The sequence below is a fragment of the Mustela erminea genome, chromosome 10, assembly GCF_009829155.1.
Source record: "Mustela erminea isolate mMusErm1 chromosome 10, mMusErm1.Pri, whole genome shotgun sequence".
In the NCBI taxonomy this organism is placed as follows: Eukaryota; Metazoa; Chordata; class Mammalia; order Carnivora; family Mustelidae; genus Mustela; species Mustela erminea.
This window is the reverse complement of record NC_045623.1, coordinates 88,618,312-88,740,298: the sequence shown is the minus strand read 5'-3', so window position 1 is coordinate 88,740,298 and position 121,987 is coordinate 88,618,312. Positions and strand designations below refer to the sequence as shown.

The 121,987-nt window shown below is 46.0% G+C and overlaps 4 protein-coding genes, 1 long non-coding RNA gene and 8 other non-coding genes across 22 annotated transcripts; 5 read left to right on the top strand and 8 right to left on the bottom strand.

Annotated features, from left to right (window-relative positions):
* Positions 1-5,847: 5,847 nt before the first annotated feature.
* LOC116568375 lies at positions 5,848-6,052 on the top strand. Its single transcript, XR_004276584.1, has one exon. It is a non-coding gene; the product is annotated as a small nucleolar RNA SNORA73 family (small nucleolar RNA).
* A 962-nt stretch (positions 6,053-7,014) lies between these two features.
* LOC116568374 lies at positions 7,015-7,219 on the top strand. The gene has a single exon (XR_004276583.1). It is a non-coding gene; the product is annotated as a small nucleolar RNA SNORA73 family (small nucleolar RNA).
* A 688-nt stretch (positions 7,220-7,907) lies between these two features.
* Positions 7,908-34,057, top strand: RCC1 (regulator of chromosome condensation 1). Of its 6 annotated transcripts, XM_032361551.1 has the most exons (13): positions 7,919-8,534; positions 9,749-9,803; positions 17,398-17,529; positions 26,231-26,312; positions 26,913-27,002; positions 27,884-28,071; positions 28,250-28,429; positions 29,687-29,783; positions 29,897-30,019; positions 30,521-30,676; positions 30,924-31,043; positions 31,339-31,491; positions 32,655-34,057. In XM_032361551.1, exons 4-13 carry the CDS (start codon positions 26,240-26,242, stop codon positions 32,828-32,830), a joined length of 1,356 nt encoding a protein of 451 aa, XP_032217442.1. In that variant the 5' UTR covers positions 7,919-8,534; positions 9,749-9,803; positions 17,398-17,529; positions 26,231-26,239; the 3' UTR covers positions 32,831-34,057. The 6 variants fall into 6 exon arrangements, with proteins under 6 accessions (XP_032217443.1, XP_032217442.1, XP_032217441.1 ...); XM_032361550.1 differs by lacking the exon at positions 9,749-9,803; XM_032361552.1 differs by lacking the exons at positions 9,749-9,803; positions 17,398-17,529 and having other exon boundaries at positions 7,908-8,534.
* A 3,657-nt stretch (positions 34,058-37,714) lies between these two features.
* TRNAU1AP (tRNA selenocysteine 1 associated protein 1) lies at positions 37,715-60,846 on the top strand. Of its 4 annotated transcripts, XM_032361555.1 has the most exons (10): positions 37,721-37,849; positions 38,367-38,464; positions 44,723-44,822; positions 45,435-45,487; positions 47,343-47,474; positions 48,709-48,828; positions 49,024-49,140; positions 52,139-52,301; positions 52,456-52,489; positions 60,151-60,846. In XM_032361555.1, exons 1-10 carry the CDS (start codon positions 37,823-37,825, stop codon positions 60,285-60,287), a joined length of 981 nt encoding a protein of 326 aa, XP_032217446.1. In that variant the 5' UTR covers positions 37,721-37,822; the 3' UTR covers positions 60,288-60,846. The 4 variants fall into 4 exon arrangements, with proteins under 4 accessions (XP_032217448.1, XP_032217449.1, XP_032217446.1 ...); XM_032361557.1 differs by lacking the exon at positions 47,343-47,474 and having other exon boundaries at positions 37,715-37,849; XM_032361556.1 differs by lacking the exon at positions 49,024-49,140 and having other exon boundaries at positions 37,808-37,849.
* LOC116568413 lies at positions 43,939-44,040 on the bottom strand. The gene has a single exon (XR_004276619.1). It is a non-coding gene; the product is annotated as a small nucleolar RNA U13 (small nucleolar RNA).
* A 337-nt stretch (positions 60,847-61,183) lies between the features above and the next one.
* Positions 61,184-64,529, bottom strand: LOC116600993. Its single transcript, XR_004289879.1, has 5 exons — positions 64,216-64,529; positions 62,652-62,750; positions 62,307-62,384; positions 61,909-61,956; positions 61,184-61,307 (listed from the first exon to the last, which is right to left on the bottom strand). It is a non-coding gene; the product is annotated as an uncharacterized LOC116600993 (long non-coding RNA).
* On the bottom strand, positions 61,378-61,451 carry LOC116568409. The gene has a single exon (XR_004276615.1). It is a non-coding gene; the product is annotated as a small nucleolar RNA SNORD99 (small nucleolar RNA).
* LOC116568401 lies at positions 62,147-62,279 on the bottom strand. The gene has a single exon (XR_004276607.1). It is a non-coding gene; the product is annotated as a small nucleolar RNA SNORA61 (small nucleolar RNA).
* LOC116568400 lies at positions 62,487-62,617 on the bottom strand. Its single transcript, XR_004276606.1, has one exon. It is a non-coding gene; the product is annotated as a small nucleolar RNA SNORA44 (small nucleolar RNA).
* Positions 63,314-63,448, bottom strand: LOC116568390. The gene has a single exon (XR_004276597.1). It is a non-coding gene; the product is annotated as a small nucleolar RNA SNORA16B/SNORA16A family (small nucleolar RNA).
* Positions 64,530-72,623: 8,094 nt separating the features above from the next.
* On the top strand, positions 72,624-74,038 carry RAB42 (RAB42, member RAS oncogene family). Its single transcript, XM_032302263.1, has 2 exons — positions 72,624-72,937; positions 73,485-74,038. Exons 1-2 carry the CDS (start codon positions 72,699-72,701, stop codon positions 73,906-73,908), a joined length of 663 nt encoding a protein of 220 aa, XP_032158154.1. The 5' UTR covers positions 72,624-72,698; the 3' UTR covers positions 73,909-74,038.
* A 7,834-nt stretch (positions 74,039-81,872) lies between these two features.
* TAF12 (TATA-box binding protein associated factor 12) lies at positions 81,873-118,726 on the bottom strand. 2 transcript variants are annotated; one of them, XM_032302264.1, is made up of 7 exons: positions 118,609-118,726; positions 102,352-102,436; positions 101,374-101,625; positions 99,559-99,636; positions 91,535-91,649; positions 84,215-84,303; positions 81,873-82,351 (listed from the first exon to the last, which is right to left on the bottom strand). In XM_032302264.1, the coding sequence occupies exons 2-7, from the start codon at positions 102,421-102,423 to the stop codon at positions 82,316-82,318; spliced, it is 642 nt and encodes a 213-aa protein (XP_032158155.1). In that variant the 5' UTR covers positions 102,424-102,436; positions 118,609-118,726; the 3' UTR covers positions 81,873-82,315. The 2 variants fall into 2 exon arrangements, with proteins under 2 accessions (XP_032158155.1, XP_032158156.1); XM_032302265.1 differs by lacking the exon at positions 102,352-102,436.
* On the bottom strand, positions 87,734-87,864 carry LOC116568403. The gene has a single exon (XR_004276609.1). It is a non-coding gene; the product is annotated as a small nucleolar RNA SNORA18 (small nucleolar RNA).
* Positions 118,727-121,987: the final 3,261 nt, after the last annotated feature.

Below are 121,987 nucleotides of genomic sequence, written 5' to 3'. Positions count from 1 at the left end.
TGGTACTGAAGAGACACACCATTCGTTCATTCATTCATTCATTCATTCAGTATTTATCTCCTTCCTAACCACCACCCCCAGGAAAAAATCTTCCCTTGATCTTTTTCTCGTAAACTTATTACCTACCTCCAGCTTTTCCTACCCTCCCTTGACATAATCTATTCTAATGTTAATTTAAATTCCTGCACAGTCCAAGCAAAGGAGCTAAATGAGTGACCCGTGGCAAAGGGAGAAGTGATGCCGATGGCAACTGAATATGCTACTTGACATTGGCTTAGGACCTCTGGTCTCTCCACACCACTTTCCATTTCTAAAGCCAGAGTCACTCACCTCATCAAAATCTAAACTAAATCCAAAATGAAATGGCTTTGCCTGAGGTCACCAGTGACTTCTCAGTTAACTGCCACTTCCCAAACCTGTTTCCAGCTCCTAATGTATTTGACTGTTCTGTACCATTTGATGCTTTGGGCCATGTCCTAGTCCGCAAAACTTCCTTGGCTTTTCAGACCCCCCTGTCGCCCAGTTCTCTGATCATGCTTTCTCTGCCCTGGTGACTTCTTTCCTGACCAATATTTATATGTCCTCTTGTCACTCTCCCTGCCCTCCCAAGGTGACATCAGCTACCACTCTTATTCTTACAATTTCTATATCTCTCTGCGACTTAGATTCCTTGCTGGAATCCAACCCTATATCCAGTTGCCCTTTGGACATCTATACACCCAGATGTTCCCAAGGTAACTTTTCTGCACCACCAATGTGACCTTACTGTCTACCTCCACAGCCTACTTTCTCAATCATTGGAGTTAGAGGACCACCTATGTTCACTCTCATAAGCCTAAAACTTTGGTATTATCTGCAAGTTCCTCTCTCTGCAGGTTCGGTGAGACAATAAATTCTGTGCACTCGCGACCTCAGAAATGTCTCTCGATTCCTAGATCTCCTCTTGCCTTGTTTACCATCAAAGTTCGAAGCTACCGTAATATAACGGGACTCTATAACCTCTGATCTTTCCAATCTATCCTCCAATATTGCCACTAGAGTTTCCTTTCTAAAATGCAAAGCTGAGGGAGTCTGGGTGGCTCAGTGGGTTAAGCCTCTGCCTTAGGCTCAGGTAATGGTCTCAGGGTCTTGGGATCGAGCCCTGCATCAGGCTCCCTGCTCAGCAGGGAGCTGAGGGAAGCTCAGCTTCTCTCTCTCTCTCTCTCTGCCTGCCTTTCTGCCTATTTGTGATCTCTCTGTCAAATAAATAAATAAAATCTCAAAAAAAAAAAGTATCATTGTAAAACTAAATTAATTACTTAAGTAAAATGCAAAGCTTGTCACAGCAATCCTTTACTTCAGAACTTAGTGGTCCCTAGTTGCCTGCAAGATAAAATTCAAGCCCTTGGGCCTGGACTACAGCAGAGTTTATGATCTAGCATTGGCCCACTTTCTCGTCTCGTGAAAAGGGTAGGCCCTTCTTCCTTCAGTGTTCCTCATCAAGCTCACTTTTTCCCCTTCCCAGAAGACCACGGTCCTGCTCGCTCCACAGCCGGCAGTGTTCTCATGATCCACACTCCACTCCTTCCTTCCACCCTCCCAGTCTGAGGTCAAATTTTAACTCCCAGGAAATTGCCTTCAGCCTTCAGATTGTTCCGTTGCTCTGTCCTCTGTGTTCTCAGAATGCAGCACTTCTTGAGTTATCATTTGCCGGTACGTCTATTTCTCCCAGTCGGGGGCTCTCACAGCAAAGCATTTCAGGCTGGCTTATTTGGTAGAGCCTGTGACTCCTGATCTTGGGGTTGTAAATTCAAGCCCCACTTGGGTGTAGAGATTACTTCAAAATAAAATCTTAAAGAAAAAAAATAAAAGTTTCACGTCAGAGTTCCCTGTATCTAGCACAATGCTTAGCAAATAAATCATATCCACTAAGTAAATGTTGAATGAGTGACTGAAAGGGAGCTGAATACTGGTAATATGGCCAGACAAGTAGCAGAATTATTTGTCTTCTCTCCTTTATGCTACTGGTGCTCAAACATTTTGGTTTTTTTGACTCCTTTACAATTTTATTTATTTATTTAGATTTTATTTGTTTATTTGACAGAGATCACAAGTAAGCAGAGAGGCAGGCAGAGAGAGAGAGAGAGAGGAAGCACGCTCCTTGCTGAGCAGGGAGCCCAATGCAGGGCTCGATCCCAGGGTCGATCATGACCTGAGCCGAAGGCAGAGACTTTAACCCACTGAGCCACCCAGGTGCCCCCCACTCCCTGAATCTTAAGTGAAACTGAGATCTGTGAAATGGAAACAATTACACACATGCTTGTTTTGAAGGTACACTAAGATGAAGAGTTGGAAGACCATGGGACTCTTGATCTCAAAAAACATAAAATGTGCCCTTTTTAACTATGTTTAAGTATACAGTTCAGTAGTCACTGTGCGCACACTACAGTATAACAAATTTCCAGTACTCTTTCCTCTTGCTAAACTGAAACTCTGTACCTACTGAATAACAATATTCCCAGGGTGCCTGGGTGGCTCAGTCAGTTAGGCATCTGCCTTCGGCCCTGGGTCATGATCTCAGAGTCCAGGGATCAGCCCTCCCTCCGGTTCCCTGCTCAGCAGGGAGTCTGCTTCTCTCTCTCTCTCCCACTCCTTCTGTGTGTTCTCTCTAGTTCTCCCTCTCAAATAAACAAATTAAAAAAAAAAAAAAGAAGAAGAAGATGAAGAACAATATTCTCCCTTTCTATATACCCACAGTCCCTGGCAACCACTTTCTATTTTCTAAGAGTCTGAGAAACTGACCTTTTTTTTAAAAAAATATATTTTATTTATTTATTTATTTATTTATTTGACAGACAGAGATAGACAGAGATCTCAAGTAGGCAGAGAGGCTGGCAGAGAGAGAGAGAGAAGAGGAAGCAAGCTCCCTGCTGAGCAGAGAGCCTGATTCGGGGCTCGATCCAAAGACCCTGGGATCATGACCTGAGCTGAAGGCAGAGGCTTTAACCCACTGAGCCACCTAGGTGCCCTGAGAAACTGACTTTTTTAAACTGCAAACTTGTGATGATAAAATGTTACCAATACAGTTTAGTGACAGAGCTTCAAAACATACTAAGGCATCGGCAGGTTTTAAATTTTTTAATTTATTATTATTTTTAAAGATTTTATTTATTTATTTGACAGAGAGACAGCGAGAGTAGGAACACAAGCAGGGGCAGAGGAAGAGGGAGAAGCAGGCCTCCTGCCTAGCAGGGAGCCCTATGCGGGTCTCCTGGGATCATGACCTGAACCAAAGGCAGACGTTTAACAGCTGAGCCACCCAGGCACCTCAATTTTTAAAATTTAAATTCAATTAATTAATGTATAATATGCTATTTGTTTCAGAGGTAGAGGTCAGTGATGCATCAGTCTTATATAATACCCAGTGCTCATTAAGGCACCAGCAGTTTTATCCACCATTTCACTTTATAGCATCAGTGCAGAGTCAACACAGTGAAAAAGGCAAAAAAAAAAAAGTCTAAGTATTATTATGAAATAGTTTTGACCTCATGGATCCCCAAGAGTCTCAGAAACCCCCAAGGTTTGACAACTTTGCTTTAAAAACCATTGCTCTGGGCATGTTTCACATCTTTAAATCTAGGTAATAATACCACTGTCTTAGAATTCTAGTAAATAACCTACACAAAGAATTCAGCACAGAGGCACCTGGGGGGCCCAGTCAGTTAAGCATCTGCCTTCTGCTCAAATCCTGATCCCAGGGTCCTGCCTTGGGAATCCCTCCCCGCTCAGTGGGGAGCCTGCTTCTCCCTCTCCTCCCAGCTTGAGTGGTATCTCTTTCCCTTTTTCTACCTCTGTCTGGATCTCAAAAAAAATAAGTAGAAATCTTTTTTTTAAAAAGGGGGTGGAGCACAAAATCTTTTAGGAGGAACACTATAAATATTTCCACTCATTATTACCTATTACCTAATCTTTATTCGCTTAACACCATATTCAAAACTCTATCACATTTGCAACATTTCACATGTAATATGCATCCCCAGAATTCTTTATTTGCCTACTTCTTTATATTAGGGGAGCGTGTGTTAAAATGTGCTTAATGTAAAATTTACCTTTTTAACCATTTTTAAGTGTACAGTTCATTTGTATTAAATACGTATATCCATTGTTCTGTATAGGAGGGTTTTGATTTTAGCCAATTCCTTATTTATTTATTTATTTATTTATTTATTTATTTATTTGGGCTCCTGGTAGCTTAGTCGGTTAAGTGGCATCCTCCCTAGGGTCATTCCAGTTCCGAAAAAGGCTCCCCGCTCAGCGGGTGGTTGCTTCTGTCTCTCTTTCTCTCCCTGCTCGTACTTTCTTTCTCTCTCTCTCTCTCCTCTCTCTCTCTCCGATAAATAAATAAATAAATAAAAACTTTTCTTTTTCAAAATTTTATTTATTTACTTGAGAGAACAAGAGCACGAGATAGAGTACAGAGTGGGAGATACTCTGCTGAGCCAGAAGCCCTACGCGGGGCTCGATCCCACAGTGCTGGGATCATGACTTCAGCCAAAGGCAGCCATTTAACCGACTGAGCCACCCAGGCGCCCCAATAAGTAAAATCTTAAAAAAAAAAAATTAGCCAGTTCGTGTAGAAGTATTTCTGTCCTATTTATCTACTCATTTATCAAATGTTTAATTTCACATATGACAGGGAGGATTCAATCGCTTTTGTGAGTGTGCATTTTTCTAGATGGCTTTTTCGATTTTGCATATAATTACCCCAAAGTGTTGGAGGGGGGTGGCGACTTTATTTGAGCGTACATCCTGCAGATTGAGTTAGCTGATTGCTGAAAAGTGAACTTGCCACTCAGCAAGGACTACATATTTCTAAACCCCGCTTCAATCATTTTCGTTCCCCAGCAAGGTTCCCGCGCGAGGGCCCTATTGTCGCGAAAAGCCTCCGAACCAGGTAGGGGTGGGGCTTAAGGCTCAGTGGTTCCCAGAACCCTTAGCGAATTTCCGGTTCCCTAACTGCGCAGGGCGATGCGCAGGCGCAATAGATAAACCTTGACTTCCGCGCGCTTCAGGAGGTATAAATATAGATGCCCGGGGAGTTGCTCGGCCTTTTCGAGAGTTGCGGCTTTGCGCTTAGGGCGGCTGGTGAGTCTATTTACCCGTTCGATTCGTTAGTTCTAGGTCTAGTACTCGGGTCTCGCCAACTAGATTGCCTTTTAGGCTTCTTCTTCTCCAGGATTCCCTTCAGCGGTGTCCGTGCTAACTACACTTACTCGTGCAGCGGAATTGGGCCGGATGTGGGCCGCTGAGGCCTCGCCAGCCGCGGATCTTGCCTATAATCTAAGGCGCTCGCGCTGAAACCTGCAGAGGTGCCACCTCTCCCGCCGGTCGTTAAATGCGCGGCCCACCCCCGCCCCGTTGCCTATCGCCCGGCTTAATGAGCTTGTCTCCCACGAGGCGGTGGAACTGCATGCGGGTCCTTTAATTCTGACACCCATCTGAGCTTAATCGATTTCGAAACGGACGATTCTTAATTCCTCAATTCCTTTATGATGAAGGGAGAGGTCACGACTCCTGATGACCGGTTTATGGGTAGGAGCCGTAATTGCTGTGTCAGCGGCTCTGCATTTGCTATTTCTTTGAAAGTAGTGCTAATCGCCTGTTGGGGTTTGCAAATATGTTTGGGGTTCCTGGCTGAAAGTGCGTTTAGATCACTAACAAGAGACTGCTGATCGGTCTTTAACTCGAGTTTCGTTGGCACTTGTGAATTCAGGGCCCACCCCAAAATGGATATTCTGGGGAAGTAGCGGTCAACTGGTTGAAATTTATTTCTAGCTCATTAGCTTGCAAGTTAGTAAATGACAGTGATCAACGTGGATATTCCTGGGAGGTCACTCTCCCCGGGCTCTGTCCAGGTGGCATACGGGAGCATAGGGCTCTGCCCCGTGACGTATGGTCCCTTTCCACGACGTTGGAGATGAAGCTGGGCCTTGAGTCTGCGCCTGCATATTCCTACAGCTTCTCAGAGTCCTCTGGACCATGACTGAGGAGACAAACCATGCAGGAAACAGCTCTGTAGAGCACCCTCTGTCTGGATCTAGGAAAGAAAAATCTCTTATCAGCTGCTGTATTACTAGATTAAGTTCTTGCCTACTTTGCTTTGCAGGGATCGCTCAGGATTCCAAATAAATTGATTCCAGGTAAGTAAGCCAAAGAATTTGGGGTAAGAATTGTTTTTGGCTTGTGTTTTCCCGTTGACATTTAAGTCACCCTAGGTCAGTTCCTTTTCATTAATATGTTCCTGCCATTTAATACACCCAGATAGAAACTTTGCTGCATTTTGTTGACATGTTGACAGGGTTTTTTTTGTTTTTTGTTTTTTTAAGATTTTATTTATTTATTTGTCAGAGAGAGAGCGAGCGAGCACAGGCAGACAGAGTGGAAGGCAGAGGCAGAGGGAGAAGCAGGCTCCCTGTGGAGCAAGGAGCCCGATGTGGGACTCGATCCTAGGACGCTGGGATCATGACCTGAGCCGAAGTCAGCTGCTTAACCAACTGAGCCACCCAGGCGTCCCGACATGTTGACAGTTTTGTAGATGTATGCTCCTATCTGGGAAGATAGCTTGTTACTCAGTATTAGTTAATATTTTCATGTCTTTAATTGTCATGTGATAGGGTGGAAACTTCTCTGCTAATGGGAAAATTCTTAACAGTTGGGGTGAATTTGGTTACCAAAGTCAAGATTATCAAAGTGTGCATGCAAATCATAGTTAAAGCAAATGTGCATAGAACCTCAAAGTCTGTGTATGGTTACCAAGGATTTGGTCTCCCGTACAAGCCCTTTCCCTGAGATGAAGATGGGTGTATGTACCTAAATATTGCTAAGACCCTGAGTAATTAAGTAGAGAACCCATGAGACCATAGTAACAACTGGGTTTTTAACAGGCTTTTGTCACATTCACTTGTGTAGCATGGAATGGGGAGAAATGAAATTTCTTAAATCCTTTGAGGGTGATGCTGTTTAATCATGGGCATTCCAACGTGGATACACCCGGGAGGTCACTCTCCCCGGGCTCTGTCCAGGTGGCCTATGGGAGCATAGGGCCCTGCCCCATGACGTATAGTCCCTTTCCACAACGTTGGAGATGAAGCTGGGCCTTGAGTCTGCGCCTGCATATTCCTACAGCTTCTCAGAGTCCTGTGGACCATGACTGAGGAGACAAACCATGCAGGAAACATCTCATGAAAGCTCGAAATTTTTAGTGAGATTGTGATTATGAGTCTGATCCTCTTTATTTGTTTTCATTCAGGAGAGAAGAGGAGCTTCACCTAACATTGGCTGTTAACCTTTTGGGTCCTTTATTTGGCAGGGAGGGTTGGTAAAATGAATGATAAATGCTGATAAGCCTGGAAGTTTGGAAGCTTGGGCATATTTGACCCATTTTTTCAAACTGCTGTTAATACTAAATTTGGGGAACAAGTGGAGTATTCTATAGGACAGGTGCCCAGTAAAATTTGACTAATGCGGACGGGACTAAATATGGCCATGTCTATTAAAACAGTCTGGTCCTTTGACCCACAAAGCCCAAAGATTCCAGAATGCCTATGAAGAGAAAACTTGTCCTAAGGAACTTAAGATACTACTTGGCTTTCTACTATTCTCAGTAAACTGGGATTTATAACTACATAACTGAATGGAGAACAGAAGCCTATGAGATCCTAAGTATGTCTTAAAGATGCAGGTCTGTTTATAATGTATTTATGAATTACAATAAAGATGACTACATACTTGTGTGGCTCCCTTTTTTTTTTTTTCCTTTGGTGGAAATGTGACTGACAACTGTATTCTGTAAATGGAAGTGCTTGTTTTGGGAAAACTACCTTTGCAGTTAATATTTGATTACTTCTGCATTAACTAAAGAGGCTGAGCTTGTGTCTCTTGTCACATTGTCAATGTGTCACACATACTCATGTGGGATTCCTACCAGTTACAGGTAAAAGGTTGCATTCAAAGGTGGGTAGAGCTTAGAATAATGAATTTAGGTGTGTCATGAAAGACAACATACACCTGGACATGAGTATTAGGAGATCAGAGTTACTAATTAGACCAAACCTTACCTCCGTTTCCCACGATATAGTATAGGTAAATTGACCTTAACAGGATTGGGCTTAAATGCAAAAATCATACACTGTTAAGGTAGTTGAGCCTCTACTGCCAATGTTCCAAGTGGGACTTGGGCCTAAGAAAATTGTCATCCTGCCAATGAGTGATGTGAGATTGAGTCACAATGGGAGTCTTGTCAAGCTGGTACTAGCTGCCAGCATTATAGGGCAGTTGAGACCCTGAAGGATGGGGACTAGCAGGGAACCATCTAGAAGGTAGAGTCTAGATCCAGAGTGGGGCTAAATGAACATAATGTGGGGAGGGGCTTTTAACAGTCATGTGGCCAGTTAGAAGTCCTCAGGGTCAAGTTTAAGGGAAGTGGGTGATTTCTAGTAATCTTGGGACATCTGGGCAGACTACAATTCAGGGCCAGAGGATAGAACTGAAGCTAGGTAAGTGTTCATAGCCATTGGAAAACCTGGGAGAGCTTTGTTGGGCTTATTTTTAAGGAATAAGACTTAAGGTCCTCTGTTAAAACTACATTTGTACTTAACCTGTACCAGGCACTACTGTAAGCTTGGCACATATTCGTGACTGAGGTAGGTATTAGATTTAACAAAAAGGCTAATTGTCCAAGCTAACAGCTGAGTAGAGTCTGCACAAATCCACACCTGTAGACTTGTGGGAGGGAACTTCTAGACCTGGGCCAGCCTTTTGTCCAGTTCTGGTTAGTGGCCTACTGAGAGGAGGTGCTCAGTAAAATGAATGGTGTTAGTTTTCCCTTTAGAATCAGGCAGGGAGTTTAGTTTCTAGTACAAGTGAACACAGGCAGGGTAACCTGCTGGGCAGGAAATAACATTCTCTGTGTAGCTGAAGCAAAGTTGTCAGGTATTCTAGGCCCTACCCTTTAAGCCTCCTGCTACCTATCTAGGCTTTTTCAAACAGGCTCTTCTCGCCTATTTCTGAGTGTAGGCAGTCCTATCCGTCATTGCTAAACTTGGTCTTGGAATCAAAGCCTGCCTGGTTTGAATCCAAATAGCACTACTTGCTGTCCATGTGAGCTTGGGCAAGCCCCTTAACCTCTGCCTCCTTTTTTTTCATCCACAGAATGGGGATGATTAAAGTACCTACCTGTTGGGGTTCTAATGAGAAATTCGTTATTTTGTAAAAAGCTGTTTCATAAAAGCATGAGTTTGTTAAATACCGCTTACCAAGCAAACCACCTGGGATATGGTATCTAATAAATGTCCAATAAATAGCTATTACTAAACCAGGTTTATCTCAGAACCAGCCCTATTTCTAGGAGAGTTTAAGGGATTGGTAATGCCCAAGATCACCTAACTAGTAAGGAGCAGAACCAGGATTCAAACCTACTTCCCAAACCATATATATTACTAGCTTTGAGCAAGACAGTGGTATTTATTTTTTTGAAGATTTTGTTTATTTGACAGAGATCATAAGTAGGCAGAGAGGCAGGCAGAGAGAGAGGGGAAGCAGGCTACCCACTGAACAGAGAGAATTCCATGACCCTGAGATCATAACCTGAGCCAAAGGCAGAAGCTTTAACCCACTGAGCCACCCAGGCACCCCCAGTGCTGATATTTGTGTATTATTTAATACTCCATGCACCTCCGTAAAGTAGGTACTCTTTGTCCCCCTTTTGCAGATGAGGAAAGCTGAAGTTGGAGGATAATAAGGAACTTGTCCAAGTTAAACAGCCAGTAAGTGGCAGAGTATGAATGTGAGCAAGGCAACTGACTACAGAGCCTGTTTTCAATCTATGTCATATCATGCCTCAAAAAATACTATTTCCACCTGGCTTAAACCACTTCTTTTTGTATTGAGCTAATGTAATAACCACGACACCATAAAGCCTCAGTTTCAGTTGTAATGAATTATAAACTTATGCGCCCAGTTTTACTTGACAGTAGAAAATAGAGTGGAAATGAGTAGTTTCCTGGGGAGTGAGAGCCTTTCCCTGGCCATGCCTCCCTCTTTCCCCACCTTCTATCTTTGGGATGGATGGGACCCACATTTTAATGATAGTACCTGACATTTGATGAAGATTTGCTATGTGCTAGGCATTCTTTAGTTTTTTTTTTTTTTAAGATTCTATTTGATAGCGCATGAGAGGGAGAGCACCTGCTGGAGAAGGGCCAGAGGAAGAGGGAGAAGCAGATTCCCTGCTGAGCAGGGAGCCCCACATGGGGCTCTATCCCAGAACCCTAAAATCACAACCCAAGCCAAAGATAGACACTTAACCGACTGAGCCACTCAGGAGCCCCATGTTCTTTAATCCTTAAAACAGCCTTACACAATGCAGGGAATTTTATTAAATCCATGTTCTAGAAAAGGAAGACAAAATAAGGTTATATCATTTGCCCAAGACCACACAAAGTGGAACTTAAAGGTCTTTGTCTCTAGGGCCTGAATTCTGCACCACCATCTTCACTTTTCCTTACAAGCACACCTTGGAGTGCTTGGGGTGGTTCACTGGGTTAAGCCTCTGCCTTTGGCTTGGGTCATGGTCTCAGGGTCCTGGGATGGAGCCCCATGTTGGGCTCTGCTCATTGGGAACTGCTCTCACCCCCCTTCCTGCCTCTCTGCCTACTTGTGATCTCTCTCTCTCTCTCTGTCAAATAAATAAATAAATAAAAATAAGCACAACACTTTGAGTATCCCATCATGATAGTTGTTAGCATTCTGATGTGGTTATATTTAAACTGATGTACATCTAACTTACTAGTTGGGTCCTCAAGGAGTGTGGCCATCTATGTAAGCTCAGTACCTGTACTGCCTGGCACATGGCAAACGCTGGTTGTTGTTGGGTTTTTTTTTTTTTTTCCTATGTTCTATTGATTTCTGCTTTTATCTTTATTGTTTTCTTATGATTAGATGTAGTTTATATTCCTTTTCCTCATTTCTTTTTTTACTAAGATTCGTTTATTTGAGGGGTGCCTGGGTGGCTCAGTCATTAAGCATCTGCCTTCAGGGGCGCCTGGGTGGCTCAGTGGGTTAAGCCGCTGCCTTCGGGTCAGGTCATGATCCCAGAGTCCTGGGATCGAGTCCCGAATCGGGCTCTCTGCTCAGCAGGGAGCCTGCTTCCCCCCCGCCCGCCCCGCCTGCCTCTCTGTCTGCTTGTGATTTCTCTGTCAAATAAATAAATAAAATCTTAAAAAAAAAAAAAAAAAGAGTCTGCCTTCAGCTCAGGTCATGATCCTGGGGTCCTTGGATCAAGCCCCACATTGGGATCCCTGCTACTCGGGAAGCCTGCTTCTCCCTCTCTCCCACTGCCCCCTTGTGTTCGCTCTCTCGCTGTCTCTCTCTCTCTCTCTCTCTCTCAAGTCTTGGGGAAAAAATAGATTTATTTGAGAGATAGCACTTGAGTGGGGAAAGGGGCAGAGGCAGAGGGAGAGAATCTGGAGCAGATTCCCTGCTGAGCATGGAGCAACACACGGGACTCATTCTCACAATCCTGAGATCATGACTTGAGCTGAAATCAGGAGTCAGACCCTTAACTGACTGAGCCACCCAGGCACCCCTCTTTACCTCACTTTTTTTTTTTTTTTAAAGATTTTATTTATTTATTTGACAGAGAGAAATCACAAGTAGGCAGAGAGGCAGGCAGAGAGAGAGAGAGGAGGAAGCAGGCTCCCTGCCGAGCAGAGAGCCCGATGCAGAACTCGATCCCAGGACCCTGAGATCATGACCTGAGCCGAAGGCAGCGGCTTAACCACTGAGCCACCCAGGCGCCCTCTTTCCCTCACTTCTTTTTTTTTTTTTTTAAAGATTTTATTTATTTATTTGACAGAGAGAGATCACAGTAGACAGAGAGGCAGGCAGAGAGAGAGAGAGGGAAGCAAGCTCCCTGCTGAGCAGAGAGCCCGATGCGGGACTTGATCCCAGGACCCTGAGATCATGACCTGAGCCGAAGGCAGCGGCTTAACCCACTGAGCCACCCAGGCACCCTTTCCCTCACTTCTTAAGGTAGAAGTTGAGGTCATTGATTTAAGAGTTTTCTTTTATTTAAATAGAAGCATTTAGTGCTATAAGTTTCCCCCAAATATTGCTTTAACAATATCCTAAACTTCTGGTATGTTGTGTTTTCATTTTAATTCAGCTCAAAATACTTTCAAATTCCCTTTTGATTTCTTTTATCTCTGGGCTGTTTAAAAGTGTATTCATTTTTAAATACTTGGGAGTTTTCCAAAGATCTTTCTGTTATTGGTTTCTATTTTAATGTCAGTGTAGTCTAAGAATATACTTTGTACGACTTGAATCCTTTTAAATTTACCAAGACTTGTTCTATGACCTAGAACATGGTCTATCTTGGTAAATGTTTCATGTACACTTGAGAAGAATATGTATTTTACTGTTGTCTGAAAGCAAGGTGGAATGTGAAGAAAGGTGAAGCATTTTATAAAGGTCAATCAGTCAAGTTGGTTGCAGTTGTTCAAGTTTATGTCCTTGCTGGTTTCCTGGCTACTTGGTCTATCAATTACGCAGATTGGGTTGTCAAAATCTCCAGCTAAATTTGTGGATTTGTCTGTTTCTTAAAGAAGTTCTATCAGGTCGTGCCTGGGTGGCTCAGTCAGTTAAGCATCTGCCCTCAGCTCAGGTCATGATCCCAGGGTCCTGGGCTGGAGCCCCGCATCGGGCTCCCTGCTCAGTGGGAAGCCTGCTTCTCCCTTTGCCTCTGCCTGCCACTGGCCCTGCTTGTGCTGTCTGTCAAATAAATAAATCTTAAAAAAAAAAAAAAAAAAGGACTATCAGTTTTTGCTTCATGTATTGTGAAACTTTGTTACTAGTTGCAATATGTTCGGGGTTGTGTATTTTGATTAATTGACTTCTTTATCATTTATGAAATTACTTCATTTCAGTACGTCTTTGCTCTGAAATCTACTTTGTCTGTTATTAATATAGCTGCTCCACCTTTCTTTTGACTAGTATTACCAGAGTATCTTTTCCATCCTTTTTCTTTGAACTTATTTGTGTATTTATATTTATACTGTATATCTTGGGCACCTGGGTGGCTCAGTGGGTTAAAGCCTCTGCCTTCCAGCTCAGGTCATGACCCCAGGGTCCTGGGATCGAGCCCCACATTGGGCTCTCTGCTCAGCAGGGAGCTTGCTTCCTCCTCTCTCTCTCTCTCTGCCAGCCTCTCTGCCTACTTGTAATCTCTGTGTGTCAAATAAATAAATAAAATCTTTAAACTGTATATCTTGTAGGCAGTGTATAATTGGGTCTTGCTTTTTTGATTATGATAATCTCTACCTTTCACCTGGAGAGCTTAGACCCTATTTTTATATGATTAATGTACTTTGGCTTGAATCTTATTATTATTTTTTTTAATTTGAGAGAGAGAGAAAACATGGGCAGGGGGAGAGGCAGAGGAGAAGAAGACTCCCCACTGAGCAGGGAGCAGGATGCAGGGCTGGATCCCAGGACCGTGGGATCAGGACCTGAGCCAAAGGCAGATGTTTAATAAACTGAGCCACCCAGCGCCCTAGAGTCTTATCATTTTGATACATGTTTTTATTTGTCTCATCTGTTCTTTATTTATTTTGTCTTCTTATTCTGCCTTTTTAAAAAATGAGTATTGGGGGTACCTGGTGGTTCAATCAGTTGAGCGTCTGACTCTTGAATTCTGCTTGGGTCATGATCCTGGAGTCCTGAAATGGAGCCCCACATCAGGCTCCTCGCTCAGCAGGGAGTCTGCTTTGGATTAAGTGTCTGACTTGATTTTAGCTCAGTTTGTCACCCCATGTATATCTCTTTTATATATGTTATAAAACCCACAATACATTATTTTGTTTAAACATGCAATTGTCCAGGGCAACTGGGTGGCTCAGTGGGTTAAGCCTCTGTCTTCAGCTCGGGTCATGATCTCAGGGTCCTGGGGTCGAGCCCCACATCAGGATCTCTGCTCAGCAGGGAGCCTGCTTCCTCCTCTCTCTCTCTACCTGCTTCTCTGCCTACTTGTGATCTCTGTCTGTCAAATAAATAAATTAAATCTTTTAAAAAAATAAACACGCAATTATCCTTTTTAAAGTTTTAAGAAAGAAAACAATCATTCAAAACTGAAGGTGAGGGGTGGGGGTGGGGAAAAAACAACAACAACAACAAAAATGAAGGTGAGGGGTGCCTGGGTGGCTCAGTGGGTTAAGCCGCTGCCTTTCACTCAGGTCATGATCTCAGGGTCCTGGGATCGAGCCCCACATCAGATCTCTGCTCAGCAGGGAGCCTGCTTCCCTTCCTTTCTCTCTGCCTGCCTCTCTGCCTACTTTTGATTTCTGTGTGTCAAATAAATAAATAAAATCTTTTTTAAAAAAATGAAGGTGAAATAAAGAATTTTCCAGTGCCCTTCATTCCTCTGTGTAGATCCAGATTCTCGTCTGGTATCACGTTTCTTGTGCCCGAAGGTCTTCCTTTAATATCTCTTTTACAGTGGTTCAACTGGTAATGAATTCTTTTAGCTTTTATATGTCTGAAAATCCTTTTTTTTTTTTTAAGATTTTATTTATTTATTTAACAGAAGAGGTCACAAGCAGGCAGAGAGGCAAGCAGAGGGCAGAGGGGAAACAGGCTCCCTGCCGAGCAGAGAGCCCAGTGCGGGGCTCGATCCCAGGACCCCAAGATCATGATCTGAGTCGAAGACAGAGGCTTAACCCACTGAGCCACCCAGGTGCCCCAGAAAATCCCTTATTTTCACCTTCATTTTTGAGAGATGGTTTTGCTGGATATTCCTTATTAGATATAATTTTGCTGGAGTACTTTAGAGATGTTGCTCTGTTGTCATCTTGTTTGCATTGTATCCTTGTCTCGTTTCTCTGTGTATAACGTGTCTTTTTTCTGACTGCTTTTAAGATTTTTGATCATTGGTCTTAAGTAATTTGATCTTGATGTGTCTTGTTTTTCTGTGCTTGGAGTTACTTGAGCTTCTTGGATTTTGTGTTGGTCAAGGTTCTCCAGAGAAACAGAACCAACAGGAGGTATGTGTACAGATAGGTAGATAGAGATTTTTTTTAAAGATTTTATTTGTTTATTTGGCAGAGAGAGATTGAGAGAGACAGAGAGAGAGAGAGAGTACACAAGCAGGGGAGCAGCAGGCAGAGGGAGAAGCAGGCTCCCCGCCGAGCAGAGACCCCCCAATGTGGGACTCTATCCCAGGACTCTTGGATTATGACCAGAGCCAAAGGCAGACACTTAACGACTGAGCCACCCAGACGTCCTGATGGAGATTTATTTTAAAGAATTGGCACACGTAGGTGTGGGGGCTGGCAAGTCAGAAATCTGTAGAGCACTTTGGCAGGCTAGAAATTCCAGCAAGAGCTGGTGTTGCTGTCTTGGCAGAATTCCTTCCTTTAAGGCCTTCTACTGATTGGATGAAGCCCACCCACATCACAGGAGATAATCCACTTCTTCTTCTTCTTCTTTTTTTTTTTTTGTTTTAAGATTTAATTTATTTATTTGACAGAGACAGAGATCACAAATAGGCAGAGAGACAGACAGGTGTGGGGGGGGAGCAGGCTCCCTGCTGAGCAGAGAACCTGATATGGGGCTCTATCCCAGGACCCTGAGATCATGACCTGAGCTAAAGGTAGAGGATTAACCCACTGAGCCACCCGGGTGCCCCAGTAATATGCTTCTTTAAACTACTGATTTAAAGGTTATCATACCCAAAAAACACCATCACAGCAACATCTAGACTGGCATTAGACCAAACAGCTGGCCACCATAGCCTAGCCAAGTAGACATACAAAATTAGCTATCACAGATCTGTAGGTCTGTAGTCTGCACATGTTTAAGCTGTTATTTCTTCATATATTTTCATCCCCAGCTCCTCTTTGCTTTCCTGTATCAATAACTCACTGATTCTATTTTCAATTTTTCAAAAATTCTTTTCTCTGTCTTTCATTTTGGATAGTTTCTATTGCTATGCCCTCAAGTTTACTAATCATTGTTTTTGCAATATCTAATCTATTGTTAATAGCAATCCAGTGTATCTGCAATCTTAGATATTGTCAAGAAATTAACTTTTGGCCATTTTATATCTTCCATGCTTCTACTTAACTTTTACGAGCAGAATAAAGTTACAATAACTTTTTTTTAAAAGATTTTACTTATTTGTTTATTTATTTGAGAGAGAGATAGAGAGCATGAGAGCATAAGCAGGGAGGAGAGGGAGAAGCAGGCTCCCTGCTAAGGAGGAGGGGCCCCATGCAGGATTCAATCCCAGGACCCCAGGATCATGACCTGAGCTGAAGGCGGATACTTAACCGACTGAGCCACCCAGATGCCCCTATAGTAACTTTCAGCGTCTTTCACTTCTATCATTTGAGACAGTTCCTAGGCCAATTTCAGTTGTTTGTCCTCATGGTTTTCGTTCAATAAATAAAACAATGATAGAATGTGAAGAAATTAAAATCAGTAAATGGGTTCAGGATAGGAAAAGACGAAGTCGAGCCAAGGAAGGCTTCACAGAGATGGGGCTGGACAGAGCCTTAAGCTATATCAAGAGCTTAGCAAGGCAGGTACGAAGGCACCCATGAGGGAAAACAGCCCAGATAAAGGTGAGAAGGTAGAATGAACATGGACATCTTCGGAGTATAGTGCAGAGGGGAAGGGAAGAATAGGAAATCAACAGCCTGGGGCATTTGCCACCGGTGTTCCAAGAACAGCAGACTCGATACCTGAGTCTTTAAAGATTTTGAAGCAGGGCAAGTTCTCACAGCCATAATTTAGGGAGACAAATGTGGGGACCTCGGAGGAACAAAATGGAGGGAAAAGGATGAGAGGGAGGACCAAAGGCCAGGAGGGCAGAGCTCTAGACCAGAGGGGCAGAAACAGAAACATGAAGGGAAGAGAAGAAGGAAGAATTAGGGGTGCCTGGGTGGCTCAGAGAGTTAAGAAGGAAGAATTAGTAGGATTAAATCTTTACTTCTCAGAGAACCTTAATCTTGGCTATAAGGATGAAGTTGGGAAGAGAGTCTAGATCCATACAAAACATGTTTTATTTTAGGGGTTGGGTCTTCTGGGAAGAGATATAGGGCTGAAACTTAGGGTGGAAGTCAGAACCAGACCAAATGGGCTGTCTTCTCCGTTGAAAGAAGAAGAGTTCTGGTCCCCTTCTGCTTGTGTGCTGACCCCAAAGAACTTGCCTTAGCTCTATGAACCCCATTTTTCTCATTTTCCAACAATCATGAGGTTGTGTAAGGAACAAACAAGCTCATGGACATGGGTGGATGTGTTTCTGTAGTTAGCAAAGGGGTTGATAAAATGGGTGATAATAATCATTCTTAAAATTATGTTAAGCCATGTGAATGAGAAAGATCTTGGAAGAAGACAGCAGAGAGATCAAAGATCCAGAGTTGAACCTTGGAGAAATTTCACAGAATATTATCCCAAAGAGGAGTCCATGATGGAGGCGGAGGTAAACTTGGAGAGGTAAGAGACCCTGAAGGTGGGGAGTACTTTTTTTTTTTTTTTAAGATTTTATTTATTTATTTGAGAGAGAGCGTGCACAAGCAGGTGAGAGGCAGAGGAAGAGGGAGAAGCAGACTCCCCGCTGAGCAGGGAGCCCCATGTGGGACTCCATCCCAGAACCCTGGGATCATGACCCGAGAAGAAGGCAGACGCTTAACCCAGGTGCCCAGGTGGGGAGCACTTTGTGGTGAGGTCCATATCAGTAGGAGAAATTCAGTTGGTAAATACTCATCAAAAGTGTCCATCTATTATAGACAATGGGGAGGGTGCGTGCTATAGTGAATGCTGTGAAGTGTGTAAGCCTGACGATTCACAGACCCGTACCCCTGGGGCAAATAATACATTATATGTTAATTAAAAAGAAAGTATCCCTCTAGGGTGTGGGTATGACTGAATGACTTTCAGAGTCAGAATCAACATGAAATGGAGAAAATACCCTTCTGCAGAGGTCCCTGCCCTGATCTCAGAAATCCCCAGCCACAGTCAGATGACCTGAGAGGTCACCCCAGGGAACACCTGAAATCCTGAACAGTTTGTATCCATCCTGAAGAAGGAGTGTGTTAACAAGAGAACCTAGTCAGCTTGATGTCTTTTTCCCATCTCCAGTCCCAACCCCAATCCACACCTTCATCTTCTTTCTTAGCTGGTCTCCTTTGCTTCTCTTGCCCCCCACCCCCACCCCACCCCACCCCTCTGTGTTTCCCCTCCCACCAACTCCATTTTCCGTTTTGCTCTAAAACAAAACTCTGCTCAGGTCACTCCCTTGCTCAGATCCCTTCCCTAACTCGCCACTGTTCTCAGGACAGAAGCTGTACTCCTTAGACACACAAGGTCCTGCATCATGATCTGACCCTCCACTCGAGCTTTCTCCCCTCTCCCACCGGCACCCTCTGCTCAAGTCACACCTAGGCAGTTTCCCGCAACCACCCTAGGTTCTCATCGCTCCCTGTCATCGCAAGGGATGCATCTCCTAGATGCCCTGCCCTCTTACCTTGGAAAGCCTTTCTTTCTTTCTTTCTTTCTTTTTTTTATCAAGTAGGCATTGAGGCAGGCAGAGAGAGGAGGAAGCAGGCTCCCCACTGAGCAGAGCCCGATGCGGGGCTCGATCCCAGGACCCTGGGATCACGACCTGAACCGAAGGCAGAGGCTTTAACCCACTGAGCCATCTAGGCGCCCCTTGGAAAGCCTTTCTTAAACCCAGGCTGAGCCCGATACCCTGCATGGTTGTTGATGGTCTGATTTCTCATCTTTCTCTGTCGGGGTCCCTTTTGAGAGCAGGGAAGATCATTATCTCTCTGCTCCGTACAGTCCCTGCCCCACCAGATCTTCCCAAACTCTGGTTTCAAGCGGTCTCTGATTGTCAGTTCACTGGTCCGGATTAGGAACTTCCCAAATACGTTACACACAGTCCGCAGTCCGCGGGCCAGGGGCGGAGAGAGCCTTGTCCAGCGCTCTAGCCTGAGCGCGCCACTTGCACTTCCCGGGGCGGCCGCCAGGGGCCGCCGGGCTCTTTGTTTTCCTTTCTGGCCCCGGGTCGGGGCCGGAGGCCTGCAGAGCGCATGCTCTGGGGCAGTTCGCGGCCGGGCCGGCGAGCGGAGGAGTTGCTTGTGGCGGACCTGCAGCGAGGTAGGTCGCGCCCGTCACGGGCGGAGGGTCGGGGCGGCGGGTCGAGGCGGAAGGCGGCGCGCGGAGCAGCCACAGCCGGAGCCCTGGCGGGCCGGGGCCGTTGCCCGCGTGCTCGTGTCGGCTGCGCCGGCCCCACGTGAAGCCGGGCGGCAGGAAGGCGCGGGTGCGGGCGCGCGGGTCCCCGGCCCCGCGGGGCGCCCTGGCGCGGGCCCGGCCCCGCCTGGCTCCAGCGAGGGCCGCGCGGCCCCCGTGCCGCCGCGCCTCTCCCGCCCGGCCCGCGGCGCCCGCTCGGGCGGGAGATTCAAACGGCCCGAGCGCGGCCGGCGGGGTGCGCGCGGCCGCGGTGACCCCGCTAGGCGCAGAGCCGCGCGCCTCATGGCCCGGGACCCGGCAGGGGCTGCGCTTCCGGAGCCGGGAAAGTGGTTTTGACCAGCGTTCGTCTGGAGGATGCGTTCGGCCGAGCAGGGGGAGGGATCCTGCCGGACCAGAGTGTGTGCTTGAGGAGCGCGAGGGTAGGCTGGGGAGGGTCGACTTCAGGGAAAGAAGGCTCAGCGTCAACCAGCACCAGGATGAAGACTGTTGACACTCGGAGAGGTGTGCTGTGAACCCCGCATCAGCTCATCTGTCAACCGATTATTTACTGACTGGCTGCTCCGTGCTGCGCTGTCAGGACTGGGGAGCAGTGGGGAGAAGGGCCCCGTGTGGCCTTTACAGAGCTCCTGGTCTCCTTGGGGAGACCCATCTGGGGGCCTCAGTCGTGGTCCAGGGTGCCATCGAAGTATGTCCGTGGAACCATTCATTCATTCATTCATTCATTCAGGTAGTAATGAAACCAGGGTGATACACTTGCCTCCAAGGTAGGTGGCTCTTAGTGGAAGTTGACTCTATACCTGACTTCTGTTTACTTGTGACTGTGTCTCACTCTTCTTCCAGACAGTAAGCTGCTGAAGAAGGGAGCTGTTAGAATGTTAGGGAATGAGAGGTGGGGGCAAACGATTGCTACTTATTTCTAGCCCAGACACTTAGTGTGTGGTTAAGAAACACACCCAGAGTCTATACAAAGGACTGATTTGTACAGTCCAGGATATGCAGGTGGGTAATGGGTGCTGGGCTCCACCTTTTCTTTCTTTCTTTTCTTCCATTCATTCATTCATTCATTCATTCATAGCTTCTTTCTTTCTTTCTCTAAGTAATCTCTGTACCCACTGTGGGGCTCCAACTCATGACTCTGAGATCAAGAGTTGCCTGCTTTTCCGAGTGAGCCAGCCAGGTGCCCACAGGGCTCCACCTTTTTGGGGTGCCTTGATCCCCTGTCCTGCCTCTGGGATTGCTCACAACAGCATTCTGCAGTACCTGAAGTCTTCTATCTGAGAGACATATATTCTGAGGCTCACAGAGAACTCAGGTCTGTCTTTCCCTAGGTCCTTCAGTGGCTCCCACACCCACCTGACCCACCCACTCAGACCCAAACTCCTCAGTGTCTTCTCTCTGGTCCCACCACCCTCTTCCACTCAGCTGGCTTCTGCCCTCACTTGTCATGTTTGGCCAAGCTCACGGATTCTGGGGAAGCCTGCCTGGGCTGCCTCCACCCCTGCCTGGACCACGGCCTGCCTTTGGCCGACCTGGTTTTCGTTTTTGTTTTAAGTCAGTCAGCAAGCTATACCTTGGTTCTAGTCCTCTCTCTTACTGGCTGTATTCTCTGAGCCTCAGGCCCATCAATTGATTTAGGAGTGATAGTACTTCTTCTGCTTGTGGTGACAAGTAGAAGGCTGTTGGCATACAGAAAATAGGAGTGGCCGGTACCGGAGAGTGGCTCGTATTTCAAGGAGTAGGTTGGTATGATGGACAGACATGTAAACTATAGAGTAGTCATGGTCCAGAAGTCTGTCCCAGTTTCTCTGGGAGAGAATGGTTAGATTAGGATGAGGGGAGGGACCAGGAAGGTTTACCAGTGGAGCTGGATTTGGGACTGAGTAGACATTCTTCCAGTAGGATAAGGGATGGGAATAGAGACGCAAATGGTCTGGAGAGAATAGTAAGCAATCTGAGATCGTGTAGGAAGCAAAAGGAGGGTGTGATAGAGAAGGAATGAGGCGGTATGTTCTATCAGTACCAGACTCTGGAGGCCTTTCGCACCAAGCTAAGAAATGTGGGCTTTGTCTCTCAGGCAGAGGGAACCACTGGGGAGTCTGAGCTAGAAAGCAGCTTGTTTCAGGTCTGAGGTTTAGAAAGATCATGACTGACTTACAGAATGACACGGGGTGGGGATCAGGAAGACCAGAGCCAAGGGGTTATCTTTTCTTGGGGAGAGGGTATGAGAGACAGTTCCCAGGCAGCCTGGGAGCCTGAGGAGCCTGGGGAGGAAGCTGACAAGGGCACCAGCTTTGGAGTCTGACCAACCTGGTTGAGATCTTCACTTCTCCCAGTCCTGGGTGAGATACTCTTAACTTTCTTTGTTTCTTTTTTTTTTTTTTTTTAAGATTTTATTTATTTATTTATTTGACAGACAGAGATCACAAGTAGGCAGAGAGGCAGGCAGAGAGAGAGAGAGGAGGAAGCAGGCTCTCCACAGAGCAGATGCAGGGCTCGATCCCAGAATCCCGGGATCATGACCTGAGCCGAAGGCAGAGGCTTTAACCCACTGAGCCACCCAGGCGCCCCTACTCTTAACTTTCTGAGCCTCAGCTTCCTCATCTGTAAAGTAGGATCAGGGTGCTTAGCTTGCAGTGAGATGCCCCACAATGTTCACCAAAACACAGGTGGCTAAGGAGATGTTCACTGGATTCCAGCCCACAGGAACACATGTTTTTGTTAGTGCCCTGTGATACCAATCACCTCATGCCTCATGTTTATTTTCCGTCTCCACTCCAGACCTTGCCTACAGGTCAGCCTAGCATCAGCACCAGTATGCTGACATAATTCTCTTCCCTGTGTTTTCACTTCTTGCTGTGAGTACTTTTCCGCACTACAGCACCGGCTCCCTCCCTGCCACAGCTGTCCTCTGCAGGTCATTCTGAAGAACTGGTGGGAGATTTACCTTTGGCAGGACAGGGCCTTGGACACAGGGAACTGGCTGCCAACTTGGCCAGAGGTACAGGCTGTCTACCTGAAACTAAGGGATACCTGTTCTATCCCACAGCCCTTAACCCACCCAGCTCTGCATACTTAAACGTCGCCTCTTGCTGGCTCCCAAAGACTTCGGACTTCATGAAAACATATGGTAAAATGGGGCTCTTGGGTTTCTCCTCCCCGGTTGTCCCCCAGTGTTCTCCCACCTCACTAAATAGAAGTTGACCATTCTCCAAGTCAGGTTTTTTTTTTTTTTTTTTAAAGTAATCTCTATACCGAGTGTGGGCTCGAACTCACAACCTTGAGATTAAGAGTCACATGCTCCACCAGCTGAGCCAGCCAGGTACCCCGTTCCATTCTCCTAGTCAGTTAAGCCAAGGCCTGGGAGGCTTTGTGTTTGGCCAGGCTTATAGGGGGATCCTGGGGAGGCCTGCCCGGGATCCACTGGATTTCTTTTAGGATGAAGAAAGTCATTCTGGATCCCTCCCTCTGCCTCACTCCACACATCTAAACCACAGATTGAATCTGTCTCCTAAGTTGATCTGTTTTGTTTCCTTTTCCTCTCTTAGCTCACACAGACCCAGTCAAGTCACCACCATCTCTCCTTTGGATGCCTGCAACGGCTTCCTCCTCCAGTCCATCCCAGTTTCTTTAGAGTAGCCAGAACAGCCGCTTAAGAGTGTAAATCGGATGAAGACTTTCTTGAACGTTTTCTGTTTTCCCTAGAAGCCCATGCGTGATCCAGCCCCTGCTCACTTCTTGCCGTCTGACCAGTTCTCCAGCTGCAGCGCGCTGGCCTCTCCCAGTTCCCAAACTTACCACACCGTGTTCCAGGCCAGTTTTGTCCTGGTCTTGCAGTGCCAGGTTTCTCAGATTTCAGGTCCTAGCTTAAACGTGGCACCTCCCTCACCACTCCCTTCCGCTACCCCAAGTTATTTTCTTTTTCTTTCGGTTTTTTTTTTTTTTTTTTTTTTTTGGTGTGATAAAATATACACGAAGTTTACCATTTTCACCATTTTTTTTCCACTTTAACCTTGTTTAAGCATATAGCTCAGCGTGGTTAAGCACACACATTGTTGTGCACCCCCAAGTTATCTCTCATGTCTCCTTGCTTATCTTTCACTCAGCACTATCAGTAATGTTTCTTTCCTGCTACAGTGTAAGCTCCATGAGAACAGGGAGAGGGTTAGGCTCCTTTATCCTTGCCACATGTGGCCCAACGCCAAGCAGTGGTAATAGGCACTCAAATATTTGTGGAACAAATGAATAAATGCTGCCATGTCTTGCGTACTTACTGTGTGCTTGGCACTGCAGAGTCCATTACAACATTTCATTCAGTTTTGACAGCAGGCCTGAGAGGTGGTCATAGCATTCCCTCCGACAGAAGAGGAAACAGCTCAGAGGTCAAGGCTGCTGGCCAACCAGGGTCACAGAAGCCAGGGTGAACAAGCCACAGCTCTAGCAGATGAATCCAGTTCCCTCTAATCCCAGAAAATGGGCATCTTTAGCATGGTAAGGGGTGGGGGGTTCTCAAAGAGGTGGGTCCCAAAGAGAGGAGTCCCACCCCAAAAGAATAAAAGTTGGGTGACATTCAGAACTGCCACCTCATCAGAGTCAGAACAGGCCTGTCACAACCTGTAGAGGAAGCTGAGCCTACACAGGCTTGGAGGGTTCTGAACCTTTGGCTGCTTCCTTATCTTCAGTCCTTTGTTCCCTGCCAGGATAGTAAGCAGAAGTGTGCTCAGAAATTCAGAGATCATTGGCCTTGTGTTCATTACCAGGCAGTGGGGAGCGGGAGGGGCTGATGCTCTAGGACCTGCTGGAAGGAGGAGATGGGGAGGAGGTTAGGCCCACAGCTGAGCCCAGGAAGGGCTCTTGAAGTTCTCCCTCTGGTTTATAGTCTTGGGTAGAGTCTCATCCCTTAACTGAAAAAGGGAGGAGAGGTGGGTTAGATTAGATTAGAGCTGTGCTCAGGCATTGCCTGGGGCAGGGTCTAGATGTTGTATTTGAAGGTTTTATTTGTCAGAGAGAGAGAATGTGTGCACAGGCAGGCAGAGAGGCAGGCAGAGGCAGAGAGAGAAGCAGGCTCCCCGCCGAGCAAGGAGCCCGATATGGGACTCAATCCTAGCACCCAGGGATCATGACCTGAGCCAAAGGCAGCGGCTTAACCAACTGAGCCACCCAGGCGTCCCTAGATGTTATAATACCGATATGAGTGTATAGTTTACAGTATTAGCTCATTTAATCCTCAATAACAAAGATATAGGTACGATTATTATCCCTGTTTTACTGAGGAAGAAACTGAATCATGAAGAGATTAAGTAATTCTGCCCAATGTCAAGCACTTAGAAAGATTCTGGCCCTGAGGCTCTCCGTGGGCACAGGCTATTCACTTCCACATCAGGTTAGCTCTGAAGGGCGCTGACCCCTGCTAGCCACTCCAGAACCTTTGCAGTCCAGATTGGAGAGCCCCAGGCTTCGACAGTTTCACAGACCAGGGCTCAATAAGGATTTATTTCTGGGGCTGGGTGTGTGGAGGAAGGTGGCTTTGGACACAGTTTGGGCTGGATTGGAACTGAGAGAGCTGGGGAGAGTGTCTCTGGGAGCAGCCTTGAGGAAGACAGGGAGACTTGTGGGGCAGCAGCAGCCAAATGAGGGAGCGATTTGGGGCCAAAGCCCTCAGCTGTCCTGGATGGTGCTAGGTCCAAGAAACTTTCTTGCCACTCAGTGCTTTCCTTTCCCCTTTTTGTAACACCTGGTGAGTGTATACAGTGTTTATTTTTATTTTTTTTAAGATTTTATTTATCTGCGTGAGAGCACAAGCAGGGGGTGCGGCAGGCAGAGGGAAAATCAGGCTCTCTGCAGAGCATGGAGCCCCATGCAGGACTTGGGGGATCCCAGGACCCTGGGATCATGACCTGAGCTGAAGGCACCTGCTTAACAACTGAGCCACCAGGCGACCTAAGTGTATATTTCTTAATTGGACTGTTTAGGAAAGCCAGTAGGAAAGCCACTACTCAGTAGTGGCACTTTTGGATCAGGGGGCACAGATGGTCTGGTTTGGTTTTATATAATGAGAATAGCTTTTATTTGGTTGGTTGGTTGGTTGGTTGGTTGGTTTTTCTTTTGGTCTGAAAACAATAGTGCTTTACCGAAGTTACTGTTGGTTATCTCAGGGTTGAGGGGGAGCTGTGAGAGATACTAACTTGATTTTGGTTCTTCAAGGTTTTAATTTTTTATAATAAAATAAAAAATAGGGGTGCCTGGCTGGCTCAGTCAGAAGAGCATGCAGCTCTTGATCTCACGGTCATGAGTGTGAATCTCACAGGTGGAGAAATTACAGAAATATATAAGTAAACCTAAAATAAATAAATAATTGAAAAAGACATGTAAAGTTCTTTGTCAGATATCTTAGATAATACAGGAAGGTACAAAGAAAAAAAAATGTCCATAATCCCATTTTCCAGAGGTTACCATTGTTAATAGTGAATATATTTCCTACCACAGAGTCTTGTGTACCTATTTTTGCATGTATATGCCTTTTTTTATGGGATGATGGGCTGTTTTTTCAAGCTGCTTATATTATTTGGCAACAAACATCTTCCTATTCAATAAACAAATCTCTGAAGGCGTCAGTTTTAATGGCCTCATATTGTTCTATCCTGAATATACTGCATATTTCCTAGGCACCCCCTACCATGGAGCGTATGGGTTGCTCCTTTTTTTTCTTTTTTTTTTTCTTTTTTTTTTTTTTTTTGGTTACTGTTAGGAAGAATACAGTAGAGAATATGTATGAAACCTAAACTTTGGGTGTATCCACTATTCTGTCCTTGTTCTTCTCAGGTAAACTCTGAGAAGTGGAATTGTCAGAATTCCTCTTACCCTTTTTAGGGGTTCTGGTAAAGGTTACTTAGAGCAGGAAAATGACTTCCATTTCTGAGATGGAATATTTGCCTCGGTTTTTCAGGAAAGGAAGATGCCACCCAAACGTATAGCTAAGAGAAGGTCACCCCCAGAAGATGCTCTCCCCAAAAGCAAGAAGGTGAAGGGTAAGTTGGTGCTGGCCTCTGTCTCTGAATGGGAGACCTCTTGGAGCCCCCAGAATCTAGGACTGGGCTCCTTCCCCCTGACATCCCCCTGACAAGCTGAGGGGCCTAGAAGCCCAGGAACTCCACCCCGATGGAGGGTCTTTTGTAACTTACTGAATCCTACCCTCAGCAATTGTAAAGGAGCAGAGACTTGTCTACAAGCACTCAGGCAGTACTGGCGGGGGTGGGGGTGGGGTGGGGGTGGTAAGACCCTAGTTAGGACTTTGCTCTAGGGAGTAATATACTATGGCTAAGACCACTGACTTCCAGAAGTGGGTTCAAGTCCAGGCTCTGCCACTTTCTAGCCATGTAGTTTTGGGCAGGTGACTTAATCTCTCTGAGCTTTGAAGTAACCCATTCATAAAACAGAGGAAAGAACAGCACCAATCTCGCTGGGCTATTAAGAGGAAAATGAGATAACGTCCTGGTAGCATTTGAGGGAGGTATCTGTGCTTTGCTCTTTCCTGGGACCCTGGAGGGAGTCAGGGAGGAGAAAAGTCCACCCCCAATCTGGGAGGGAATAGTGTGGACCCACACTCAGACAGTGTCTGTCTTTTGCAGACCATCGTAACCAGGCAGTGAGGGCCGTTGCCTCCCATCGCGTTCCAGGTGCCCGGAGGCCGAGCCCTCCTGACCAGAAAACCCGACCAGGTGGCTCCCTGCCCAGGGCACCCTCTGCGCAGCCGTACTGGCCCTGGCAGCCGTGGCCGCACCCCCGGGGGGAGGAGCTGGATGCCATTGGTTGCCCAGGGCTGCGGGCGTCTGCCATTGGCCCTCAGATGGCGCTGTGCCTTCCACTGGTTGGCTTGTATCTTTCGCAAATGCTTGTCTTCTGTCTTACTCCTGCCCCTTCCTCTTCTGCTGTGTGTCTGCTCCCAGATAGGAGCGGAAGGGTTCTGTGGGAGTATGTCTAGGACTTAAGTCGCAGCCTGAGGGTGGTGGCTAGGGACAGTGCTCTGACCCATGTAGGTTCCTTTGGTTGCAGTGCAAACTTTACTGTTTATTAGCTCCATGACTCTGGGAGGGTTACTTAACCTCTGAGTCTCTGTTTCCTTTCCTATAAAACAGGAGCCTAAATGTGGAAGGCCTGTAGTATAACTTAGGGGACTACAGAGCAACTTAACATTCGTAGAGTAAGCAGCCAGTAAAGGATAGACCTTATCTGAGTTCTCACTGTTGGCACCACGACTCCTGAGAACTTAGAGCTGTTCAGGAAAACTGTATCCTCACTGTTCTCTTCCCCTCCCCACCAAGATTCATTTCACAATATTGAGTGTCTTCATGTTGCCATGTCCTCCCTCATATTAGTACGTGCTCAGTTTTTAATTTTCACAAAAACCTTGTGACATAGTTATCTTTGCTATTCACATTTTACAGATGAGGAGACTTAGGCTTCCTAGAAAGGTCCTATGACTGGTCTGTGGCAGAGCAAGGGCTTGAACCCAGGCGTCTGTGGTCCCAGAGCCCATGCAGCGACCCCTCCTCTCTCCTGTCATCCTGCACACTCAAGGGCTGTCTTCTTCACCCCTCAGTCTCCCATAGGTCCCACAGCACAGAACCAGGCATGGTGCTGACACTGGGCCAGGGTGACGTGGGCCAGCTGGGGCTGGGCGAGAATGTGATGGAGAGGAAGAAGCCAGCTCTGGTGCCCATTCCAGAGGACATCGTGCAAGCCGAGGCTGGGGGCATGCATACTGTGTGTCTAAGCAAAAGTGGCCAGGTAGGTTGGGGTGGGTGGCCCAAGACTGGTCTGGGCCTGGGGTTGGAGGGCTTGAGGAAGGAGCTTTGAACCACACACATTACTCTGTGGAGATGGAGCTGGTCAGCTGCACAGGGAGTGGTCTAAACAAGAATGGACTGAAGCCAGACTTGCGCTAATGTGGGTATCTTGGGCACAGGTCTACTCCTTTGGCTGCAACGATGAGGGTGCCCTGGGAAGGGACACATCCGTGGAGGGCTCAGAGATGGTCCCCGGGAAAGTGGAACTGCAAGAGAAAGTGGTACAGGTGTCAGCAGGAGACAGTCACACAGCAGCCCTCACTGAGGATGGTCGTGTTTTCCTCTGGGGCTCCTTCCGGGTAAGACTGGGTCTGGAAGACCGCATGGGGGCAGGCTGGCAGAATTCACTGGTGAGAGCCCAGTGATAATCCATCTCCACCTCCCTGTTGTACCTAACGGCGGGGAAATCAAGGCCCGGAGGCAGAGCTTGGACCCAGACCCAGGTCTCTTCATCCAGGCCTGTCCACACCCCTGGCTCTTTCCTTGAATCTATATTATGAAGTGTGTTATCTTGGGAAAAGGGTGGGTCAAGGAGGCCTTTGGGCTGAGGCAGATCCAGGAAGCCTGCAGTCCTCACCCATCTCCCTGCCTTCAACCTCCCCTCTCCCCCGCCCTCTTCTACATCTGTCAGGGGTTTTGGGGTACATGGAAAGGATTGTCACATCTCAGAATTTCTGAGGCAGGGGAGTTTAAACAGTAGAGTCAGCATTAAAATTGTTTTGGTACTTTGGTATTTATTTTAAAATGTCAAAAATAAAGGAATCATGGGGCGCCTGGGTGACTCAGTGGGTTAAGCCACTGCCTTGGACTCAGGTCATGATCTCAGGGTCCTGGGATCGAGTCCCGCATCGGGCTCTCTGTTCAGCAGGAAGCCTGCTTCCCTCTCTCTCTCTCTGCCTGCCTCTCCATCTACTTGTGATTTCTCTCTGTCAAATAAATAAATAAAATCTTTAAAAAAAAAAAAAAAAAAAAAAAAAAAAAGGAATCAGATGAGGACACCTCATCGGGGCTGTTTTTAAGCCTTTTTTTTTTTTTTTTTTTTTAGATTTTATTTATTTGACAGAGAGAGACAGAGAGGGAACACAAGCAGTGGGAGAGGGAGAAGCAGGCTTCCCACGGAGCAGGGAGCTCAATGAGCGGCTCAATCTCAGGACCCTGGGATCATGACCTGAGCCGAAGGCAGACACTTAACAACTGAGCCACCCAGGCACCCCTGTTTTTAAAACTTCTTATGGAGAATTTCAAACACCTGAAAGTAGTCAGAAAAGTACCGAATACCCATCTACTTGCCTCCACTGTCATCAGCTTGTGGCCAAGCTTATTTCTCTCTACTCCCATCCACTACCCTATTCCTTTGTTATTTTAATGCAAATCACAAGCCACATAGCATTTCACTCATGAAGTATTTCCCTGTTTGTCCTGGCTCCTGCCCAGCGCCTCGTCCTCATCTGGCCCCAGTCCCCTTCACCAGACAGCTCTGGGGTTGCTGCGAACCTGGACCTGGCTGGTCTGGGGCAGACAGGACCGGCCGGTAAGTGCTCTGTCTGGCCTTCCAGGACAATAACGGTGTGATTGGACTCTTGGAGCCCATGAAGAAGAGCATGGTGCCCGTGCACGTGCAGCTGACTGAGCCTGTAGTGAAGGTGGCCTCAGGTGAGCCTGGGGGTACTCACATTAGGCAGGAGCTGGAGAACTCGTTCCAGGGCAGGCCTGGTCTTGGACCTTACAGACAAGCCTTGTATCCTCTGCCTTCCTCTCCCCCGCAGGAAATGACCACTTGGTGATGCTGACAGCTGATGGTGACCTCTACACTTTGGGCTGCGGGGAGCAGGGCCAGCTGGGCCGTGTGCCTGAATTATTTGCCAACCGTGGTGGCCGGCAGGGCCTTGGTAGGTGGCTTACGTCCTTCTGGCAGGGCAGCTAGGAAAGCCACCCCCTGGAGAATGTCAGAAGCAGGAGGGATTCTGTGTATTTAGGCTTGCATCAGATAGGCCTGCAGTGGTAGGTGAGATCTCTCTAGAGCCAGACCACCCTGGATTTGAATCTTGGTTCTTCTACCTACTGGCTGTAGTTTTCTTATCTCTAAACATACTGGATGTTTCTCATCTCTAAACATACTTCATCGGGTTGTGGTGAAGTGAAATAAGTTAATATAGAAGAACATTTGGCACATGGTAAGTTCCATGTAAATGCTACCTTTTACGACTCGGGGAGTCTGAGTGAGGCACTTGCACTGTCTTGACCTCAGTTTCCTCTTCTTTAAATGGGGAAAAGGAAGAAGAATCCCTGCTTAGCTTCCCTCCAAGGGCTGTAGTAATGGGGAAAAACACAGAGGACAGAGAGAAGGTGTGTGTGTCTGCCACTGACTCCAGTCTCCTCTCTGCCTACAGAACGACTCCTGGTCCCCAAGTGTGTGATGCTGAAATCCAGAGGAAGCCGGGGTCATGTGAGATTCCAGGATGCCTTCTGTGGTGCCTACTTCACCTTTGCCATCTCCTGCGAGGGCCATGTGTATGGTTTTGGCCTCTCCAACTATCATCAGCTTGGTGAGTCACAAGCTGGGATCTTGCACAGCTCAGAGTGACTTGGCCTGGCTTCACTGCTCATTTGCTGGGCACCCTTGTTGGGGTCAGCTTATGCCTCAGATCCATAGTTTTGCTCTCTGTAAAGTGAGAAGATCTATACCTTGGTATTGGTGTGGGGGAGGCAGCCTCAGTATGTGAGGGCATGAAGAAGGACAGCTCCTTGGACAGCTTCACCCTTGACAGTTCTATCCTGGCCTTTTCTTTCCAGGAACCCCGGGCACAGAATCTTGCTTTGTACCTCAAAACTTGACATCCTTCAAGAACTCTACCAAGTCCTGGGTGGGCTTCTCTGGTGGCCAGCATCATACAGTCTGCATGGATTCGGAAGGTGGGACCGCTTGGCTTGCGGGTGGAGTATTCCTTGGGCATAGCCCAGCCAGACTCCTGAGACTGGGGTCCTTGGAACCTGGGCCTGCTCCGTGGGTTGGGTCAGATGTGGGTCCATGAGGGCCATCCCCATCCCCCAGAGTCCTGGCACTCATCCAAGTATGAGCTCAGTGGGGTCCTACGGGGGTTCTCCCAGGCCTCCCTGGGACAGATGCTGCACACCTGCTTCTCACCACTCTGGGCCTACCTGGAGCATGTCCTCTGCTCCTCCTCATCTCTCCTCCCTCCTCCCACAGGAAAAGCCTACAGCCTGGGCCGGGCCGAGTACGGGCGGCTGGGCCTTGGGGAGGGTGCTGAGGAGAAGAGCATACCCACCCTCATCTCCAGGCTACCTGCCGTCTCCTCGGTGGCTTGTGGGGCTTCCGTGGGGTATGCTGTGACCAAGGATGGTGAGTTGGGGCTGCCCATCCTCGGTGTGGTCGTGTCTTAGGGGTCGTGATTCTTACCGGACTGCTCGTCAGGCTCTGGTGTCCATGATTAAACAGAGCTGAGATGCAGACAGCACTGTTTGTGAGAACCTTGTTTTCTCCTGTCAGAAGCTCTGGCTTTGATGAACATAAAATTCATAAGGGTGATGTGTTTCGTAGCATAGGAGAATAGTAAGGAGAGATATACCACCGAGGCCCACACAGGCAGTAGGACTTGAATCCAGGTCTCCAGAGTCGTCTTTTTTTTTTTTTTAAAGACTTTTATTTATTTATTTGACAGAGAGAAATCACAAGTAGATGGAGAGGCAGAGAGAGAGAGAGAGGGAAGCAGGCTCCCTGCTGAGCAGAGAGCCCGATGCGGGGCTTGATCCCAGGACCCTGAGATCATGACCTGAGCCGAAGGCAGCAGCTTAACCTACTGAGCCACCCAGGCGCCCCAGGTCTCCAGAGTCTTAACTCGGGTGTCTCTTTACACTTTCCACCAAGGTGACCCCTTTATTTATAACCTAGTATGTGCCAGCTTCCCAGGGAGTTGTACTTAGACTTTTATTAGGAGAGAGAAGGCTTAGTCACTAGGGTTCTAGCAGGCACAGCCCAAGACGGTATGAACCAGGTGGTCACCAGACCCTGGGTGGGTGAGTGGGATAGCCACAGATACTTTGAGAAGTCTGGAGCTGATGGAAGCACTTGACCTGGAATTACCTGGGAAGAGTTCCTAAGGAAGTGGTGCTTGTACTAACTTTAAAGGTTCAGTCCTTTATGACAAGCAGTGGAGGGCATCCCAGGCACAGGAACATCCAGATCAGTCTCTAAGGCCATTGGAATGGCAGGTGGTGTAGGGGTTTGGGGAGTGGCTAGTCACGTAGAGCCTTGAATGCCATGCCTAGGAGCAGGGAGAAGTCTTTAGCAATGTGTAAGGACTGTTGTCTCTGCTTGACAAAGCTATTTTTTTAATCTGTCATCTCTTTGGCTTCTCCCAGCTTCCCTGAACTCCAGAGGCTGGGGCATTGCTAGGCTGTTACGGGCCAAAGCCAAAATTCACCCTCATGTTCCAGGCTTCTCACAGTATAAAAGATGGGGCTAGGGATCCTAGAGACAGCTGCCCCCATTTCTCTCCCCTGTAGGTCGTGTTTTCGCCTGGGGCATGGGCACCAACTACCAGCTGGGCACAGGGCAGGAGGAGGATGCCTGGAGCCCCGTGGAGATGACCGGCAAACAGCTGGAGAACCGGGTGGTCTTATCAGTGTCCAGTGGGGGCCAGCACACAGTCTTACTAGTCAAGGACAAAGAACAGAGCTGATGAAGCCTCTGCGGGCCTTGCTCCCGGCCCCACCACTCTCCCTCCTGAAACTGGGAAGCTATGATGACTACAGATTCCAACAGCCCCCCCCCCCCCCCCCGCCTCGAGTACTCTGTCATCTCCTGCCTTTTTCCTATCAGCAGAACAGAATCCTTTTCCTCTTTTCCGTCCTCCTTTCCTGAATCATCCTGCAACCTACAGGATGAAGGGGAGTGGGGGGAAATGGAAGAGGGGAGGAGTTTTGGCAGCCGGAACATGGCTCACCCTAGAGCTTTGTGATTAGACCTTTCCCCCTCATCCCTACCTCCCATGGTCCTGGCTGACCCTGGTTTTGCCTGCCAAAAACCAAAAATTCCTCCCATGGGGATTTGGTGCCCACGTTCTGAAAAGTTGGGAATCATCAAGCCCTACACTAGCCATGTGCCACTCTCTGTCCTTCACAATCCACAGGCAGACAAATGGTATGGTGGTCAGACCCAGCTGTCATGGACCTATGCCGGGGGGAAACTGGAGATGGGGCAGGGCTGCCCAGCTGTGGGCAACCCCAAGCCAAATATTTGGCCCTCAACAGATGTCCATGGAGAAGAAAAAACAATGGTCCTCCACTTGATCAAGAAAAAAGCCAATCAGCCTTCGTCCCAGAAGCACAAAGCATTCCGCCCTTCAGACATTGCCTGAGTATCCTGCCCATCGGACCTGCCTTGCCTGTAGCCAGGGGCCTGAAGTCTGGAAAGGAAGCTACATCTGCAGAGCAGGACTTGGAGGGGTGTGGGGAAGGAGAGTCTTATAAACAAACTTACAGCAATATTGAGAGTGAAGGGGGAGGGAGGGGAGAGGGGTCAGAGGGACAGAGGCTGGTGCACAGAAAGGGAAGCAGCAGCTTGTACAGAGGCTGAGAAAATAGAACAGTTTAAATTTTTTTTTTAATGTAAAGTATTTTGGAGGGGAGAGTGAAATCTTTTAACACTTTGAATAAATCTAGAGTTTTATAAAACAGGCCACTTGTTTTCTACATACTCCCTGCTTTTTTAAGGGAGCTCCTGCTGTGTTGGGAAGAGCAGAATAAACCCATACCTATGCACCTGGGCAAGGCTAGGACTTAAGTGATGTCGCCATGTCCTGGTAGGTGCCAGTCAGCTGTTGATGTGGCTGTTTCATACAAATCAAAAAGAAAAAGTTGGTTGATTTTTTTGCTTAGGTATTTATGTTTCAGGAATCACTGGAGTTTTTTAAAAAAAATTATGCTGCATAATGTGAGACATGAAATGGATCTTTTAATATCCTAATCCCAATCCAAGGTTTGAGTATAGCACATAGCTATAAATACTTATACTAATCTTGCTGTTATATCATTTCTCAACAGCTGATGTAATTGATTAAACATGGTTAACTGCGCAGTAACTCTTAAGACTGCTTACTACTCCTATAAATGTAGATCTTTCCAGGCATTTGAGCAACCAGATCATACAGCTGACCTGTCTACAATGGTGATCCCTAGCCACATGTGGCTATTTACAATTAAATTAATTAAAATTGTAAAAATTTAAAAATTAATTTCTTTGTTTGGACTAGCCACATTTCAAGTCCTCAGTAGTCCCGTATGGCTGGTGCCTATGGGATTAGGCTATGCAAACATAGAACATTTCTGTAATTGCAGAAAGTTACAGTGGACAATGCCGATCTAGAAGGTCTATTAATGTTTAACAGGAAGTTTTTTTTATTATCACCAGAAGGATTCTTCTTGGAAAAGACTTGAAAAAAATGAATATGATGTAAAAGAACTTCAAATGTATTCTGTGATTTTTTACCCCCTGGGAAGTTTTGGTTTTAATACAGGCAATATACTGATTGGAAATTGACTTCTTAAAAGGGACATCACACTTTTGATTCTAATATTTCCTTTGAAAAGAAGCACTTGTATCTCTGCTACTCCTCACCCCCTCCCAAAAAAAGTCCATTTGGTTTAGACTTACTGGAGTTTTCCCATTTGACAGGATAGCATGTTGAAAATACTCTGTTCTTAATAACAGCTCTTCTGTGTTGGAACTTAAAATGAGCCAAGCATTGTGCTGAACACTTTATATGCAATAATAGCTCTTTTAATCCTTACATCTGCCCTGCACAGTCATACTTGTCCCTTGGGAAACAGTCCCTGAGAGTTGTGACTTGCTTAAGGTCAAGAAGCTACCTACCAAATGCACAAACCAGGCTGGAATTTAAATCAGCCTCTACCTGAGCCTTGAACTTCAATTCCTTTTCCTTGTATGGCACGTAAGCGTTCTAAAGCTCTCTGAAGGTGCTTTACATATATGAGAACAGTCACGTAGTACTCTATAATATACTCCTTGCCATTCTGACAATTGTATATTTTTGTTGTTGTTCCCTATAGATAAAAATTGCCTTGTTTTTCACGTGTATTTTTCCGTTAGTGCCAATGTCTTAAATGTAAATTTCCTTTTGTTCAAGTGCATCAAATACCCTCTTTTTTATGTTTTCCCCCATCCTCTTCCAACCTGGATTGATTACCCCAAAACAAATGTAATCATAGTACACAATGTGGCGCTTCTATAAATATTTACAAAGTTGTAATGTAAATGTTCAATATGGCTTTGACAGTCATTTTGTTTTATTTATTTTTTGCCCAGTGTGGGTCTTGAACTCATACCCCCTCACTCCCAAGATCAAGAGTGGCATGCTCTACTGACTCAGCCAGCCAGGTGCTCCTTTTTTATGAGAAATTATAATCAGAAGATGGAGAAGTATATATGTATGAATGGAGGACAGTCGCTAAGATACCTGAAACTACAAATGAGAAAATACATTATTTAGAAATGTACAGAGGGACGCCTGGGTGGCTCAGTTGGTTAAGCGACTGCCTTCGGCTCAGGTCATGATCCCGGAGTCCTGGGATCGAGTCCCACATCGGGCTCCCAGCTCCATGGGGAGTCTGCTTCTCCCTCTGACCTTCTCCCCTCTCATGCTCTCTCTCTCTCTCTCAAATAAATTAAAAAAAAAAATTTTAGAAATGTACAGATTCTAGGGAGATGTGGAAATTGCCTCAAGAGAGTGGGAACTGGGGGTAGGGATCGATAGGGTAAGGGACTGCTATTTATCTTTTCATAAAATAGTCAAATATTTTCTCAGTGCCTAGCGTATCTCAGACACTGTTGTAGGAATTTGATTAGAAACAAAACACAAGAATCCCTGTCTCATGAAGCTTACACTCTGAATTAAAAAGAAAGATTTAAAAGTCTTCCACTTGTAGTAAGCAAAGAGCACAGCAGAGTGGCTGGCAAATAGTACTAAAGGAACAGCTCTCCACTCTAATTTGAAGGCCTCCAAATACCATGTTGGAGAATTTACTGGATGCCAGGCATGGGGCCAAGTACTTTCCCAACTTCTCATTTTCTCTGCACAACACCCAATGTGGTAAGCATGGCTGTTATCCATATTAGTCTCAGGCTAAGTAACTTGCCAAAATAATTAGTGAGAGGGGGCTGGGATTGATAGCCAAACCTCCCAGCCGCTATACTTGCTACTTATTGCTGTAAATAGGACAAACCTGGAAATGGGGCAGCTAGTGGCTGGATCTCAAGTTTTCAGACGCATAAGCACTTCACTTGGGGGCCTAAGGCCCTGAATTTAGGAGGTATAAACTGGTAAAGAAGAGCCTAGTGGCTTATCAGCCCAGAAAGGGATCTTTAAGCACTTGGGGTGAACTTTACTGTTAGAGTTGATCACTTACAGAAGCTCCCCATTCAAAGAAATGGGCGCCAGGGTGAGGTTTTGCCTTAGACGCTCCCGGACTAGGAGAGTTAAACTGTCGGGATTATCTAGTCATTGTAATCAGTGTTCACTGAAGGCCTTCCACGGACAGGTCATTGTTCTGGGACAAGTTAAGAGCTGGCGCTTTGGGTTACGGTAGTGGATACTGGACTCCAAAAGGTAGAGTGATGAGATTTGGGATTATTTGGTTGAGATGACAGGGTTGTGTCAATTTACACTCCCTGGAACCCTCCGCCCCCTCTTTCCACTCCAGGGCTATATACAGGAATGACAGAAGAATCCCATCTAACTTCAACAACAATCTCATGTCTTGCAAACTGGGAAACAGGGTCAGGGGGTGGCCAGGGCAGACCTGTGCTTTGCCTAAGGTCACGCAGTGGAACTGGATCGCCCTGGCTCCCAAAGGGGACTATTTGCAGGTTTGTTGGGTTTTATTGTTGTTTTTGTTTTTTACAGTGAACATAACTGGTTTTATAATTTTATTATTTTTTTAAATTTTATTTACTTGACAGAAATCACAAGCAGGTAGAGAGGCAGGCAGAGAGAGAGGGGGAAGCAGGCTCCCTGCCGAGCAGAAAGCCCGAAGTGGGGCTTGATCCCAGGACCCCGGGATCATGACCTGAGCCGAAGGCAGAGGCTTTAACCCACTGAGCCACCCAGGCGCCCCCAATTTTATTTTATTTAAGATTTTATTTATTTGAGATAGATCCAGAGCCAGTGAGCACGAGAGCAGGAAGAGGACCAGAGGCAGAGGACAAGCAGGTAGCCCGCCATGGGGCTCGATCCCAGGACGCTGGGATCATGACCTAAGCCAAAGGCAGACGCTTAACCGACCGAGTTACCCAGGCGCCCCAAGTTTTATAATCTTAAAAAAGTACGTGTGTTTGAATACATGGTCAGAAAGAAACGCGAGAAAACCGAGCAACCCGAGCAACCCGAGCAACCCGAGCGCCGGCATAGTACCTGCTCCGCCCCAGCCAGCAGACTCCGCCTCGTCTTAGCCCTCCGGAGTCCAGTAGCTCCGCGCCCTGTCAGCCGGGTCGTCGGGAAAACCCGGAGCAGCGAATCCCGGTGCAACCCTGTGCGCTGAGGTTCAGAGCGTGCGCAGAAGGCGTCGGAGGCGCATGCTCCCTGGCGGTCCCGGTGCCCAACTCTGGCGCCGGCGCTGGCCTCCTCCGCGCGCACACTCTGGGCCCGGCTGCAGGCATGGCGGCCAGTCTGTGGATGGGCGACGTGAGTGAGGGCGGCTGCTCGGGTCTGAGGAGGACGAACCTTAGTGTCACGGGGGGCAGGAAAAGCCTGAAGGGGAGGGGCCTTCGACTCCCAGAAGGGTGGAAGTGAATGGGGAAAGAGTTCTTTAGGTGACACAGGCGGGTCCCAGAATTTAGGTGAAGGGGACTGAGCTTGAGGATGGAGGTTCCTGGCCTTCCGCCTGCGTTCTTGGAAGGGAAAGGGAGGCTCTTTGCGGGGATAGAACGGCAGGAATCCCAAGGACTGAAGGACGCTGTGGCTCTAGGACTGGAGGGATAGGGTTCCTAGATCCAGGGAGGAGGCTCCCGAAAGGGACCAACTTTGAAGCAAAGGATTGAAAACGTGGGAGGTGGGATTCAGGCCACTGTGTGGATGAAAATCTCTGCTCCCCTCAGCCCCGCCCCCACCAGCAGCGTGTAGCCAGCCCTGGGTGGGCTCTGGAACCCGGAATGAGGAGCTTGGACGCTGGCCTTAATCCTCTGCTCTTGTATTTACGCAGCTGGAGCCCTACATGGATGAGAATTTCATCTCCAGAGCCTTTGCCACTATGGGGGAGACGGTGATGAGCGTCAAAATTATCCGAAACCGCCTGACTGGGTACATTTTTCTCCTTCCAGCTTCTCAGTTCTCCTTTAATAGACCGTGCGGCCACAAGGGCTTCTCACCCCTAATAGTAGTTAATGTAATGTTATAAACGTATAACATTTGGGGGCTTACTGAGAGGGAGTATAGCACATTGCTTAAGGACTGGACTTTGGGGAGTCAGACTGAAAAAGCTAGGTCTACTGTGTGACCTTGGGCACATACTAAACCTCTCCATTTCCATGTCACTGTGACTATGAAAATGGAGATAACACCATCTACCTCATAGAGTTACGGTGAGGATTAAATGGTTAGTTTACATTCAGCATTTAGAGCAGTCTGGCATATGTCATATGCTCAATAAATATAAACATTATGATCTACTAGGTAGTAAGCACTTCAGAGTCATTTGTGGGGGGAGGTAGAGAGGGCACCTGGGGCTCAGTCATAAACCTGGGCTCTTGATTTTGGCTCACGTCATGATTTCAAGGTCCTGAGGTCAGGCCTGAAGTGGGGCTTTGCGTTGGGTGTGGAGCCTGCTTAAGATTCTCTCCCAGGGGGGCGCCTGGGTGGCTCAGTGGGTTAAAGCCTCTGCCTTCCGCTCAGGTCATGATCTCAGGGTCCTGGGATCGAGCCCCGCATCAGGCTCTCTGCTCCGCAGGGAGCCTGCTTCCTCCTCTCTCTCTTCCTGCCTCTCTGCCTAATTGTGATTTCTCTCTGTCAAATAAATAAATATTTAAAAAAAAAAAAAAAAAAGATTCTCTCCCAGGGCACAGGGTTCCGTCAGTTAAGCGTCTGCTTTCAGGTGAGGTCTTGATCTCAGTCAGGGTTTTGGGAAGTGGGCTTTCTGCTTAGCCAGGAGTCTGGTTCTCCCTCTCCCTCTGCCCCTCCTCCTGCTCATGTTCTCGCTTGCTCTCTCTCTTTGAAAAAGTGAAAAATAGAAATGATTTTCTGAGATTCTATTTTTTTAGGGGCACCTGGGTGGCTCAGTTGGTAAGTGTCTGCCTTCGGCTCAGATCATGATCCCAGTATCCTGGGACTCCCGGCTCAGCAGGAAGCCTGCTTCTCCCTCTCCAGCTCCCTCTTGCTTTGTTCCCTCTCCCGCTATCTCTCTCTGTCATCTATAAATAAATTCTTTAGAAAAAAATTCTGGTTTTTTTTAGATTTATTTATCCTTTTTTTTTAATTTTTTTTTTTTAAGATTTTATTTATTTTATTTGACAGAGAGAGAGATCACAAGTAGGTAGAGAGGCAGGCAGAGACAGAGGGGGAAGCAGGCTCCCTGCTGAGCAGAGAGCCCGATGCGGGGCTCGATCCCAGGACCCTGAGATCATGGCCCGAGCCGAAGGCAGCGGCTTAATCCACTGAGCCACCCAGGCGCCCCAGATTTATTTATCCTATGCAGAGCTTGATTGTACAACACTGCGATCATGACCTGAGCCATATGCTTAACCGACTGAGTCACCCAGGTGCCCCAATAAATAAATCTTTAAAAAAATCTTTTTAAAAATTTATTTATTTTTAAAGATTTTATTTATTTATTTGACAGAGATCACACGTAGGCAGAGAGGCAGTTAGAGAGAGGAAGGGAAGCAGACTCCCTGCCGAGCAGAGCGCCGGACTCGGGGCTCCATCCCAGGGATCTTGACCTGGGATCATGACCTGAGCCAAAGGATCATGACAACTGAGCGACCCAGGCGCCCCAAGGATTTTATTTTTAAGTAATCTCCATACCTGATGGGGGCTCAAACTTACAACCCTATTGGGGCACCTGGGTGGCTCAGTTGTTTATGCTCGGTTGATCCCGGGGGTCCTGGGAGCCCTACATCCGGCTTCTTGCTCAGCGGGGAGCCTGCTTCTCCCTCTGCCTGCTGCTCCCTCTGCTTGCGCTTGCTCACTTCTCCCCTCCTACCCCCCGCCATGTCAAATAAATGTTTAAAACAAACCTTACAACCCCAAAATCAAGAGTTGCAAGCTCCATGGACTGAGCCAGCTAGGCATCCCTAAAATCATTTCTTAAATACAAAGAAGTCTAAGTACTGTTAAGTACTGTTATTAGGAAGCTTCATAACTGTCTTAAAGTTTGCAGAGCTATGAAATGACAAGCCAGGACTCAGATCTGTTCTTATAGTCATGAGTGCCCTTAACTCATGTCATTCACTTAAGTTATTTATAGAAGAGTACTGTATGCTGTTGTTCAAGGTTCCTGGGATAAGTGGCTGAAACAAACCGGGCATAGTCCCTCCTCTCATGGAGTTTATGACATTCTCATGGGGAAGCAAAACAGTAAATATGTTGCCGCTTCCAGTTGGCGACGAGAGAAGAATTAGGCACAAACAAGTCAGCTGCAAAAGACTGGGAGCAGGGGACAACAGTCGAAAAGGAGCTGCCACGAGCAACTCCACAGTCTCACTTTTATTAGAAAACAATAGCCAACCGAAGGATTGATGAAAGTCAGAAGGATTGATGAAAGTCAAACGTTAGTCATGTCTTGCAGGCAAGCAAGGAGGAGGGTCATGTTTATAGTTAACCAAGCACATTCAAAGGACTCATCTAACTAACAACGAGCACTTCTGGGAAGGAAAGGAGCGACAACGAAAAAGGGAAGCAGGCGGTTTGCGTTCCGCCCTGAACTGACCAGGCGTTCCCGGGTGCTCGGCTTCCCTGAGGCAGGCGGCATTCCGCCCTGGGCAGGCCAGGCGTTCCCAGCTGCCCGGCTTTGGTGAAGGGGCGGCCTTCCCCCCGAGCGAGCCGGGCATCCCCAGCTGCCCAGCTTCACGGTCGTACATCGTCCTTCTCCCCAAAGACCTGTCGTCAGTATCAGTATTTTTTAAGGCCATATCTAAATGTGCTTGGCAACTAGTAAAATCCTCCAGGGGTTACAGTTTAAGTAACAAATTGTTCCGAGGGGCAGCAGCAATATGTAAACAAAACAAAATGCAGAGAATATTTGGAGATAGTGGTGCTATATTGCCTCCCCATTCTTCCTTCTTTTAAGGGGTCTAGTTAGAAAAAGAAGGATTCTCATATCAGTTTGGCAGCGTTTACTGAGCAGCTGCTCTGCCAGTACTCTAGTAAAGCAGCTGCTAAAACGTCAAATGGTTGAAAAATACATATGGGAGAGATGAAGTGGGTGTGGTCAGTTCTGGCTGGTTGGTTGACAGGTACTTTGTGTATTTGGAATCCAGTACCTGTTTCTGAAACCCAGGTGTGGCTGCCTTTGGCTGAAAAGGCCAGTATTCTAGACAGGAGTAATTTTCCCCTTGCAGGCCCCCCCCCCCCCCCAAGAGACGAGTTTTGATGGGAAAGGAATATGAGGTTTATTCAGGAAGCCGGCCGGCTACTTAGGGAGAAGGTGGACTTTTGTCCAAAAGCCAACTCCAAGGTTTCTCCTGGCCCAGGAGTTTTTAAAGTGATTTGGGGCGGTTAATCAGTTAAGGGAGTTGCGTGGTCTGTGACAACTTGTGACTACATGCAGTCTCTATGGTGCCGGCGACAGATGTTATCATAGTGCTTGGAGGTGTTGCAGTGGGGTCTGGTTCCTTGGTGAGGGGGTAGGAGGGGCGTTGTGCAAGAGGGTTTGGTTTCTTGGTGCCCCGGGTGGTGCAAGAGAGCCTGGTGACATGGAGAAGTGCTGTGTTTTTACTAGGAAAGAATGCAGGATCTATAAATGTACAAAGGTTTAGTTCATCAGTCGTGTGGGTTAAGGGTGCTTGCTAAAACTTAAAAGACTACTAGGTTGGCTGGAGGGGCCAAGGCAGCTTCATACCTAGAAACTGTTGGTTTGTTTTGTTTTGGGTTTTTTTTTTTTTTTCTTTCAACCATTTTATGAAATGAGAAAAGTCCAAGGTAGCCACGAGGCCATTGATAGATACACAGGTATGCAGTGTGGATGAGGAAGGGACTGTGGAAAAACCAGCACCATGCCAGATGATCGCTAGGAACCAAGTTCTCCAAACTAACAACAGAACACTCTAGACAGGAGCATATGATATAGGTCCTACAGAAATAAACGTGGTTCCATGCCTGTTCTCTACAGTTGGCAAGGACAGGTTTTTCCGCTGGCCTGTCTCAGTAGGTGTTTCTGTATCAAATGAAGCAGAAGTTTTCAGTGACTCTGAGGCCGGCATAGAGAACTCATTGCCTGTCTCTGCCTGGCTCCTGGGAGGCAGGTCCCCAGGACCTGACAGGGGACAGGTGGAAAAGGAGAAGCAATTACACAGCCTGGTAGAAAACATGGTGAGAGTAGACCACAGAGGGGCTCCCTAGGTCCTGCTACAAGAGGCCATTAACACACCTTGACTCTGAGCCTTCAGGTCTGATGAACAGTCTCAGAAAAGACCCTGTGCCCATCTGTGGAATGTTTCTCAGGGAGAACCCCCCTACATGCACTAATCCACGGGGCCCTCAAGTTTTCATCCTGAGGTCTGGGAGCTGCAGCCCAGAGCAGGGATGAAGAACCTGTACTAGCTACACTCAGGGAGAGCCAGCAGCATCCCAGCCTTTGCTGAGAGGCCAGGGCTCTGCTGCTCCCTCCTCTTTAGCATTGGTGCCTACATCCCCCCGCACTTCCCTACAGTGTCCCTCCACTTGCTTTTTATTTGCACTGTATTCTAGGAACAGGTCCTTTACTAGGTAGAGGTAGATCATACTAGCCTAAATAATGTTCTTCTTTTTGCTCTTGTAAACAGAAAACCCTAGATAATCAGCTACTGGTATGAAAACACATTCTGTAATACTTTCTGCTTTATTGAAATCGGATTTAGAACTATCTTTTCCTATCCATGATTACTAAAATTCTGGCTGTTTCTTATGGTGGTACTTAAAGACACATCACATTTATGTCTTGGCCTCATTTGACAGACTTTGAAGTGGCCTATAAGAATACTGTAAAATAAATAAATGCAAATTTAAAAACTAAGACCCGGGGCGCCTGGGTGGCTCAGTGGGGTAAAGCCTCTGCCTTCGGCTCAGGTCATGGTCCCAGAGTCCTGGGATCGAGCCCCGCATTGGGCTCTCTGCTCAGCGGGGAGCCTGCTTCCCTCTCTCTCTCTCTCTGCCTGCCTCTCTGCCTGCTTGTGATCTCTGTCTGTCAAATAAATAAATAAAATCTTTAAAAAAAAAAAAAAAACTAAGACCCAAGAAAATAAGGGAAAAAGATAAGACCTGTGGAAAATAATGTGCAACAGAGTACAGTGCTTAAGAATGCAGTCCGTGGTTACACAATAATGTGAATTTTTTTTTTTAAGATTTTATTTATTTATTTATTTGAGAGAGGGAGATAAGAGTGTGAGTATATGCAGTGGGGAAGGGCAGAGAGAAAAGCAGGCTCCCCACTGAGCAGGGAGCCCCACCGGGAACTCAGTACCCTGAGATCATGACCTGAGTCCAAACCAAGAGTTGGGTGCTTAACCAACTGTGCCACCCAGGCGCCCCCAGAATATCTTTTAAAGCTTTTTTTTTTTTATGTGTCTCTCTTTTAAATTTCATGTCAAACAGGTTGTGTGCTAAGGTTGTAACAGAGTTTAAGGGAGGTACGTGTCACAACAGTATGAACACTCAGTCGTCACAGTTACGAACTACAAAAGGGTCATCAGTTTTAAGTGTAGAAAAGCTCACCTCTTACCTCTTCTCATAGCACTGACTTTTTAAAGAGGTAAAACTAAGGCCCTACATTCTGGAATCTGGTTTTATTTGCTCCCTTGTGGTGGTGTTTTACTTGTTCTGTCCCTTACGTTCCCTGTAAACTGAACATTAGATCTGAGAGTTTGATTGGATTATATTAAATATTTTGGGGGGCACTGGGTGATTCAGTAGGTTAAGTATCTGAGTCTTGATTTCAGCTCAGGTTATGATCTCAGGTTTGTGGGACAGTGTCCTGCAGTCAGTCAGGCTCGGTGCTCAGCAGGGAGTCTGCTGCTCTCCCTCTCTCTGCTGCTCCCCCTGTGTGTGCCTGTGCCTGTGCCTGTGCCTGCGCAGGCACACGTTTTCTCTCTCTCTAATAAATCTTAAAAAAATATTTTTGGCGAAAGTATTTCAAAGGTGGTACAGTGCATAAATGAATGTTTATCAGATGAGTCTGGGACTGGCCCAAATGGGCAGTCCTTATATTCAGGTTTGTAAATTAGTTCTGAACTAGAATCTGGCAAGGAATAAAAACAGGTTGGGCTCTGATTAGGAAAACATTTTTTCCCTCCCCTCAGGCCAGGGCTCAGTCTCATCTGGGAATCCAATCTGTAACCATTCTCTTTCTCTTGTTTGCTTTCTTTCCAGAATCCCAGCTGGCTACTGTTTTGTAGAATTTGCAGATTTGGCCACAGCCGAGAAGTGTTTGCATAAAATTAATGGGAAACCCCTGCCAGGAGCCACACCTGTAAGGACACTTGGATAATGATGATGTTTCCATTTTTATTGTCATCGATAACTATCATTTATTGAAGCCCTACTGTATACTTACTCTATTTAATCCTATAACAACCCTGCACAGTGGGCATTGTTATCTTTGACAGCCCAGGAAACCGAAGTCCAGGGAAGTGGAATGACTTGTCCGAGGCAGCACAGGTAGTAAGTAGCAGAGGCAGGAGGCAAACTGAAGATTGGTTTGCCTCTAAAATCCAGGCCCTTTGCACTCTGCACCGCCGCCTCCCTTCACGGAAGACTTGAAGCTCTAGCTTGCCTGATTGAGAAGCTAGAACAGGCTGGCCGCAGTGAGGACACAGTGCAAGAGAGTTACATTCTGCTCTTCCCACAGTTACTTAGCTTACGGCCGCACCAAGCTGGCACACCTGGGCTTGTAGAACCATGGAGCTGGCAGTGCCCTTAGCGGTCATCCGTGCAACCCCCTCACTTTATACAGGAGAGAAAGCTGAGGCTTAGAGAGGGGGAGATGTTTTGGCCAAGGTAATTCATTTCAGTTTTTTTCAAATATTGTTTGACTCTTGAAACACCTTTCTCTGTTTTAGTTTGTTTGTTTTTAAATTTCTAGGCAAAACGTTTTAAACTAAACTACGCCACTTATGGGAAACAACCGGATAACAGGTAAGTGCAGGGTAGCCCCAGGGTAGCTTCAAGCCCCAGCAAGTGTCTAGATGGAGACAAGATGCATCACTGTGCTGATCACCACCAAAGAGGAGGTTGGGGAGCCTAGTTTGGTCCACTCTGCCTTCCTCCTGAAGGATGACTTCCTCCCCTTCCCCGCTGGTGGACCTGCCCAGTGTCCTTGTCAAGACCTGTGTCTTGTCTTTATTTGGTCCTGCCCCCAGCCTTCCACCCTCTTAGTACCCGCAGTATTGATGTGTTCAGTAAGAGCTGACCTGCTGTAGTGACATAAATCGATTGTTTCAGGGTGCTCTTCAGAAGCTTTAAAACAATGTAGCGAGAGCTTTAAAAAGATTTGTACCCACTGACCCTGTCATTCTACATGGACGTGTCCAAAGATTAGCCTCAGAAGTATTTGTTGAAACATTATGTAGAATGGGGGAAATTGGGGAAAAACCCAAATAATCCTAGTAACGGAGAAGTGGCTTAAATGACAATATGTTCATTAATTGGAGTACTGTGTATCCATGTATAAGTCATTTTGCAGAAAATGATGACAGGTCAGGAAGTTGGTAATATGTGAAAAGTGAAAAAAATGCTAAAAACAAAATGAGGTAGTCATACCCAAGTTTTGTAAATTCAGAAAGAGAAGCCAGGGGTGCCTGGGTGGCTCAGTTAGGTGTCCGGCTCTTGATCTCAGCTCAGGTCATGATCTGATGGTTATGAGTTTGAGCCCTTCACTGGACTCAACCCTGGGGGTGGAGCCTACTTTAAAAAAGAAAAACAAGGTGGCTCAGTCAGTTAAGCGTCTGCCTTCGTTTCAGGTCATGATCCCAGGATCCTGGGATTGAGTCCCACATTGGGCTCCTTGCTCGGTGGGGAGCCTGCTTTGCTCTCTGCCTGCTGCTCCCCCTGCTTGTGCGCTCACTCTCTCTTCTCTCTCTGTCTCTGACAAATAAAATCTTGAAAAAACAAAACACCCACAAAGAAGCCAAAGAAAAAAGACAAAAATATATAACAGTGTTCGTAGTGATTACCTTCAAGTGGTTGGGTTACTGTTAATTTTGTTTCTCTTTGTCTTTTTGTGTGTTCTGATTTAAACAAGAAATATGTATCATACTTGAACTAAGAAAATTATGAGTATGCTTGTTTGATTTATTTTTAACTAGTTTTTCTAGAACAGAGGTTGACAAAATGTGACCTGACTTACATCACCCATGAGCTAAAAATAGTTTTTACGCTTTCAAAGGATTACGAAAACAGAAAAAGCAACAGAAACCATAGGTGCCTCACCAAGCTTAAAATTTTTACTATCTGGCCTTCTATAGGAAAAGTTTGCTGACCCATGTTCTAAAAGTTGGCAGATTTCATTTTAGCCCTGCTCTCAGTCTTAGGAGATAAGGGCCAGTTCTCATTCTCCATCTTCACCATTTGAATTAAAAATTGCAGTGAGGGGCTCCTGGCTGGCTTAGTAGGTAGGGCATGTGACTCTTGATCTTAAGGTCATGAGTTCGAGCCCCACATTGGACACAGCGATTACTTACAAAAATATTGGCAGCGAATACAGTGTGTCTAGGTTTCTCTTTTGAGCACCTCTGACCAGGCCCCCCAACCTGTACTCCTATACTTCGAAGCCAGACAGGCTTTGTTCAGTGGATGAGGCCCCCAGAACAGGGCTGCTTCCATAACTCTCTGCCAGGACTGCCAGGCACCACAAATTAGGACCTAACTAAGGACCCATCAGATGTGCTGTTCCCCACGAAGACCCAGGAGAGGTTTACCTAGAATGGGCCAAAAGAGCTTGTTAGAACAAAGCTTTTGGTGTCTGTCTCTGAATCTTGTTCTCTCCTCTCAGCCCTGAGTACTCCCTCTTTGTGGGGGACCTGACCCCAGATGTGGATGATGGCATGCTGTATGAATTCTTCGTCAAAGTCTACCCCTCCTGTCGGGGAGGCAAGGTGGTTTTGGACCAGACGGGCGTGTCGAAGTAAGGCCTTACCTATGACTGATGGCCACCGTGTTCCAGCATTTGTCTCAGAGATGGGGCTGACAGAGCGAGGCCATGTAGCACAGTAGGGAAGAGCCCGGGCTCTGGAGCCAGACTGTGCTGTGCAGCCTGACTCCCAGACTGGCCCAGTCTCTCACCCAATTTCCTCAGGACAACAGATGCTGATTAAGAGGGTCTGCTCACAGGCCTGACCTGCCAGTGACATAAAATACTATAAAGTTGTAGGATATGCTTGATAGGTGCTTGTCATTTTATCTATTATTGTTACTTCAAAGGTAAAAAAAAAAAAAAAAAAAAAACCTCAAGAAAGGCTTATTTTTGATCAGAGTAATAGTTACAAGCACAAGCTTCAGTTATAAGCCCCAGACCTGGGTTTGAATCCTGCTTCTGCAATGAAGCTGGGCAAGTTATTGAATCCCTTGGAACTTGGTTTCCTCCTCAGTAAAATAGGGACACTACCATTATCGAATCATGGGGCAATTTGATTAGATAATCCTGGGGAAATGCTTAGCACAGTGCCTAGGAAATAATAAGGGTTCATGAAATAACCAGTATTCATTCCCAAGTAGAATATGAGTCCTGGGGTACGTGGGTGGCTCAGTCGGTTAGGCGTCTGACTCTTGGTTTCGATAGACTCTTGGTTTGGTTCAGGTCAAGATCTCAGGGTCATGGGATCAAGCTCCACGTGGTGCTCTGGGCTCAATGCAAAGTCTGGTTCAGATTCTTTCCTTCTTCCTTTCCTTCCCCTTCTGTGCCTCCCCCACTCTCGTGTGTACGTGTTCTCTCTCTCAAATAAAATCTTAAAAAATATATGAGTTCAGCAGAGCAAGAACCTTGTCTGCTTGTGACTGCTGAGCCCCCGTTGCCTAACGTGATACCTGGTATACAGGGCAGACGTAAATATTTGCTCAGTGAACCACAGCTGTTATTCCCACCACCGCTACCATAATGATGATGGTGGTAAGAGGATTTCCAGTAGATTGGGAGGGAAGCCACTGGGAAGGAGCCCCATCAGTGAAGGGTTAGAGGAGATTCCTCCAGATTCGGGCTCCTTCTGGGCCAGAGTTTCACCTTGCTCTGCAGCCTACCTCTATGGTTGGGGACCTCATCCCTTCCTACAGAGGTGGATAGGCTCACCCCCTCGTCCATTCTTCGACTCTATCTTTCATCACATTTGTGATCTAAATAGGGAATGTGCTTTTGTTTTCTGCAGGGGCTATGGTTTTGTGAAATTCACAGATGAACTGGAACAGAAGCGAGCTCTGACCGAGTGTCAGGGAGCAGTTGGCCTGGGATCAAAACCTGTGCGGCTGAGTGTGGCAATCCCCAAAGCGTGAGTCCTGCACGGGCAGGGAGCTGGCCGCCCTCTGGACTGCTACCCCTCACCCCAACCCATGCTCCTCCTCTGCTTGTTGATAATCGGAGCTTCTGCCTGCTGGGGGAGGGGGGTGCGGTGGAGGGAGGCCAGCTGCTTGCCGGGCCCTGTGCTGTGCGCTGCAGATGAATGAGCCTGACCCGGCACCTCCAGAAGCTTGTGGCTGGGGCAGAGCGACGACCTGCGAGGGCAGATTCATTCAGTTGTTGCCGGTAGCAGCCCTGGGAAAGCAGCATGTCCTGCGTACTTAATGTTCCTGCTCTTGGCCCGGTAGTATCACTGTTAGAAATTTAACCACAGAATGAATAAGAATTGAGCAGAAGTCAAAACAAAACAAAACAAAAAACACCCTATTTTAGCTGTGGGAATGGCTAAGAGTTAAAGATCCAAACACTACAGAATATTGCATATATCATCCTACCTGCCATGCCAGTCAGAAAGCCCTCCTTCCCTTACGGCTCCAAAGTCTCTCACTCAGAAGACAGCTGTTGTCTGCACAGAATCTTCTATCCTTTAACGAAAGCAGTGGTTCTCAACTAGGGACAGTTTTATCCCACAGGGAACATTGGCAACACCTGGAGATAATCTTGGTTGTCACAGCTTGGGTGGGGAGGTGGGGTGGGAATCCCGTGAGTGGAGACGGGAGAGCTGTGAGCATGCCGCGTCCTGTACAGGATGGCCCCACACGGCACCTGCCTGCCGCGCGCCCGGGTCCACAGTCCCGAGGCAGATAGACTCCATGCCAGGGGTAGAAGAGTGACTGCATTCTGAGGGCGGAACTTCCAGGGAGCTAGGTTTTTCAAAGCAGCAAAAGCTTTGGAGGTTCTTTGCTGTTTGACTGTGTTTAATACCTGGAAGATCAGCCTGAGTGGTTCCACCCCTCCCAAACTGTTATTTGTTCTCAACTCTACTCTAGAGGGGTGCCTGGGTCTGCTCCTCCCCCTGCTTGTTTGCTCTCTCACACTCTCTCAAATAAACTTAAAAGAAAAAAAATAGTAATAAACTCTATAAAAACATCAGAAAATATTTAAAAGAGGTTTCCTCATTACCTTAAAGTGACTTATGATTTCTGACTTCTAAGCTTCTCTGTAGACATCTATGATACGCAGATATAAATACACACTCAGTGTGGATCAGTTTACATGTGGTACATTGATTTCTTTATTTTTGATTATAGTCTCAATCTCCCCATCCCCCCCCAAGTTCTCTTCATAGACACATTCCCCTTCCCGTGTAGCTGGACAGTCGCCCTCGCAGCGTTTGGCAGCTGCAGGTATCTGGAGCGTGTGCTCCATCCTAAGTTCTTCTGGTGTTGATGGTGTTGGTGGTTTCTGATGTGTTAGCATTTATTCAGTCAGCGACTGAGCCCTTACAGCTTTCCGGGCCCTGGCCAGGACATCGGAGTTGTAGCTGTAAACAAGAGAAGGAAAAGCCGTTCTGCAAGGAGGTCGTGTTCTGTTCATTTCTCGGTTGATCCTTGTCAGAATTGGGTGCCTGTGTCTAGGGCAGTGCCATCAAGCACTAGAAGTTAAGGGCAGTAAGAGGTCCCTTTGAGAGTTTATCTGCAAGAGCTGAGTACAGAGAAACAACAGAAATGTACAGACCCAGGCTGAGAGACTTCCTTCGATTCCATGAATGTATCAGGAGGGTGGCAGAGTCCTTGGGGACATGGCAGAGTAGTCATGGATGAGACCATTAGCAGTTTCCAGCCTTGCACTGGGCCAGGGGAGGTAGTCTCTGCCATTGGACTTCATCTAGCCACCCATCAGGAGGTGGTGCTAAGGCGGTCAGACGTGGAGTGTCTCACTGCTCTGGCCAAGTCCTGCTCACCACGCAGGCACTAAACTCCAAAGGAACTTGGGAAGAGCTCATTCAGACTTTGAGAATTTGTGGTTCCTGTGACAGGCATTGCTGTGGTGGTTCAGCTCCTGCTTATGACTTGGTTTCCTTTCTGGCTTCACTCTGGAGATAGCATACACCAGTCCTGAGGACACAGGCATGTCCCACGCCATGTGACAGTTACAGTTGTGCTTACTGGCCAGCTGGCGTGGTGTAAGCCTCTGCCTCCTGTGCATTCGGCTGGACTTGGGAGTCTGGCTCTTTGCAGTATGAGGCCTCTAGAAGCACACCGCCGTGTTTTCTTTTGATCACTCTCATCTAGGGCCGCTGGTCATGCCCCATACATATATGGTTTTGTGTATTTTTTGAAAGCAACGGATCCTTTGCAGGCCTGACATTCTGTCTTTGGTTAGCAGTGGCTGGGGTAGCCATGCCAGCCAGAGAAAAAAGCTATCCACTGAGCCTGGGCCTCAGGTCTGACTGGTGACTGCAGGATTTAGGAGCCTCACAAGGTGTCTTGCATCTGTCAGGGCAAATGCTGTGTGTCGTGGTCTGGTGTTCAGAGTGTGGTCTTGGGGTTAAATTTGGCTCCAGTCCTAGGTATAGACTTGGGTGGGTCACTTAACCTTTTAGAGTCTCATTATTCTCATCTGTGTAATGGGAACGATAATCAGTAACTCTGTCATAGGGTTGTGCAGGACTTAAAATAGGAGCCCGTATCTGAAAAACAGTGGGCCCAAGTCCTGAGTACCTACTCCGTAAACCGTAGCTGTGACTGCAGTGATGATGGTAAGGCTACTGGAGCACTTCTTTTTGTGTGGGAAAGAGGTGATTAGACATTCTACAGTTTGAAATGCTTCTTGGATCATCCTAAATCCAGATTTTCCAGGCAGTGTTCACTTGAGCTTTTGTGGCTGGCAGAAAAACATGTGTCATCTCCATCCCTGTCCCCCCGCCACCTGGCGTGGGGCACCTGGGTGGCTCAGTGGGTTAAAGCCTCTGCCTTTAGGTCAGGTCATGATTCCAGGGTCCTGGGATAGAGCCCCACATCGGGCTCTGTGCTCCACGGGGAGCCTGCTTCCTCCTCTCTCTCTGCCTGCCTCTCTGCCTACTTGTGATCTCTGTCTGTCAAATAAATAAATAAAATCTTCAAAAACATCAACAACAAAAACTCCTGGCATAAAGCCTGGGCTCTGGAGCCAGACTACTGGAGTTTGAATCTCTGTGGGGCTTTGGACAAATTAGGTGACATGTCTGGACCTCCGTTTCCTCATCTGTAAAATAGGAATACATGTATTGTTCTTGCATAGGTTTGTTGTGGGGATTGAGTGGGTTAATCTGCATAAAGCCACGTGAATACCCCCTGGCATGTAGTAAGTGCTATGGCAATGTTGGCCTATATTCATTTTTGTTTCTGTCTCCGTCTAAGGAGCCGTGTGAAGCCAGTGGAGTACAGTCAGATGTACAGTTACAGCTACAACCAGTATTACCAGCAGTACCAGAACTACTACGCCCAGTGGGGCTATGACCAGAACACAGGCAGCTATAGCTATAGCTACCCCCAGTACGGCTACACGCAGAGCACCATGCAGGTAACCGTGGCTCAGCCCCGGCCCGGGGAGTGGTGAGCTTAGGCTTCAGACAAAATGAGGGAAAGATGAAGCCTCTTATTTGCTAACAGCGAGGCCTCCTCGTCTCCACCAGGAGTTCACGCTGCTTCTCACCCTTTCTTTGGTCTCTTGGCAGACATATGAAGAAGTCGGGGATGACGCCTTGGAAGGTAAGTAAGAAGTTTGTTCACTCATTCCCCCTGTCCTCTCTCAGGTGACTGCTCTGAGGCAGCCACTGTACTGAGGAATGCGGGGCGGATTCTGCTGGGGAGGAACTTGCCTTCTAGTGGCAGAGCTAGTGGGCGCGTAATTATGGTGAGAAGGGGCGTGTGGCTCCCCAGTGTGCGTGCAGCCCCAGAGAGCCCAGAAGCAGCTCATCGGGGAGAGAGCTGGTCACTCCTACACCTGGGACATTCAACCCCCACGTGTAGGTCTCCAGTGACACTGCTGCCTTATGTTTGTTTGATAGTTTGTAAAATTCATTTTTTATCTCATTTTAACTTTTTCCTGTATATTTTCAACTACATTTTTTTTCTCATTCTCAAGTAATAGGTATGATTGAAAATTTGGAAAATACAGTAACATATTATGAAGAAACTAAAAATCACCCCAATCAGCTACCTAGTAATAGCCATTATTAAGTATTTGTGTAATTTTTATGGAATTTAACACAGGAAAAGGAAAATTAAACTGAAGGAATTGCTAACCTTCAAATAAATGATTTTTCAAATGCAATATTAATACTTAAAGGATTTTTTTTTTTTTTTTTTTAAAGATTTTATTTATTTATTTGACAGAGAGAGATCACAGGTAGGAAGAGAGGCAGGCAGAGAGAGAGAGGAGGAAGCAGGCTCCCTGCTGAGCAGAGAGCCCGATGCGGGACTCGATCCCAGGACCCTGAGATCAAGACCTGAGCCGAAGGCAGCGGCTTAACCCACTGAGCCACCCAGGCGCCCCAACTTAAAGGATTTTTAAGGTTTGAAAATGTTCATGTTTCTGACTAGATGTTAAGTTTTAAAGAAGTAAAATTTATGGGCGCCGCTGGCTCAGCAGTGGAGCATGTACTCTTGATCTTGGGCTTATGTGTTTGGGCCCCATGATGGGTATAGAGATTACCTAAAAAATAAAATCTTGGGGCATTTTGGTAGCTGGGTGGCTCAGTCACTTAGGTGACCAACTCTTGCTTTTGGCTCAGGTCATGACCCCAGGGTCATGAGATCAAGCCCCGTGTTCTGTCAGGCTCCACGCTGGAGCCTGCTTAAGATTCTCCCTTTACCCCTACTCCCCACCACCTCCCACCCCACAGGCTCTCAGCACGTATTCTCTTCAAAAAAATAAAAATTAATAAAATAAACAAAAAGTAAAAGTAAAAAAAATAATAAGAAAGCATTTGTACGTACATGCTGTCATCTAATCTAACAGCAGTGACCTTGGGGGTGAGCTAGGCAGAACACAGGGGCTCTAGCTGACACATGGGGACCTGGCCACCCAAGTGCTCTGTTCAGGCTCACCCAGTGAGTTAGGGGCTAAGTCAGGCCTGGAGGCCCTGACTTTACTCAGTCTCTGACTGGTCCCTCCAGGGAATACTGTCCTTTCTTTTCTTTTTTTTTTTTTTAAGAGAATATTAACCTGAGTATAATATCTGTGTATAACTCCTTAAGAATTTTCCAGTCTCTTTCTCATCCATCAACCCATTAATATAATAATACCAGACATATTTTGCGCCAGGTCCTGCTACCTTTCAACACTATGATGGTGGGTTGGTGCCGTTATAATCCCCCGCCTACAGAAAAGAAAACTGAGGCTTAGGGAGTTGATAATAGCTAATAGTTAACTGAGGTTGTACTATGTGCAGGCCCTGTTCTAAGCATTTTACATCTGTTAATGCATTTAACCTTCACAACTGTGTTGAGCTAAGTACCACGATTTATTCTGGTTTTATAGGATAAAAAACCAAGGTAAGGGGGTCAAATTACTTGTTCAAGGTCAATGATATTGTAAGTTTCAACATAGTAGCAAGAGATGGAGTCATTCTCAGAACCCCTGCAGTCTTGCCCCAGATTAAATGCTTTTTACTGCTGACTTACACTGCCTCCTGGTTGAACCTAATACCCACCCAGAGGAGCACAGCAGGGATCTTTCAATGAGCCATGGCTCAGGCCCTGTCTTCAGAGTGAGGAAGGATGTTCTATTGTACACACATCCACAGGCTTTGGTTCATACAAATGGCTGACCTTGATGGAGCTCTTTAATGAACTGCTTCTATAAGCTGTTGCCTACACTGAGTGGAGAAACCAGGACATTCATGCTTTCTTTAAGATTCCATAAGGAGCCTCTGTAAATGCTCAAACCTTCTTGTAATTTAGATTAAAATTCCAAGAGGAAGGGGCACCTGGGTGGCTCAGTCAGTTAACTGTCTGCCTTTGGCTCACGTCTCCGTCCCAGGGCCCTGGGATCAAGCCCTGCATCAGGCTCCCTGCTCAGCAGGAGGCCTGCTTCTCCTTCTCCGTCTCCCCCCCTGCTTGTGTTCCCTCTCGCACTGTCTCTCTCTGTCAAATAAATAAAATCAATCTTGGGGCGCCTGGGTGGCTCAGTTGGTTGGGCAACTGCCTTCAGCTCAGGTCAATATCCTGGAGTCCTGGGATGGAGTCCCACATAGGGCTCCCTGCTCAGCAGGGAGTCTGCTTTTCCCACTGACCTCTCTCCTCTCATGCTCTCTCTCTTTCTCTCTCAAATAAATGATAAAATCTTTTAAATAAATAAATAAAATCTTTAAAAAAATAAAATAAGATTCTAAGAGAAAGATCCTTCTGGTTCTAGGAAGAGGCATAGGACTTAACGTGAAAAGATTAGCACTGGTTTGGAAAAGGAAACAGACTCTTAAAAGTAGTGAGAAAGTTTGAAATAATTTACAAAAGAAACACACATGCTAGTAAATGACAGGAAAAAAAAGGTTTACACATGCTATTTGTACGAAAGGTAATTTATACTATATCACCAGTAGGATATATTATGTATAAATGTGTAAGGCAGGCCAGCAAGCTAAAAACTCAAGCAGGATTTCTATGTCACAGTCTTGAGGCAGAATTCCTTTGGGAAATCTCAACTACATTTAAGCCTTTTTTAAGATTTTTAGTTGACTGGATGAGACCCACTGACATTATTGAGGATTATTTATTTATTGAGAGAGTACGCCCCAGCATGGGGGAGGGAGAGGCAGACTGAGAGGGAGACAATCTTAAGCAGGCTCCACCCAGGTGCTCCAAGGATTTTTTTTTTTTTTTTTTAAAGATTTTATTTATTTGAAATAGAACAAGTCAGGGACTGGGAGAGAGAGAAGCAGGCTCCCTGCTGATCCAGGAACCTGACTTGGGGCTCTGTGCCGGGACCCTGAGATGGTGACGTGAGCCAAAGGCAGACACTTAACTGACTGAGCTACCCAAGCACCCCTCCCCAAGGATATACCTTTTTTTTTTTTTTAATTTTTTATTAACATATAATGTATTATTAGCCCCAGGGGTACAGGTCTGTGAATCACCAGGCTTACACACTTCACAGCACATACCTTCCCCAATGTCCATAACCCAACCACCCTCCCCCCCCCCCCCCCCGCCAATCCTGTTTGTTTTGTGAGATTAAGAGTCTCTTATGGTTTGTCCCCCTAAGGATATTCTTAAAATCAGCCTGTTGCAGATATTAATCGCGTCTATAGATAATACGTTCACAGCAACACCTAGACTGCATCTGACCAAACAGGGCACTATAGCATAGCTGAGTTGACATGTTAAACTTTAACCATCATGCTATTAATAATCAAATTTAAATTCAAATATACTGTGTTTCTTGGGGGATCTGGCTGGCTCAGTCAGTGTAGCATGCTACTCTTGGTCTCAGGGCTGTGAGTTTGAGCCCTACCTTGGGTGTAGAGATTACTTTAAAATAAAATCTTTAAGGAAAAAAAAAATAGATAGATACAGATACAGACAGACACACTTAAAAAGTTAGTTTTTATGATGTTTATATCCTTTGGATCTGTAATTTTACATGAAAGATCTTATCCCCAAATGATAATCATTGGTACAGATAAATACCTGTAGAGAATTTGTTAAACAAATGGTAGTCTTTTTTTTTTTTTTTTCTATCATGTCTAAGAGGATTGACATAGGGAAATGCTTTCAGTAAAAGAGAGCCAGATATAAAATATGTAGTAAAATCCCAGTTAGGGCTTTGTTTTTTGGGATATAACCTACATAATAGATTTCACTTTTTTTTTTAAATTATTTTCAGATTTCACCCTTTTCAAGTGTACATACAGGGGCACCTGGGTGGCTCTGTGGGTTAAAATCTCTGCCTTCGGCTCAGGTCATGATCCCAGAGTCCTGGGATTGAGCCCCGCATCAGGCTCCCTGCCCAGTTGGAAGCCTATTTCCTCCTCTCTCTCCGCCTGCCTCTCTGCCTACTTGTGAGCTTTGTCAAATAAATAAATAAATCTTTTTAAAAAGTGTGTATACGGGACGCCCGGGTGGCTCAGTTGGTTGAGCAGCTGCCTTCGGCTGGGGTCCTGATCCCAGTGTCCTGGGATCGAGTCCCGCATCGGGCTCCTTGCTCGGTGGGGAGCCTGCTTCTCCCTCTGCCTCTGTCTGCCTGTGCTCGCTCTCTCTCTCTGATAAATAAGTGGGATCTTTTAAAAAAATAAATAAATAAATAAATAAAATAAAAAGTGTGTATACAATCCAGTAGTCTTTAGAGTGGTCACAGAATTGTGCACCCATTACCTTGGATTCCTGCAGCCAGCAGCATTCACTGTATACCAGCCCCCTCTTGCCCCTGACAACCACTCATCTACTTTCTCTCTCTTTGGATTTACCTATTCGGGCTCTTAAAGTTGGCTCCTTGCCCAGTGTGGGGCTTGAACTCACTACCCTGAGATTAAGAGTCAAGTTGCATGCATTACCAACTGAGCCAGCCAGGCGTCCCAGGCTATTTTTAATAAATGGAATTGTGTATAACCTGCGGTCCTTTGTGAATGGCTGCGTTCACTGACGCATAGCGTTGTAGCAGGTGTCAGCACATCATTCTTTTTTATGGTCGAGCAGTATTCTGTTGGGTGGATATCCATTTTAGTGATAGATTTTTGGGTTGTTTCCACTTTCAGTATTACGGATATATTACTTATGAGCGTTCATGCGTAAGTTTTTATGTGGACATAGAAGTTTTCATTATTCTATCTCAAAATGGAATTGCTAGATCCAATGGCAGACTCTTTAACCACTGGAGGAACTGCCAGACTTTTCTGAATGGGCTGCACTTTCTGTTCCCACCATCAGCGTACAGGGTTCACATCCTCATGAGTGGTGGTTACTCTACTTCGTTACGGCCATCCTGGTGGGTCTCGAGCGGGATCCCTTTGTGGTTATGATACCCACTTTCCTGATGGCGAATGGATGTTGATGCTTATTGGCTATTTTTTGCAGATCTTTGGAGATACGACTTTTCAAGTTCTCTGTCCATTTTAAAATTGGGTTGTCTTTTTTATTTTTTCACTATGAAAGTTTCTTTTTTCTGTTCTGGATACCATTCCCTTATCAGACGTATGACTTAAAATTGGGCTATCCCATGAATTACCTCTCCACTTTCTTGATAATGTCCTTTGAAGCACAAAAGTTAATTTCTGTGAAGTCCTATTTATTTTTTTCTTTTGTTTGTGCTTAAATGGTATCTTATCTAAAAGGCACTGCTTGTTTATACCTGTTTCCTTCTCAGATTTACAGTTTCAGGGACACCTGGGTGAATCATTCAGCGTCTGCCTTTGTCTCCTGGGATCCAGCCCCCAGCCACGCTCCCTGCTCAGTGGGAAGCCTGCTTCTCCCTCTCCCACTCCCCCTGCTTGTATTTCCTCTCTTGCTGTGTAAATCTTAAAAAAAAAAAAAAAAAAAAAAGTTCCAGCTCTTACCTTTAGGTAAGATCCATGTTTAGCTAATTATGTGTGAAATGTGAAGAGTCATCCAGTCGTCCAGTCTGAGTCATCCAGTCGTCCCAGCACTGTTTGTTGAAAACCCGTTCTTTACCATTGAATTGTCTGGCACCCTTGTTAAAAACGAAGTTACTATTAAGTTAGATGATGGGCTTGGGCTCTTAAGTCCTTTTTTTTTTTTTTTAAAGATTTATTTATTTGTCAGAGAGAGCACAAGCAGGGAGAGCTTACAGAGGTAGAGCAGGCGAAGGGAGAAGCAGGCTTCTTGACGAGCAAGGGGCCGGATGCGGGACTGGATCCCAGGACCCGAGGATCATGACCTGAGCCGAAGGTAGATGCTTAACTGACTGAGCCACCCAGCCATCCATTTTTTTTTCTTTTTCTTAAAATCTTATTCCATTATCTCTAGGTCTGTTCTTAGGCCACTGCCACAGTTTTTATTACTGTCGCTTTGTGCTAAGTTTTGAAATGGGGAAGTCCTTGAACTTTGTGCTTTTTCAAGATTGTTTTTGCTATTCTGAATCCTTTGCATTTCCATCTACACTTTATGATCAGCTTCTCGATTTCTGCAAAACAAGGCAGCTAATTTTGAAAGGCAGTACATTGAATCTGTAGATCAATTTGGGGAGCATTACGATCTCAAGCAATGTTGTGTTCCAGTCCAAGTCCTGGGAGATCTATTTCCTTAGGTTCTCTCTAATTTCTCTAATTGTAAAATAAGTGTTTTAATGAATGGGTGTGTTTGTGTGTGTGTATTTTATTTTTTAAAGATTTGACAGAGAGAGACAGCCAGAGAGGGAACACAAGCAGAGGGGAGTGGGGAGAGGGGGAAGCAGTCTTCCCATCCTGATATGGAGCTCCATCCCAGGACTCTGGGATCATGACCTGAGCTGAAGGCAGAGGCTTAACCCACGGGACTCACCCAGGCGCCTGTGTGTGTGCATCTTAGACCAACACAAGACTGCAAGGAAAAGTACAGTGTTACCAATCATAGTGACTAAGGAGTTTTCTCAAACTTCTTTTACTGTGAAATGTAATGTATACATAAAAGTATGTCAAACAAGTCTGTAGTTTATTAATTATAAAGCAGTTGCTCATGAGACCTTTATTCAGATCAAGTAGAACATTGCCAGCCTCCAGCTTTCCTTTGCCCATTCAAAACCCATGGCCCAGCGTTGGTGGTATAGTGGTGAGCATAGCTGCCTTCCAAAACCCATGGCCCAGCTAGGGAAAATTACTGTCTTTTGTGGTAATCGCTTTCTAGATATGCATTCTTAAATAATATTAGCATTGCCTGTTTTTTTAGCTTCATACAATGCAGTTATATGTACTGTCTTTTTTCATTCAATACTCAGCGTTACTTTTAAATTCAGTTCTGGTATATAATTGTTGTATTAGCTTCGGTGTGCAATATAGTGATTCAGCAATTCTCTACAGACTTGGTACTCATCGTGGTAAATTGCTCACACACCATTTGTGAGATCCAACCAAGTTGTATGCAGCTGAGGCAGATCTTCACGGCTACATAATGTTCCCTTGAAGACCTAGTGCTCTGAACTTAATCATTTTGATCAGATTTCTGTAACCCAAAATTGATGCCGGGCACATGAATTCTAGGGAGGTGGAGAAACAGCCACTATGGAGCGCTGTGCATGATATTTTCTAAGTAACTCCACTTTTATCCTTAACGAAACTCTGCAAGGCAGTGGGTATGAGCTCCTAGAGGCCCTGAGGGGCTCTGACACAGAGGACAGGGAACTTCCCAGGGGAAGCGGGAAGCGGGAAGCTGGGAGTGGGAAGAGTCCATGGCTCTGTGTGCTTCTGGTGCTCCGAACCCAACCCTGGCTTCTCTTGCAGACCCCATGCCACAGTTGGACGTGGTGGAGGCCAACAAGGAGTTCATGGAGCAGAGTGAGGAGCTATACGACGCCTTGATGGACTGTCACTGGCAGCCCCTGGACACCGTATCCTCAGAGATCCCTGCCATGATATAGTCGGGACAGAGGAGCTGCTGACACAGACTGTGCTGGAGAGAGACTCCTTTTTTAACAAAAGTGCTGGAACAACTTTTACCTTTTTGGAAATGTTTTGTAAAGTTTTTAGTAATCAACTCTTGAGATGATGACCATTCCTGCACCACCACTGCCTTCCTCTGCCCATCAGCCTTTGGAGTTTGAAAACCACAGGGCCATTGAGGGAGGTTTGAAATGTCTTTGAAGTGTCTTCCAGGTAGGGATGTTACCTAGTCTTGGGAGATCAGAGTTTGGGGTTATTAAAGTGGATCATATTACTCAAACAAGAGGGCCATCTCAGGTGACCCTGCATCCTTAAAAGGTTCTCTGTGGTCAGAGTGCCTGGGTCACATGCTACATGCCAAGTGGGGGCAATGTGGACCCTCCATTTCAAGCACCCCTTCACCCAACAAGTTTGGTTTTAGGTTTCGTGGCTGCATGTGGTAGGATGTGATGGAACCAGCAACACCTAGACCAAAAGGCTCGGAGGACAAGCCTAGCTTTAATAAGCCCTTGTTTGAGGACATTATTGTGCTATCTGTGTACATGGCCCACCTGTTTGTCCTTAATTTCCTTCTGTAAGTATGAACACACAAGTATCTCTTAGTACCTATGTGGAAAGTCTGGATTTATCCTAAAAATCTGCAACTCAGCTCTACTTTTATGCTGAAGGAAACCCGGGGGGGGGGGGGGCACACACAATGGGGGGTACTGAGGTAAATGTCTTACGTCACAAGAGACCTTCAGATATTTAAAGGTTAGGCTCAGCCTGAATTTTCAGGCTTTTAGGAGGAAAAAATGTGTATAGTGGCAGCTCTAAATAGGTCATATTATCTGGAGAGGTCAACCTATTTTTATGAAATGACACTGTAACGGGGAATAGGGAAACCTACTTGAAGTCTTTTATTAATCACATGCCATGTGCCAACATTAACAAAAATACAGAGGTCATGGTCTTCCACCAAAATCTTTCAGCTTGCCTCTTCCCACGGTGTTTCTGTCCTGAAAAGGAAGTATAAGCCAATTTGTTAATACTCCTAATTAATTAATGCCACCCAGGCTTTTGCTGAAGAGCTGGTCTCAGTCCCATATCCGCATTTATCATCCACAGATGTCCACTCAGATTAGGTTTCATCCTGGACCAGTCAGCGTAACCACGTCCCAAACTAGGTGAAAGACACTTTTTTCCACCCAACCCATCTCCCACACTCCTAGGAAAAGGCCAGTAAGATCCCATGGCTTGAGGTTTCCCCAAACATCAGCAGGAGCACAAACCACGACCATAAATGCACAGCAATCGGCCCTTGCTGCCCAACGTGCAGGGCTTTGGCATCTGTTACCTTCAGTGTGCTCATGGCCTTCCAGCAGGATGGGTAAATCTAAGACCCAGGTCACTGTACACGTTTCTCTCCTGGCCATGAACAGCTAATCTGGCATACGAGGAAGGTCAGGTGTCAAAGATGTGTGGAAAAGCTAAGACTTGCCAGACGCCTGAAAATAGCCTTGTGTCTTACCAATTCACTACACTACTTGGGCTTCACAAGGCTTAAGCACTACTTGAAGCTGCAAGGAAGCTACGGAAGAAGTTTGGCAGCCAACTTACCCAACTAGATCCATCATCTCAGATGAGGACAGCTGTACTGAAACACATCTTTACAAAACAAAACAACAACAAAAAAAACAGACTCAGGAGACCAGAAAACCATGGGTATTTATCAAATACAGAAGTACTAAGTCAGCCACCACTACAACTCCCCAGAGCTTCACATACATCCTCCCTTTAAGCCGAAGATTATCCCAGTTTAATGGGAAGGAGGAAACCAGTTCAAAGAGAATTCAAACCCTGTTTGAAACTAGCCCACAGCCTATACACCAGACTATAAGCATCATGAGGCCAGCTTCAGTGCTCCTTTTCCTCCTTTTACGACCACCAAGACCAGCGTTCAGATCCGATGGGAAAGGGAGCCGGAGGGTCAGGCTGAATCCAGCACGTATCTGTACCTCATCTAAAGCACAGCAACAGCCCGGGAGCCTCAGACTCTTCAGAAGCCAACACCAACAGGGACACTTCAGGGCAATCTGGAGAAAACAGTGTGAAAGCTCCAAATCAGAAAGTCGATCAATATACCCATCAACACGAAGTTTATGGAAAACCGCCGGGCTCTGGTAGAACACCCGGGCTGTTATAGGAAAGGCGAGTGGCAGCCGCAGGTACTGTGCTGACCTGTGCTGTCAAAGTCTCTCCAGGTTGCTCTGGCATGCAGTTGGAGATCCCATGGCCACAGCCGGCCACAGCCCTTGGAAACATGCTGTACCACCCCACCAAGGTAGTTCCCAGAAACCTACCAGACCCGAGGTGGTTGTGTTCCGTGTCAGTCATGACCCCAGAATCCTCACCAAAAAGCTCCACTTCAAAGTCCTCCTGGAATCTTGAGTCAGGCACAGCTGAGATGGGAAACAGTCGTCCTGAATCATCTTATTGTTCCCTTCCTTTGGCCTTCACAGTTAAAGGTGTGACTGGCTTTTGGTACTGATGCCTTAAGCTTTTCAGTGCAGTGATCCAAAGCACTGCTGAGATCTGCCACTTGCCACTACATTTGCCCAGTACACCTGTCCACCCCACTCCATCGTCCCCTACATGAACTGGTTCTTGTTCTCAGCAATTTACTTCTCTAAAGTTTTTTCCTAGGAACTCTATACAAGACCCCACTAACAGGGGCACCTGGGTGGCTCAGTCGGTTAAGCGCCTGCTTTCAGCTCAGGTCAAGATCCCAGGGTCCTGGTTTAAGTCCCACATCAGGCTCCCAGCTCAGCAAGGAGCCAGCCTCTCCCTCTGCCCCTGCTCGTAGCTCCCTCTCGCAAATAAAATCTTAAAAAAAAAAAAAAAGAAATAAAAAAAGACCCCGTTATCAGAACGTTTCTGCTAGCCTCTGGAAACCTGTCAGTTTTAATAAAGGACTCCACCTCTACCTGAGAAATGGCAGACCCAAAGGAACTGTGGCCAAAGGAACTGTCTTTTCCTGAAATGTTGCAGATCAGTTACAGCAAACAGAACGGCGACCGTCAAGGAAAACTGTCACTCTGGGCTCCTTTTTGACCACAGCAGCTATGTGGAAGCAGCTGCAGCTTCGATAAGGGCCACAGGGCAATTTAGGTCCCCGGACCGCCCCAAATGCTGTCCAGGCTGACTCACCTAAAGCTCGAGCACTCCTGCCTAACTGAAATTGACGGGCTGAAATATACTGGAGAACAAATAAAACAGGTACCACCGGCGCCTGGGTGGCTCGGTTGGTTAGGAAGTCAGAAGCCAGACTCTAATCTCGGACCAGGTCCTGGCTCACAATGGGCATGCCGCTAACTTAAAGAGAACTGACACAGACTGAGCCTGTGCCCAACGTGGGGATGAACTCAAGACCCTGAGCCCTGAGATCAAGAGGCGCATGCTCAGCCGACTGAGCCAGCCAGGAGCCGAGAACAGATCTCCTATTACCAGGCCCCAATTACCACTTCATTTTACTATATGCCCGAGTTTTAAACTCATTTCGTCTTCATAGGACGATTTTACTATCCGTTTTACCAGTAGCTTTAGACCAATTAAGCTACCTACTTAAGGTCGTCAGGCAAAGTAGAATGCCACAGAACGGAGATTCAAAAATAGAATCTAAAAAACCCCAAGACGCGACCCCAGAAAAACCTAACCTCCTTAACCACCTGCATGGATTGCTTAACGAGCTGTGCAGCCAGAGCCAGATGACAGGTGAAATCACTTCCCCAAGGTCACCGAATAGGTAGCTTTAACAGACAGATTCCGTTTCAGATTTGATGGACACCACCTCGCGGCGTCTCCAGAAATTAAGCCACTTCCGGCCCAGGACTGCCCTGCACCAGGCCGCCTGGCCGCGTTACTCACCCGTCGCACTGCAGCGCAGGGATGCGCGGGCCGAGGCGGGAGCAGGTATCGCCCCGGCGGGCTCTGGCCCCTCTTACCGCGCATGCAGCGGACCAGGCCTTCCGGGCCTTGGTCCCAGCAGGCCGGGAGGCCCGGCAGCTCCGAGCCATTCTCAACATCCCACAGCCTCGGGAGGCAGGCCTGGCGGGTGCGAGGCCAGGGGCGACGAAGCTACCGCGAGGTGAGAGGAGGACGGCCGTGAACTACGCCGCACCTGCAGCCCAACACGCCAGCAGCACGGTGGCTGGGAAAAAGGAAGACCGCCCCTCGGAGGGCGGCTTTTATAGGTCTCGCCCCACCCTGGAGGCCGCGCCGACAATTGGAGGAACACGCCGCACAGACCACTGGGAGTTGTAGTCCGCCCGCCCTGCCGCGCCGGGCGGCGGATCCCGCCTCTAGCTAAGCAGGTGCGCACCCTTCCGCGTGTGTTTCGCACTCAGTGAACGTCCGGCACCGGGCCCTGTGCTCGCAAATGAAGCCGACTCGCCGTGCCTTCTGGAGTTCAGTCGGACTTCCAAAATCGGGAAATGACGCCGTGAGCTGCGATCAGTGCTCGGCTTTGAGCGCCGTGGGCCGAGGAGCAGCAGCGGCTGGGTGGGTGTGGAGTGGAGCCCGGCGAGTTCTCGCTGGAGCTGGGCCCTTCGGCGAAGGCTTCTTAAAAAGGAAGAGACAACAGAGTAGTCGGAAGATGAACGCATTATTTGTTCAAGACTTCCCTCTTCCGCTAACAGATAAATTACTGAGCGGTAACTAAGTAAATAATGCTCAGTTATCTCGTCCAGTTTTCATGGTAACCCTGCCAATAGCTATACCCAGGTAACTAACAGGGTAAGGACTGGAACCCACAAGTCCACTGCAGAGACCACACTCCGAGAGTCACTGTGCCACGTGCGGAGTGGCACGAGTAATCGTCAGTGTAAACACAAGTAGTCAAGAATTAAACAGCTATTCGGTGTTTATCCATTAATTTTTATCCTTAATATACACTTGAAAAGTTGGTACTGGGGAATGCTGGGTGGCGCAGTTGGTTAAGCGTGTGCCTTGGACTCCCCCCCTCCCCACCCAAGTCAAGCTCCCTTCTCGGTGGGGAGCCTGCTTCTCCCTCTCCCTCGGCATGCTGCTCCGTCTGCTTGTGCTCTCCTCTGTCAAATAAAATCTAAATAGAAGATAAAATAAAAAGTAGGTACTATTATTACTCCTATTTTATGAAGACAGACTCTGAGAAAAAAGAAACTTTCAGATGACTCCCAAATATTTCTCCAGCCTCACTTTTCTCCTGAGCTCCAGACCTTATACGCTGCAGCTTCCGAGACACCTACACTTGGTCAATAAATAGGCTTCTCAGAACAGTCTTCCCTCCTCGACACCTGCTCTTCCCAATCTCAGTACATCCTTGAAGGGACCCTGGATTCTTCTGCCTCTAACATCTCACTTCCGATCCATCAGCAAGATCCTGTGTTCTCCACCTTTAAGATGGTTAACACCTTCTCTTACCGCCTCTGCAGACTATGTCATTGCTGACCCGCAATCACAGCAGCCTCCTAATTAGTCTGCTTCTTTCGGCCATTCTTCCCTATAGTCTGCTCTCAACACACCAGCCACGATGTTTAAAGAGCAAGTTTTTAATTTTGACGAAGTCCAATATGCCTATTTATTTATGTTTTGTGCTTTTTGTGTCCTAATTTAAAATTTTTTGCCTCACTCAAACGCATTAAGATTTTCTCCTACGTTTTCTTCTAGGAGCTTAATAGTTTTAGCTCTTATATTTAGATCTAAGATTCATTTTTAGTTAATTTTTGTGCACAGTATAAGAGTCAAAGTTTATTTATTGCATATGGCTTTCAGATTGTTCCCTCTTCATTTGTTGAAAAAGATTATCCATCTAATTGCTTTGGCACCTTTGTATAAATCAATTGACTGGAGCACCTGGGTGGCTCAGTGGGTTAAAGCCTCTGCCTTCGGCTTGGGTTATGACCCCCGAGCAGGGAGCCTGCTTCCCTTCCTCTCTCTCTGCCTGCCTCTCTGCGTACTTGTGATCTCTGTCTGTAAAATAAATAAGATCTTTAAAAAAATAAAAAATCAATTGACTGTATGTGTAGGTCTGTTTCTATACTCAATACTACACTGTTTTGATTACTGTAGCTCTTTTTTTTTTTAAAGATTTTTTATTTTACTTATTTATTTGATAGAGAGCACAAGAAGGGGGAGCAGCAGGCAGAGGAAAGAGCAGGCTCCCTGCTGAACAGGGAGCCTTATGCTGGGCTGGATGCCAGGACCCTGGGATCCTGACTGGAGCCAAAGGCACATGCCTAATCTACTGAGCCACTCACATGCCCCATTATAGATTTTTAATAAGTTTTGAAATAGGGTGGTGTAAGTCATCCAACCTTGCTCTTTCCCAAAATTGTTTCGGCTATTCAGAGTCTTTTGCATTTTCATATAAATTTTATTATCAGCTAATTTGTATTTTTTTTTTTAAAGCCTACTGGGATTTGGTATTTCATTAAATCTGTGGACTAATTTTGGGAGAACTGACATCTTAGCAATATTGAGTCCTCTCATCCTTGAGGATGGTATATCTCAGTTAAGTCATCTTTAATTTCTCTCAACACTTTCATAATTTTCTTTTTTTTTAAAGATTTTTATTTATTTATTTGACAGAGAGAGATCACAAGTAGGTAGAGAGGCAGGCAGAGAGAGAGGGAGAAGCAGGTTCCCCACTGAGCAGAGAGCACAATGTGGGGCTCGATCCCAGGACCCTGAGATCACAACCCAAGCCGAAGGCAGAGGCTCAATCCACTGAGCCACCCAGGTGCCTCAACACTTTTATAATTTTCAAGAGAGCACAAACAGGGGAAGTGGAAGAGGGAGTGGGAGAGGGAGAAGCAGGCTCCCCACTGAGCAGAGAACCCAATGTGGGGCTCTATCCTAGGACCCTGGGATCATGACCTGAGCCGAAGGCCGATGCCTAATGACTGAGCCACCCAGGCACCCCTCAAGTTCAGATTCTAAATGGTCATTGCTAGCGTAATAGAATTAATTTTTGCATATTAACTTGTATTCTTCAACCTTCCTAAACTCATGTATTAGTTTTAGTAGCTCCTTTTTAAATTTCTTACGATTTTTCACATGTCTGTGAATAAAGACAGATTTACTTCCTCCTTTCCAATCTGGATGCCTTTTATTTCTTTTTCTTGTCTTATAGTATTAGCTAGGACCTCCAGTACAATATTGAATTAATAAGTTACATTTCATCAAAATTAAAAACTCTCACAGGGATCAGGAGAGAAGAATATAAAAAGGACATTAGGGAAAAAAATAAAAAATAAATTAAAAAGGACATGGAGAGGGATACCTCCGTTGGTTAAGCATCTGATCCTTGATCTCAGCTCAGGTCTTGATCTCAGGGTTATGAGTTCAAAGCCCACATTGGGCTCCATACTGGCCATGGAGCCTACAATCAATCAAACAAAATAAAGGACAAGGGGAAACTTTGGGGTTATATATGCTCATTATTTACATTGTGGTATTGGTTTCATGGATGTACACTTACATCAAAAGTCATTACATTGGGCACCTGGGTGGCTCAGTCAATTGGGTGTCTGCCTTCAGCTCAGGTCTTTATCCCAGGGTCCTAGGATCGAGCCCCATTTTGGGCTCTCTGCTCAGCAGGGATCCTGCTTCTCCCTCTCCCTCTGTGACTCCCCATGCTTATGCTCTCTTGCTGTCTCTGTCAAATAAATAAATAAAATCTTTTTTTTTTAAAGTCATTACACTGTACTCTCTAATATGTACGGTTAGTTTACTGTGTGTCACTTATACCTCCATTAAGATGTAAAAATAGGGGTGCCTGGGTGGCTTAGTGGGTTAAGCCTCTGTCTTTACGGCTCAGGGCATGATCTCAGGGTCCTGGGATCGAGCCCCTCATTGGGCTCTCTGCTCAGCAGGGAGCCTGCTCCCCTTCCACACACACTTCCTGCTCCTCTGCTTGCTTGTGATCTCTGTCAAATAAATAAATAAAATCTTTAAAAAAAAAAAAAAAGATGTAAAAGGGCGCCTGGGTGGCTCAGTCACTGAGCCTCTGCCTTTGGCTCAGGTCATGATTCTGGGGTCCTGGGATCAAGCCCCGCATCCAGCTGCCTGCTGGGTGGGAGGCTGCTTCTCCCTCTCCCTCGGCTGCTCCTCTGCTTGTGTTCCCTCTCTCGCTGTGTCTCTGTCAAATAAAATCTTTAAAAAAATTTTTTTTAAAAGATGTAAAACTAAAAAAAAAAAAAAAACATAACCAAGAACAATTTTGTACTATTCATCTGCTCCAAAAACTCCACTGACTTTACAAGCCATTTGGAATAAATGCTGAACTCCCACGATGGCTTCTGAAGCCACATGTGATTTGGATCCTCCTCTTCCTCTCTGCCCTCATCACCCACCACTGGCTTCCTCATTCATTATGCTCCCTCACCCCTTCTTCTCTGCTTCAACATACCTTGCCTGATTCTACCTCAGGACCTTTGCTCATGCTGTTCTACCTGGAATATTCTCTCTTGATATCACGGACACCCACACTTCTCACTCCCTCACTTCCCCTGGTTTTCTGTTCCAATGTCATCTCAGAAAACCCTATTTTGATGTAGCATCCTGTCACCCTTCAAGCCATTATCCTGTTTGATTGTTATTTATAGCACTTACTTCTTTTTTTTTTTTTAAAGATTTTATTTATTTGACAGACAGAGATCACAAGTAGGCAGAGAGATAGGCAGAGAGAGGAAGGGAAGCAGGCTCCCTGCTGAGCAGAGAGCCTATTATGGGGCTCCATCCCAGGACCCTGGGATCATGACCTGAGCTGAAGGCAGAGGCTTTAACCCACTGAGCCACCCAGGTGCCCCAGCACTTAAGCTTCTTGACATCACATTATATGTGGATTTTTTTTCTGTCTTCCCCATTACAGTGAATTACCAAGACCAGGAACTGTGTCTTTTTTTTTTTTTTTTTTAAAGATTTTTATTTATTTGACAGACAGATCACAAGTAGTCAGAGAGGCAGGCAGAGAGAGAGAGAGGAGGAGGAGGCAGGCTCCCTGCCGAGCAGAGAGCCCGATGTGAGGCTCGATCCCAGGATTCTGGGATCATGACCCGAGCCGAAGGCAGAGGCTTTAACCCACTGAGCCACCCAGGCGCCCCAGGAACTGTGTCTTTTTATTTTCACTGTTGTGTAAGTAAGTGCCTGGTATGTGAAGTAGCACTTATTGAGACAATTACGAAGTAAATGAATGAATCAAACTTGGCCAAGGCTGCATAGCTAGTAAGTGGGGGTTGGAACTAAAACCTCGATTTCTCTCAGGCAAATGCGCACAACTTGCCTTGCTCTGTTGCACAGCTGCACAGCTCCTCGGGATTCTCCTGTGAGGTGGGCACCGTGATTTGCTGGAGGGAAAGCAGGGTGGGGAGGGAGAGTCTCTTACCCCACCCTAGTCACACAGCAACTCTCTGGCAAGGTCAGCTGACGTCTGGATTCTGGGGCTAGCAGTGGAGGGCAGGCACATGACCCTAGCCCACGGCTGAAGCCTCCAGGAGAGGAAGTTCAAAGATCCCAGTGCTGACAGTGCACTGGCCCACGGGTGCTGACTACAAAGGCTTCTGGGAATGCTGGGTTCAAACTGCCTTTCCAGCAGTTTCATGCCCTCTGCCTTTGTCCAGTGGCTCCTGCCTGGAGTGCTGTTCCTCCTTGAACTCCCCAGCTTTCCCTTGTCCTGGGAGACCCGGCTTCAGAACCACCTCCCGTGCAATGTCTTCTTTGGGCCTGTAGCTCCTCGCATTCAGAGTCCGGCCCTCTTGTGGGATTTGACTGGCTGAATTAATGAATGAATAGCACTTATCCACTTTCATTCATTCCTTCAACTATAAATATTTACTTGGTTCCTGTTTTGTGCCAAGCACTGGGCATACCACCATTGATCGCTGCCCTCAAGTGACCGAGGAGGGAGACAGCTGTCACAGTGAACAAAAGGGCATGTGACCTCACTGACCAGTGAGAGGCTTCCTGCCGCACAGGGATCTAACCTAAGGCCTGTAGTAGGAGTCAGCCCTTTGAAGAGGAGAGGGGGAGTGTTCCTGGCGGAGGCCTGAGAAGAGGAAAAATGTGGAGCATGGCTGGAGCTCAGACTACCGGTGGTGGGTAAAGAAGGGGCTAGAGGCAGCCATAGGGACCTGAAACACACACAAAAATATTTTTCCAGCTACACAGAGTGAAGTGGAGAGAATAATTCAATTAAGGAATCAGTGGGGAGGGTGGGAGTGGGGCAGACTCTTAATTTGGGTAAAGTTGGCAGGAAGGATTCCTCTCTGAATACACACCCTTCCTGAGGCTCCTCTCTACCTCCTATTCCTGGAAGTAGAGGACGAGTAGAAACATAGGCCCCTCCAGGCTCTACCACACAGGCGACCAATGACTGATATTACATGGAGACCTGTTAAAATGGCTTCTTCTTTTTTCTTTTTTTTTTTTTAATATTTTATTTATTTATTTGACAGAGAGAGAGAGATCACACGTAGGCAGAGAAGCAGGCAGAGAGAAGGAGAAGCAGGCTCCCCGCCAAGCAGAGAGCCAGACCTGGGGCTCCATCCCATGACCATGACCTGAGCGGAAGGCAGAGGCCCCAACCCACTGAGCCACCCAGGTGCCCCTTAAAATGGCTTCCTATTGATTTGTTAGGAGTTAGCCAGAAGAGGGGCCCCTGGGTAGCTCGGTTGATAGACCATATGACTCTTGAGCTCAGGGTCATGAGTTCAAGCCCCACTTTGGGTATAGAAATTACTTATTTACTTATATACATGCATCCATATATCCACTTTAAAAAAAAAAAAGTGTGAAAAAACCTGGGCCTTCTCAGATCCTCCACTTGTCCTGTCAGACACAGAAATAGCAAATAAGGTTCTGGTCTTGGGTAAACTCTGCAGCTAGTCTGTCTTCCTTGTTGAGTAATCTCAGATTATCTCTGAGCCTCAGTTTCCTCACCTGTAAAAATGTGCAGAATAACAACATCTTACAAGGTTGTGTGAGAAGGAAATATATGATGATTTCATTCTAACAGTGAGGATTTCGCTTCACCACCAATTTGCCAAAACAAGTTAAAGTGGTAAAATCCACCACAGTGGAACAGTGAGATTAAACCAACAGATGGAGTTGTTTGAGACCAGCCAGAAGCCGAGCCTTGATAACTTGGATTTCCAGAAGGCCTGAGTGGAGAGGGTAGACTGGCTCTAGGAAGCAGATGTTCCGGCCTTACCCTTGCCACCAGCCCACGGGGACCTGACCACTGTGTCCTGGCTTTCTTGGTACTTGATTTGCCCTCCCCCTTTGTGGCATCAGGGGGGTAATGAAGAGTGAGACAAACTCAGATGTGAGTCTCAGCTCTGCTCGGTGACCTGAGACAAGCCTCAGTCTCCTCTGCTCTAAAATAAGCACACTATGGCCCTCTCAAAGCTGTCATTCGGGCAGTGTGAAGAACTGACCGTCGCTCCTCATAAATGTTAGTTGTCCAGGGGCGCCTGGGTGGCTCAGTGGGTTAAGTCTCTGCCTTCTGCTCGGGTATGATCTCAGGGTCCTGGGATCAAGCCTCACATTGGGCTCTCTGCTCAGCAGGGAGCCTGCTTCCTCCCTCTCTCCCTACCTGTTGCTCTGCCTGCTTGTGATCTGTCAAATAAATTTAAAATTAATAAGTAAATAAGTTAGTTGTCCAGGCCACAGGCCAACTGCACTCCCTCTGGAATCGCATTTATCTATGGCTGTCGGGCCTCCTACCAGCCTTGCGGGCGTCCCTCTGTGGGCCCTGAGGCCCCGCCCAGACAGGTGCTGAGGCGGCGGGGATGGGGGTGGGGGGTGGGGGGAGTGGCGGGGTGGGAGGGCGACTGTTAAACATTGAAGCTGACCATTGAACCGGAGGCCCTCAGAGGCCCTAGGCCGGGGCTCGTGGATCTCCGGGAAAGCAGCACCTGGGTGGGGCGGTAAGGAACGGGCACCTATAAACCATCAGCTTTCTAGAGTGGTGTCTCCAGCTCCAGCAACAGGGGCCCAATCTGGGCACTGCCCGGGGAGTGGGCTGGAGACAGAAGCCCGCCGGCGGAATGAGGTGGACGGTTCAACGCGGGCCAGTGCGTGTTGGGTTCTTGTCCTTCACTCGTCGTCCTCCCCACACTGCCTTCTTTAATCTGCCACCCCGAGAAGTAGAGGTTATTAGAGGACGAAGTTGGGGCACCTAGGGAGGAGAGCACGCGCCCAGGGGTCTAGCGCCCCGGGCCGAGGGGCGGGGCCAGCCGACGGGGCGGGGCGGGGCGGGACGGGGCGGGACGGGACGGGACGAGACGCAACTGGCGGCTGGCCTCGGGAGGCCGGGCGGCTGCCTGGGGCGGCTGCTTGTGGGTCGCTGCCTGGACCGCGACACTGGGGCCATGGAGGCGGGGGGCTGTCGTTACCAGTTCCGGATCGCGCTGCTGGGGGACGCGGCCGTGGGCAAGACGTCGCTGCTGCGGCGCTTTGTGGCGGGCGAGCCCGGGGCCCCCGAGCCCGAGCACGAGCCCGAGGGGGCGCCCACGGTGGGCGTCGAGTTCTACAGCCGCAAGCTGCAGCTGCGAGCCGGGCCGCGCGTCAAGCTGCAGCTCTGGGACACGGCGGGCCACGAGCGCTTCAGGTGCGGGCCGGGCGGGCTGAGGGAGCTGGCGGGCTGTCCCCCCTCACCCCACCCCGAGGGCTCGGCCTCAGTGGCCCAGGTGCGGGTCTGGGGGCCCCTGCCCTGGTCTCTGGCCCTCCACGCGGAGTCGTTCGTCCCACAGATGCAGCCGGGTGGGCCGAGCCCCCTGAGCCAGAGGCCTGAGTCCCGGAGGGATGGGTGGCCCGGCTGCTGAGCGAGCCCACCTGCCAAGCGGGAGGTGCCAGGGAGATGGGAAAGGAAGAGAGGTTTGGGGCGGCCTGGAAGGAGGTAGGAGTCTGCCAGGCAGAGAACGGGAAGCAAAAATCTGCCATCAGGAAAACACCCCGCTTCCTCTCGAATGGAGGAATGGCCTAGAGAGGATGTGACTCGAACTTGCTCCCTAGTTGAGGTGCAGCCACTCTGTTGGGGGAGAGACAGACGCTGGGAGCAGAGAAACACTGAGCAGTGTGAAATGAGCTGTGGGGCTTGTGCCTGTGGGAGGGCTTTGCAGGCATAGACCTCTCCCAGCTCACTGCCCCTCCTTCAGGTGCATTACCAGGTCCTTCTACCGGAATGTGGTGGGTGTCCTACTGGTCTTTGATGTGACAAACAGGAAGTCCTTTGAACATATCTGCGACTGGCACCAGGAGGTCGTGGCCACTCAGGGCCCCGACAAGGTGATCTTCTTACTGGTTGGCCACAAGAGTGACCTGCAGAGCACCCGTTGTGTCTCGGCCCAGGAGGCGGAGGAGCTGGCTGCCTCCCTGGGCATGGCCTTCATGGAGACCTCTGCCAAGAATAACTACAATGTGGACCTGGCCTTCAGCACCCTTGCTGACACCATCCAGCAGGCCCTGGAGCAGGGGGACATCAAGCTGGAGGAGGACTGGGGGGGTGTCCGGCTCATCCACGAGACCCAAGTCCTCAGCATCCCCCCGAGGAAGCAGCCCCCACGGCCATGCCAGTGTTGACTCTGGGAGGGAAAGGATTAAAGCAGTGCCAACCTCAGAAGTGCTGCTGGGATGGGGTGTCCGTATCTTTCTGGAGAGCAAAGGGCAGGATGTATTTAAAGGGTTAATATAAACAGTATCCTAGCAGTCACACCTTCTGGATTTTGGGGTTTCAGACCTCAGCCCCTTTCTGCCAGAAAGCTCTGAGAAGCCAGGTGTGCAGCTTTGTGTCCTTCAGCCTGTTTCCTCCATTGTCAGTGGGGCTCATAGAAGACCCATGCCACAGGGGTCTGGGGGGAGGGAGGGTGGCGTGGGTGTGGGGGGTGGGCATGAATGAGAAATGGTTGGGGGGACATGCTCGGCCAGAGCCAGCCAATGACAAGAACTGTCCTCAACATTGTTTCCCCTCCACCATTTCTGGCAACACTCCCGAGCCTGGACGCTGAGAGGCACCGAGTCTGGACGCTGCTACACAAGCGAGGACGGGTGGGGAATTTCAGGGCAAGCCTACCTGGGAGCCTCCTTCAGTCCTCAAACTTGAATTTGTCTTAAATGTGTGCCTTGAAACTCAGGTTTGCTGCCCAGTGCCCCCACTCCAAGGCTGGGCACTGGATCTGGATCTGGGAGGCAGGGATGGAGGCGAGCGAGCAGCTCCTAGGTTGGGCACATAGTGGACACTGTGATTAGCCACCACGATGTCCCTTCAGGGCAGCAGAACTCACAGCCTTGTACCCTCACCCCTACATCCCCCCTCCCCCAGCTGCTGGGCCTGCAGCCAATGAAAGTAGGCTCAAAGCACCCTCTGGGAACTGCCTACCCCTCAGGGCTGCCCACAGTGTTGATTTGTTGAATCTACTGGGGTGGGGGAGCGTTCAAAGGCCTGGCTCCCTTGCCCCAGCTCTGATGGGCAGACTCAGCTTCATCACTCTTCCTGGGGCTGACTGAGGCCATTGTTCTTAGAACATCACAGCTAAATTCTCCCTCTGTTCAGTCTCATGTCCCTCCCTTCCTCCCCCAAGCAGGTATTGATCTCAAGAATCCTCTGATCCATGTCTGTCTGCTCACTAATCCTCATCTCAGAAATTGCCTCCTGGGGAACAGGAACAGCTAGGCAGAGAATGTCCTAGGGCAATCAGGGAAGGCTTCCCGGAGATGGTGTTTATGTTGGTCAGAATCTCAGCAGGTGTAGAAGGGGTTTGTGGTAGTGGGACTGGAAAGGCAGGGATGGCTCCACAGCAACAAAGAGCACAACCACTTCACTCTGTGACCTGGGGACTTAGTCTCAAGATTCCTCCTCAGTGTCGTATGACTAATAATCCCTTCTCTCTAGCGTTCTTGGGAAGTTTCCAGTCATGGTGGGTTTTTCAGCTTCCTCCCCATGGGGCTGGGCCAGGGTGGGTCTCTCACTGCACTGCCTTCTCCCTGCCTCTCTTAGACCACCATTCATCCGTATCGTTCTGCAAGGTTGGCGCGGATTACACTCATTTCACTGATGGGGAAGCTTGGAGAGGGAGAAGGACAGATAGGGACGTGACTTGTTTTTGAGAATCTTATCATTCCTTCAGTTAAAAAAAATTACCTGTTCTGTTCTGGACTCTGAGGATGCAGCAGTGAACTTGACAGAATGCCCTCCTGGAGTTTAACATTCTAGTGGGAAAGTGAATGAGTAAATAATGGAACCATATGATTTCCACTTTTAAGTGCTACAAAGCCCGCAGATCCTGGAGACTGGGCTGAGAAGGGTGGGCCTGATTTCTTCAGAGGTGTTGATCAGGGGTGGCCGCCTCCAGGCGATGACCTTGAGCTGAGAGCTGGGGGAGGGTGAAAAAGGGCCCAGATAAGAGCAAAGGTCTGGCCTGTAGGAACAGTGGCCAGCACTGAGTACTTTTTATGTTCCTGTGAGGTAGATACTTTTTTTTTTTTTTTTAAGATTTTATTTATTTGTCAGAGAGCGCGCGAGAGGGAGCCCAGGCAGGGTAGCAGGCAGAGACAGAGAGAGAAGCAGGTTCCCTGCCAAGCAAGGAGCCCGATGTGGGACTCAATCCCAGGACGCTGGGATCAAGACCTGAGCCGAAGGCAGCCGCTTAACCAACTGAGCCACTCCAGGCATCCCGAGGTAGATACTATTGTTCCATTTTACTGATGTGCAGACTAAGGCCCAAGGAGGTTAACTGAAGCCAGTGAGCAGAGGGAGAAGCCCCAAGGCGAGGAATAAGGAAAGGGCTGGGCTCTTTCTAAGAATTTACTGGAGATCTGAGGAATAAGTGAAGAAGCAGGGAGTGACATTCAACTTGATCTGTGGTTTCTCATCTCCCAGGTCTTCCCTGAACAGGACTGCAGGGTAAACCAAAGCTTGTCTGGGAGATGAGCGGCTGGTCCTGCAGATGATGGTGGGGATTTTGCTGTCAAAACCTCCCCAAATCCCTGAAGAGAGGAAGAAAAAACTGACCTTTTCCTCTGTCCAAATCCTGGGTGGGCACTGGAGGACCAGCCTGAAGTCCAGGCCCACCCCAGGCTGGGCCCATCACCAAGAAGATGTTGCCCACCGTCCCCAGCTGCCTCCCTTGAGGACTGTTCAGCAGGCTGCAGTCATACATCTCTAGCACTCCTCGGCCTCCGTTTCCCATCTATATAATGGGGAGAACAGTAGTTTCTGTCTCACAGGGTGGTTGTGAGGATTAAATGAGGTACTACGTGAATTCCTACCACACGTAAGCTCATGCATCGTGGGCTCTTTCAGTGACTTACTAACCTCGAAGCAACCCTGTGAGGTGGGGTTGAACTTGTCTTTTCACAGACAGGCACCTAAAGTCCAGGATAGGAAACTAATGTGGCTCAGGCCTCGTGCACTGCCACCGGCCAGGCCCAGAAGGTCCTACCTTGTGCCTCAGGGCTCTGGTCCAGCTCTCACAACCCCCTGCATTGTGGCAAAACCTCTGCGGACTGCAAGAGCCTGTGATGGGTAGGATTCTGGCAGCAGTAGGCAGCAGGCCTGCCCATCCCGTCGGCTAGAGGAAAAGCAGAGGAGCAGTGGAGGGGGCCAGGCCCACTGGTCAGCTGAGCGCCCCCCACCACCCCACCCCCTGCACTGAGTGTCAATGCTGTCCCAGCTCAGGCCTCAGGCCCCTAGTGGAGACTGTGACACCCCTCTGGAAGGCTGTAGGGTGTCCCCTGTTGATTCAGCATCCACAGTGCCCCAGAGGCAAGTTTTTAAAGTACATTTGACATGGCTGCTCCCCTCCCAGAATTCAAATAATCTCCCCATAGTCCTGGCCCTTCCTGAGCCGGTGCGTGTTGCCTCTCTCCCTACTCTGCCCTGACAGATTCTAAACCACCTGCAGCCCTGGGCTTTGCATGCGCGGTTTCCTTCCACTGGATGGCCCCAGCCCTCTGCCCTCTCCCTGCGTGACGGGATTGGCTTGAGACACTCAGATAAGTATCACTTCTTAACCACAGGGGCATCCCAGCGGCCTAAAATTACTGTGGGCTTTGCATTCAAGCCTGGGTTTGACTCCCAGCTCCACTGTGTGTAACTGGGGGAGCCTGGGGAGCTCCCTTCATCTCTGCAAGCCTCAGTGAACTCTTCTGGAGAACGAGGATCATAATGCCCAACTCACAGGGTTTTCGAAAGGATTAGGTCCCACCTAAATGAAGGGCAGTGCTGGTCACACAGTAGGAATTCACCAAATGGAAGTGCCCCTTTTCCCCTGAGGTTTTATTCATCACTGTCATGACGAGACTACCAAAGTAAACTGTGGGGAGATGACGAGGACCCCAGATTCTGTTGAAGAGTTCTTAAAAATCATTACCCACTTCTGGAGACTGAGCTGGTTTCTGCTTCCGTACTAGGAGTGAAGTTCCAGAATTGTCCCTTCAGGTTTATCCCTAGACTAGTCTGAGCAAGCAAAACTCCCTCTCCCAGGCAGCGCCCCGGCTAAACCCTCCAGCCACAGCATCTTCGGCAAGGTCAGGCTTTTGGGCCTGAATCCACGCCTTTTGAAGGCACACAGCCAATCTGCCCCCCATGGGAGCCTTTCTGAAGACCCTGTCCATTCTGGGAGCCTCTGAAACTTAGTGGGTTAAGAGGGAAGACCCATCCTGCCCTCCCCACACAGTCTGAGGCTGAAGATGTCTGGGTAGGAGCCCAGCCCGTCCCCTACCTCTGAGCCTCGGTCTTCATGGTAAAATGAGAACAATTCCTACCCCCCAGTTTTGTTAGAGGATTAAATAGGACACTATTAAGTGCCCAGTAAGTGTTAAGTTCCTTCTGTTAACAAGCTCCCTTTGGGTCTTTCATGTGTCAGTCCCCGGTCTGGAATGTCCTTCCTCCATCTCTGTCAAAACTCAGTCCTTCAAGGCTTGGCCCAACTCAATTTCTTCTCCGAGCCTTCAGGGAACCTGGAGATTTCAGGCTCTGTTGTCTACATCATTTTGCGCTCCCCCCTACCCCCCACCCCCGGCCAAGACTGTAGTTCTTCGAGGCCATGAGAAGGATGGACAATGGACCAAGACCACAGGTCTGAGTCCCGACCTGCCCAGGGACCTCAGGTCATAACGACCTCTTCAGACCTTAATGTTCTTACCTGTAAGTTATGGGGCTGCACTGGATGATGCTGGGAGTTTTTCCTTTCTAACTACAGATAACTGTGAGGCTTCAGTCCACGTCTGGCCTCCTCCTCCCCGCTTCCCCTCATGCAGGCACAGGGGACTTTTCAGGATGGTTTTCTGGTCCCAGATGGCCCCCTCTGTGCCCTCAAAACTCAACCATGTTGTTGCAACCATCCTCTACCTCTGTCTTTTGGTTAATGCTTTCTCAGGGAAACCTTGCATGCCATATGCCTTTACTTTTAGTCTGAAATAACTGCAGCAACTTCTTGGCTAGACCCCCTCCCCTGTTTCCAACTCCATTCTCCAGGCCAGTAGCCCGTGCAAGGCTTGTAACATGTAAATACAATCACACCAGTCCTCCACCTAAATCTCCCCGGTCCCTAGCACCTACGGTTTTCAAATTTTTTGTTTATATGCCTGTTTTTAGCACCAGGATCCTCTTATCAGATGCAATCTTTCTGTTAGCCCTAAAATGTCCAACAATTAAGACAGGTATTAACTCAGGGCACCTGGGTGACTCTGTTGATGGAGCATCTGACTCTTGGCCCAGGTCATGATCTCAGGGTTGTGAGATCAAGCCTTGTGTTGCGCTCTGCGGTTAGCAGAGAGTCTGCTTGAGTTTCTTTCTCCCTCTCCCTCTGTCCTCTGCCCCCACTCTCTCTCTCAATCTCAAATAAATAAATACATCTTTAAAAAAAAAGTCGGGGGGAGGTATTGGCCAGGTTGATAAGGGATGGGAAGCCCACGGCCCACCTGTGGGCTGTCTACACTACATCCTCCCACTCCTGCAAGACAGATAGACAGACACACGCTGAACAGCCTCTGAAGCCTAGGTGCTGGCCCTCGCCACTATGTCTGTCATCCATCCTCCTCCCGCGCTCACTTTCTGTTCACATCAGGCTATCCTCTCCCAGTGTTACACCTTGTGCTTGAGCCACATTGCCGCAGGCTTCTTTATACCTCTGGGCCTTTGCATATGCTGTTCTTGGTCACCCCCCATTTTGTCTCCCTAGGTTTAGGGAGATAGGGCCAGTTAAGAGCGCAGGCTCCACAGTCAGATGGGCTTGACACAAGCTGTGTGACCTTGAGTTCCTTAAACTGTTTAAGTCTCCGTTTCCTCCTGGGAACCAGGATTAGATAAGATACAATTCAAGTGCACCACACAGACCTTGCACATTCTTCCTTCTTCAGACTTGGGGAAACACAAAGCGCTCATCCATGGGAGGTGCTTAGCGCAGCACCACGGGAAGCACTCTCCACCTGACTGACACCGCCCCTCTGCAAGGATGCCGGGTACATGATTCCAGAATCTGCTGGCCCTGTTGCCCAACTGTCTGCACCAGGCCGGGCTCTGGGAATCGAGTGCGCATAGTTACTCATCCAAGGAGGAAGAGGGCCTCGTGCCCAGGGTGGGGCCAAGCTGCCCCAGGGGTGGGCACACCAAGTCAGACAAACCCTTCGGATCACTAAGTGGTGCCCCAGTCCCGCACCCCTACACACAGTCACCAAAGCTTGTGAGTGCCCACTGTAACTGTCTTGCAGATTCACCCGTCCTGCACTTACCACCGCTTCAATCAGGTGGCGGCCTTCTAATGGATCTCTCTGCTTCCACACTTGTCCTCTCCCTTCCCCTCCTGGCTGTGTGTACTCCACTGCCCGGCCAGAGTGACCTTTCCCCCCACGCAAATCTAAAATGGCTCCTGTTACCGTCTGGGTAAAGCCTGCATGGCTGGGGCCTGCAAGGCCCTGCACAACCTGGCCTGACAGCACCGCCCCAGGCTGCAGGTCTCTCTCCCTCAGACATCTGAGGTGCAGGTCTCTCTCTCTCAGAGATCTCCACCCCTTCACCCAAGTCCCTCAGCTCCGCTGGTGAGACCACCCTGCAAGCCTCTCTCCTTTGCAGCCCTTGGCACAGAGGCAGGTTTTTGTCTGTTTGTTTTTTAAAGATGTATCCATTTATTGAGAGAGAGAGAGCGCGGGCACGTGTGAGCTAGCATGTGAGAGACAGCACATACCAGCAGGGGGAGGGGCAGAGAGAAAGAAAAGCTCAAGCAGAATTCACACGAAGCGCAGAGCCCCTTAGGGCCAATCCCAGGACCCTGAGATCACAATCCGAAGTGAAATCAAGAGTCAGAGGCTTAACTGATTGAGGCTGGTTTTCACTCACCTTATCACAAGAGCGCTCCCTGTGTTCGTAGTTAACGGTGCAGCCCTTGGCCCGGCCCAGGCCCAGCTCCAGCTCATAAATACTTGCTCAATGACCAGCCCCTCCCCAGGCAGGTGGGACAAGATTCAAGACAGGTGAAGCCACTTACCTGTCACACAGTGGATCAAGAATTGAGAACTTTGGACTCTCCCCCAGCTCTTTCCATTACACTGCCCGGATTCCTTTGTCTCTTTTTGTCCTCAGTGGAGGAACCAAAACTAACTCTGGATTCCTTCTTGGCTGTCAAGGTCAGTGACTCGCTCCTACTATTGGAACTCTGCAGGAGGCCTTTTGCTGTTTGGTATCACCAACAGAACATCCTCTGAGTGTGTCACCCAGTGGCATTTGGAGGTTCTGGAAAAAGTGAAACCTTTCAACATCCTCTCCCTGGTGGTAGGCCACAAGAGAGACCTGGGGCCTCAACAACAGTGATGCCAGAGGAAGGGGGGAAGCTTGCTGCCTCTCTGGGTGCCCACTATGTTGAGACCTTGACCAAGAGCAACAGAAACAACAGCACAGCCTCAAGAGAGCTACGAGGTGTGAAAAGAGGGTTCTGGGCTCAAATTCCAAGTGGGAGGGAGTGAAAGCAAGGCAAGGAGGATGTGCCCATACCACTGACCCCTGGATGAACAGCCATGCCCTCTGAAGACCAAGGAACCCTCACAACCCAAAAGGGCTATGCTGGGCTCAGGATGGGATGAAGCTAGGTGCCACTGAAGGTCTTGACCCTGAGGTCTTAGGGGCCTGGTTTCTTCTGCATGATGATGCAGATACGGGGATCAGGGATATCAACAACTAAGAACAGACAAGGCACCTGCACAGATGGGCCTTTCCTCAGGTTACTGCCATCCTTTCTTAGGACCAAGGATGAACTCCAGGAGTTTCCGAAGGGTGGGTCAGAAAAGGCTTCGCCAAAACCAGATGCCTCTTCAGTTTGGGGTTCACGAGAGGTCACTCTGCCCCATTCTTATGGCAGAGAAACTGGACTCAAACTCCTACTGATGGTATGGCCTTCCTTGGAGTAAAAGAATAGAAAAATTCCTGGGTTTTTTCCTCCGTAAAGAAATGGCTAATGGTGCTGCCACCTGCTGACAGAGAGTTACATCCAGCCTTGCTTGTCCTTTTAACTGCCTCTGGCCTTTCAAAGGCTGTAAGCCATGTACCCTGTGTCTCTCGATTAATAACTTCTTTATTCTGGAAAAGCAAATGAAAGTCATATTCATATAAACACTGACATTACAAAGTACAGGGAGAGGGGGATGGGAGAAGGAAACACAAACCTCTACAAATCCTGCTAATACTGTCTCACCAAACAAGACCATAATGCTTTGTCCCATATTCAATCACTTATATAATAAACCACAAATAAAATCTTCTCTGGAAGATACATCGTTCCTCTTTGAGACGGCAGGGAAAAGGGACCGGAAATTGGGGGAGGAGGCTTTATTCTTTTGGCAGATCCTCTCAGTCATTATAGATATTGCTGCACTGTTAATAAAAAATATATGCTTCTCTGTAAAGCATTAAAAAAAAAAATCCAAAGATGAGATGGCTGAGGTCTCAGCTCAAGTATCTCCAAATACATTGTTGTCCATTCCCTGACCTTCCCATGTGTTATTTCTTGGTTGTTTTCCGGATCAATGCCATTCTCTGAAAGAAGAGTGAAATAACCAATTACACAGCTTAGAGTCAGGAACTTTCCCCGTCACCCATGTGGGGCACAGTCTATACCACAGGCTGGAGCCCTGGGAACCTATCCACACAGGGCAGCTCAGCAGGCTCCTTTGAGCCTGACAACAGTCTTCAGGGCCCCAGGAGATGTTTAGATAGTCCAGTGGACCCCTTTCATTGACCAAAAGACCCAAACTGCTGTAGTCAGCTGTAGTAGCTGTAGGTCAGCAGAATGGCAAAAAAGTTAAAAACAGAAGATGACAGTTCTTGCCTTTTGGGGACTTAGGGGACAAGCCATCATAGCCTGTGTTTTCTAGACTCCCCCAGCCTAACGTGAGGATGAAGAAAATAGGGAAGGAGACTGTGTCAAGCCTGTGGCCACACATAAAAGGGAGCTGACATTTCACACAAGACGACCTACAATGAAGCAAACGGACACTAACAATTTCCACCACAACCCATCAGGGGAACATTCAGGTCATGGGTTTCAAATTTTACTATTACCAGCCACTGGCCGAATTATTGATCTGCTTTGCTTACTCTTTTTTTTTTTTTTTTAAAGATTTTATTTATTTATTTGACAGAGATCACAAGTAGGCAGAGAGGCAGGCAGAGGGTGGGGGGGAAGCAGGCTCCCTGCTGAGCAGAGAGCCCCATGCAGGGCTTGATCCCAGGACCCTGAGATCATGACCTGAGCTGAAGGCAGAGGCTTAACCCTCTGAGCCACCCACGCGCCCCTCTGCTTACTCTTTTGACTAAGAGATTGTCCTAATATTATGATACTTGCTGAGAGATAGATAGATAAAGCTGGAAAGTGGATTAATTAGGAAACAGAGCCAAAATGACCATTGTCTGGAGGGACTCCCTTCTGAAGAATACTATGGGTCCTTTGATTTATTTTTTTTATTTTTTTTTTTTAAAGATTTTATTTATTAATTTGACAGAGAGAAATCACAAGTAGACGGAGAGGCAGCCAGAGAGAGAGAGAGAGGGAAGCAGGCTCTCCGCCGAGCAGAGAGCCCGATGCGGGACTCGATCCCAGGACTCTGAGATCATGACCTGAGCCGAAGGCAGCGGCTTAACCCACTGAGCCACCCAGGCGCCCGGGTCCTTTGATTTAGACTACTGGTGACTTCCCTGTAAGGGCTTCCTTTGTGAGGTCTGTAAACACATACACTCTAGAGATCCCAGGCTATGGACAAGCAAGGGACACTCAGCCAAAACCACACAATGTGCCCATCAAGCTTGAAAAAAGCTCACTTTTCAAACTGGAGCCACCAGTTAAATTAAGACTTTGTCAAAAGGAAGTCATCATTGTTATTAGACCAATGACAGGGCCAGCTTGTTGCACAGTATAAGTGGGGTTAGGTTCTCGTACTGACCCCTCAGGTCTACAGTCAGTCACAGGGATAGAGAACTAAGGGCAAGCTGGGACAGAGGCCAGAAGGCCTGGCACAGCAGCCTGGGTGCTACCTTCCAGCACAAGTATGGCCTGTCTCTCTTTCAATCAGCCACAACGCAGAGATTTCATCAGGGAGAAGTGGAGGGAGCGAGTTCTACCCATATTAGAAGAAGCTACAATCAACAGCTTTAAGTGACACCCATCAGTGTTGAGAGAAAAAGCTGAGACCCCATGTGGGAACAGCAGAGAACCACAGAAGTAAATGACTGTTCTCCCATGGAGCCCTGCTGCCTCTTGCCCTCTCTGATCTTTGGTCCAGGGAGCGGAGCTTCCTTTGTGGAGGAAGTGACAAGTGCAGGGACCATAGCCATGTGCACTCCCTCAGAGACACAGTTCAAGGGATGGACCGTGGCTGCCCTGGGGTTCTGATGGCTCCTCACCTGTTTGTGGGCCTCTGTGGTGCAAGCCTTTTTGTAGGGTCGGATTTCTTCAGAGCCAAATCCTGGGATCCACATGTTCCACTGGCGTTCTGCAATGAAGAGGCCAGCACAGAGATAAGGGGACAGGGAAGGCAGCATCGGGGTGCAGTGTGACCCTTAGACAAGGGTCAAGGAGGACTCATCTGAGTGATCAACCGTAGTAATGAACAGCAGCCCTGCAGACGGGTTCTACGGAATACAAATGGGGGATCCCTTGTGGTGCCTCCAATGACACCATTCGACCTTTGTCGACAAAGGACCAAGGAATAACTGACTCCAGGCTGTGAGCGCTGAGCCCTCAGGTTTCCATGCAGCTCCACAGAAGCGGAAACTCCTGTTTCTTCAGTTGTCTTGTCTTTTTTTCTTTTCTTTCTTTTTTTTTTTTAAAGCAGGCCCCATGTCCAACAGGGGGCTCAAACTCATGATGCCAAGGTCGAGTCACACACTCCACCGATTGAGCCAGCCAGGTGCCCCTTCAGTTGTCTTTTCTTTTTCTTTTTTTTTTTTTTTTAAGATTTTATTTATTTATTTGGGAGAGACAGAGAAAAAGCACACGCAGGGGGAGCAGCAGAGGGAGAGGGAGAAGTAGGCTCCCCACTGAGCAGGGAGCCCATCTCGGGACTCGATCCTAGGACCCTGGGATCATGACCTGAGCAGAAGGCAGATGTTTAACCATCTGAGTCACCCAGGCATCCCCCTCCCCTACAATTGTCTTACTCCTATGTTTAAAGTCACCCCTCTCAAACCCAAAGGAAGAGGAGGAGCAGAAAGGCATTCCTAGTATTCGGGAGTTAAGGGCCAAGTCCCAGCTCTGCTGCTTCTGCTGTGGAGCTGGAGGACGCTGGGTCTTGGTTTCTTCAGCTTTTACACGGCAGTTCACAACTGTAATAACCACCTCATAGGGTGGCTAATAGCATTCAAGGTCATGATGCAATCCCAGAGCCCGGGATAAAGGCACAGAGATACAGATATAGACATGGGTTATGTCCACACCACAGCCCTGTGTCCCGCTGCCAGTGGGTATGATCATCCCTGTGAGAGTGTCCCCGGAAGTTCCAACAAGGCAGAGATTCTGATGATTTGACTATGTCAGTAATCACCATAGCTACACGGACCCCCCAGCCACAAATAAAAGTGTGTTGCACTCTAAGTATGTAAAAAATTATACTTACACAAGATTATTTAGGGAATAAGTCTACTCAAAAGGAGTTACGAACTTTATCATACTCCCCTAAACCCCTGAAAACACTTGTTTTACAAATCTGTTTTGCTCCAAGCACAACACTTACTTAAATCAAATTGAGCATTAGTGGTTTTCTAGTTATACTTTGTGCCTCATTTACAGTAACTATTGGGTGAATGAATGATTCATGTTTGGGTCTAGAAGAATTTTATATACAGCTCTCCTCCATTATTTTTTTTTTAAGATTTTATTTATTTGTCAGAGAGAGCGAGAGAGAGAGAGCACAAGCATGGGGAGGGGCAGAGGGAGAAGCAGGTTCCCCGCTGGGCAAGCAGCCCAATGTGGGACTCAGTCCCAGAACCCCGGGATCATGACCTGAGCCAAAGGCAGATGTTTAACCAACTGAGCCACCCAGGTGTCCTTCCTCCAATATTTCTTTGAAAATAAAAATCCTGAAGCCTTCTGCTAATAATATCTGTTGTCAGTCTTGAAAGTAACACTGAGATTCTTCTTTAAAGTTTAATTCTTCTGGAATTAAACTTTACAACCCACACAAAGTGGCTCAGGATATGGATCTGCAGAGTCTCTTTAAGAAAGAGTGTTGAGGTGCCTGGGTGGCTCAGTAGGTTGAAGCCTCTGCCTTCGGCTCAGGTCATGGTCTCAGGGTCCTGGGATCGAGCCCTGCATTGGGCTCTCTGCTCAGCAGGGAGCCTGCTTCCTCCCCTCTCTCTGCCTGCCTCTCCGCTTACTTGTGATCTCTATCAAATAAATAAATAAAATCTTAAAAAAAAAAAAAAAAAAAAAGAAAGAGCGTAATGGGGTGTCTGGCTCAGTCAGTGGAGAGCATGACTCTTGATCTCAGGGTTGTGAGTTCGAGCCCCACACTGGGTATAGAGATTACATAAAATAAATCTTATGGGCTCCTGAGTGGTATAGTCAGTTGAGTGACTGACTCTTGGTTTGGGCTCAGGTCATGATCTCGAGGTCGTGGAACTGAGTCCTAAGTTGGGTTCTGCACTTAGCAGGGAATGTCCTTAGACTTCCTCTCCCTCTGCCCCACCCTACCTGGTGCACTCTTTCTCTCTCTCTTTCTCAAATAAATAAATGAATAAATCCCAGGCACCTGGGTGGGTCAGTCGGTTAGGTTTCCAACTCTTGGTTTCAGTGGAGGTCGTGATCTCAGGGTTAAGGGATTGAGCCCACATCCAGTGCACATTCAGTGCAGGGTGTACTTGAGATTCTCTCCCTTTCCCTCTCCCTGCGCGTTTTCTCTCCAAAATAAATAAATAAATAAAATCTTAAAAGAGATTAAAATTGGGGTGCCTGGGTGGCTCAGTGGGTTAAAGCCTCTGCCTTCCGCTCGTGTCATGATCTCAGGGTCCTGGGATTGAGCCCCACATCGGGCTCTCTGCTCAGCAGGGAGCCTACTGCCTCCTCTCTCTCTCTGCCTGCCTCTCTCCCTACTTGTGATCTCTATCTGTCAAACAAAAAAAAATCTTAAAAAAAAAAAAAGGATTAAAATAAATAAATCTTTAAGAAAACAAAAAGAAAATTTAAATCTTAAAAATAAAGGTCACAGGGCACCTGGGTGGCTCAGTGGGTTAAGCCTCTGCCTTCAGCTCAGGTCATGATCTCAGGGTCCTGGGATCAAGCCCCACATCAGGCTCTCTGCTCAATAGGGAGCCTGTCTCCCCCTCTCTCTCTGCCTGCCTCTCTGCCTACTTGTGATTTCTCTCTCCCTCTGTCAAATAAATAAATAAAATCTTTAAAAAAAAAAAAAAAAGGTTGCTACCAGGCAAGAATGCACACATGTTAAGTATGTGTAGCAAAATATTTAAATAAGCATTTTTTTTAAAGCCAATAAATTTTTATTTAAGGAGTTTTTACATGTGATTACTTCCACTGCCAGTCACTGCTCATCACCATAGTTCCTCCAAAGTTAGAATCATAATCTTCAAAACAGCCCTTTTAAAAAGAACTTGATCAATCCACAGTTGTCACTGTCACTCCAGAGTTCTTTCAGCTGGGTTTCTTGCATCTCCATTTGAATACGGACATACTTTAAGAACTCCCCACCTGTAATCTTTGGGATCCAATGTCTTTACTTCAGGGCCCTGTTTAGGGTCTGAGTGTGGATCTGTCTGGTTCTCAATTTCAAACACCCTCTAAATATGAGTGAGTTCAAATCATATTCACCCCTAAACCATCACCCTAGAACTGTACAGATTATTGGGATACACCAATACCTAAGATTTAAAAAACATAACTATTAGGTCTGAGTTTTAGCAGATAATGATAAGTGTCTTGCAGTTCTTTCCCACAGATCTAACACATAGTTCTGTGAATAAAGGAAACCACACAAATACTCTATGAGGCGTTTCCAACGATGTAGGTCTACAGAAAAAGCCCCATTGGGATAGACCTCAACTAAATAAGCATTTTTTTTTTATTTTAAAGATTTTATTTATTTATTTGACAGAGAGAGAGAGTACAAGCAAGCAGAGAAGCAGGCAGAGAGAGAGGAGGGGAAGCAGGCTCCCCGCTGAGCAGAGAGCCCGATGTGGGGCTTGATCCCAGGATCCTGGGATCATGTCCTGAGCCGAAGGCAGAGGCTTTAACCCACTGAGCCACCCAGGCGCCCCTAAATAAGCATTTTTTTTTTTTAAAGATTTTATTTATTTATTTGACAGAGAGAGATCACAAGTAGGCAGAGAGGCAGGCAGAGAGAGAGGAGGAAGCAGGCTCCCTGCTGAGCAGAGAGCCCGATGCGGGACTCGATCTCAGGACCCTGAGATCATGACCTGAGCCTAAAAGATTTTTTTTTTATTTATTTGAGAGACAGCATGAGCTGGGGTGAGGGGCTTCAGGAGGGGGAGAAGCAGCCTGGTCCCAGGACCTTCCAGATCACGACCTGAGCCAAAGGCAGATGCTTAACCAACTGAGCCACCCAGACATTCCTAAATGCGTATGTATTTATATTTTATATAATATTAATGTAATAGCAACAACAATCATTTAGTGACTAAAAGGTATAGTGAAAATGTGTGGCATAAAGCAGCATTGTACAAAGCTTTCCATGTACATTATGTCACTGAATGTTCACATTTCTCAAGACTGTCATCAGAAAGGGAGCTTAGTCCATTAAGCAAGTGTAGGAAATTGGGTCAGAAGCAAACCCGGCTGTACCCATTCCAGTTTGGCACAAGAGGTGGTGTCCAGAGTTTCCAGCCCCATTGGCAAGCCTACCTTTGTTGGGGGTGGTGGTGTGGAACAGATGTAGGTGGTCTAGTGCCACTGACTACCAGGTTCCCTAATTCCCCATGCTCCAATCCACTGCCCTCTGAGCAATCTTCTGATTATGACTCAGCCTCCATTAGGCATACTACAGAAGCTGTCCTGGCCATGCAGACTTGTGAGTATTCTTGTCATTGTGATAATTACTCCTTACCTTTAATGAATAAACTAATATTCCAATTTTATTTTATTTTATTTTTAAAGATTTTATTTATTTATTTGACAGACAGAGATCACAAGTAGGCAGAGAGGCAGGCAGAGAGAGAAGGAGAAGCAGGCTCCCTGCCAAGCAGAGAGCCCGATGCGGGGCTCGATCCCAGGACCCTGGGATCATGACCCGAGCTGAAGGCAGAGGCTTTAACCTACTGAGCCACCCAGGACCCCTAATATTCCAATTTTAATTTCAATAATTAAAACACAAAATATTTTAAAAACAGGATGCTAAGCTCTAAAGTAATATAATCTGGGGTCGCCTGGGTGGCTCAGTGGGTTAAGCCTCTGCCTTCAGCTCAGGTCATGATCTCGGAGTCCTGGGATCAAGCCCTGCATCCGGCTCTCTGCTCGGCAAGGAGCCTGCTTTCCACCCCCTCTCTGCCTGCCTCTCTGCCTACTTGTGATCTCTCTCCATCAAATAAATAAATAAAATCTTAAAAAAGAAAAGGGGGGTGGACTGCAGAGAGGGAACGCCTGGGTGTCTCAGTCCTTAAGTGTCTGCCTTTGGCTCAGGTCATGATCCCAGGGTCCTAGGATCGAGTCCCACATCCAGCTCCTTGTTCGGCAGAAAACCTGCTTCTCTCTCTCCCTCTGCCTGCCACTCTTCGTGCTTGTGCTCTCTGTCAAGTGGATAAAATCTTAAAAAAAAAAAAAGAGACTGCAGAGAGGGGGAGACTGTGGAGTCCCAGATTAGTTTTTTGTTTGTTTTTTTCAAGATTTATTTGAGAGAATGAAAGAGAGCAGGAGTGGGATGGGCAGAAGGAGAGGGAGAGAAAATCTCAAGCAGGCTCCTTGCTAAGCCTGACTCTGGGCTTGATCTCACAATCATGAGATTACAACCTGAGCCAGAACCAAGAGTTGGACACTTAACTGACTGCACCACCCAGACGCCCCTGGAATTCCAGCTTTTGGGGAGTTTCTAGCCCCAGTATCAGACTTGGACTGGTGAAACTCTGTTATAGGTCAAATTGTGTCCCTCAAAAAAGACATGTTTAAGTCCTAACTAACCCCCAGTACCTCAGAATATACTGGAAACAGGATTACTGCGATATGATTAATTACGACGTGGTTGTACAGGAGTAGGGTGGGCCCTTAATTCCATATGACTGGCATCCTACAAGAGGAGAAGAGACAGAGAGAGGGACACATGCAGGGGAGAAGGCCACGTGAAGGCCGAGGCACAGACAGAGTGATGCAGCTATACGCAGAGAATGCCAAGGATTGCGAGCCACCCCCAACAGCTAGAAAAAGGCAAGGAAGTCTTCTTCATAGAAGCATTGGAGGGATCGTAGACTTTTGGCATCCAGAACAGTGAGAGAACATGTTTGGTTGTTTTAACCTCCCTAGTGTGTGGTGCTTTGTTATAACAGCCCTAGGAAATGAATACACCTTCCTTCAAAACAATCTCGGACCAAGGTACCACCTGACTTTAATTACATGAGAGACCCTCAGCAGAACTCCCTAGCTAAGCCCCATCAAGCCCCAGACAACTGAACAAAATAAACGACTGTTACAGGGGCGCCTGGGTGGCTCAGTGGGTTAGGCTGCTGCCTTTGGCTCAGGTTGTGATCTCAGGGTCCTGGGATGGAGCCCCGCATCGGGCTCTCTGCTCAGTGGGGAGCCTGCTTCTCCCCCAACCTACCTGCCTCTCTGCCTGCTTGTGATGTCTCTCTGTCAAATAAATAAATAAAATCTTTAAAAAAAAAAAAAAAAGACTATTACAGTTTTAAGCCACTGTTATCATTTAAGTTTGTTATCTAATAATAGATAATTGGAATATCTGTCCTGTTATTAATACTAGCAACATTAACCAGGAACTGTTACTCCACCGAGACTGCCAGTACCTCCCCAAGCCATAGCTTCCTGTCACCAGCAAGGAAGCCTTTCAGTAATTATTCATGGGCTGATCTATACTGAATCTTGTAATAACTTCTGCCTCATTCAGTTGGCCTTCATACTCACAAGACTGTTCACTTTCTTCTGAGCACACTGTAACCAACGCAGATGGGGGCTTACTCATTTCCCAGGTGATGATGGTTATCGATGTTAGTCAAGTATCTCTCAGAAAAACCAAGCTTGAATTTAGTGTGTCTTAAGTTGAAAAACGGAATATAGAATTATATGTACATTATGATTATAATTTTAGGGGGAAATGGATAAACAGGCTAAAAACTGCAAGAGAAAAACTACTATTTAAATGTTGGAGACATAATAGCTACATTTACAAAACTCTTACTTTGTGCAGGGCCCCAAGCCAGTGACCTGACAAATGTAACCCATAATTCTCATGATCACCCTATAAGGATGATACTATGATCTCTACTTTACAAATGAGGAAAACAGGCTCTGAGAGAAAGTTAGGAGGAAGGACAAGGTGATACTGATAGAAAGTGGCAAACCCATGCCTGGGCTCATTCTCCTGACCATGGATAGATTTCTCTTCTCTGTATGATGCTACCATTGAACAAATACATCCATTCCAGAGCCCCCAAAAGTCTAATCCTGACACGAAAGTTCCTCCCGCTACCTGTTCCTGGTGGTCCTGAAGGAGCAACAGTGTGGATGCCTCAGGGAGGAACAAGACGACATACCTAGATGCAGCTGGACATCCTTCACCTCCAGGGTGCTGGACTTGCGATGCCGAGCGAGCTGGCAGGCTGCCGTCACCACACTCTCGATAAAATCATCAGCAATCTGCAGCAGCATCTGGGGAAGACAAAAGTGGGGGAGAGTAACCATGACATTGGCAGAGCAGGCTCCTGTTGCTGAGACAACTCTGTCTGCTGGAATCACATATTTAGTTAGGCTGTCTATTAGGAGGCCCGGAATCAGCATTTGGGCTAAGGTGAGAACGAGGAGGAGTGAGGACAACACTAGAAAAACATCAACTCGTTAAGCAGGTTGAGTGCAACTCACAAGATTCTGAGGACGTTACTCTCTGAACTTTCTATCTAGAGAGATCAACCAGTCCAATCCCTCACCCTCGTATTTTCTTTAGAATTAGGTGGGAAAACAAAAGTGAATCATTATACTTCCTCATTCACAGTCTCCTAAAGCATTTTTATTTCCATTAATCTCACCGAGACCTTATAGTAATCCTGTAAAAAAAAAGTGGGGCATGGACTTTATCCTCCTTATATACAGAAGGGTGCTAACTCATAACCATACAAATGCTAAGCAGTGGAACCAGAATTTGACTTTGAGGTTCCATGTCCGAAACCTGGGTTCTTTCCACTTCATTATCAATTATCCTAGACAACATGAACAGTAAAGTCACAATTCTGGGGATGCCTGGGTGGCTCAGTTGGTTAAGCAGCTGCCTTCGGCTCAGGTCATGATCCCAGCGTCCTGGGATCGAGTCCCACATCGGGCCTCTTGCTCCACAGGGAGCCTGCTTCTCCCTCTGACTCTGCCTGCCATTCTGTCTGCCTGTGCTCGCTCTCGCTCTCTCTCTCTCTGACAAATAAATAAATAAAATCTTTTAAAAAAAAGTCACAATTCTGAAGCTAAAAATCTACTAAAAATTGGAATTCTCATCACTCAATACGTTCCCCATGGCTTCCTCTGCTGACCAAAAATAAAATAAAATTACAACCATGGATAGACATTACTTATTCTGCTAGACCATTATCACATTGTCATCTTTCCGATGAAACCAAATGGATACCATCAAATGGAAAGATTCCTTTCTTCCTTCCTTCTCTCTCTCCCCCTTTCTCTCTCTCTCTTTCCTAGTAAGCTCTAGGTGTGCCTGATTGGCTAAGGTGGCTGGGTGTCTGCCTTTGGTTCAGGTCATGATCCCAGGGTCTTGGGATTGAGCCCCACATCATTGGGCTCCCTATCAGCGGGGAGCCTGCTTCTCCCTCTCCTCTGCCCCTTCCCCCTGCTTATGCTCTCTCTTCCACACTCTGTCCCTCTTAAATAAATGAATACAATCTTAAAAAGAATGAAAAAGTAAGGTCTATGCCCAATGTGGGGCTTGAATTCATCACCCCAAGACCAAGAGTCACATGCTCTAGCAACTGAGCCAGCCAAGCACCCCCAATGGAGAGATTTCTGATTAAACATGGCAGATCAATTCCAAAAATGACCTCCTCTCCTTCCCTAAATGCACTAAAATAACAGAAAAGGAAAAAAAGACATATAAATCCACAAAGACAATTAGAACAGGAGAAAAATGCTTAATAGATAAGAGAATGCAATAAGCTTTTAAAGTAATTTTTTGCCAAAGAGATAACAGTGGAAAAGTGGGATCTGATCTAGCAGATGGAAGGTACAACACAAGTGCCCATCGAAGGGACAACAATGAGATTTGACTTGATTTGCCCCCTGCAACCCCTAAAAGATCCAGGTTCTGGAAGTGCCATTTACCACAGAAGACTGGGCTGAGGCATGGGACTAAAAACTGAGAAATTACTCTGTGTCTATATACAGACTAGTCCCCATGCCTCCACACTCCAAAAACAGCCAAGAGATTCCTCCCCACACATACCTGACCCAGAACACAGCAGTTCATTCTCTAGAGAATTGAACAGAGTTCAACTGAATGGCTCTGGATTAGAATGCACCAGACACAGCACGGGACAGACACAGCCTCCTTCTCTTGCCTTTCTGCCAGCATATCAGAAGCTAGAGATAAATCCTCCAGGCAAGGAGCCTGGAGGATTTTTCTCTGGAGATGCCAAACGACTCCAGAGAAAAGACATACAGATGCTGACACGAAGAGAATTCCCTATAAGAAGGCTGACTTGTGGATAAATTATTCTGAAGTGAAGCCAGTGCTTTGCTAAAACTGGCTGAGTGGAGCTCACAAAAGCCAATTAATTATATGCCTTTCTTCATAATCTTGAATTCAGAAACATGTTGATAGCTTAAAATAGGGCCTATTGGGAATATTTACACCATAGAAATTAGGGAATGTTCAAAATTAGGGTCTTTCTCTCCACAGAGTTGGTTGCTAAACATTTCCCAGCACATTACTGAGTGAAGCCCATCAGTCAGTAAGTTCTGTTTCGAATTAGGTTTTCAGTGGCTCACTCTTTAAGAACAGATAGTCAAGAACACCAAGCATTTGAAGAAAATCTCAAACACTAAAAGGAAAATAAACAAACCAAAGGAGAAAAAAGGGACCCAGAGGACACTAAGATAATGCAGGGAAAAGAAGAAAAGGTCAAAAAATGTAATTCCTCAGAGTGAAAGGTAAGAAAAGATATCACAACGAAAAAATAAGAACAGAGTGCCATGGGGATAAAAAGGACCAATTAGGGGCACCTGGCTGGCTCAGTCACTACCGTGTACAATTCTTGATAACCGGTTTGTGAGTTCAAGCCCCATGGTGGATATAGAGATTACTTACAAAACAGAATCTTAAGGGGGCAAAAAAAAAGGCCAACTAGTCAACAAGAAAACGTTATAGAAATTAAAATTTTTGTGTCAACAACAACAACAACAAAACTTAAAAGGTTTAGAGGATAAACTAAGGATAATCTCCCTAGCAAGTAGAACTTAGAATTTCAAAGAAACGAGGGACACCTGGGTGGCTCAGTCAGTTAAGCATCTGCCTTCATCTGAGTCATGATCTGGGGGTCCTGGGATCAAGTCCCGTATCAGACTCCTTGGTCAGCAGGGACCCTGCTTGAATATTCTTTCCCTGTTCCCCTTCCTGCGTGTTCTCTCTCTTAAATAAATAAATAATTTAAAAAAAAAAAAAAAGGAAGAGTAAACACTGAGCAGAACTCATCAAAAAACCAATAGAAGAAAATCGAAATCTCACACACTGTTGATAGGAACGTAAAAGAGTGCAGCACTGTGGAAAAGGCAGTTCCTCAAAGGAAAAACACAGTTACCACATGACTCCAAGAAATATTACCAAGAAAGATGAAAGCGTATTTCCACACAAAAATGTATACACGAGGGGCACCTGGGTAGCTCAGTTGTTAAGTGGTTGCCTTCAGCTCAGGTCATGATCCCAGAGTCCTGGGATCGAACCCCACATTGTGTTCCCTGCTCCGCAGGAAACCTGCTTTTCCCTCCCCCACTATCCCTGCTTGTGTTCCCTCTCTTGCTATGTCCCCCTCTGTCAAATAAATAAATAAAATCTTAAAAAAGAAATGTGTACACGAGTCAAAAAGAAAAGAAAAAACAGAAAATTTGCATGTGAATATTCACGCAACATTATTCATAATAACCAAAAAGTGCATACAACCCATCAACCGATGAATGGCTAAACAAAATACAGTATGTCTCTAGAATGGAAGAGTATTCTGTCATAAAAAGGAATGAGGTACTCATAGTCCTTACAACATGAACTTTAAAAACATTATATTAAATGAAAGAAGGCATGCACAAACATCACGTATCATATGACTCCATTTATCTGAAATGTCCAGAAGAGGCCAATCTATAGACACAGAAAGTAAATTAGTAGTTAGTTGCTTAAGGACTATGGGGGCTGGGGGAAAATGGGAGTGACTGCTCATAGGTATGGGTTTCTTTCAGGGATGAGGAAAATGTTCTAAAAATGCCTGTGTTGGGACGCCTGGGTGGCTCAGTTGGTTAAGCAGCTGCCTTCGGCTCAGGTCATGATCCCAGCGTCCTGGGATCGAGTCCCACATCGGGCTCCTTGCTCCGCAGGGAGCCTGCTTCTCCCTCTGACTCTGCCTGCCACTCTGCCTGTGCTCGCTCTTGCTCTCTCTCTCTCTCTCTCTGACAAATAAGTAAATAAAATCTTTAAAAAAAAAAATAAAATAAAAAAATAAAAATGCCTGTGTTAAACCCTAAGAGACTCTTAACTTTAGGAAACAAACTGAGGGTTGCTGGAGGGCAGGTGGGAGGGGGGATGGGATAACTGGGTGATGGGCATTAAGGAGGGCACGTGATGTAATGAGCTCTGGGTGTTATATGTAACTGATGAATCACTGACCTCTACCTCTGAAACTAATAATACATCATATGTTAAAAAAAATGACCGTGTTGAGAGTTGCACAATTCTGTGAAGAGACTAATGACCACTGAACTGTAGATTTCAAATGAGTGAATTTTATGGTGTATGAATTATATCGCAATAAAACTGCTGCCTCAAACACCCTCCCAACACACACATACACACGCAGAGAGAGCAAATATTTTCCCTCTGGTTAAAAAAATAAAAATAAATGGGGCATCTAGGTGGCTCAGTCGGTTAAGTGGCTGCTTTCAGCTTGGGTCATTATCCCAGGTTGGTGGAGAGCCTGCTTCTCCCTCTCCCTCTGCCTGCTGCTCTGCCTACTTGTGCTCTCTATGTCTCTGTCAAATAAATAAATAAACTCTTAAAAAATAAATAAAATTAAATTAAAATTAAAATGAAGTTATACTGTTTTTGTAATCTGTATTTCTCTTCCCTGTCACTACACATTCCTCAGCAAAGGCAAAACAGACAACATCAATAAGAAACTCCAAACTCGGGACGCCTGGGTGGCTCAATTGGTTAAGCAGCTGCCTTTGGCTCAGGTATTGATCCCAGCGTACTGGGATTGAGTCCCAAATTGGGCTCCCTGCTCAGCAGGGAGCCTGCTTCTCCCTCTGCCTCTACTTGCCACTCTGCCTGCTTGTGCTCACTCTTGCTCCTCTCTCTCTCTGACAAATAAATAAATAAAATCTTTAATTAAAAAAAAAAAAGAAACTCCAAACCCCAAAATAGACAAAATCATCCCAGAATTGAGGCACTCACATCCCCCAAATAAAAACAGGCTCTAGGAAGCCAGCACAACAAATGAAAAAAGATAGATACTGAGGCTCATATGAAAATTCAGAATTTAAAAAAAAGTGAAGACTAAAAAAACGGATCAGAACAGCATGGAATTCCTTTCTTTTTCTAAGCAGGCTCGATGCTGAACATGGGGATTGAACTCACAACCCTGAGAGCAAGAGTCGCAAGCTCTACAGACTAAGCCTGCCAGGCATCCACACAAGATTTCCTAATAGGTTTTTTGAAGACATGGAGCAATAACTTCACAAATGGAAGGAAAAAATTATTTTCATAATCTAATTCTAAACCCATGCAAACTAAAAGTTCTGAGGTTAGAATGTAAGAGACTTTCAAACATTTGCTTCTTTTTTTTTTTTTTAAGATTTTATTTATTTATTTGACAGAGAGATCACAAGTAGGCAGAGAGGCAGGCAGAGAGAAAGAGGAGAAAGCAGGCTCCCCGCTGAGCAGAGAGCCCGATGCGGGGCTCGATCCCAGGACCCTGAGATCATGACCTGAGCGGAAGGCAGAGGCTCAACCCACTGAGCCACCCAGGCGCCCCCAAACATTTGCTTCTTGTCTATTCTTTTGTAGGCAGTAACAATAACAAAAAAATGCGCTCTAACAAAAAAAGAGACTAAGAGGATATGGGATCTAGGAAACAAGAGAGCCAGAGGGGGAAAAAAAAAAGAGTGAAAGGAAGACTGAGGAGGGCTTGTTCAAGTGGCCTAAAATTAATTAGACCAGAAGATGATGGAGGGTTCTTTTTATTATTGATATTCAAATTCAATCAGCCAACATATAGTACATTATTAGTTTCAGATGTAATGTTCAATGATTCATCGGTTGCATATAACACCTAGTGCTCATCATATCATGGGCCCTCCTTAAAGGATGGAGTTTCTTTCTTTTTTAAAGGTTTTATTTATTTATTTGACAGAGAGCGAGTTCACAAGGAGGTAGAGAAGCAGGCAGAGAGAGAGAGAGAGAGAGAGAGAGAAGCAGGCTCCCCGCTGAGCAGAGAGCCCGATGCGGGGCTCGATCCCAGAACCCTGAGACCATGACCTGAGCTGAAGGCAGAGGCTTAACCCACTGAGCCACCCAGGCGCCCCAGGATGGAGGTTTCTGAGCGTGAAATCTGAGTTGGGGAGGGGAGGAGGACCCAAATCTGCATATTACTTATCCATTTGGAAAACAATGTTGATAGGTGAATACCAGAGCTGATAGTAGAACCGGAATAAAAAATGGCACAAAGAAAACTAAATAAAAATAAGTCAATTATAGGGGCGCTTGGCTAGCTCAGTAGGTAGAATGTGTGACTCTTGATTTCAGGGTTGTAAGTTCAAGTCCCATGTTGGGTACAGAGATTACTGACAAAAACAAACAAAACAAAAGAAAACAAAACAAAACAAAAAAAACCCCACAACGAAACAAAACCAAAAAACCCTTAAAAAAAAAAAAAGAATCAGGGGCACTTATGTGGCTCAGTTGATTAATCGTCTGCTTTTGGCTCAGGTTGTGATCCCAGGTCCTGGGATCGAGCCCCATGTCAGGATCCCTGTTCGGTGGGGAGCCCGCTTCTCCCTCTCTCTGCAGCTTCCCCTGCATGTGCTCTCTCTCTCTGTGTCAAACAAATAAATAAAATCTTAAAAAAAAAGTCAATTATCAACTTTAGTAGGTAGTACAAAAACGGACTTGGTTCAGAGGTGAACAATATGTACTTGATCAGAAAAATGTCAACACTGATTTCTGAGTTATCTAAATGCTGTGACAAAACTATATTGGAGGGGGGCGCCTGGGTGGCGCAGTTCGTTAAGTGACTGCCTTCGGCTCAGGTCATGATCCTGAAGTCCTGGGATGGAGTCCGGCATTGGGCTCCCTGCTCAACAGGGAGTTGGCTTCTTCCTCTGACCCTCTCCCCTCTCATGCTCTCTCACTCTCTCTCTCCTCTCAAGTAAATAAATAAAATCTTAAAAACAAACAAACAAAAAAACTATATTGGAGAAATGGCTGTGCGGCCCTATCACTTGAGCATCTGCCTTTGGATCAGGTCACGATCCCAGGATTCTGGGATCAAGTCCCACATCAGGCTACTTGCTCAGTGAGGAGCCTGCTTCTCCCTCTTCCTCTGTCTGCTATTCCCCCAGCTTGTGCTCTCTCTCTCTCTCTGACAAATAAATAAATAAAATCCTTAAAAAATATGTGTTTAAAAAATATATATATATTAGAAAAATGAGGGAGGGTGCCTGGGTGGCTCAGTTGGTTAAGCATCTGACCCTGGCTCAGGTCATGATCTTGGCTCCCTGCTCAGCAGAGAGTCTGCTCCTCCCTTTGCCTGCTGCTTCCCCTGCTTGTGCACTCTTTCTCTCTCTCTCTCTGACAAATAAATAAAATCTTTAAAAAAAAAATTAACTCTACTGCTAAAAAAAAAAAAGAAAAAAGAAAAATGAGGGAAAGGAGCATGGACGGACATGTGTGAGTGGCTTAACAAAATCCTCATCTACAGGAAGTCCAAAGACAGAAACCGAAGAATATCTGTTTAACTGTATTACTTAGAAACATGGAGGAATATCACATGAACAACTAAAATTGTTGAAAGTAATTGCCTACGAGCAGCAAACTGAACCCTTTTCACCAAGCAAAAGTAGCAGCAGCTGCTAGGTATAAAGTGCTAGGCATTCTCCCAGGTGATTTGTATGAAGTTATTCGAAGAGACGCTCAAAATAACCCTGTCGGTAAGTAATACCACACCCTACCAACACAAAAAGCTATGTGTCCACAGCTACAAAGCTGGTAAGTGGCAGAGCCAAGATTCAAATTCAGATCTGTCTGCCTCTGAAGTCTTAGCTCTCAGGGACACAGACTCTGGGGTGCCCAACTCCATCTTACCTCTTCCACATCTTCATCCAATTGCTCATTAGGATCCACTTCTCTTACTAAGTCTTGTAATTTCTTCTTGGTCAAAACCTAAAGTTAATTGGGAGAAGATTTTTCAGCCAAGTATTAAGGAAACAGAATACCTCATTCCCCTATAATGAAGAAATGCTGTCAGTTTGCTGGGTTTAGTTTCTACTTTCCAAAAGTTAACAGTCTAGCCTCCCTGGCAGTCTGCTCTAAGACTACACTCTCAAGACAGAAGTGGCCTAGGGAAAGGCTGAAAGAGCAGTGTGGAAGAGAGACCAACATCTGTCAGTTTATTTCTGCTTCTTGTGCTCACTGTGCCTTACCCTCCCTCTACATTAAGTAATTTGCAATTATCTGATAACTGTAACTTGTACTGTGCCTCTGTTGTCTTTGGACATGTTTTTCCTATCTGCTCTGTCCATGGTGGCTTCTTTCTGCTTTTCCTAGCCCACCCAGGTAAAAGGAACCACTTCCTCCTTTGGCCTCTAGGGTATCCTGTGCACCCTCTGTCACTGCATATATTATAAACTTGCTTGTTCCTGGCTTAATAGGCTGAAAGCTCCCTGATGGCAGGGAACATGTGTTCATCTCTGTATAATATTTGTATAAGTGCATGAAGCTGTGACTTCTCTTTCATAAAGGAAATGTCATGTCATATACATATGCCATTAAATAATAATCAAGACGTACATTAAAGTGCTGACCATAGTTATTTTGGGGTGGTGGTAGAATTATGGGCTCTTTATTCTTCTGTATTTCTAAAGTTTCTGTGATAAGCATGCATGTATAATTTTGGAAATGAAGAAACAAATTTTTAAAATAAATATTTGTTAATTATGTGTCAGATCTATTCATTCTACTATTAAATCCACTTAAGGCAAGCCTTCATTCCATGTCTTGATTTACTGCAAAAGTCTTAGACTTGGTCTTCCTCTCAGTCCACCCCCTTTCTACCTTTCTTGTCCACTTACTGCCAAGATAATCCTAAGACATATGACTTTTATAATTACTTACTCGTCTATTAAATATTTGCAAAGATTGTCTAATGACTAAGTGTTTCAAAGGAGACTGACTAGCATATGCGCAGTATATTCTGCCATAATCCTGCCTATATAATGTTACCTCCTGTTCTCCTCCAACAGACTCCACATTCAACACAGGTTGGCTTCCCAAATGTCTGCCCAACCCTCCCCATTCACCTTTGCTAGTCCCCCACCCCATTCTCTTGAAATGTCTCTCCCTCCTATTCTATCCAGCCTATAAAGCCCCAGACAAGAGATTATACTTATTTCTTATCTCTTGTGGCTCTGGAGGGCAGAATCAGAATCATGAGCAGAAAGTGGGGGAGAGAGGGCATGCGGGGGGAGATTTTAGAATTAGTGCACAAAGTTAATAATGGAGCAGCTGGATGAACTAGAAGGAGAAAAGACCAGAGGCAATAATGCTTTTATTACAGGAATAATGAATAATGAATCCATTAGTTATTTCATTATTTTATTTAACAATTATATAGCGTATATATTTTTATATATACATATATAAAAACCTGTCATAGGCAACATGTGTTAGTGTGTATGAATGTATGTACATATACACACACACACATAAATACCACAGAGTAAACATTGATAAACATTGTACATGATAATCTGATAAGGAACTTTAGAAGTCCAAAGGAGGGAAAAGACTCTTTTTCAGCTGAGAGGAAGAGGCAGCATCTGAGATAGACATCTCTCAAAGCATTACTGGTTCAAATAACGTAAGAGATGCCTAGGGAGAGCAAAAAGTAAGAGATGATACCTGATTGTTTTCAGGGCTGAGACGCCCTCCTGTCCCAGGAGTGCCTGGTATCTTTACCACTGTGGTGCTATTGGCCATGGAGCCTTGTGGAGGGGTGCTGGCTGGTTCCGGTTTTATGGATGAGAAATTGGAGAGGTTGATTAGGGCTGAGGGGCCAAACTGGTTCATAATCTGTCGAGCTTTGGACTTCAGCTCATAGAGCTTATCGAGGTCCTGTTTCTTTTTGGAGCTGTGAGGACCAAGGCCAATCAGCTGTAGAAGGAAAACAAGAGAACTAGCTCCAGAAACATCTTTAATAAAGGATAAGGTTTGAAAGTAAAATTGTATAAGGTCTGTCAGACTTGCAGGGTCTTCAGGATATCTGGGATAGTGAACATTCACACCTACACATTAAAAATGGAGGGAATGAAGAATGTTCACTGCTCTCACCTCAAATTTAGAAACCATCTTGTCTCCAAAAGCTAAATGAAATAGTCCACAAAATTAAATAAGGAAGAAAGTAAATGAAATGGTAAATCTTATGTACAAAAATAGACTAGAATGAGTAAGACATTTTTGAAGACTTTGTAAAAATAGAATATTTGGTTAAGTACTACATGCCTTATTTCTGAACAGCAAATTATGTTATATTCAAACAAATCATGGCACAATCACACACTTAAAACCCAGTCACAAAACTTAAGAAAACAGATTAGTTCCTTTTGGCACTTCAAAACATGCTTACATCTATGTCAGGTCTATGTCTAAAAAACACCGTTTTTAGGAACTGTTAAAAGTAAGCTGTTCTTTGTCATCAAGAGCAAATTTTTTGAGTGTTAACAATCTTTAAGTACATGCAGAGTCCCAAACCCAGAGTAGTCAAGATGCCTAAATTTTAAAGCCATGAGGTAGACTCTGTGGACAGCAGCTTTGGTGTCATCGACATCAGAAGCACATTTACCAAGTTCCACCAACAGTGGCCTCAACGAGCTTACTTACAGCTATCTGAGTGTCTAGATCTTTAATTACATCAGCAACGGCTGTGAGCCCGGTGAAATGAGAGGCAGCCATTTTCAAAAGCTACCTGTAAATAAACAACTGGCATCAACCACCACCCTTGCCACAGCACTTTGGCTGCATGGCCTGGCACATCTTCACTGACCAGGATCCAAGCAAACCGGATGTGGAGAAACAACATCCTTATTCTTGTCTCCTTATTCATACTGCACACTGAGGAAAACATCTCCATCTCTTTCATACACAACCTCTAAAATTAATTAATGACAATTATAGTAATGTAGCTTCTCTTCCAATAAAACAATGTTCTATTGGTAGGGTAAGCCAGCAGCATATGAAAACTTCACTGGCCAAAACTGTGAAATGAACCTGCAGGAATCACAACAGTGGTTTTCAGAACTTGGTGAAGCTTAGCAACCTAAATGAGCATCTGCACCTGTCAACTCTGGCCCCGTATTGCTGCGTTCCTCCACAACAAACTGTCTAACTCTCTAATATGAGAAATGACCTTTCCTGGTCTGCCCTTAATAAAAGCAGCGAATGGGGCGCCTGGGTGGCTCAGTCTGTTAAGCGTCTGCCTTTGGCTTGGGTAACAATCCCAGGGCCCTTGATCAAGCCCCGCATCAGGCTCCCTGCTCAGTGGAGAGTCTGCTTCTCCCTCTCCCTTTCCCTCTGCCTCTCCTGTGCATTATACTATATATAAAACCAACTTGTGCTCCTCCTCTCCCTCTCTCTCAAATAAATAAATAAATAAAATGTTTAAAAATAAGGGGATCCTGGGTGGCTCAGTCATTACGCATCTGGCTTCGGCTCGAGAGAAGATCCCAGGGTCCCGGGATAGAGTCCTGCACCGGGCTCCCTGCTCAGCAGGAAGCCTGCTTCTCTCTCTTCCACACCCGCTGCTTGGGTTCCCTCTCACTGTCTCTCTCTATCAAATGGATAAATAAAATCTTGAAACAAAAACTTTAAAAATAAATAAGTTAAAGCAACTAGCTACTTACTGGTTAAGTGACCAAGAGAAACTTGTTGGCCAAGAGGCAGCTGAGGGGACAGCAGAGCATCAGGATCACTTGTTTTTTAACCATTTGCCTCCCTTTCCCTTACCCACAAATGTCATCAATGGAAGAATCAGGATAGGGAAAAATTGTTGACATGGTAATAGTTCTGTAATGTTATAAAACCAAACTATTCCCCCACAGCGAGTTAAGAAAGAGCCTTATTAAAGATTATCAGTATGTTCACCATACTGAACATTATACCTTTCAAATAACATTCCCACAACCTACAGGGGACTTCCCAAATAGGACTGAGTATTGCTCAAAATAAGCAGAAGACTCTTTTTGTAACAGAGGTTTCTGTATAATGGGAATTTCTCTAATAAGACCTGTAGACAAAAATATAGCCTATCTACACAGCACCAAATATGGATAATCATTTATCAAATTAGGAATTAGCCTTAAGGAATAGTTCCAATGGCTACTAATGAAATAAGGGGAATCTGTACATTGTAAGAAAAATCAAAGTTTCTCCCTCAGAAACTAGACTGTACTTTACTGTTTTGTTGAGAAACAAACAATACTTCTGCATTTTCAATAATTCTGGGAAAGCGAACTACTCTTCCATTAAAACAAAACAAAAGAAAGCATATGATAACCACTCATTACCAGACACTGCCCTTAGTTTCCTAAACTGTACCTTTATTTGGTTGGATTTAAAACACGATAATCAGGGGCGCCTGGATGGCTCAGGGGGTTGATGCCTCTGCTTTCAGCTCAGGTCATGATCTCAGGGTCCTGGGATGGAGCCTCGCATCAGGATCTCTGCTTAGCGGGGAGCCCGCTTCCTCCTCTCTCTCTGCCTGCCTCTCTGCCTACTTGTGATCTCTCTCTCTCTCTCTGTCAAATAAATAAAATCTTTGGAAAAAAATAAATAAAACACCATATTCATATGGGTGATGATTACATGGGTTTATACAATGTCAAATTCATCACACTGAATATTTAAGATCTGTACATTTTACTGTATATAAATTATACCACAATTAAGGACAATAAATCAAATCTCCTGCATAAAAATGAAAACTTGTGCTCCCAGGCAAACCTATATGCTAATGTTCATAGCATTTATCAATAGGGAAAAGGCAGATAATTGAATCGGGTTTCATGTTTAAAATTTAAATATGTGATCTACCTGGAATGAGAGGAGATATATATATATATATATATGTATATATATATACACATATATATATACACACACACACACATATATATCCCTCCCTTTTTTTTTTTTTAAGATTTTATTTATTCATTTGACACAGAGAGATCACAAGTAGGCAGAGAGGCAGGCAGAGAGAGAGAGAGAGGAGGAAGCAGGCTCCCCGCGGAGCAGAGAACCCAATGCGGGACTCGACCCCAGGACCCTGAGATCATGACCTGAGCCGAAGGCAGCGGCTTAACCCACTGAGCCACCCAGGCGCCCTATATCCCTCCCTTTATACACTCCTCTATTTCATTTTTTTGGAAGATTGTTTTTTTTTAAGATTTTATTTATTTATTTGACAGACCGAGATCACAAGTAGGCAGAGAGGAAGGCAGAGAGAGGGGGAAGCAGGCTCCCCGCCGAGCAGAGAGCCCGATGTGGGGCTCGATCCCAGGACCCTGGGATCATGACCTGAGCCGAAGGCAGAGGCTTAACCCACTGAGCCATCCAGGCGCCCCAGATTTTATTTATTCAACACAGAGAGAGAAAGCCAGAGAGCACAAGCCGGAGGAATGGAAGAGGGAGAAGGAGAAGCAGGCATTCTGCTGAACAAGGAGCCCGACACAGGGCTTGATCCCAGGACCCTGGGATCATGTCCTGAGCTGAAGACAGATACTTAACTGACTGAGCCCCCCAGGTGCCCCTGCACTCCTCTATTTCAGATGGATCAAATATTTAAACCTTAAATATAAAATAATATACTAGAATGTAGGAGATTTAAAAAAATATTCTGAAATCTAAACCTCTCACTTTGTACAAAACCTAACTCAAAATGGATCACAGTTTTTTTTTAAAGATTTTATTTATTTTTTTGACAGAGAGAGACACAGCGAGATAAGAAACACAAGCAAGGGAGCAACAGAGAGAAGGAGAAGCAGGTCCCCCACCAAGCAGGAAGCCCCATGTGGGGCTCAATCCCAGGACTCTGGGATCATGATCTGAGGCAAAGGCAGATGCTTAACAACTGAGCTACCCCAGCGCCCCTGGATCACAGTCTTTAATGTAAAATGTAGAACTATAAAACTTTTAGAAAAAAAAAAAAACAGAGGAAAGGGCACCTGGGTGGCTCAGTGGGTTAAAGCCTCTGCCTTCAGCTCAGGTCATGGTCTCAGGGTCCTGGGATCGAGCCCCACATCAGGCTCTCTGCTCAGAGGGGAGCCTGCTTCCCCCTCTCTCTCTGCCTGCCTCTCAGCCTACTTGTGATCTCTCTCTCTGTTAATATATAAAATATTAAAAAAAAAAAAAAAAAACAAAAACAGAGGAAAAGCGTTGGGCTCTACTAGGCAGAATTCTTAAGACTTGGCACCAAATGCACAATCAGTAAAAGGAAATACTGATAAATTGGCCCTCATCAAATTAAAATAAATTTCTTCTGTGAAAGTTCCATGTGAAAAGGATGAAAAGACAAGCTACAGAGTAGGAGAAAATATTTACAAACTACATATCCAACAAAAGACTAGTATCTAGGGGTGCCTGCATGGCTCAGTCGGATGTCTGCCTTCATCGGCTCAGGTCATGATCCCAAGGTCCTGTGATAGAGCCCCACATCAGGCTCCCTGCTCTACTGGAAGCCTGCTTCTCCCTCTCTCACTCCCCCTACTTGTGTTCACTCTCTCGCTGTCTCTCTCTCTGTCAAATAAATAAAATAAAATCTTTAAAAAAAAAAACGAGACTAGTATCTAAAATTATAAAGAACTCTCAAAACTCAACTTTTTTTTTTTTAACTAATTCAATCACAAAATGAAGACACAACCAGACATTTCACCAAAGAGGATATACAGATGGCAAATAAAGCACATGAAGATGTTCAATATCATTAGTCATAAAAAAAAAAAGGCAAATTAAACCTGCAATGAGATAATACCACACACCTATGAGTAAAATAAAAAACGACGATATTACCAAATGCTGACGAGGATGAAGAGAAACTGGGTCACTAGTACACTGCCACTAGGAAAGGAAACAGTATAGCCACTTTGCAAAACAGTTTGCAGTTTCTTTAAAAAAAAATCTACTCATGTACTGTCATAGAAGAGCCTAAAAAGACATAAAGACAAAATGGAAAAACTGTGATCTGAATTCAGTTAATAGTACTGTATCAAGGGGCACCTGAGCTCAGTCTGGTAAGCATCTGCCTTTGGCTCAGGTCAGGATCCCAGGATCCTGGAATGGAGCCCCACACTGGGCTCCCTGCTCAGCAGGAAGCTTGCCTCTCCCTCTTCCACTCCCCCTGCCCATGTTCCCTTTCTTGCTATGTCTCTGTCAAATAAATAAATCTAGGAAAGAGAGAGAGAGAGAGAGCGCGCGCGAGAGAGAGCGCTTGAAAATGCGTACATGGGGGAGGAGGAGGAGCAGAGGGAGAGGGACAAGTGGACTGCACTGAACATGGGCTGGACACAGGGCTTGATCCCACCACACCCCAAGATCATTACTTGAGCCAAAATCAAGTCAGAAGCTTAACTGACTGAGCCACCCAGGTGTCCCAAAGAGCCTGCAATTTTATTTTTCTTTAAATATTTTATCTATTTATTTGACAGAGATCACAAGTAGGCAGAGAGGCAGGCAGAGAGAGAGAGAGAGGAGGAAGCAGGCTCTCCATTGCGCAGAAAGCCTGATGCGGGGCTTGATCCAGGATGCCGAGATCATGACCCGAGCCAAAGGCAGAGGCTTTAACCCACTGAGCCACCCAGGTGACCAGAGCCTGCAATTTTAAAATCAGGGTTATGAGTTCAGGCCCATGTTGGGTGTGGAGCTCACTTTAAAAAACAAAAAAAAAAGGTGGGGGGGGGGGAGGTAACAAATCACTGATACGTAACAATAGGGATAACTTAAAATATTTAAGTAAAAAAAAAAAAAGTCAGTTCCAAAAGAATACACAATGTATGATTTATATGAAATCCTAATGTCTAATGATCTAAAAACTAATCTCTAGGGGTACCTGGGTGGCTCAGTGGGTTAAAGCCTCTGCCTTCAGCTCAGGTCATGATCTCAGGGTCCTGGGATCCAGCCCCACATGTAGCTCTCTGCTTGGCGGGGAGCATGCATCCTCCTCTCTCTGCCTGCCTCTCTGCCTACTTGTGATCTCTATCTGTCAAAAAAAAAAAAACAAAAACCCACCAAAAAAAAAAAACGTAGATGGGGCAGAGAAGTTTGGGGCGTGGGGGAAGTTTGTGCTGTGGATAGGGAAAGTTTGTATGTATGTAAACACGCTCTATCCTGAGTGGGGTGATGCTTACCCAGATGCATGCATTTATCAAAACTCATCAAACTGTCTACCTAAAATGTGCACATTTTATTGCATGCAAATTATACCTCAATAAATCTGACTCAGGAAAAAAAAATCTCAACATGCAACTATTATATGACCCAACAATTCAAGTCCTAGGCATTTATCCTAGAGAAATGAAAACTGACATTCACACCAAAACCTGCACATGAATATCATAGTAGCTTTATTTGTAATACTCAACTGTAATCAGCTCAGATGTCTCTTAAGAAGTGAATGATTAAACAAACTGTGGTATATCCATATCATGGAAAATTACTTATCAATAAAAAGAAAAAAACTTGATACATACAACTTGAATGAACCTCCAGAGAATTATGCTGAACAAAAGATTACAAAAAGAGTATGTCTGGGGCTCCTGGGTGGCTTAGTCGGTTAAGTCGTTAAGCCTTCAGCTCAGGTCATGATCTCAGTATCCTGGAATCAAGCACTGTGTCACCTCTCCCCACCTCCTGTGTTCTCTCTCTTATTCACTCTCTCTCTCAAATAAATAAAATCCCCCTTTTTTTTAAAAAAGAGTACATTTATAGAACATCTTTGAAATGATAAAATTTTAGGAATAGAGGGCAGATTAGTGAGGTTATCAGGGACAGGGTGGCAGGGAATCAGATGTGGTTATAAAAGGGCAAAATGAGGGACTTTTGTGATGGAATAGTTCACTGTCTTGACTGTGATGATGGATAAAAGGACCTATAAAACTGACTAAGTTGTATAGGACTTAATCCACATACATCCATAACTGAACACAAGTAAATGGACACAAGTAAAACTGGGTAAATCTGAGTAAGACTAACAGATTACATCAATGTGAATATCCTGGTTATCATAACAGACAACAGTTTTGCAAAATGTACCATTGGGGAAAACTGAGCAAAGCATTATTTCTTGTAACTACACATAAATCTACGATTATCTCAATTTTTAAAAATTAAAAAAAATTTATTCTCAGTCATGAGTGAAAAACACTTTTGCGGCACCTGGATGGCTCAGTCAGTTAAGCATCTGACTCTTTTTTTTTTTTTTTTTTTTAAAGATTATTTATTTACTTATTTATTTGACAGAGAGAGATCACAAGTAGGCAGAGAGGCAGGCAGAGAGAGGAGAGGAGGAAGCAGGCTCCCCGCCGAGCAGAGAGCCCGATGCGGGACTCGATCCCAGGACCCTGAGATCATGACCCGAGCCGAAGGCAGCGGCTTAACCCACTGAGCCACCCAGGTGCCCGCATCTGACTCTTGATTCTGGTTCAGGTCGTGAGTTCCAGGTTGTAGGATCAAATCTCACATCAGGTTCCAATCAGAGTCTGCTTGGGTTTCTTTTTCTCCCTCTCCTTCTGCCCCCCTCCAACCTATTCATGCTTGCTTGGTCTCTTTCTCTCTCTAAGATAAATAAATACATTTTAAAAGAAAAGAAAAGAGAAGCCTTCTAAAGATGACACAAAGCTCAGGAGCCATAAAAGACTGACGTGTTCAATCACATATAAATAAAAAATCTGAAAAAAAAAATAAATTTTTAAATAAAAATGAAAATGTCTGCATGACAAAAAACATAATAAAGTTAAAGGACAAAAGACAAACTAGCAAAAATACATACAATATGTATCAAAGACAAAAAACTAATTTCTTTTACATATAAAAAATACCTACACATCAATATACACCCAACAACCCAAAAGAAAAATAGCAAAAAACAACAAAAAAATGACTGCAAATAGCTCTTAAAGTAATGGAATGATCCTTAAAAAAAAAAAAGTAATGATGGGGCACCTGAGTGGCTCAGTGGGTTAAAGCCTCTGCCTTCGGCTCAGGTCATGATCCCAGGGTCCTGGGATTGAGCCCCGCATCGGGCTCTCTGCGTAGCAGGGAGCCTGCTTCCTCCTCTGTCTCTCTCTGCCTGCCTTTCTGCCTACTTGTGATCTCTGTCAAATAAATAAATAAAACGTTTTAAAAAAAAAAAGTAATGAAATGATCCTTATTTTCATTCATAATAAAAATGCAAACTGAAACTATTTATTACTCCTTTGGCAATGATGAAAAAGTTTTTTAAGTACTGTTTCAAAGTTTTATTATTTTTTTTTAAAGATTTTATTTGCTTATTTGACAGAGAGAGATCACAAGTAGGCGGAGAGGCAGCAGGGGGGTGGGTGGATGGGGAAGGGAGGAAACAGGCTCCACACTGAGCAGAGAGCCCAATGCCAGGCTTGATCCCAGGATCCTGAGATCATGATCTGAACCGAAGGCAGAGGCTTAACCCACTAAGCCACCCAGGCGCCCATTTGAAAGTTTTATAGAGAAACAGTCATTTCACACATTGTTGGATTTGGGGGTGGGGTGGAGGATATAAATTAGTTAGGTCTCTACAAAGGGCTACTTGGCAGTATCTACCAAAATCAGAAAAGCATGTACTGGGGCACCTCAGTGGCTCAGTCAGTTGAGCATCCAGCTCTTGATTTTGGCTCAGGTCATGATCTCAGGGACATGAGATCAAGTCCCATGTCCCATAGAGCATGCTTAAGATTCTCACTCTCATTCTTCCTCTGCCCCTCCCCCACCACTGACGCCTATACTCTCTCTAAAAAAATAAAGAAAAAGAAAGAAAAAAGAAAAGCATATGTTGGTTTGATCCCATAGTTCAATCTTTAGCAATTTATAGTTGGACATCTATGTAAATAGAAATATACATATAAGGATTATCAACCTAAATGTCCATCAAAAGTGATATAGTTAGGGGTGCCTGGGTAGCTCAGCCAGTTAAGCATCTGCCTTTGGCTCAGGTCATGGTCCCAGTGTCCTGGGATCAAGTCCCACTTTGGGCTCCACGTTCAGCGGGAAGCCTATTTCTCCCTCTCCCACTCCTCTTGCTTGTGTTCCCTCTCTCGCTGTGTCTCTGTCAAATAAATGAATAAAAGCTTAAAAAAAAAAAAAAGTGAGGGGGCGCCTGGGTGGCTCAGTGGGTTAGGGCCTCTGCCTTCGGCTCAGGTCATGATCCCAGCGTCCTGGGATCTAGCCCCGCATGGGGCTCACTGCTTGGCAGGGAGCCTGCTTCCTTCTCTCTCTCTGCCTGCCTTTCTGCCTACTTGAAATCTCTGTCTGTCAAATAAATAAATAAAATCTTAAAAAAAAAAAGTCTGTTAAAAAAATAATAATCGAAATTAGATTATGGTGATGGCTGCACAAGCATGAGTGTACAAAAAAAAAGCCACTGAACTGTACATCTGACAATGGTGAATTGTATGATATGTGAATAGCATCTCAATAAAGATGTTTTTAAAAAACGAGGAAGAGGGGTGCCTGGGTGGCTCAGTCACTGAGCGTCTGCCTTCAGCTCAGGTCATGATCCCAGAGCCCTGGGATCGAGCCCTGCATTGGACTCCTGCTCACTGGGGAGCCTGCTTCTCTCTCTCCCATTCCCCCCTGCTTGTGTTCCTTCTCTTGCTATTTCTCTGTCAAATAAAGAAAATCTTTAAAAAAAATGTAAATCCATAGAACTTTTACAAGAAAGCGTAGGGAAAAAAATCTTCGTAACTTTGGGTCAGGGCAGGAATCTTAGATATAACACCAAAGGTGCAATCCACAAAAGAAAGAAACTGATTAAGTATGCGCTTGGGTGGCTCAGTCCTTACATATCTGCCTTTGGCTCAGGTCATGATCCTAGGGTCCTGGGATCCAGCCCCCATCGGGTTCCCTGCTCAGCGGGAAGCCTGCTTTTCCCTCTCCCACTCCCCCTGCTTGTGCTCCCTCTCTTAGTGTCTCTCTCTGTCAAATAAATAAAATTTTAAAGAGAAAATAAAATAAAATGTAGATTTTCTACCAGAAAAAAGTGGATTTAATCAAAATGTAAACTCCTGCTCTCTCAGTCATAGACTAAGAGAAAATATTTACAAATCACATATCTGACAAACAACTTGTATCCAGGATATATAAAGAACTCTCAAAATTCAACAATAAGAGAAAGACCAATTTATAAAATGGGCAAAAAATCTGAACAGATCTTTCACCTAAGATAAACAGATGACAAATAAACACATGAAAAGATACTCAGTATCATTAGTCATCTGGGAAATGCAATTAGGGAAATGAGTACTAAATACTATTAGAATAATTAAAATTTTTAAAAAATCAACCAGTGCTGGAGAGGATGTTGAGCAACTGAAACCGTCATACATTTCTGTGTGAATGTTTAAAATGGTGCAATCTCTGTGGAAAACAGTTTAGCAGGATTTTTTTTTTAATTTTTTTTAGAGATATTATTTATTTGAGAGAGTGAGTGATAGCACACAAGTTGGGTAGAGGAGGGGAGGTAGAAGCCGACTCCCTGCTTAGCAGCGAGTCTGACTCAGGACTCAATCCAATGACCCCAGGATCATGACATGAGTTGAGGGCAGCCGCTTAACTGACTGAGCCAGCCAGGCAGCCCAGTTTGGCAGTTTCTTACAAAGCTAAATATATACTTATCATATGATCCGGCAATCCCACCCCTAGTTATTTACCCTAAAGAAATGAAAACATGTTCACACAAAAATTGGTACATGAATGTTATAGCAACATTATTAACTGCCAAAAAGTGGAAACAATCCAGATTCCCTTCAACTGATGAGTGGATAAACTAAGAATATATATCCATATAATAGAATACTACTCAGCAGTAGGAAGGAACAATTACTGATCCATGCAACAACATGGGTAATCTCGAGTGCGTATGCTAAGTGAGAGGCAAGACTCAAAAGGCTACTTACTGTATGATTCCATTTATATGAATGACACTCTGGAAAAGGCAAGTCTATATGGGTGGAGAAAACAGGTTAGTGGCTGCCAGTGGCTTAGTGTGCTAGGGCTGGACAACGCAGAACAGCATGAAGCAAACTCTGGGGGTGGTGGAACTGTGAGGTAGCAGTGTTATGGTGCTTATACGACAGTATGCATTTGTCACAACTCACAGAACTGTACTCCCAAAAGAGTGGATTTTTTGGTATGTAAATTAAAAAACAAAACATCACAACCATTCTGAAATGGTCAATGCCTCTACATCCAAATTATTTGTATACTGACAACTTTCACCAAGTACAATTGTGGATGATGCTGACCAAGCACAATGGAATGAAGTGACTGTAAATAACCTGAATTCCATTACATAATATACCTTGGTTGCCTTTGGGCTCCTCAAATTTCTAATTTTCACTTACTTGGAATGCCAAGAAATAGAAAACACTGCTGTGTCAAAACGGGCATTTTCTGTGAGACAGTTTGGGAGAACAATTATAAGAGTAAACCCTTATTAGCACCTACTATGTAGAAATCACATGCCAGGAGTTACAAAATAAGTCCACGCCCCAGTGATTTACAGTAAAAGTTATTTAGTAATTTTATCAAAACAAGATTGTTTGGCTGGAGTTCAATTAAATACCAAGCCTATCCTCCCTCCCCCTTACCAGTTACATTTAAACTCCTGTTGATAGGCTTAGGATAACAGCTCCTAACTGCTTTTCCCTTTTCAGCTTGAACCTCAAACAGAAATCCAGTTGCAACCCTATTACTGTACTAAGAGTATCCGATTTTCAGAAGGTTAGGATATGGGGGGATACCTTGTAGTAGTTATAAGACCATGGTGTTTTTTAGACATTTGTTTCATTAACAGACTATTTTTTCCTAAAGATTTTCTTTCTGGGGCACCTGGGTGGCTCCGTCGTTAAGCCTCTGCCTTCGGCTCAGGTCATGATCCCAGGGTTCTGGGATCCAGCCCCACATCAGGCTCCCTGCTTGGCAGGAAACCTGCTTCTCCCTCTCCCACTCTCCCTGCTTGTGTTCTCTCTCTTGCTGTGTTTCTCTCTGTCAAATAAATAAATAAAATCTTAAAAAAAAAAAAAAGATTTTCTAAGTATACTCTACACCCTATGTTGGGGCTTGAACTTACAAACCCGAGATCAAGAGTTGCATGCTCTGGGGCGCCTGGGTGGCTCAGTGGGTTAAGCCGCTGCCTTCGGCTCAGGTCATGATCTCGGGGTCCTGGGATCGAGTCCCGCATCGGGCTCTCTGCTCAGCAGGGAGCCTGCTTCCTCCTCTCTCTCTCTCTGCCTCTCTGCCTACTTGTGATCTCTCTCTGTCAAATAAATAAAATAAAATCTTTAAAAAAAAAAAAAAAAAGAGTTGCATGCTCTTCCGACTGAGCCAGCCAAGCCACCCCACAGATCCACCCACCAAGATTTTTTTTTTTAAAGATTTTATTTATTTGACAGAAATAGAGATCACAAGTAGGCAGAGAGGTAGACAGAGAGAGAGAGAGGAGGAAGCAGGCTCCCTACTGAGCAGAGAGCCTGATGTGGGGCTTGATCCCAATCCTGGGATCATCACCTAAGCCGAAGGCAGAGGCTTAACCCACTGAGCCATCCAGGTGCCCCAAGATTTTTTTTTTATTAGGGGAACAGAATAGGGGAGTAAAAGACCAGATTGTCTCTAAAACCCTTTCATTTCTGAAACGTTTAGGAATTATTTAAAATACTGGAGTGAAGGGGACTGCCAGACTAATGCCATAAATGCCCTATCACTACGGTACATGACTTCCACCTAATGACTGGGTTTTGTACCTGTTTCTCTTCTCACTGGCTTCTATATGTATCTAAATGAATTCATATTTCCCAGCCTAAAAAAACAGATCATTAATTGCATTCTACATAGAAGACCCGAGAACAACAGAAACGTGGGATTTTTTTCCCACTAGTTTTTTTTGCCTAGTTTGGTGCTATTTAGGTGGTTTTGACTTAACAGAAAGGCAGTAAAATGCAGTAGTTGAAGGCATGGACTCTGGTAGCAGTGTCTGAGTTCAAGCACCAACTCTGCCACTTAATAATAGCTTAAGTCTCCGAGCAAGTTATCTAATCTCTTTATGCCTCAATTTCCTCACCTGAAAAATTGAGTTAATCATATAGTGTATCTCATGGGACTGTTGTGATAATACACTGAGTTTATGAATCTAAAGCACTCAGAAGAGTGCCTGGTACATGGAAAGTACAAATAAATGTTTGCTAAAATTATATAATATATATGCCCTCCTCTTCTAAATCTTAGTTACAAAAACCACTGTATTAAAACTAAAAGGCTGGGCACCTGGGTGTCTCAGTCGTCAGGCGTCTGCCTTCAGGTCAGATCATGATCCTAGGGTCCTGGGATCGAGGCCCACATTGGGCTCCCTGCTCGGCAGGAAGCCTGCTTCTCCCTTTCCCACTCCCCCTGCTTGTGTTCCCTCTCTCTGTCAAATAAAAAAATAAAATGTTTAAAAAAATAAAAAATAAAAATAAAAGGTTTTCCCATTGTAGTATGTGGGGTGCCATCCTATAACCATTTTTATGACTACAGACCTTAACAAATTAAAACATGGGGGCGCCTGGGTGGCTCAGTGGGTTAAAGCCTCTGCCTTCGGATCAGGTCATGGGCTCTCTGCTCTGCAGGGAGCCTGGTTCCTCCCCTCTCCCTCTGCCTGCCTCTCTGCCTACTTGTGATCTCTGTTTGTCAAATAAATAAATAAAATCTCTAAAAAAAAAAAAAAAAAAGAATAGGATCAGACAGATTTTAAAGTCCTTTTCAGCTCTAAGAATTAGTGTAAGATTTTAGATTAAGTCCATATGTACTGATTTCAGTTTGTCTTCTGCATCCAGCACACCTGTTTTACAGTAGACTCTAACCACTGCTGGTATATTGTCTCCAAAGTATTTGGGGGCTTTCCATGAAGACTGCAGATCAAAAGTAATATGTTCTATTTTCGTATTTGCTCTAACACAATGATTTTCTGATCAGGTACTTTGAAATACTATTATAACTCAATGCTAGAGCCACAAATGAGTGAAATAAATACATTTTGCAAATGTAGACAAGGATATTAACTCAGAACTAAGTTATCATTAATTAAACCATCAGGTACTTTGAAATGGTGGCATGGGCATGCTTTATTTAATAATTTGGTGTAAGTTTTGATCACTTACAAACAGTAGAGGCACTTTCAAACAGTATAAGCTGACCCTTTGGGAAAAAATAATAGTTTCAACTAGTTGGCCCAATTTCCCTGATTTAGTTTAGGTTAAAATTAATTTAAAGTCAGTACTATTTAGGTTCTTGTTCTTCAAGTTGGTCTTTCTTGGCCTCCTAAATTTAAAATTAAATATATCCTAGTCCATTGTGAGGAAAAGTTCGATTCAGGTCCCATTTTCCTATCTTAAATATCTATTCTTATTTAAAACATAGAAAAAACGGGGCGCCTGTGCGGCTCAGTCATTAAGCCTCTGCCTTGGGCTCTCGTCATGACCCCAGCGTCCTGGGATTGAGCCCCACACTGGGCTCTATGCCGGGCAGGAGGCCTGCTTTTCCCTCTCCCCCTCACCCTGCTTGTGTTCCCTCTCTTGCTGTGTCTCTCTGTCAAATAAATAAATAAAATCTTAAAAAATATATAAAAAACCACCAAAATTTAGTTCTCCTCAAATACTATACTATATAAGTATCCTAACAAGTTATAGTACTTCACATAAAGAGAAGTCTTAAGGGAGAGGGAGGTACTTTCATTCAATGATATGTTTTGTGTGTTATTTCTATTTTGTTGATGTGCAAACTGATACATGGAGAAGAATTCACTTAGAAAAGTAGAACAGGGGCACCTGGGTGGCTCAGTGGGTTAAAGCCTTTGCCTTCGGCTCAGGTCATGATCCCAGGGTCCTGGATCAAGCCCCGTGTCAGGCTCTCTGCTCAGCAGGGAGCCTGCTTCCTCATCTCTCTCTGCCTGCCTCTCTGCCTACTTGTGATCTCTGTCAAATAAATAAAATCTTTAAAAAAAAAAAAAAAAAGAAAAGTAGAACAAAGTTAGTCAAACACATAACATGGGTTTAGTACCATGTTTTCAGGCAAGGTACTTAATCTCTGAACCAATTCTGAACCAATTTCAATATCTAACTTATGGGGCTGTAAGTGATAATTAAATGATTTAATATTTGAAAGTGCTTATGATAGTGCCTGATTAGTCTTTTCAGGAAAAGATATTATTGAAAGGAAGTGACTCGTCCAAGTATCCTTGACATTCTTTTTGAAAAGCAGCCATCTGGGGTGCAGGGGTGGGTGGGGAGGGGGACTCAGTTGGTTAAAGTACCTGCCTTTGGCTCAGGTCATGATCCCAGGGTGCTGGGATAGAGCTGAAGTCAGGCTCCCTGCTCAGCGGGTAGCCTGTTTCTCCAGCTCCCTCTGCTGCTTCCCCTGCTTGTACTCGCTGTCTCTCTCAAATAAGAAATCTTAAAAAAATAATAAATAGAAAATAAAACAAAAGCAGCCATCTCCAGTAAAAGCCTATAATAAAAATACAGGATACAACTTATTTATCTGCAACTTTCAAAACTGCTTCCTAAATTTGGGGGGTGGGCGGGGGAGATGGGGCTTGGTTTAAAGGTTCCCTACCTGGTTAAGTGTCATTCAATGTATTGATGTCAATACAGTAAAAAGCCTCAAAATAAAGTACTACATTTGGGAAAAAATTTCCTTCTTGAGTTTGAGGTTAAAGCAAAGATTCTAGAATCATGTTTTCAAGGCTACTTGCCAAGTATCTCCTATTTGCTAGACACAGCAGGGTACTATATCAAAATTATGATCTAATCAATCATTACCTCACTGTGATCCTATACCCTCTTTGGACCTTAGCCTCTTTGCATATAAAACAGGAGTTTAAAAAAGATTATCTTTCTGGGCCATCCAGTCCTCCTATCTCCAACATTCTTTGATTTGAGATGCAGAGATCTGTGCTCAATAAGGTTGAATGGAATGGTATTTAAAGCACTTATCAAGTATATAACTGGGTTCAAACGGCTTCGACTTCACATCAGAGCTTCGAAAGAATGAAGCAGAAAACGAAGATGCTTGCATGGGGCTTTCCTAGATAAAGTATCTGACACAAGAAAAGCCTGCCCAAAGCCAAGCAGGCAGCGCGAAGGAAGGGTCTTCTTCCCCGGAATACATCCTTTACCACTCTGGACTCAGAGTGTGTGAGAAAAAATAAAAAATAAAAATAACTAGATCTTTTCCAAACTCTCTCCCTTTCCCTTGGAGTGTGATCTCGCAGCCATGGCCCCTTACACTCTCCGCTTTGGCGAGCTCGGGTCCTCACAGCCCTGTTCCCTCAGGTACTTCGGAGTCTCCAAGCCCCGATCCCGTCCCCACAGAAGCCCGTCTTCATTGCCCGCTGCTGTTCCTTCCAAACCCAAGTGTTCTCTGAGTGCTCTTGCCCCTCAGGAACCTAAGTCTTCGCTACCCTTTTTCTGACTCCTTAGGAGCCTGGATCTTCACTGTCCCGCTTCTGTCTCTTAGGAGCCCAAGTCCTCACAGCTCCGCTTTTACCTTTCGGAAGCCCGTGTCTTCACGCCCCTTTCCTCTCCGACCCTCTCCTCTTAGGAGCACGGGTCTTCACAATCCTGTCCCTCTCACACCGCTTTTCCCTCAGGTGCCGGAGAACTCACATCCGTCCCCGTTCCCTAAGTCCCGTCTACAGCCCAGGTCCCCACAGCCGCGTCTTCTCCGAGCCCCGTTCCCCTCAGTCCCGTCCCAACAGCCTGATTCCTCGCACAACCCGGTCTCCTCCACAACCTAGTTCTTCAAACACTGACCCACTGTGGGTCTGGGTCCTGACTCCCTCCTCCCGCTCTTCTTCCTCAACTGCCAGGGCCCAAGACTCACAGGCAGCAGCGTCTATCTCCCCATGATATGCGGAGACTGCCCCAGTGAAGCGTTCGTCTCAGCAGCCGGTCCGACTGCTCGGCCCTCCCCGAGTACTTCCGGCACCGCTCCCCGCCTCCAACCCGGAAACGCGCGGCTCTTCCGGCCGGCGGGCGCGCGCCTGGCTTGCGCAGGCGCAGACTGGCTTCTGACACGTGGTCAGACTGCCGGCTGTTGCTCAGCTCCGGCCGTTGTGTTTTTTCTTGCTTGGGGTTGACTGGCAGCGTGGGCGAGCCGTTCGCCTTCTACCCAGGTGTTACGAGCTTTGCCCTTGTTTCTTTCCGTCTTCGCTTGTCATATATATCGCTAGCACTACCGGTAATTGACGCCCTCGGACGGTTTAGAGGTCGCCATTTTTAGTTGGTGCCTTTATCTTGATAACGGAATGGAGAAACCCACCTGGGACCGCAGCACCCAGTAGGTAATTCTGTTGAACTCTATCAAGGGAGTTGGCAACACGAGAACCTGGAGAGAAGAGAGACCATTTGTACCTGTGGATTGGCAACTAGTAGTATTAGTTGAGTATTTACTATCATCCAGGAATTTTGCTAAGCCACTGAACTTCGATATATCATTTAATCTTTTAAAGAAAAACCGGTGAGAGATGAAGTAAGGTTTTAGCTATTAAGTGCAATCTCAATTGGACTCAGAAGTCTAATTGTAAAGCCTAATAGTATCATGTATGTAACTATTAAACTGATGGTTTTTGTTTTTCCATCAGATGCTTTGAGATAACTTTATTTTTTACCCTATGCCTGGTGATAGGCATGTAAGAACCAGTCCTGAACAATGTGGCAGGATTGTCCAAAGGCTTGTGACAGCCCAAAGTGAGCCATAGTAACTGCCTGTAGGGATCAGGAAGAGGTGTCTCCCACCATTTTTGTTTGTTTGTTTTTTAAATTAATTTTTTTTTTTTTTGTAATCTGTACATCCGACATGGGGCTCAAACCCAACTCTGAGATCAAGAGCCGTATGCTCTTTGACTAAGCCAGCCAGGGGTCCCAGTGCCCTCCTAGTCTTTGTATCTTAACAGTCCTCCTCCCAGTCACCATCTACACTGCCACCAGATTCGAATTCTTAGATTCAAGGGCCCTTCACCATTAGGGCTTTGAGCAGCTTCTTTAGCCTAATATCCCTGCTACTGCTCACTTCATTTTCCTAAGGATCTGGCACACCACCCTCTCCCGTGCCCCCCCCCATTCCTCTTTTTAAAACCAGTTTAAATATACATCCATTTATTTAACAGAGTGCTCCTTGTGTGAGAAGCCTTTTGCTAGGTGCTGCGTATGTAATATTAGATACCACAGACAATAAATATCCCTATCCTTTACAATCTGGAGTGGGAAAACAGACCACCAGAAAGTACACAAAAATGTAGGAAGAGAGAATGCCAAAATAAAATACATACATAGGTACATACCAGGTTTATTTAGCTGGGTGATGGAGGGTCTGGAGCTAGGAAATCTTATTCAAGGTCCAAAATGACCAGGATGGCCCAGGTGGCTGGAACTTAATAGGTGGGGAGAGTGGCAGGTAAAGAGTTTGGAGAGGCAGACAGAGGTCAGCTCAGGCTGGACCTTGTAGGCTATGGTGAGGACATGGGGCTTATTTATTGCACAATGGAAAGACATTGGAGTGCTGAATAGAGGAGTGAAATAATGATTTGTTTTGAAGAGATGAGTGGTAGATTATAGGAAGAGCCCCCAAGAACAGCTGACAGTACCCCCATCTAGGCCTTCCTCCAGTTTATACTACAAGTCTGCATCCTGTTACAGTGTAAGAGCTATTTATGTGAATCCCTTCTCTTGCAGCTACTTTGTAGAGTTCAGGTACTTCTGTGTATCATTAAAATACATTAAGGAAAGTAAAATGCCTGAAAGTCTGTATTTTTTGTTTCAAAAAATAATCTGTGTATGTACATAGGAAACAGTCTGGTAACAGAAACACTAAGCTGTTAATAGGAGTTGGGGGAAAACATTCTCACATTTTTGTACTTACTCAGTTTTTTAAAAATTAGCACATGTTTTTATATTAAAAATGAAGTATATATGAGCAAATCTATTTTTATGGCATTTTGAAAAAAGCAAAACTACAGGGCCAGAGAAGAGCACTGACTACTAGGATTGGGGCTAGGGAGAACGGTTGACTAGAAAAGGAGACGAAGTTTTGGGGGTGATAGAAATGTTTGATACTTGACTGATTGTGGTAGCAGAATACGTGTCTATATGAGTTTGTTGAACGATGCAATAAAAAAGGTGAACTTACTATGTGTAAATTACATATCAACAAACCTGACTTTTTTTTTTTTTTAAGATTTTATTTATTTATTTGACAGCGAGATAGAGACAGCGAGGACAGGAACATGAGCAGCGGGGTAGGGGGGAGTGGGAGAGGGAAATCAAGGCCTCATGGGCTCCATTCCAGGACCCCGGGATCATGAGCCCAAGGCAGATGCTTAACAAATGAGCCATCCAGGTACCCCAAACCTGACTTCAAAAAATGAAATGTAGGGGGGTGCCTGATTGGCTTAGTCAGGAGAGCATGTGACTTTTTTTTTTTTTTTTTTTTTTTAAAGATTTATTTATTTATTTGACAGAGAGAGATTACAAGTAGGCAGAGAGGCAGGCAGAGAGAGAGAGGAGGAAGCAGGCTCCCCGCTGAGCAGAGAACCCGATGCGGGACTCGATCCCAGGACCCTGAGATCATGACCCGAGCCGAAAGCAGCGGCTCAACCCACTGAGCCACCCAGGCGCCCAGCATGTGACTTTTGATCTCAGGATTGTGAGTTCCAGCCACACATAAGGTGTAGTGATTACTTAAAATATATATATTTTTTTACTTAAAATCTTTTTAAAAATTATAGAGAAAATGCAGAAAGCAAGGAAGTTAAAATTCTCAGTTACACAAAATAAAATTTCACAATAATAAAATAGCCTATTATGCTTTTTTCTCAAAAGATTCTATTTATTCATTTGACAGAGAGACCACAAGTAGGCAGAGAGGCAGGCAGAGAGAGAGGGGGAAGAAGGCTTCCCACTGAGCAGAGAGCCCAATGCAGGTGAGATCACGACCTGAGCAGAAGGCAGAGGCTTAACCCACTGAGCCACCCAGGTGCCCCTGCTTTTTAAAATAATTACAGTATTACAGGCAAGTCTGATGTCTTGTATGTCATGGTCCCCATCCTTCCTTCCTTCCCAGAGAGAGGTAGTCACTGATGTGTTCTGGCAAATCCTTTTCTAAAAGTTAATAAAGTGGCATTAGAAAATATATAGCACTGGGTTTTATGTGCACACGTGTATGTTCTTTATTACTTTAATGTTACTTTAATGTTAACCTTCAC

Coding starts and splice junctions, on each gene's coding strand:
- RCC1 (XM_032361549.1), top strand. Junction 28,072..28,249: donor GTCTAAGCAAAAGTGGCCAG/GTAGGTTGGGGT, acceptor TCTTGGGCACAG/GTCTACTCCTTTGGCTGCAA. Junction 28,430..29,686: donor TCCTCTGGGGCTCCTTCCGG/GTAAGACTGGGT, acceptor CTGGCCTTCCAG/GACAATAACGGTGTGATTGG.
- TRNAU1AP (XM_032361555.1), top strand. CDS start 37,823: ATGGCGGCCAGTCTGTGGATGGGCGAC. Junction 45,488..47,342: donor GGGAAACAACCGGATAACAG/GTAAGTGCAGGG, acceptor CTCTCCTCTCAG/CCCTGAGTACTCCCTCTTTG. Junction 47,475..48,708: donor GACCAGACGGGCGTGTCGAA/GTAAGGCCTTAC, acceptor TGTTTTCTGCAG/GGGCTATGGTTTTGTGAAAT.
- RAB42 (XM_032302263.1), top strand. CDS start 72,699: ATGGAGGCGGGGGGCTGTCGTTACCAGTTCCGGATCGCGCTGCTGGGG. Junction 72,938..73,484: donor GCGGGCCACGAGCGCTTCAG/GTGCGGGCCGGG, acceptor CCCCTCCTTCAG/GTGCATTACCAGGTCCTTCT.
- TAF12 (XM_032302264.1), bottom strand. CDS start 102,423: ATGGCTGCCTCTCATTTCACCGGGCTCACAGCCGTTGCTGATGTAATT. Junction 99,637..101,373: donor TCAGCCCTGAAAACAATCAG/GTATCATCTCTT, acceptor AATTAACTTTAG/GTTTTGACCAAGAAGAAATT. Junction 82,352..84,214: donor CCACAGAGGCCCACAAACAG/GTGAGGAGCCAT, acceptor CTCTTCTTTCAG/AGAATGGCATTGATCCGGAA.